The 128,367-nt window shown below is 46.3% G+C and overlaps 1 protein-coding gene across 5 annotated transcripts; it reads left to right on the forward strand.

The window, feature by feature from the left end:
• The first annotated feature begins 1,687 nt into the window (after positions 1–1,687).
• Positions 1,688–120,273, forward strand: ABL2 (ABL proto-oncogene 2, non-receptor tyrosine kinase). Of its 5 annotated transcripts, none has more exons than XM_062192955.1 (13): positions 1,688–1,844; positions 91,702–91,764; positions 92,919–93,089; positions 98,654–98,949; positions 101,723–101,995; positions 102,966–103,050; positions 105,722–105,899; positions 106,442–106,626; positions 108,886–109,038; positions 109,666–109,755; positions 112,001–112,174; positions 112,511–112,744; positions 113,054–120,273. In XM_062192955.1, the coding sequence occupies exons 1-13, from the start codon at positions 1,688–1,690 to the stop codon at positions 114,232–114,234; spliced, it is 3,240 nt and encodes a 1,079-aa protein (XP_062048939.1). In that variant the 3' UTR covers positions 114,235–120,273. The 5 variants fall into 5 exon arrangements, with proteins under 5 accessions (XP_062048939.1, XP_062048937.1, XP_062048940.1 ...); XM_062192956.1 differs by lacking the exon at positions 1,688–1,844 and adding an exon at positions 85,525–85,658; XM_062192953.1 differs by having other exon boundaries at positions 112,511–120,273.
• Positions 120,274–128,367: the final 8,094 nt, after the last annotated feature.

Below are 128,367 nucleotides of genomic sequence, written 5' to 3' on the forward strand. Positions count from 1 at the left end.
TTATTTATTTGGAAGTCAGAGTTACACAGAGAGGGAAGGAGAGGCAGAGAGAGAGAGAGAGAGGTCTTCCATCCACTGGTTCACTCCCCAATTAGCTGCAACAGCTGGAGCTGTGCCGATCCGAAGCCAGGAGCCGGGAGCTTCTTCCCGGTCTCCCATATGCGTGCAGAGACCCAAGGACTTGGGCCATCTTCTGCTTTCCCAGACCATAGCAGAGAGCTGGATCAGAAGTGGAGCAGCCAGGACCTGAACTGGCACCCATAAGGGATGCTGGCACTGCAGGCGGCGGCTTTACCCACTGTGCCACAGCACCGGCCCCAGAAAATAAACACAGGAAAACTTGGATCCAAACAGAAAGTTCATATTCTGTACTGTGCTAAAGCTTAATGTTTCTGTACCTATTTGGGGGGTGGGGGTAATTTCAGTTATTTCTGGCCACATCCCGGGTAACAGTGGACTATTTCATAGCCCTCCTTAAGGATCTGTGTCAGGGGGTGGTTGATAAAGGTTGTATGAAAGTGAGTGGGTCATGAGCTACACCTGTCTTTGCTTCCCCCACTGTTCTTCGAGGCTGTTTTTATTTTTATTTTTTTGGGCAATGGTTCCCATTACACATTTTAAAACCAAATTTAAGTGTGATGCCGCTAATAACCGACACCTTTTAATAAAGCCAATAGGGAAGCCAAAGGAAAGGAGGAGATTAACAGCCTAGTTCTTTGAGAGGTCAGAACAAGCGGATCAATATTCAGACACACAGCGGAGAGGACGGTGGGGGAGCGGAGTAAAACACCCTCCTCCTGACTCATCCCTCTGTTCAGGCAGCAGGGGCTAAAGGAGTTCTGACTCAGACACCGGGCCGAACATACGTGTTTCCCCTCCCTGTCTCAGCCAAAGACCTGAGCTCGGGCCCCGGGTCTCGGGCCTGCAGCTCGCCAGTGGGAGGGTTCGCCTTAGGGCCAAGCCTCGTGACACGGAAACACGCGTGCTGGGGGCCGGGGCTCGGGGGGTTCTGGGCGGCGTGGGGCACCACTGTCACATCACAGTCCCTTCGGGTCAACCTTGCGCGATTCTGGCTGCAGGCCAGCTGTCGGCCAAGCGGACCCCCGGGCGACCCTCGTGTTTCTGCGCCTCGGCGGCGCCCGCCCTGGCCGACGGAGCTGACAGGTGCCGCCGCCGCAGGCAAGGCCCGGGCTGCACCGGCGCTGCAGGCGGTGGAAGCGCGTGTGGCGCAGGCCGGTGGCGGTGGCCCCGAACTCGGGACCTGAGGCGGCAGCGGCCGCGGCCGCGCGCGCGAGGTGGGCGCGGGGGGGGCCGGCCCGGCGGGGCGCGGGGCGGGGCCTCCTGGAGGCCCCGCCCCCGGGGCGCGGAGGTGACTGGCAGGCGGGGGGCGGGGGGCGGGGGACGCTCTGCCCCACGCTCGCCCAGCGCTCGGTGGTTTAAAGATGGCGGCGGCGGCGTTGGGGGCGCGGAGCCGCGGGAGGGGGAGGGAGAAGCCGAGTCCGTGAGGCGCCGGGGAGCCGCGCGGCGGCGGCGGCCGCTGTGAGGAGTCCGGGGGCCGAGCCGCCGGCGGCCCCGGCCGCTCAGGGCCAGGGCCTGGGCCGGGAAGGAGAGGCCGGAGCAGCGCCGGGAGCCGAGGAGGAATGTGACCGGGGGGTTGGCGGGGCCGCGGGAGTACGCGAGCGCGGGGATGGGGCAGCAGGTGGGCCGCGTCGGGGAGGCTCCGGGGCTCCCGCAGCCGCAGCCCCGCGGGGCCCGGGGCAGCAGCGCCGCCAGGCCCTCCGGCCGCAGGCGGGACCCGGCGGGGCGCCCGCCCGAGAGCGGCTTCAATGTCTTCACGCAGCACGGTGAGTGGCGCGGGGCGCGGGCGGCGTCGGCTGCCGCTGGGCCGTCGTCCCGGCCGGCGAGCGCGCCCCTCCCCCGCCGTGCCCAGCCTGGCTGGCAGCTCCGGGGGGCGGCCACTCGGGGCACCGGCCTGTCCCCCGGCTCGGGGCCGGCAGGGCTGCGGGGAGCGCTGGGCTGCGGCCGGGGTGGGTGGGCGCGATGGAGGCCGGTTGTCAGCGGAGCCGGCCCGAGTGTGGCTGGGGAGCTGGGGGTGCATCTCGGGAGACTGTGGCCGTGCGCGGTGTCGGGGTGGCGGGCTGCACAGCGCCCTGGAATGCCCGTCTTTGTAGGAGGGTGAGGGTGCGAGCCCCTGACTGTGTGTGTGTCTGCCCCCCACCACCCTGTTCGGTTCCTTGGAGGAGGACACGGTTCTGAGATGGCTGGTAGGGGCTCTAAGTTGGTGGGCATGGCTAGGACTTCCCTCTGGGTATGGGCAAGAGTTTTCCTTTGTAGCCTGTGTGTGTGTGTGTGTGTGTATGCCTATGCCTATGTACGTATAGTGCTTGCAGATATGTGGCCTGGCACCTATTCCTTGGGTCGCATCTATATATCTTGAGAATAGTTTGTCTTCAAACCCTTTTGTTACGCACTCAGTAAAAATGTTGAGCGGATATTCTGATGTGTGTATTTTAAACCGTTATGTTCGTGTACTGTGCTAGTATGTGCTGTAATTCTGAAACATACGCAGAAATAGAATTTAGGAAATGGTAGGCTGAAAATATAAGGCTCGTGACCCCTCCCACACCCACCCCCGCCTCGCCCCAGCCCAGTTCTGAAACCTCTTTGCTAGAGGAAGAAGGGGAGGGAATAAAATCAACATTGACTTTCACGGGATTGAGGCCCCCTAATATCCACGGGGGGCTGAAGATGGAGGTGTGCCTGGTAGAGGGACTGGCCGGTTGAAATTGGCCGAGAGGCGGCCAACTGGACTGTGATGGAAGACGCATGTAGAAGACGGTAAAGGGTAGAAGAGACGGGGTTCTGTGTCACACAGTCGAGGGAAGTGGAGGACGAAAGTGAAGTGTGGATCATTTGCTAGCAGTAGAGTTTGGAGAGTGTCATGGCTGCTGGTAGCACGCACAGAAGGATGAATTCGAGGGTCCGTGGCTAATAGGTGAGCTGTGTCAGAGGTCTGAGTTTGGACTTTGTGGTTAAACTGAGTTTTTAAATTTTTAATGTATTTGAAAGGCAGAGAGAGACAGAGGTCTTCCATCTGCTCCTCACTGTCCAAATGACTGCAGCAGCTGGGACTGAGGCCATGCTGGAGCCTAGAGCCTGAAACGGAGTCTGGGTTTCCCAGGTGGGAGGCAGGGACCCCAATGCTTGAGCCATCATCTGCTGTCCCCCAAGGTGCACAGCTGAAGGAAGCTGGAATCGGAAGTGGAGCCAGAACTCGAACCCAGGCACTCTAGTATGTCTCAGGTGGTGTCAACTTCTGCCCTAAACACTTACCCACAAAGTGAGTGTTTCTTCATGGAGGCGGCGTATGTAACTTGGGGCTATGCACGCTTTATATGTCTGCTACTAAAGATGCGCTTGAGTGTCTCTTCAAGGTATGTGAATATTTGATGCAGGTGCCATAGGAGTTGGTTTTTATTGAAATTACTTCCTACACTATGGGAGGAAAGAAAAGAGGAATAGTTTTCAAGAGGATGGGCATTTGGTCCAGCAGTCACGATGCTGGTGTCCAGGATCTTAAGGCTTGGGCTTGGTTCCAGGCTCTGGCTCCTGCTGGTGCAGGCCCTGGGGCCAGCGCATGATGGCTCAAGTGTTTGGGAGGCCTGGATTGAGAGCCTGGCCTCTGGCTTCAGCCTGGCTGTTGCAGGCATTTAGAAAGTGAACAAAACAATGGACGATGTTTTTATCTCTTTGCCTGCTTGTGTGCCTCTTGAATACGTTTTTTAAAAAACTTATTTCAGGGAAGAAATCATCCAAGTAGCTTTGCTTTGTGGGAAGTGTTCGCGTGCATTAAACGTGGGCCATTGGGCCGTGGTGATCGTCTTCCTCTAGTATTCAGGACAGAAGATTGTCAGAGAAGGAAGAAGTCACGAAGAGTAGGATAGCAAAGACAGGTTCGAAGGATGGATGGAATTTGGACCTAGGGAGCAGGAAAAGGCAGTCTGAGCAGCAACGGTGGGAACGGGCGTGATTTGTTGGTGGGACAGTGAGGAGACGTCTGTCAGGTGAACTTTTACCTCGAGCAGAATCGCAAGAGTCAGGTTCTCGTGCTGGCAGTGGCTGACTGGTGCATTTAGTCACCACTTTTGGATTTCTTTATCTGTACAATGAGGTAAGGCAACATGATCTCTGAGATTCTTTCTGTCTTTAAGATTTTATGATTTTAATTGAGAAACAAAAGAAAAAGGTTGGATGGACTGGGTTATGGAAAATCTGGCAAAGAGGTTTGTGTTGGTTTGCCTGATTGGCTAGTTGATAGGATATATCAATAAACCCAAGTGTGAAATGTAAGACTGGCCTTGACCGGAGGCAAGAAATAGGAGAGGTCAGGGCCATTTCATGTGTTCAACAAACAAAAGTTTTTTTGAGCACCTGCTTACGTATTGGGCCATGGAAGTGCTGCTGTGAATATAGTAGAGTGCTTGCCAGGATGGAACTTAAAGGACTTTGTGATTCAGTGTAGACTGAAAGAAGAGACAGCACATTGGAGGACTTGTTAAAGGCATGAACTCTGAGGCTGGCTTGATGAATAAAAGCCACCGCTCGGGATGCTGGCGTTCCATATGGGTGCCTGTTCAAGTCCCAGCTGCTCCACTTCCTACCCAGCTCCCTGAAAAGCAGAGAAAGATGGCCCAAGTGCTTGGGCCCCTCCACCCACATGGGAGACCTGGATGTAACTCCTAGCTTTGGCCTGGCTCAACCCTGGCTGTTATGACCACTTGGGGAGTGAACTAGAGGACAGAAGACCGCTCTCTCTTTGTGACTCTGGCTTTCAAATAAATAAGTAAATATTTTTTTTTTTTCTTTAAAAAAAGCATGAACTGGCCGGCGCTGGCAGGCGCCATGGCTTAAGAGGCTAATCCTCCGCCTTGCGGCGCCGGCACACTGGGTTCTAGTCCTGGTTAGGGCATCGGATTCTGTCCCGGTTGCCCCTCTTCCTGTCTAGCTCTCTGCTGTGGCCCGGGAGTGCAGTAGAGGATGCCCCAGGTGCTTGGGCCCTGCACCCACACAGGAGACCAGGAGGAAGCACCTGGCTCCTGCCTTCAGATCAGCATGGTATGGCGGCCATTGGAGGGTGAACCAATGGCAAAAGGAAGACCTTTCTCTCTGTCTCTCTCTCTCTCACTGTCCACTCTGCCTGTCAAAAAAAAAAAAAAAAAGTTAAAAAAAAAAAAAAGCATGAACTCTGGCGCCTTTCTGCCTGGATTTGAAACCTGAATCAGCTGCTCATTAGGTATATGGCCCTGGACAAGTTAGCTTTTTTTAGTGCCCTGGATTCTCTATCTGTAAAACAGGCATAATAATAGTATCTAGAATTAAATGATATATGCAAAGCACTCAAGATAGTGACTGGCACATAGTAAGAATTTAATATGTGTTAGCTACTGCTATTACTCCTACTACTATTATTAAAAATAGGGTGATTAAAAGGTGACACCAAGATTTTGAACTTGGCTAACTGGGATAATTATTATTCTGTTGACAAGTCTGGAAGGTAGAAACTGATTGGAAGGATGGGCATAATGTAGAGTCTGTTGCCAAAGACTAGTGTGAGAAGTGTGGAAGTAGCAGATACGGGAGAAAGGTGAAGTGAGTTCTGTTTTTCAGACAGATGGTTGTTTACAAACTTTTGTAGAGGCTGTCATTGTGGCATAGTGGGATAAGCTGCTGCTTGAGACAGTGGCATCCCATAATGGAGTTCCGGTTCAAATCCTGGCTACCCTGCTTCCATCCAGCTTCCTGCTTATGTGCCTGGGATGCAGCAGAAGATGGCCCAAATGTATGAGCCTTTACTGCCCATGTTGGAGACTAAGTTTTAGTTCCTGGACCCTGGCTCTTGTGGCCATTCGGGGAGTGAACCAAGATCGATTGTCTCTCTCTGCCCTTCCAATAAATGAATACATCTTTGAGGGGGGAAAAATAAACTTTTCCATAGATCAAGATAGCTCAGCCATGTTACGGTTGCCATTTTGGCCTTGCTTATTCTTCTTTTGGGGGCAGGGGAAAGTGGAGGGTGTCCGTTGACTGGATACCGGTAGCACCTCTTTTTGACCCTTCGTTGTTAGAACCAAAAATGTCTCCAGATGTTGCTAAATCCTCTGAGGGGGAAAAATTACCCCTAGTTGAGAACCACTGCTGAGAAATATTGAGTCTCAATTGAGTGAATAAATAAGTTAGATTCAAAAGCTCTTAAATGGGTATTTATTTGATATTTACATGAAAAAAATCTAGATCCCAGAACAGTGTAGAAATGACTGTCTTAGGTTTGCAATATTGAGATGTTAGCACAATCTAATATGAAAATTGAATCACTCTTGAGTTTACATGTAGGTTTTAATGTAAGTCAGATATCTCATGTAGTTGATCAGTGAAAATGTACTTATGTTAAGGAAATGGTTCATGGTTGTTCATAGTCCATGATTTTTCTCTCTTTAGCCAAAATGGTAATTTTTTCATTATTAATAATAGGTGGGTAAGCTGTTACAATAATTTGCCTTGCTAAAAGTGATTTTTGTGACTGTATTTTACAAGGAATAAAAACAGTAGGGCAATTTTTGATATTGAAGTAGTGAGTGCTTTGTGACTTTTGAACCCTGAAATTGCCTTTTTGGTGTTTTCTGACTTGCAATCTAGGCTTGAATACCTAATTTTTTTTTTTTTTTTTTTTAACTTACTTAAAAGGCCAGTATACTTCTCAACTGCCTGGAACAGCCAGGGCTGGGCCAGGCTGAAGCCAGGAGCCCAGAACTCAGTTTGGGTCTTCCATGTGGGTGGCAAGAAGACTGGATCCAGCACCTGCCGCCTCCGAGGGTGCACAGAAGCAGGAAGCTGCACTTAGGAGCGGAGCCGGGACTTAAACCCAGGCCCTGCAGTGTGGGCTGTAGAGTAGGTTGTCCCAAGCAGAGTCTGAGCTGCTAGCCAGATGCCTGCTCCTGTCTTTTTCCTATGTGACAGACTTGTCAACAGCTGCATGCTTTCACTTCAGTTTGACTTGGGGCTCTTATTTTCTAAAAGTTCTACAGAAATTAACCTTGCATTAGGAAGTTCTGAATAATAACAGTTTTCCTTAAACTTACTGTTTTAACTTTTTTTTTTTTTTTTAAATTTTAGATGATCAGCTGTTCATCTTTTAGTCTTGGCAAAATGAAGGATGTGGGCCCCCGGGTGGCCTACTGCAGTGATCACAGATTCCTATGAGAATCAGAGTTTTACGTATTTTTAACTTTGAAAACTTTATCTGGAAGGCAGAGCGAGGAGGAGAGAGACAGAGCAAGCTCGAGTTAATTGGTTTCCTCCCCACATGGCAGCAACTGCTGGAGCTGGGCTGGCGCCAGAGCTGGGAGCTGAGATTGCAGTAGGCCAGGTCTCTCCTGAGAGGCAGGAACCCCATTATTTGAGCTGTCACTGCTGCCTCCCAGGGTCAGCACTGGTGCGAAGCTGGGGCTAGAAGCTAGAACTGGCAGTCAGACCTAGGCGCTCTGATGTGGGGTGTGAGCACGTGAACTCCAGTACTAAATCCCTGCTCCCAAACCAAACTTACAGGAGGGAAATGAACTACGAGGTGTTTATTAATCTCCAAATCTGTGTTAAGTTACAGATCAATAACTTCGTATTCTTAGCAAAGTGGCAAATTAAGTTGTGGTACAGTCTTTTATCACCATCCAATGGACAGGAAGGTTCCAGGTAAAATTATGAAGTCTGAAGTTTCTTCTTTGGGGTCTTCAGTCTGCTTAAAAAAAGAAAACAAAATCCAAGTGAAAGGAAGACCAGCACCCCCCACCCCATTGATACGTATTTTTTTCTTTACTTCCTGAAAATAGGGAATGTTTATGATATTTGTGTAGTATTTTAGAATTTATCAAGACCTGTTTGATCTCTCTTCTTTTTTTAAGATTTGTTTATTTACAGAGGCAGAAGCAGAGAGAGATCTGTCTTCCATCCTGTGGTTCACTCCCCAAATAGCTGCAATGATTGCAGCTGGGCCAGGCTGAAGCCAGGAGCTTCCACCAGGTCTCCCACCCAGGTGCAGGGGCCCAAGGACTTGGGCCATCTTCCAGTGTTTTCCTAGGCACCTTAGCAAGGAGCTGGATCAGAAGTGGAGCAGCCAGGACTCGAACCAGCGCACCCATATGGGATGCCAGTGTTGCAGGCCGCGGCTTTAACCCACTGAGCCACAGCACTGGCCCCTCATTCCGCCCCCCCCCCCCCCACTCCCCCAGAGAAACCTTTCATTTAAGGAATCGAGATTCCCTAAGTACAACTTTAGGAGTATAGTGATTCTTCCCCTCATTTGTCCTTTACAACTACTCTGAGAGTAGAGGAGGCAGACATTGATGTTCCCGTTTTGTAGATGAAGAAGAGTACGTGCCAAAATCCTGTGGCTGTTAAGTGATAGAGCTGGGACTGAGACTCAAGTTCTCTTCCCCTGATCTTGCCACAGTGTAGAGTTTAGAGTGTGTTTTAGAACCAGATAGAAGTGGATTCACGTTATGCCTTAAATCTCGTACTGGTGTTGCAACCTCAACAGGTCGGTGAAAGAATTAAATTATGTAAAGCTTTTACAGATGTGCCAGGTGTTAAATGCTCATTAAAAAGCAGTTTTGTTGCCATTGTTTACCTCACCATGATTGTGAAGATTGTATGACTTGTATTTGAAAATTTTTTTTTTAATTTTTTTTTTTATTTTTGACAGGCAGAGTGGACAGTGAGAGAGAGAGAGAGAAAGGTCTTCCTTTGCCGTTGGTTCACCCTCCAATGGCCGCCACGGTAGCGCGCTGCAGCCGGCGCACCGCACTGATCCGATGGCAGGAGCCAGGTGCTTCTCCTGGTCTCCCATGGGGTGCAGGGCCCAAGCACTTGGGCCATCCTCCACTGCACTCCCTGGCCACAGCAGAGAGCTGGCCTGGAAGAGGTGCAACCGGGACAGGATCGGTGCCCCGACTGGGACTAGAACCCGGTGTGCCGGCGCCGCAAGGCGGAGGATTAGCCTAGTGAGCTGCGGCGCCGGCCTGAAAATTTTTTTAAATTGTCTAAAGCCACTGCTGTTGTTATAATCATGATGGCATGCTGAAGTGTAGACGTGTCTTAGCATTTATATTTATTCTCTGTCTTTATCAAGTGACTTGATTATTAGAGAATTTTCAGAAGCAGCAAAGTGGGGTGGTGCTGTGATGTAGAAGGTTAAGCTTCTGCCCACAGTGCCAGCATCCCATATGAATGCCAGTTCAAGTCCCGACTGCTCCACTTCTTACCCAGCTCCCTGCTGATGCACCTGGGAAAGCAGGGAAAGATGGCCCAAGTGTTTGGGCCCTTGAAGCCACGTTGAGAGACCCAAAAGAGGCTCTTGGTTTTAGACAGGCCCAGCCCTGGCCATCTGGGGAGTGAATCAGCGGATGGAAGATATCTCCCTCCCCCTGCCGCCCCCTGCCCCTGTATTTCTACTTTTCAAAGGAATAAATAAACCTTTCTAAAAAATAAGATGCTGCCTGGGGTGCTTGGTTTGAGTCCTGATTTTGAATTCTGGCTCCAGTCTGTAGTCCAGCTTCCTGCTCATGCACACACTGGGAGGCAGCAGATGATGATGGGAGTGACTGGGTCTTTACCGCCTGTTGGAGACCCTGATGGAGATCCTGACTCCTGGCTTTGACCTAACCTGTCCCAAGCATTTCACTGGTGAACTGGCAGATAAAGCATGTGTGTTTTTTCTTCTGTCTCCCTTTCATATTGAAAACAAAAAAGTATAGTCAGCTAACGTGGGGAAATCTGGGGACCTGAAGTCACAGGAGTCTGTGATCCCGCTGTGGGGAAAGTGATGATCTCTCAGAATGATTTGGCTTAGGGACTGGGTGTCAGGGAGTACATCATTCTAGTGGACATTTTTTCTTGGTCCAGGATTGAACTAGAAACACTGGCCAGTGCAAGTGTAAGTTGATAGAAATCTCATTCTAAGTAGACACAGTTATTTGCTTGTTAATATTTAATGACTTTTCTGCATTTTTGAAAATGACTTTTTATATGGTAACCTCTTCATCTGTCATCCTTTAAGACTTTTGAGAATTTTTTCTTGCCTCTGTGTATTTTACCTCAAGATTCTTTTCTCTTTTTCTTTTTCTTTTTCTTCTGGAAAGGCAGAAGAAAGAATAGAGATCTTCTGTCTGCTGGTTCACTCTCAAAATGCCCACAACTTCTAGGGCTTGGCCGGGCTGAAGCCAGGAGCCTAGAATTAAATCCAGGTCTCCCCTGTGGGTAGAGGGGACCCACTTACCGGAGCAGTCATCTGTTGCTTCCCGGGGTAAGAAGCTGGATTGGAAGTCCAGGCACCCAGTGTGGCATATGGGTGTCTCCAGTGGTATCCTAACCGCTGTGCCAGACACCTACCTCTAAAGGTTCTTAATTAAAGCTTATTTAATAGGACTTCAGTGTTCTTGAAGTTGTAACTCAACTTGGGCTTTTTATCAATATGGCACTACACTCATAGAGATTTCAAAATACTTAAGGACCTCATGTTTGTTTCTTTCTTTTTTAGTTATTTGACAGAGTTAGACAGTGAGAGAGAGAGAGAGACAGAGAGGAAGGTCTTCCCTCCATTGGTTCACCCCCAAAATGGCCGCTACAGCTGGAGCTGCGCCGATCTGGAGCCAGGAGTCAGGTGCTTCCTCCTGGTCTCCCATGCGGGTACAGGGCCCAAACACTTGGGCCATCCTCCACTGCCCTTCCGGCCCACAGCAGAGAGCTGGACTGGAAGAGGAGCAACCGGGACTAGAACCTGACGCCCATATGGGATGCCGGCGCTGTAGGCGGAGGATTAACCAAGTGAGCCATGGCACTGGCCCGGACCTCATGTTTCTTAGCGTAGTCTTGAAATAGGTTAAATTTGGAGTTTGACTGTAGATAATTTTCCAAATGATAGAGCAGTTGTTCTGAAAGTTTAGTGTGGAGAGCTTGTTGAACACAGATCTAGGGAGCAGGCATTGGGCTGTGGTTGAGACGCCACTTGAGAGACGTGCATGCTGCATCACAGTGCCTGGTGTGAGTCCCAGCTCCTCTGCTCCCTGCCCTGTTTCATGTTGTTGTGTACCCTGGAAGGCAGCACATGGCCCTCCACCACTGGGAGACTCAAGTGCTCTGCTCTGGGCTATAGCCCAGAGCTGTTAGGTGTGTACTCATTTTCACATGCAAGTGATCACTGTCTTACTCCATCTGTTCATGGTTTAGCTCTAAAAGTTCATCTGCTGAAGGTCTGTTGATCCACACACTTTTCTAAGAATCTGGAGTTATCAGAGAAAAGGTAGGTAGGGAACATACTTGTGCTGGAGTAGAGTGGGCTTCAGTGCCTGGGAGAATTGGATGATGAAATAATTGCCATTTTTTGAGTGCTATGTGCCAGGCAAGTTCTCAACACTTAATTAATATCTGCTTTTTTCATTTAAACTTCGTAAAACCCCACTGTCCCAAATTGAAAAGGATAAGAGAACAAAGAAATTGGGACATCTAGCTGTGATTTGGTAGTTTTGCCATGTGATGGTACCTAATTACCTTTTGGATTATGTGTATATACAAGGACACTTCAGGGGCTGGTGCTGTAGCATAGAAGGTTAAGCCTCCACCTGCAGTGCTGGCACCCCATATGCGAGCTGGTTTGAGTCCCAGCTCCTCCACCGATGATCTCGCTGCTGATGTGCCTGGGAAAGCAGTGGAAGGTGGCCCAAGTCCTTGAGGCCTTGCACCTACATGGGGGACCTCAGAAGTTCCTGGCTTTGGCCTGGCCCAGCCCTGGCAGTTGTAGCCATTTGGGGAGTGAACCATTAGATGGAAGATCTGTCTCTTGTCTCTTTGTATCTCTGCCTTTCAATAAATAAATCTTTTTTTTTTTTAAACTACTTCAGTGAATCAATTAAAAATGAAAATAAGTTTATTTTGGTGCAAAAAATCTAAAATTCATGATAGGTTTTCCATGATGTGCATTTTCCTTGAACTTTTTGAAGACCACACATATGTGTGCTTATATGCAGAGATTTTTAGGCTTCTTTTTAACTCCATCTCTGTTGAGACACGTGATGAAGTTTTCAGAGTAGACCCAGATTTGTGTAGTCTGTGGGTATGGGTCAAGGTCTGTATGATGGCCTGATGAAGGGAGCAGTAGGCTCCTTTCTCCTCTTGACTTCTTAGAAAATTAGCAGATAATTTGCAGATAATAGTGATGGTATATTGGACCGCTATCGGAGCCCTTTTTCTTTGTGAAATACCAGCTACGTACACCCTGAGATAGTAGTAGTTGACTGTGGTAGTAGGAACTCTTTAGAGGACTATGACTGATAATGTGTGTCTGTACAAATATTAGGCAGTTAGACACTGATGGCAGAAATATTTGTATAAATGACTGTTGGGTTCTAAGATACTAGGTTGTAAGAATTGATTACTTTGTGTCTTTCATACAGTACCTGCCCCATAATAGGTGTTCTTGAGTAATTGTGAAACAACTTTTGTTCTTAATTTTTGCGTTGTATTATGTTTCTATAATAGTTTATGTCTATTTAAAACATTTTAAATGGCAGTATGTCTTACTAGTAATGGTTTTTCTTGGTAAAACTTGGGGGGTAGCAATTTTTTTCTTTGATATTAGTATATCCAAACGTAGGAACTTGCCTGCTGGGGTGTTTTGAGAATAAGTAACTGGGTGGGGGGGACAATAAAAATAATGTATTCCAGAGATCTTGTATTAGAATCTGTGGAACAGCTTTTTAAAGTGCTGTTTACTTTATAATTCCAATATGCAACCTCTAAGGACCTTTTGTTTCTCCCCAGATAAAATGGCAGAATTTTAAAAAATTTTAGCTTTGTGAACTTCATGCCATTGAATTATACTTTACAAATGGTGAAAATGGTAAATATATGTTAGATACATTATACCACAGCAAGAAAAATGTCATGTATATTTTACCACATTAAGAAAAATGTTTAAGGAAAAAATTTTAGCTTTACACTCCAGTGTTTTCGGCATTTCTTTATTCGTTCATTCAATTGGCTGTGTAAATGGTCAGAAGGAATCTTTAGTTATAATTCAGACAGGACTGCCATCCAAAAGAACATTGCTACTCCAGTGGATGGTGATGAACATAGTCATGAAACAGCTAAAAATATAAATTTTGTTTCATGTGTTTGTATGTATGAAACTGTGATGTTAAGTACAATAACTGTTGAGTACTGTTCATGCCGCTGGGATGGAGTGCCTAATTTCAATGTGTAAATTTGTACTAATTAGAAAATTTTCTCAGTGTTGCTTCTGATTGAGCTTTTATTCAAATGCGTGGACAAATACACATGAAATGTAATACTAGCCTAAATGTGACCTTAGTTCACTAAAAAAATATGAGCAGGGGCCGTTGTTGTGGGTGCCGCGGGTTCAGCTGACGCTTGCGATGCCTGTATCCTGTACTGGACAGCCAGTTCAAGTCCTGGCTGCTCTGCTTCTGGCCTAGCCCTCTCCTCCTTTCCCTGGTAAAGCAGTCGGTGATGGCCCAGATATTTGGGCTCCTGCCACCCATGTGGGAGACCCAGATGGAGGTCCTGCTCCTGGCTTTGGTCTGGCCCAGCCCTGGCTGTTGTGGCCATCTAGGGAGTGAACCAGCTGATGGAAGGTCTGTCACTTTGTCTTTTAAGTACATATGAATGTATATAAAACACTGGGCTTTGCCCCACTTTGCTTTTTGCTGTAAACATGTTGAGTCTGTGGTGGTGGTCCTACCAGTTCCTCCGTAGTGAACTCTGCCAGTGTGGGCTTTAGATCAGCAGAATAGAAGTCAGCTGATCCAGGTCATGTGTGTTCCCTGCTTTGCTGTCCAGAGAGAGGAAGGATTTAGAAACTTTCACTTGATATAGTCAAGGTCTACATGTCAGGTAGCTTAATATAATACCCAGTATGTGTAACTGCAGTTTTGTTTCCTTCCCTGTGCTATGTTTATCAAATTAAAATAACAGCACTTGGGCTGGTGCTGTGGTGTAGTGGGTAGGGCTGTCTCCTGCAGTGCTGGCATCCCATAGAGGTCCCGGTTTGAGACCCAGCTGCTCACTTCCCATCCAGCTCTCTGCTATGGCCTGGGAAAGCAGTGGAAGATGGCCCAAGTGCTTGGGCCCTGCACCTGTGTGGAAGACCTAGAGAGCTCCTGGCTCCTGGCTTTGGATCAGCGCAGCTCTGGCTGTTGGGACTGTTTGGGTGGTGAACCAGTGGATGGAAGATCTCTCTCTTTTTCTCTCTGCTTCTCTGTAACTCTGCCTTTTCATATTTAAAAAAAAAAAAACAAAAAACACAATACTGAGTTAGTACTAAAGATTGCTGCTTAGAGTTTTTGTGGTTCCAGGTAATTACCAAGAAAACATTTCCCTAGAACAACAATGCTAACAAGCACAATTTGTATCTCCCATCTGTACTTGAGAGGAGAGAGTTGTTGAAACATGAAGAGTTTTTGTTTTTTATTTTAATTTTAATTAGTTTTAACAGATTCAGTGTGGTTTATAGAAAATATTTTTTTAATTTTTATTCTTTTTATTTCAGAAATGTGAATTTACGAAGTGCAACTTTTGTATTGTTGTGGCTCCCCCCCACCTCCCTCCCTCCCGTGGCCCTCCCCCTCCCTCTCCCATCCCTCCCTTTATCGAGTTTCATTTTCAATTACCTTCTAAGAACATAATGATATTCCCTTCTTCCCTCCCTCTCTCCATTTTCCATTCAATTATTATTTATAGCCCTTGTCTTTATTCCCACTAAACAAAGGCCTTTTTGCTTTTTTACTTGTTAAAAGGTATGAAGCCTTTTTACTGTAATGTAATTTAAAATATTATCTCAAAAACTAAAAAAGAGAAGAAGGAGGTGGGAGGCAGAGAGGGTTAAACATGAAGGTTTTTGTTACAGTGGCTTTCTTTGGTTACTTTTGAAATGTACTTTTTTAAATTATCTTAACATACAAAGGTATCACAATGTAAAAATTTTTTTTAATACTATAGAAGAATGTTGACTGGACATGAAATTTCCTTTTCACATCCCTACCCCAAATATAGTCTTTAATTAGAGGAAACCGTTGTTAATAGTTTGAGTGTTTTCTTGGAACTTTCTACGTATTACACATAGATAAGAGAATACCTCTTGATACTAGATGGCATTATATTTTGAGTTTGCCCCCTAAATTTATTTTTTGTCTTTAATGTCAGAAGTCTTTTCTGTGCCAGTATATATAGATTTCTCATTATTTTTAACAACTTTATGTTCTACCTATACATTTAACCACTTCTTTATTGATGAAGATTTATTTACAAAGTTATTTTAAAAGTTCCTGTTTTTTTGTTGTATTTTTCTTACATTTCTAATTTGAACCTGTCTGCAATTTATGTACTCATGTCTTTGAGGTTGAAATCAACTTAATGTTTTTCCGTTGTATCAGTGACTAGTTGATCAATTCCCTAGTGATTTGAAGAGCCATATATTATATATTAAATTCTCATATATATATATATATCTTTCTAAGATTTATTTACTTGTAAGGCAAAATGATGGCGGGGGGAGGGTGAGACAGAGCTAGAGCGATCTTCCATCCGCTAGCTCACTACCCAAATGGCTACGGCAGCCTTGGCTGTGCCAGGTTGAAGCCAGGAGCTAGAACTCCGTCCTGGTCTGCCACACGAGGGGTAGGAGCCCTAGTGCTTGAGACATCTGCTTTCGCAGGCACATTAGCAGGGAGCTTATTAGAAGCAGAGCAGCCAGGACTTGAACCAGTGCTCAGATGCGGGGTGCTGTTGTTGCAAGCAGCAGCTTTACCTGCTGTGCCACAATACTGGCTCCTAAACATAGGTCTTGTAAAAACTCCATCTGTCCAGTGATCTTTGTATATTCCTAACGTTGTTTATGTACTGTTTGGATTATTCTAAGTTTGCATGGTGTGTGTGTGTTTATCCGGCTAGCTTGCCACTCATGTATGTTCTTTTTCAGTGCTGAATCTTCTATCCTCCAAAGATCTTTCAGATCAGGTTGTTAAGATTTGGAAATCTTGCCGGCGCCGTGGCTTAACAGGCTAATCCTTCGCCTTGCGGCGCCGGCACACCAGGTTCTAGTCCCAGTTGGGGCGCCGGATTCTATCCCGGTTGCCCCTCTTCCAGGCCAGCTCTCTGCTGTGGCCCGGGAGTGCAGTGGAGGATGGCCCAAGTGCTTGGGCCCTGCACCAGCATGGGAAACCAGGAGAAGCACCTGGCTCCTGGCTTCGGATCAGTGCGATGCGCTGGTCGCAGCGGCCATTGGAGGGTGAACCAATGGCAAAGGAAGACCTTTCTGTCTCTCTCTCTCTCACTATCCACTCTTCCTGTCCAAAATATATATATATATATATATATATATATATATTTAGAAATCTTGGTGATAATTTGAAAGTAATTATATTGAATTATAGGTTAACTTGGGGGCCACGGTTGTTATATTATTCTGTTCTTATATCCAAGAATATAGCATCCCTTTGTTTATGGAAGGTTGAAAATGAAAGATTTTTCATTTTCTTATTTTTGGACATTTCTGTTAGTCTTATAAAAACTTTTTTTTATTGTAAATACAATCTTCATGAATTAACTTTTAAATACTTACTGTTAATAAGGCTAGTACTTTTTTATATTGATCTTGGGTTTGGTTGTAGTACTGGACTAATTGCATCTAATAATTTCTAATTCTTTTTCGAATTAGGCAGTCATTTTCTACAGAAGTAACTTTCTTTTTTAAAAGTCAATGTGATTGAATTCCATTTTTCCACAACGGTTTTTTTTTTTTTTTTTTTTTTTTTTTTTAATATTTGAGAGGCAGAAAGAGAACGAAACAGATAGATACAGAGAGAGCTCCCATCTGCGGATTTACTTCCAAATGTTCACCATGTCTGGGCGACTGGGAGGCAGGAATCTAGTCCAGGTTCCATGTGGGTGGCAGGAACACAATCGTTTGAGCTGTCAGTGTTGCTTCCCAGGGTTGGCACGAGCAGGGCTCGAGTCAGGAATAGAGCCTGGCTATCACAGTCAGGTCCTCTAATACGGCGTGTGATTGTTTTACCTGCACATCCAGTGTCTGTCCCTGAAGTAGTCACTTTCTATCAGCACTTTGATGTTCTTAAAACTAATATTTCTAGAGAACATTTTTAAATTTTATTTTGACAGGCAGAGTTAGACAGTGAGAGACAGACAGAAAGAAAAGTCTTCCTTCCGTTGGTTCACCCCCCAAATGGCTGCTACAGCTGGTGTGCTGCGCCGATCTGAAGCCAGAGCCAGGTGCTTCCTCCTGGTCTCCCACGCGGGTGCAGGGCCCAAGGACCTGGGCCATCCTCCCCTGTACTCCCGGGCCACAGCAGGGAGCTGGACTGGAAGAGGGGCAACTGGGACAGAATCCGGCGCCCCAACCGGGACCAGAATCTGGTGTGCCGGTGCCACAGGTGGAGGATTAGCCTAGTGAGCTGCGGTGCCGTCGGCCTCCACACTTTTCATATTGATGTTAGGGTGTTTCTGGTTTCGGATACAATAGATACATGGAGTTTCTCTTTACTCTGCCTGGACTCTGGTAATTTTTATCACAGCAATACATGTAGACAGTTTAAAAAGTCCGACTATGACAGGTTTAAAACAAAATGGATGGCAGGCTAATCCTCTGCCTTGTGGCGCCGGCACACCGGGTTCTAGTCCCGGTCGGGGTGCCGGATTCTGTCCCGGTTGCCCCTCTTCCAGGCCAGCTCTCTGCTATAGCCCAGGAGTGCAGTGGATGATGGCTCAAGTGCTTGGACCCTGCACCCCATAGGAGACCAGGATAAACACCTGGCTCCTGGCTTCAGATGAGCGCGGTGCGCCGGCTGCGGTGGCCATTGGAGGGTGAACCAACGGCAAAACGGAAGACCTTTCTCTCTGTCTCTCTCTCTCACTGTCCACTCTGCCTGTCCAAAAAAAAAAAAAAAAAAAAAAAATGGATTCCCTGTCCTTTTCCCCTCCTTAGATTGGAATTGTCCAGTATGGCAGCTACTAGCCATTTGGGCTGTAGAGCTTTTGAAATGTCCCTTGTCCTAATTGAGAAGTTCTGTAAAATATATGTGATGTTTAAAAAGCTTAGTATGAAAAAGTATAAAAGAATCACATTAATTCTTCTAAGATTATTTGAGGGGCTGGCGAGTAAAGCCACCGCTTGTGGCGCCAGCCTCCTGTATGGACACCAGTTCAGGGCGTGGCTGCTCCACTTCTCATCCAGCTTCCTGCTAATGTGCCTGGGACAACGGCGGAGGATGGCCCGGTTCCTTGGGCCCCTGCACCCACGTGGAGACCTGCAAGAGGCTCCAGGTTCCTGACTTGAGCCTGGCCGCACCCTGGCCTTTGCAGCCATTTGGGGAATGAACCAGCGGATGGAAGATTGTTTCTCTTGACTTTCAAATAAATAAATAAGTATTTATTTATTTATTTGAAAGAGTGATAGAGGGAGAGATCTTGAGTCCACTGTTTCATTTGGCAAAATGCTCTCAACAGCCAAGGCTGTGGACCCAGTCACTTAATCCACACTGCCACATCCAGCATCTACTTTAGCAGGAATCTGATGTCAGGACGTGGAGCCATGAATCAAACCCAGGCAGTCTGATAGCAGATGCAAGCATACTAACTGGTGTCTAACAGCTAGGTTAAACAACTGCCCCCTCCCCAAATTAATTTTATAAATCAACATTTTAATGTAGCTATTAGAAAATATAAAATGATATATGTGATTAATTATATTTTTTGCTAAATAGTGTGTGTGTGTGTGTTTAAGATTTACTTATTTATTTGAAAGAGAAATCTTCAATCTTCTGGTTTTCTCCCCAGTGACCACAGTGGCCCCAGGCTGGCCCAGGCGAAGCCAGGAGCTTCTTGCATGTCTCCCATGTGGGTGCAGGGGTCTAAGTACTAAGTGCAGGGGTCATCTTCTGCTGCTTTCCCAGACCATTGACAAGGAGCTGGAGCAGAAGTGGAACAGCTGGGACTCCAATCAGCACCCTCATGGGATGCTGGCACTGCAGATGGCAGCAGATGCTTAATTTGCTGTGCCACAGCACTGGCCCCAACAGTGTTTCTTAGATGAAAACTTTTGTGAGAACAAGAATTTGGTCTTGTTCACCATATAGTCTCTATACCTTTAATAGTGCCAGGCAAGGGGCCAGCTCTAGGATATAGTGGGTTAAGCTGCATACTGGGGCACCAGCATCCCATATGGGTGCCAGTTCTACTTCTTGGCTGCTCCATTTCCAATTCAGCTTCCTGCTGATGGCCTGGGAAGGCAACAGAAGATGGCCAAAGTGCTTGGGTTTCTGCACCCATGTGGGAGACCCAGTTAAAGCTCCTGGCTTCCGCTTGGCCCAGTCCTGGATATTGCGGCCGTTTGTGGAATAAAACAGGCTGGAAGATATCTCTCTCTCTTTCTCTCTCTCAGCCTCCCCCTTTGTCTCTCTGTAACTCTGCCTTTCAAATAAATAAGTAAATCTTAAATAAATAGTGCCAGGCGAACAGTAGGTACTCCATGTTTAAATGATTGATGCATTCAGCATGTAAGAATATTTTCTTCATTTTACAGTGAAGGACATTATACCCAGTATGTAACAATGTAGATTTTGGTTCATGGAGGTGCTTTGAACTAACCTGAGTTCTCTTTGTAGTAGTTGTTTGGTCAGAAGTTATTATATTTTATTTTTTTAAAGATTTATTTATTTATTTGAGAGAGTTACACAGAGAGAGAAGGAGAGGCTGAGAGAGAGAGAGAGAGGTCTTCCATCGATGGTTCACTCCCCAATTGACCGCAACGGCTGGGGCTGGTGCCGATCCAAAGCCAGGAGCTTCTTCGGGTCTCCCACACAGGGGCAGGGGCCCAAGGACTTGGGCCATCTTATACTGCCTTCCCAGACCATAGCAGAGAGCTGGATCAGAAGTGGAGTAGCCAAGTCTCGAACTGGCGTCCATATGGGATGCGCCACAGTGTTGGCCCCTGTCAAAAGTTATTTGAAATTTGACTTTATTGTCTAGTGTATGTTCTTCCTTTTATTATCCTGTTTGTAGCTTAATTGCACTTTTTAAAAAGCTTATCTGAAAGGCAAGTAGAGACAGTGGGAGTTTTTTTTTTTTAATAGTTGACTCCTCAAATGCCAGCAACAGCTGGGGTTGGCCAGGCATAAACCAGGAGTCTGGAACTGAATCCAGGACTCCCATGTAGGTGTCAGGAACCAGTTGGGTCATCAGCTACTGCCTCCCAGGGTGGGCATTAGCAGGAAGTTGGAACTGGAAGTGTCCCTAGGGCTGAACAGAGGGACTCCTTACTGGGATGCGAGGATCCCATTAAGGGATCTAAGCACTGTACCAAATACCTGACCCATAACTGCGCTCTGGAGTCTCAGAATGAAAAGCTTATGGAGCCCTGTCTGTGTCCCTCACAGGTTTCATTTTATGTTTTATTCTGTCCTGTCATTAACCTTGTTATTTGGAAAGTTTGAAACCTTCATAGTTTGTATAATTGTTTCAGTTCTTCTGTTTCTCAGAATTATTAACTGTGTTTAAAGAGAAAAAAATCATCTTGGCCATGGGCTGTGATTATCAAGGTGTAATCAGCTCCTGAGTAAATATTCTACCAAGTTGTTCCCCTCCTGAGTCTGAGGTTGTGTTTATTCTTTTATATTTGACCATTTCTTTTTTGTCTTAGGGAATGAAGTCTTTTTATTTTTGCTCTTTAAAATTCTTTAGCACTTAAATTCTTAGCACTTAAGTGTTTGTGGATGTTTAAAAAATATTAAAGAATGATTTCTGTATCTTTATTCCTGTGTCATTTTTTTAAATTTTTGCATGCTTCTTTTAAAAAATGATTTATTTATTTGAAAGTCAGAGTTACAGAGAGAAGGAGAGGCAGAGAGAGAGAGAGAAAGAGAGATGTCTTCCATCTGCTGGTTCACTCTCCAGTTGGCCTCAATGGCCGGAGCTGTGCTGATCTGAAGCCAGGAGCCAGGAGCTTCTTCCAGGTCTCCCATGCAGATGCAGGGGCCCAAGGACCCGGGCCATCCTCCACTGCTTTCCCAGGCCACAGCAGAGAGCTGGATCAGAAGTGGAGCAGCCGGGACTCGAACTGGCGCCCATATGGGATGCTGGCGCTGCAGGTGGTGACTTTACCAGCTACGCCACAGTGCCGGCCCTATTTTTGAGTTTTGACTGCCTTTCTAGTTTAAGAAATTTTTTTTTTTAAAGATTTATTTATTTATTTGAAAGGCAGAGAAGCAGAGGCAGAGAGAGGTCTTCAATCCACTGATTGATTTCTCTAATGGCCACATTAGCTGGAGCTGAGCTGATCTGAAGCCAGGAGCTTCTGGGTCTCCCATGTGGGTGCAGGGATCCAAAGACTTGGGCCATCTTTCGCTACTTTCCCAGGCCGTTAGCAGGGAGTGGGATTGGAAGTGGAACAGCTGAGACTTGAACCAGCGCCCATATGGGATGCTGGCACTGCAGGCAGCGGCTTTACCCGCTACTCCACAGCACCAGTCCCCAAGAGATCTTCTGTCTGCTGGTTCAGTTCTCTGGCTGCACCAGCCTGAAAACAGGAGCCGGGAGCTCCATCTGAGCCTCCTGCCTGAGTGGGCAGGAACGCAGGTGCCTTCACCGGTCATCTGCTCAACAGAGTGGAAATGCTTGAACCAGACACTGATACGGGACTCAGGTGTTTCAGGGGCAGCATAACACACTGTGCCACAGGCCGTCCCTAGTGGAAGAAATTTTATTTCCCTGTTTTCTGTAATGGTTGCCTTTTCTAATGTCCTCATAGAGTAATTCTCATTGATCTCTTTTCTAGACCTCGTAGATGGTTTTCCATTATTATTTCAAAAAGTTTATTTCTGGTTGCTTGTTGGAGCTATTACATGCTATGCAGCAGTTGGTTTTTCTCCTTAGCAATTTTCTGTGGGTGTGCTGGTAGGCCTTTGGGTTGTGAGTAGCCAGCTCATGTGGAACTGGAAAACTTGTGTGGAAGTGGTGGGAGTTGAGGGAGCTGGTGGAGAGGAATGTAGCCGTGCCAGCCTGGCGACAGGAAGTGGACTGCTGCCCGACACTCAAGAACTAACTTACTTACTTACTTCTTACTTTCTCTCTTTCTTTTTTTTTTTTTTTTTTTTGGCTTCTGTCTGCTCATTTTCTTCTCTTAGACTTTCATTTTATATCACACTTACTAAATATTTAAAAAATTCTCTACGGTAGTCAAAAGGACAATCTATAATAAATGTTAATTTCTTAGTCTCAATTCCAAATTTTGAGGAGTGTAACTATTACAGGGTTTTTTCTTCTTTTTTTTTTTAAAAAATTTATTTTAAAGTTAAAGAGAGGGAGAGGCAGAGAGATCTTCCATCCACTGTTTAACCCTCAAATGGCAACAACATCTAGGGCTGGTCCAGGCAGAAGCCAGAAGCTTCTTCCAGGTCTCCCACGTGGATGGCAGGGGTCCAGGCACCTGGGCCATCTTCAATTGCTTCCCTAGGTGCATTAGCAGGGAGCTGGATTGGAAGTGGATTAGCCATGACACCAAATGGCGTTCCTATGGGATGCTGGGTTCATAGGCCCTAGCTTTACCTGCTACACCACAATTATATCCCCTTCTTTCTCTTTTTTAAGATTTATTTATTTGGACTGGAGAGTTCAGAGAGGGGGAGGGAGAGATATATGGAGATGTGGGGTGGGGGGAAAGAGGAGAGAAAGAGAAGGAAAGAGTCTTCAACTACTAGTTCACTCTCCAAATGGCCATGGTGGCCAGGGTTGGGCCAGGCTGAAGCTAGGTGCCCGGAACTCCGTCAAGGTCTCCCAGATTTTTTTTAAGGTTTATTTATTTATTTGAAAGGCAGTAACAGGGAGTAGGGAGAGAAATATTTTTCATCTGTTGATTTACTCCCTAATTGGGTGCAATGGCTGGGACTGGTTCACACTGAAGCGAGGGGCCTGGAATTCCACCTGGATGTTTTGTGTGGGTGCAGGGGCCCAAGCACTTGGCCATCTTCTGCTTTCCCAGGTGCGTTTGCAAGAAGCTGAATGGAAGTGGAACAGCCAGACTGTACTTACATGGGATGCTGGTGGTACAGGTGGCATCTCAACCTTCTGTGACATCATGCACGCCCCAGGGGTGTTCAGCATGTAGAATACTGACATTTTGGGGCTGAATGATTGCAGGGGTTGTACATTTATGATGTCTAGTAAGTTTCCTGGCCTCTACCAGCTAAAGCCAGTAGTGTTCTCTCAAATTGTGATGATTAAAAATGTCTCTAACACTGCCCGGCATCCCTTTTCCAGTTGATTTACAGATGGGTAAACTCTCCCTTGGAGAGTTGAAACAAGTTAATCACTGACTCATATCTTGGTAGTGGATGTCGGGGAGAAAGAGTAATAACTTTTTCTCGCCCGTCATCAGGTGCATGGATAAGATCACTGTGCAAAAGACAGATTAGCAAGAGAAAAGCTAGCAGATTTGCTTAAGTATCATGTGACATGGGAGCCTTCAGATATAAAAGCCCAAAGAAACAGGCAGACCTGTGTATTTTCATGCTTATGTTTGATAAGAGTGACAAGTTGTGCAGGAGTACTATTGAGCAAAGGGGAAGTGATCCAGTGGTGGGAAGTGGAGGAGCGTTTAGCAGGGCTCCTTAGTTCCCATTCCTCTCAGTGTCCCTGTGCCTTTGGAAGCCAGGATATTCCATTCTTCTGAGAATACAAGGTTACCTGTAGGATGTGAGGGTTTTACGACCTACTGCAGAGAGAGGAAGGTCAGAGAGTCCTGTTGTGTTCTGCTTTGGGGAGAAGGGAAGGAGAACGTTGGAGAAACTCTCTTGCTTCTGATGTTTCCTCCAATGCTAGGTTACCGTATATTGGGATATTATGTCCTGAACTCCATGGTAGAGCACAGAGAGATTAGCCTATTTTTTAGGGTTAGTTTCTAGTTATCTTTTGTAAATGCCTGTATTTTGCTTTTGATAATAATTAGGTAGTAATATTCATTAAGCAACTCTACTGCAAGCTTTAATTACTTCATTTAATCCTTCGCCAGTACATGATGAAAACAGTCCTCAAAACTAGGTGTATTTAACTCTAAAAACTGTGTGTTTAATCATTGTGCTTTAGTGGTAGACTGGCTTAAGGGTTGGGTGCTTCTGTGCCAGTTATTTAATCCTCAAAGCAGCACTGGGAGACGTTCTTACTCTCTGGTTTTACAAAGACCTTTACCTGAGAGAGATTGTCTCCTGCCGTAAGGCCCTGCAGCTAGTAGGTAGAAGAATGTGGCTTTAAGTTTTCTGGTTTCCCCAGTGCCTTGCTGCTCACAGTAGGGATGTCCTGTGCTGGTGTTCCCCTGTCTTTTCAAAACCTTCATGATAATAAAAGAAAAGGAAAACGAAAATACAACATATACAGCTTTATTAAGAGTTATTTATAACTGATTTGAGACCAGATACCATTTTTGTACCTTTCTCATAATTTTTAGACTTGAATCTAACAAAAGTGTTAATAAAAGAAGCTTAGATAATTACTATTATCAGAAAAATATATATATATTTCTTAAAGATTTTTTCATTTCTTTGAGAGGCAAAATTACAGACAGAAGGAGAGACAGAGATCTTCTATCTGCTGATTCACTCCCCAAGTGGCTACAACTGCAGAGCTGGGTTGATCTGAATGAATCCTGGAGCCAGGAGCTTCTTCTGGGTCTTCCACATGGGTGCAGGGGTGCTTGGAGCACATCTTACATTGCCTTCCCAGGCCATAAGCAGAGAGCTGGATCGGAAGTGCAGCAGCCAGGCCACAAACTGGTGCCCATATGGGGGTGCTGCAGGTGGAGGCTTAACCTATGCCACAGCATTGGCCCCAGAAAAATCTTTCTTTAGAAAGTATAGTTAAGAGATCACTAGAATGTCTGTACTGACCTCAATATAAACAGATTTTTTTTTAACCTAATTCTTAAAGCATTTGGGTTTTCTAGTTGAGTGCTTTCATCTGTAACATTACTCAGTATTGTAACCATTTACAAACAGGCTGCCGACAGGACGGACTGTTGTCAGACTCTGTGGGTTTAGATATTTGATTAAATTTATGATTTTAGTTGCATGACATAGGTAGAGTATAAAAGAGTTCAGAGTATGAGGAGACTGTAGAAGTCATGTGTTCCTGGGCAAGTATGTTACTATCAATTATTTGTAAAATAGTTGTTCTGGTAGTACCTATCTTACAGAGTAGTTGTGAGAATGAAACAGTTATTTCATGTAAAATTCCCAGAGAGTGCAGGGTGAATAAGTATTCAAAAAGTGATAGCTGTTATCAGTCAAATTTGATTTTCTAGGGACCAACACTGTGCTGTAGTGGGTAAAGCTGCCACCTGTGGTGCCAGCACCCCATATGGACTCTGGTTCTAGTCTGGGCTGCTCCACTTCTGATCCTGCTCCCTGCTAATGCTCCTGGGAAAGCAGCAGAAGATGGCCCAAGTGTTTGGGCCCCTGTCCTTTGTGGGAGACCTGGAAGAAACTGGCTCCTGGCTTCAGCTTGGCCCAGCCCCTGGCCATTGCAGCCACCTAGGGAGCAAGCCAGAGGAGGATGGAAGATCTATCTCTCTGTGTCTATTTCACTGTAACTCTGCCTTTCAACTAAATAAGCAAATCTTTTTTAAAAAGTTGCTTTTCGAACATGTTTATTAAATGATATATGTTTCAAACAGTTTTAAACACATTGAAAAAATCTCACAAATGTGAAGGCTGAGATAATTTTGAGGCCCTCATACAAAGTAGTATATTGTATTTATGCTTAGTGAGTTCTGTGCTTCTGGATTATAGGGAAGTATAATGTACAGATTTATTTGGTTTTCTTACAATATCAGCTCTGAATGGGGATGTTCAGGACTTCGCTGAGCTAGATCACAATCTTTCTTTCCTCTCTCACAAAGGATACTTTGAAATGATCCTAAAGTTGATATAGAAAAGCTAGTTTTAGGGGCCTTCGGAAAGAAAAAAGAATATGTGGTTCCCTGGGATCATGGAATGGAGCCAGTAGACGTTAGAAGGAAGACGAGTGTTCTGTCTCTCCTGGAGGAGCCGCACGCTCTGGCATCCTGCTCTGTGCATCTGTTCAGTTTTCCTTTCTTCCAGCTGGCTTTCTCAGTTGCAGCTTGTGTATGGAGAGTCATGGCTGCCTCAGCTCCTCTTTATCACGGGAATGCTCAGTATGTTCTTTCAGCATTTATGCTTGTTAAATTTTAATCATTTGTGTTTTTATTGAAGAGTCAGTACATTTATGTGGCTCACAATTCAAGAGGTACAGAAGTCTTCCTGCCATTCCTTTTCCCCTAGCCATTCAATTTTTAGCAATCCAAATCACTAGTTTCTTGTCTTTACTTTCAGAGGTATTTATATATACGTATGTGTATATGCATGTATATCCACCTTGTTATATACACTGTTTTTTAAAAAGTCATGAAAAATGGAATTAAAAAATTAATTTTGGAATTTTGGATACATGTCGGGCTGAGGGTGTTTATGTGATCAGTCCCCCAAAAAACCTTGAGTGCCATGTCTCTAGTGGGCAGGCTTCGGAGAAAACATTTTACACGTGTGGCTGTAACTCATTCCTGGAGGAGTTCAGGGTGTCTTTGTGGCTCCGCTTGGAGAAGGCTTTGGAAAGCTGTGCTGGTTCCCTTGACTGCACCCCGTGCACCTTTTCCCTTTGCTCATTTTGCTTTGGACCGTCTGCTGTGGTAAATCACAGCCGTGAGTACAGCCCTGTGCCCCGTTCTGAGTCCTGGCGAACCACTGAACAGGAGGTGGTCCGGGGGTGCTCCTGACAGATGAGTTTATTACCGAACTGCTGTGTTCATATAAAGCCTCTACGTGGAAACATCCAGTGTATAGATGACATCTTTTTGTTTAATTTGTGCCTGAATAGGGATGTAAGTAGAATAAATGAAATTGATGGGAAGTTTTGGGGTCTGAGGGAAAGAAAAAGTCTGTTAATATGTGACTGAGAGGGGCTGGCACCATGGTGCGGTGGGTTAAGCTGCCGTCTGCAGTGCTGGCTGCTCCACTTCCGATCCCTTTCGCTGCTAATGTGCCTGGGAAAGTAGCAGAGGATGGCCCAAGTGCTTGTACCCACATGGGAGACCCAGAAGAAGCTCCTGGCTTTGGCCTGGCCCAGGCCCAGCCTTTGTGGCCATTCTGGTAATGAGCCAGAAGATGGGAGATCTGTGTCTCTCCTCTTCTCTCTCTCTGTTTGTAGGAAAGAAAAAAAAAAAGTGACTTAGAAACTTTTGTCTAAGATTCTTTTTGAAACTGGATCTTGGTGTCTAGCCATCTGCTAAATGTCTATATAGAAATATATTCTTTTTTTCTAAAGATTTATTTATTTTAAAGACAGAGTTACAGATAGGCAGAAGCAGAAAGAGAGAGAGAGAGGTCTTCCATCTGCTGGTTCACTCCCCAAATGGCTGCAACGGCCGGAGCTGTGCTGATCTGAAGCCAGGAGCTTCTTCCATGTCTCCCATGTGGTACAAGGACCCAAGGACTTGGGCCATCTTTCTACTGCTTTCCCAGGCCGTAGCAAAGAGCTGGATCAGAAGTGGAGCAGCAGGGACTCAAACTGGCGCCCATATGGGATGCCGGTGCTGCAGGCCAGGGCTTTAACCCGCTGTGCCACAGCGCCGGTTCCTAGAAATATATTCTGAAAACAGAGCTGAAAATAAGACAATATATATGTGACTCAGGAAATCACTGTGATATGTAAACTCTGAGTTTTGGAACAAGGCAGATTTTGTTAAAATTTTGTACAGTTTGGATATCCTTAATGCAGAAATCTGAATTGAACTCCAAAATCTGAAACTTTGAGTACCAACATGGTGCCGTGAGTGGACATTTCCACACTTGGCCTCATGCGATGGTTCAAAGTAGATGCAGTGCATGGAGCAGGTGTTTGGCCTAATGTTTGGGACGATATCCCACACTGGTGCTTGGATTTGAATTCTGGCTCTGGCTTCTGGTTCTAGCCTTCTGCTAATGTGGACTCTGGGAGGTAGCAGTGATGGCTCAAGTGATTGGGTTCCTGCCACTTGTTGGGGAGACCTAGATTGAGTTCTTGGCTCCTGGCTTTGGCGTTACCCATTGCAGACATTTGGAGAGTGAGCCAGCAGAGGGGAAGTGTGTATGTGTGTGTTTGTGTGTCTGTGTCTCCTTCTCTCACATAAATTAGGCACACTTAATTTTTTAAAAAATGCAGTACACATGGGGCAGGCATTGTGCTGCAGTGGGCTGAGCTGTCGCTGGAGATGCCTGCATCCCATTTCAGCATACTTAGCTTGAGTCCTGGCTACTCTATACTTTTTTTTTTTAATTATTTGTTTATTTGAGAGGCAGAGGTAGAGAAGGAGAAAGGTCTTCCATCTACTGGTTCACTCCCCAGATGGCCACAATAGCAGAAGCTGAGCAGATCCTAAGCCAGGAGCCAGGTGCTTCTTCTGGGTCTTCCACACAAGTGCAGGGGCGCAAGGACTTGGGCTGTCTTCTGCTGCTCTCCCAGATGCATTAGCAGAGAGCTGGATTGGAAGTGGAGCAGCTGAGACCAGAACCGGTGCTCACATGGTATGCTAACACTGCAGGTGGCAGCTTTACTGGCTATCTCATTAGCACTGGCCCCTGCTTTTTTAAAAAAAGATTTATTTATTTGAAAAGCAGAGTTACGGAAAGAGAGAGAGACAGATCTTCCATCCACTGGTTCACTCCCCAGATAGCCACAAAGACTTGGGCTGGGCCAGGCTGAAGCCAGGAGCCAAAAGCTTCTTCCAGTCTCCTACATGGATGCCAGGGGCCCAACTTGGGCCATCTTCTACTGCTTTCTCAGGCCATAGCAGGAAACTGAATTGCAAGTAGAGCAGCTGGGACTCAAACTGGTGCCCATATGGGATGCTGACACCACAGGCTGCGGCTTTACCCGCTATGTCATAATGCCGGCCTCTACTCTATACTTCTGATCCAACTTTCTACTAATGCGCTGGGGGACAGCAGATGATGGCCCAAGTGCTTGAGTTCCTGCCTCCCTGGATGGAATTCCTGGCTCTTGGCTTCAGCTGGGCTGGTTCTGGCTGTTAGAGGTATTCTGGGAGTGAAACAGTGGATGGAAGATCTGTCTCTTTTCACTTTCTTCTGCCTTTCAAATAAATAAATAAAAGTCTTAAAAGGAGTACACTAAAAATAATGTATAAAATTACCTTCAGGCTATGCACATAAGGTACTTCAAAAACTTCCTGCAAGGAGCTGACATTTAGCCTTGTAGTTAAAATGCCTGCTTCATCAGGGGTTGGTTCCTGGCTCCATCTCCTAACTCCAGTGTAGACCCTGGCAGCGATGATTGCTAAAATAATTGGTCCCTGCCACCCATGTGGGAGACCTTGATTGTGTTCCTGGCTCCCAGCACTAGCCTCAGCCCTTGCAAGCATTTGAGAAGTGAACCAGCAGATGGGCGCTCTTTGTCTTGGGTGGGGGCAGGGGGGTACACACACATAAACACACACACACACATGAAACAAAGGTCATGGTGCTGGCATGTGGTTCAGCAGGTTGAGACGCCACCAGCAACACCCGCATCCCATGTGGATGTTGGTTCAAGTCCTGGCTGCTCCACTTAGAATCAAGCTCTTTGCTAATATACCTGGGAAAGCAATGGAAGATGGCCCAAGTGGGTCCCTGCTGCCCACATGGGAGGTCTGGATGGAGTTCCAGCTCCCTGGCTTCAGCCTGGCCCAGCTCTGGCTGTTGCTGCTATCTGGGAAGTAAACCAGCAGATAGAAGATCTCTTTCTGTAGCTCTTTCAAATATGAATATATTTTTTAAAAAGTCTTGAAAAATAGAATTAAAAGATTAATTTTGGTACAAACATTTTTACAATACTTGCATAATTTTCTTGAAATACACATTTTTCCAAGAACATTTTGAAGATCCTTTATATGTATTTGATTTAGACATAAGCTTTTTTACTGTATTATTTGATTATCCCCTAGGTTCCATGTTGCCATTGAGAAGGTAACACAGAATAATTCTTTCCTGGACACAGTCTGTTCTTTCTACCCTGTGTTTTTTGTATTTTAGGTTTTCACTACAAAGTAACTAGAAATATGAATTTCTTATTTATCCTGCTAGCAGTTCTTTGTGCTCTGTGAAACTGTAGCAGTTTTGGAAAAGTCACAGCATTTTTATTTTCTGTTGCCTCTTACTAATTTTCCTAAATGTTGGTTTTTTTTAAAGTTTTTTTTTTCTTTTTTTACTGTTGCTAGCATTGTGGTGTAGTGGGTAAAGTTGGCCAAACCTCGGGGCTGGTGCCGTGGTGCACTAGGTTAATCTTCCGCCTGTGGCGCCGGCATCTCATATGGGCACCAGTTCTAGTCCCGGTTGCTCCTCTTCCATTCCAGCTCTCTGCTGTGGCCTGGGATAGCAGTAGAAGATGGCCCAACTGCTTGGGCCCCTGTGCCCCCATGGGAGACCAGGAGGAAACACCTGGCTCCTGGCTTCAGATCAGCGCAGTTCCGGCCATTGCGGCCATTTGGGGAGTGAACCAACGGAAGGAAGACCTTTCTCTCTGTCTCTCTCTCTCACTGTCTGAAACTCTACCTGTCAAATAAATAAATCTTAAAAAAAAAAAAAAAAAAAAAAGTTGGCCAAACCTGCGGTGCTGGCATCCCATATGGGTACCGGTTTGTTTCCTGGCTGCTCCATTTCCGATCCAGCTTCCTACTATGATGTGGGAAAAGCAACAGAAGATGCCGGCGCCGTGGCTCAACAGGCTAATCCTCCGCCTTGCGGCGCCGGCACACCGGGTTCTAGTCCCGGTCAGGGCACCGATCCTGTCCCGGTTGCCCCTCTTCCAGGCCAGCTCTCTGCTGTGGCTAGGGAGTGCAGTGGAGGATGGCCCAAGTGCTTGGGTCCTGCACCCAATGGGAGACCAGGAGAAGCACCTGGCTCCTGCCATCGGAACAGCGCGGTGCGCCGGCCGCAGCGCGCTACCGCGGCGGCCATTGGAGGGTGAACCAACGGCAAAAGGAAGACCTTTCTCTCTGTCTCTCTCTCTCACTGTCCACTCTGCCTGTCAAAAAAAAAAAAAAAAAAAAAAAAAACAGAAGATGACCCAAGTGCTTGTGCCCCTCCCACTCATGTGAGAGACCTGGATGAGGCTCCTGGCTTTGGCTTGATCCATTGCTGGCCATTGTGGCCATCTGAGGAGTGAACCAGCAGATAGAAGATCTCTCTATTGTGGACTTGGGTCATCTTCCACTGCCTTCCCAGGCACATGAGCAGTGAGCTGGATCCAGAGTGGAGCAGCCAGTACTTGAACCAGCACCCATGTGGGATGCCAGCATCACAGGCCTCTTAATGCTCATCTTAATGTAACAAAATTCTTCTGAAGGATTATATTTGAAACATTGGAAACAATATTTTATGAAGAAACATGTTTCTGTCTTGCTAGGCTCCCATTGTTTTCACAGTTGTGAAGCTTACAAAAGATAGTGTTAACATTGCTTTTCCATGGGGGGGAGGGGAGAATGTACTTTTAGGTTGGAGTGTAAGTGAATTTCTTGTGATCAGAGAGTTAACAAGTTTGTACTCTAGGGGATACTCCAGTATTTGGGAAGAAAATTCAGTTGCTGCTACAGTTTAGAAATCATCTCCCACCTACTAGAACTGTTACTCTCCTGTGTGTGTGTGTGTGTGTGTATAAAGTAAACTTTTAGAGATAGTTTGGGCTATTAATTTGACAATAACATTTCTAAATTTGCTACATTTTTAAAGTGTAGAAATTCATAGTGTGATTCATTGGCCACTTTTTCTGGTGGTATTGCCTCATTGACTTCAGCATTTTACAAAAGTTATGTTTTTTTTTTTTTTCCTTTTTATAGAATAATGGTTCCCAATTTTTTTTAAAGATTGATTTATTTGAAAAGAGTTAGCGATCTTCCATCCGCTGCTTCACTCCCTGAGTGGCTGCAGTGGCCAGGGCTGGGCCAGGGTAAAGCCAGGAGCTTCATCCGTGTCTTCCATGTAGCACGTGGCTACAGGGGCCCAAACACTCGGGCTGTCCTGGGCTGCTTTTCCCAGGCCGTTTGCAGGGAGCTGGGTCGGAAGTGCCGAGCAGGGAAATGAACTGGCACCACAGGAGTCGCCAGCGTTGCAGATGGTGTCTCTGCCTGCTGTTCCACAGTGCCACCCCCCCACACACACACACACCGCCCACCAGCTTTACTCTTCCTTGGAAAGATGGAAGAGCTGATACTTGTTTTGAGTTTGTTACATTTTTTCCCTTGTATCGTGTGGATATACACATGTGTCTTAGAAAGTATGAAATGTGACCTTAGATTCATCCAGTGAGGATGGTCGATAGTTCATGTTGCTATATTAACAGAGTTGAATATTCTGATTTTTCTTTCTAATTAAGTAAACATACAATGTGACTATGCTTTGAAGAAAGGTATATAAAAAACTGGGTTCTGTATTTAAAGTAGCAAAATTTCAAGAAAAGAATTTAGATCTTGTATTTATTAGGAAAAGGTAAGATTTAATATTTCAGAGAATACTTAGGTTAACTGAAAACTTGGTCTTTTTTCTTTTTTTTTGGTGAAAGGGTTGTATTTGAGATTCACATTTTTTTGTTTTATTCCTATACCTGATGAAGTGGAAAAAGAACTAGAACATGTTGGGATGCTGAAGTCTTCTAGTCGTTTGGTAGGTGACTAGCATGCCCAAGATGCTAGCTGTGTGTACCTGTGGTGGGATGAGAACTGAAATAAACCTCTGCACTGTTTCCACAAGCAGTTGTATAACCACTGCATATAGTCAAGTTCCCTGCTGTGTACAGTGACCACCAATGAGTGAAATATCATTGGTTCATATTTTGTTGCATTTTTTAAAAGATTTATTTGAGAGGCAGAGTTGCAGATAGAGGGAGAGACAGAATGAAAGGTCTTCCATTCCCCCAAATGGCTGCAACGGCTCTGGCTGGGCCCATCCGAAGCCAGGAGATGGGAGCTGCTTCTGGGTCTCCCACATGAGTTCAGGGGCCCAAGGACTTGGGCTGTCCTCTGTTGCTTTCCCAGGCCATTAGCAGGGAGCTGGGTCAGAAGAGGAGCAGCCAAGTCTCAAACCAGCACCCATATGGGATGCTGGCATCGCAGGCAGAGGCTTAACCTGCTATGCCACAGTGCTGACCCCTTTTGTTGAATTTTGACTGTAGGCTAAAGGTAAAATATCAGCATCACAGTCATCTTCTACTTTTATACTTTTTATTTTCAAAAAAACTTTTTTTCTTAAAGGAAACATAAAAGAAAGATCATTTATGGTGCTTTTGCTTAGATCCAAACTTAATTTTTATATGACAGTTTCCAGTTGACTCATTTTCTCTCTCATTCCAGTTGAGGGGAGTGAGTGTTCTTTCTCTCAAAGTCTTAGCAGAGGATAGATTATATAAGTGATGGGAAAATAATGTGTATATAAAGTGGTTTCGTACAGAAGGTTTAAGGTTAATATAGAAGAATTGGAAAGTATACTGCTTTATTTGGATTTGAAAAGCAAGGCAGTAGTCTGTTACCATGCAGCTGGCCGAAATCAGTGCATATTCCTTATAATTATGGTTTTGTAGTTCTTATCCTCTGTGACATAATAAAAATATAAAGTTCTGGGAAGGCTATTATGTCTAATATTGGTCATTCTGCGTTGCCTCTTTAAAATTTTTTTTTTTTTTTTCATTTTATATGGCAGAGAAGGCCTGAGCAAGGGAGAAGAGATAGACAGGCACCTGCTCAGAGATCTTCCTTCTGCTCGTTCACTTCCCAAACACCTGCAACAACTGGGGTGGGGCCAGGCCGGAACCAGGAGCCTGGAACTCGGGCAGGAGCCCAGAGGTCCATTTGGGTCTCCCATGTGGTTGGCGGTGATCCAAGTACTTTAACCATCACCTGCTGTCTTTCAGGGTGTGTATTAGCCGGAAACTAGAATTGGAAGTGGAGCCAGGATATGGACCAGGCAATCCACAATGGGATGCGGGCACCCCAGGTGGCATCTTAACAGTGGTGTCAAACACCTGCCCTTCTTCCTGTGCCCGTCACGCCAGTTGAGAGGAACACCGAGAACTGGGCCGTCTTTTTATCTCAACAGGCGACTAGCTATGATTAGAAGGGATTCACCGCTTCTACTTTTTCCTTCTTAGTCTTTTTCCCACTCAGTGTGATTATCAGGTATAGGATCTTAAATTCTGGAAACACCGTGTAACTCTTGACATAATTACTACTGGCTTTGATGATAAAGTTTCTTTTTAAAATTTTTCATTTACTGGGAGCCGGTGCTGTGGTGTACTGGGTAAAGCTGCTGCCTGCTGTGTCGGCATCCCATATCGGTGCCGGTTCATGTCTCAGCTGCTCTACTTCTGATCTAGCTTCCTGCTAATGTGCCTGGGAAAGCAGTGGAAGCTGGCCCAAGTCCTTGGGCTCCTGCACCCACCTGGGAGACCTGGGTGAAGCTCCTGACTTCATCCTGGCCCAGCCCAAGCCATTGTGGCCATTTGGGGAGTGAACCAGCAGATGGAAGATCTCTTTCTGCCTCTGTCTCTCATTCTCTGTAGCTCTGACTTTCAAATAAATAGATAAGTCTTTAAGAAATTACTTACTTAGGAGCAGGGGGAGCTGGACAATTCCCTGCTTTACGTTCCAAATGCAGCTGCTGTGACTGGGCTGGGGCTAAAACGAGGAGCTGGGACTGCAGCCTGGGTCTCCGCACGGACGGCAGGAGCCCTGTCACTTGAGCAATCCCAGCCTCCTCCTGGGTCTGCATGGCTGGAGGTTGCAGTTGGGAGCTGCAGCTGAGAGTCGAACTCGGGTAGTCCAGTGTGGGAAGCAGACATCTTAACTGCCAGGCCAAATGCCTGTTCCCTGGTGGCAGAGTTTCTGATAACAATGAAACCTGTGCGCACTGTGAAATACATATTTGATACTGTTCCTTTTCTTGGCCAAAAAAACCTCCTAAAACCATTGGGGAGAGTGTGTTTTGTCTGGGAGCTGGTCACTGCATGGCCTAGAGGTATAATTGGAGATTTGGGACGTTGAGTCCTAGCCCCCAGTCTCAGGTGTAAGAATTGATCAGCAATGGCCAGTGATTTGGTCAGTTGTACCTGTGTAATGAAGTCGCCTATAAAAGGCCAAAGGACTGGGGTCAGAGTGCTTCCAGCTAGGGTGAAAGCGGCCTTGCACTTGTCTCCTATGTCGGGCTGTTGGTCTGCAGTCTTTGTAATATCCTTTATCATAACTGGTAAATGTAAGCAAACTGTTGCCCTGAGTTCTGTAAGCCAGTCTACAGATCACTTGAACCAAAGAAGGGGTTTGTGAGAACCCCCTTTTATAGCTGTTTGATCAGGTCACCATCTGCGTTTGCAGCTGGCATCTGAAGTGGGGACTGTCTTGTGGGACTGAGCCCTCAACTCGAGGGTGTCAGCATTGAGTTAAATTGTAGGACACTCAGCTGGTGTCTACTGGAGAATGGAGAATTACTTGCCTGGTGTGGCGGAAATTCCCCCGTATATCTGGTGTCAGAAATGTTGTGTTGAGACTAATAAGAGCACATTGAGTTTTTGGTATCTTCATATTTTTTCATATCTTCAGATTTTATGGATAGTAAAAATATTGTACTTTTTGATGGGTGTCTTACTCTATGTAAATGGACTAATTTGTGTAGCTAAAAAACTCAAAGTAATTCTGGTTGTAAAGTGATAACGGAAGTAAGGAAACATTTAAGAAGGGACCATTTAACTCCTTTTACTGTGAGAAATTCCTGAAGAATCTTCTTAAAACACCCCAGAACATGTAGAATGTTGTGTTTTTGCCATCTTGAAAATGCAGAATTGAACTGGAAAGTTAATGTAATTCAGGCATCATTATTACTATTAAATTAAGTTTTATTTTGAAGAGTTAATACATTAATGTGGATCAAAATTTAAAAGGTATACATTTAATCTCCCTCTAGCTCCCTTCAGTACCCAGTCTCCTTCCCTCGAGGCAATCAATATTCCATTTGAGACGTACTTTTAGCATTTATTATTGAAAGACTTCTTTGGTATGCATGAATAATTGAGGTTGACGGCACAGCGTTTTTTAAGTTTTCATTTGCTCAGCAGTTAGTGCGCATGCCCCAGCCACTGTGTTGGCACCGACTGTGGCAGTGAACAAGTCACAGCCCGGTCTGGCTGGGGAGTGCAGTGTGGGGGGTGGAGACACTTGTTTACCACCCTGAGCAGCTCTAATCTGAAAACCCCAAATCCGCCTGGCTCTTAAATCTGAAACTTTCTGAATGCTGACATGATGTCCGAAAAGTTTTAGATTTTGTAGCATTACAGGACTTGAGATTTGCAGATTAGGGACGCTCAGACAGTGAAGTCTATACTAATATTCCAGAATCTGAAAAGCTGTCAAATACCGTGGCTCCAAGCATTCGGGATGAGGGACACTGTGCCTGTCATGTGGTGACTTCTAGGAAGACAAATAGAGCTGGATAAAGGGACAGAGTGGTGGTGGAGGTGCTGTGGCACAGAACGCCGTGGTGAGTGACATTTGAGTAGAGGGTTATGGTCTGAAGGAGTCAGGCTTGGGACAGAGCTGTGTGTCCCTCCAGAAAGGCTGGAGAGGACCGAGTTTGGGAAGGTAACAGGGGATAATATATAAAAAGAGAAAGGAGGTGGAAAAACTGTTCAGCGGTGGGGATTGGGGCTGCTGATGGCCGTCGTCAGGAGTTAGGATTTTACTCTGGGTTAGATGGGAGTTGATTGGAGGGTCTGTAAGCAGTCTGGCTGCTCTGTGGAGAAAGGAGAAAAGCACAGACCAGTTAAGAGTCTACAACAGCCCTAGAATTTGTAACACTGCGCTAGATAACGATGTACTTCATCAAATGTAGTAAGGTGTAATTATTCCTCTAGATTTGACTTTGACTCTTGAAGAGGAGGGATACAAAGCAAAAATGAACTCATAATGTAGAATGATCTTTTTTTTTTTTTTTTGACAGGCAGAGTGGATAGTGAGAGAGAGAGACAGAGAGAAAGGTCTTCCTTTGCCGTTGGTTCACCCTCCAATGGCCGCCACGGCCGGTGTGCTGCGCTGATCCGAAGGCAGGAGCCAGGTGCTTCTCCTGGTCTCCCATGGGGTGCAGGGCCCAAGAACTTGGGCCATCCTCCTCTGCACTCCCGGGCCATAGCAGAGAGCTGGCCTAGAAGAGGAGCAACCGGGACAGAATCCAGTGCCCTGACCGGGACTAGAACCCAGTGTGCCTGCGCTGCAAGGCAGAGGATTAGCCTATTGAACCGTGGCGCTGGCCAGAATTATATCTTAAAATGGTAATTTTAGGAATTATAGATAAACTTTATAGTTATTTAAATTTGTATAGAACTCCCAAGTATCACTTGTGTCTTGAAGAGATATGGTCAGACTCTCAAAAGTAACTAGTACCTTTCTAAATATTTTTTGAAAGATACTTATTTACTTATTTGCAAGGCAGAACTATCTGTTGGTTCACTCCCCAAATGGCCACAATGACCTGGGCTGGGCCAGACCACAGCTAGCAGCCAGGAGCTTCACCTGGGACTAACATATGGATACAGGGGCCCAAGGATTTGGGCCATCCTCTGCTGTTTTCCCAGGCACATTAGCAGGGAGCTCAATTGGAAGTGGAGCAGATGGGACTTGAACTGATACACATATGGGATGCCAACACTACAGGCTTAATCTGCTGTGCCACGGTGCCAACCCCCTTTATTCAATTTTTAATTTTTATCATTTGAGAGGGAGACAGACATACACAGAAGTAAACTCCTAACCACTGGCTTACTTCCTAAATTCGTGTAACAGCTAGGGCTGAGGACAGAGCCAGGAACCAGGAACTCTGGTTACTTGAGCCATCACTGCTGTTTCCCTGGGGTTGTGTTGTCAGGAAGCTGGAGGCAGAGACTGAACCCAGTCGCACCATGTGGGACCCAGGCATCTAAACTCCTAGGCTAAACGGCTGCTCCATCTAATACCTTTTATATATAATATATGTATATATATATATAATATATATAATATTAAGAGAAGGAGGTACACATTTTTCCTTGGGTGTTCCTAAAAAGGCTGTGTTGCACAGTTTTGATGAATAAATATTAGGTTCTCCATTTTGACTAGATGACATTTTCAATTTGAAACTGTTTTGGTTTTTAGAATGTGTATCAAAATGCTACAAAGTATTTAAAAGAATCCTTAGACTTGAAGCAAGCAGGTTGCTGATGATGAAAATACATAGAATATAAAAATGTCAACATGTAAAATTTAAACTTTCAAGTGACTGAATAATATGCCTAAATTTGCTAGCAAACCTGCTGTGTCTGATTGTGGAAAGGAAGTGCAACATAGGGATAAATCTGAAATATGAGAATCTTAGAACTCAATATCTAATCGGTTGAAGAGAGGCACTTTGAATCAAAAATGAAATCTTAGATAAGGGAGACATAAAGACCAGACATGTTAAAGAGGTAGGAAACAGAAAAGCGAAGTGGATATTGTAAAACCCATTAAACCATAAATGATAGTATTAGAAAATGAAAGTTAAAGGGAAAGTCCATCATATTTAGAATTCAGGAGAAGCTCAGGGGCAGGCATTGTGGCCTGGCAGGTCAAGCCATTGCTGGAGACATGGAATCCTGTGTGGAAGTGCTGGTTCAAGTCCCAGCTCCTCTGCTTCTGGTCCAGCTTCATGCTGATGCACCTTGGAAGCAGCAGGTGATGGTTCAAGTGTTAGCGCCCCTGCCATCCTAGTGGGAGACCCAGATGGAGCTCCTGGCCCAGCCCTGGCTGTTGTGAGCATTGGAGGGTTGAACCAGCAAATGGAAGATCTTTGTTGCTCTGCCTTTCAAATAAATAAAATAATAAATATGTTCTTACTTGTATTATTTTTAAAAAGTTATTTATTTATTTGAAAGAGAAAAAGTGAGAGGGAAGGAGAGAGAGAGATGTTGCATCCACTGATTCACTCCCTAGATGGCCATAATGGCTGGGCCAGACCGAAGTCAGGAGCTTCTTTCAGATCTCTCACATGGGTACATGGGCCCAAGCACTTGGGCCATCTTCCGTTGCTTTTTGCAGGCCATTAGCAGGGAGCTGGATTGGAAGTGGAGCAGTTAGGACTCAAACCAGCACCCATATGGGATGCCAGTGTCTCAGGAGGTGGCTTTACCTGCTATGCCACAATGCAAGCCCCCATAAATAATATTTTTAAAAAGCAGTTGCTTAAAGAAAAAACTTAAAATATTTCTTAGGATTTTCTGGATCTGCTTAAGTTTAGAAGATGTTGAGATGGCTAACATAGCCATATATACACATTCTAAAAGAACTCTGAAAAAAATTCCATATATGTTGTATTACTTATTAAGTAGGTATTGCCTAAAGGGCATCACTAATTTACTTTTTTTTTATTATTATTATTTTATGTATTTGAAAGAGTTACAGAGAGAGGTAGTAACAGAGAGAGAGGTCTTCCATCTGCTGGTTCACTCTCCAGATGGCCTCAAAGGCCGGAACCGCGCTGATCTGAAGCCAGGAGCTTCTTCCAGGTCTCCCACGAGGGTGCAGGGGCCCAAGGATCTGGGCCATCCTCCACTGCTTTCCCAGGCCATAGCAGAGAGCTGGATTGGAAGTGGAGCAGCCGGGACTCAAACCAGCGTCCATATGGGATGCTGGCGCTTTAGGCCAGGGCTTTAACCCACTGCACCACAGTGCTGCCCCCCCCCCCCCCAATTACTTTTAATTTTCATTGATTTGATTTGCTTGTCCAGGTTTCCTAAAATCTGACTTCCAATGTAGCATTAAGTATTTCAAGTTGGTAGTTTAGAAGGTAATTTTCAGGAGCTTTACAAATAACAGAAGGAACTTTATCCAAGGACAGCAGCTTGTGTTCTTATTAATACGTTCTTGTTACACTCTTCCATGGTTTATTATTTTTGCCATAATATTTATCTACAGCTGTCTCTTTTAGTCACAGATAGTGTAATGCTGCCTTTAATGATAGTGTATGTACTTTTTATTTATGTTTAGAAATATTAAAATATAGCATGCCCTAGTTTGGTTTATTGAATTATGAATTTTTAAACTGAAAATAATTTCCAAGTGATCATTGCCCCTGCTTCTTAATTTTACGGATGGAGAAATGAAATACAGTGCTAAGTCTCCCTAATCTAATTTTGGTGAACAAAAGTCTAGAACTTCGGTATTCTGACTTCTGGTTCAGGCTCTGCAATATCTTGCCTTATATTTGCTTTGTATGTTTTCATTATTTCCGTTATACATTAACAAAGACAGGAGTTTTGTTATATTGCTGTTTTGTAATTAATCAACTTCAGTTCTTTATGCATATTTATTTAGCTTCTGCATATTGAGAAAGTAACAGCCTGTGGTTGTCTTCTTCCAAGTAAAAGCTGACTTCTAATACCTAGGAATTTATTATTTATCAAAGCCTTTTAATTTTTTAAAAAAGATTTATTTTATTTATTTGAAAAGTAGAGTAAGAGACAGAGACATCTGCTGGTTCGTGCCGCAAATAACAGCAATGGTGGGGGCTGGACCAGGCTGAAGCCAGGAGCGTCTTTGATGTCTTCCACGTGGATGGGGTACAGGGCCTCAAGCACTTGGGTCATCCTCCGCTGCTTTCTCAGGTGCTGTAGCAGAGAACTGGATTGGAAGTGGAGTAGCTGGGGTTCAAACCCATATGGGATACTGGCCCTGCAGGCCACAGTGCCAGCCACAGAACCTTTTAATTTTAATTGCCAGCTTCATGGTTGTGTTTATTGCTATCCTATTTAATTATTTATTTATTCCCCACTTTTATTTGATGTAATATTTGGGAAAATTGCCCAAAAGGGCCGATATTTCCCAATTCAGTGAGGTCAAAATGAAACAAGCAACAGAACAGTATTTGGGATTTTAGTTTCTCACCCTTTGCTGTATTTATTTTTATTTGAATTAGAATTTTGCATTTTAAAATTTGTTTGCGAGGGACTGGCGCTGTGGCGTAGTAGGCAGAGCTGCTGCCTGCAACACCATCATTTCTTATGGGCGCCGGTTTGAGTCCCAGCTGCTCCACTTCCCATCCAGCTCTCTACTATGGCCTGGGAAAGCAGTGAAAGATGGCCCAAGTCCTTGGGTCCCTGTATCCACATGGTAGGCCCTGTAGAAGCTCCTGGCTCCTGGCTTCAGATAGGCTCAGCTCTGGCTGTTGGGGCCATCTGGGGAGTGAACCAGTGGATGCAAGACCTGTTTCTCTCTCTGCCTCTCTGTAACTCTGCCTTTCAAATAAATAAATAAATAATTTAAAAAAAAAAAACACCTTATTTACGAGTGTTAAGTATGCACAGTGTAAGTGAAAATTTTTCTGTTAAAACTTCATAGAGGGCCCATAGCAGGCCAAGTGGTTAACATGCTGCTTGAGATGCTGGCATTGCATGTCGGAGTGCTTGGGTTCAAGTCCGGCCTCTGCTCCTGGCTCCAGCTTCCTGCTAATGTGTACCCTGGAAGACAGTGGTGATGGCTCAAATTCTTGGGTCCCTGCCACTCCATGGAGGACCTTAATTGAGTTTTAGGCTCCTGCTTTTAGTCTGGCCGTTGCAGGTATATGAAGAGTGGACCAGTGGATGGGAGATCTCTCTGTCTGCCTTCCAAAGAAAAACCTTATAGAGCCTTATTAATTTCAATAAAACAGACCAGTTGGGCTTTGTAGGGTGATTGATCCATGGAATATTTTAGGATATTCATTACTAATTTTTTTTAAAAAGATTTTATTATTATTTTTTTTGACAGGCAGAGTTAGAGAGAGAGAGACAGAGAGAAAGGTCTTCCTTCCGTTGGTTCACCCCCCAAATGGCCACTACAGCCGGTGCTGCGCCAATCCAAAGCCAGGAGCCAGGTGCTTCCTCTTAGTCTCCCATACGTGTGCAGGGCCCAAGCACTTGGGCCATCCTCCACTGCCTTCCCGGGCCACAGCAGAGAGCTGGACTGGAAGAGGAGCAACCGGGACAGAACCGGCACCCCAACCGGGACTAGAACCCAGAGTGCCGGCTGGCGCCGCGGCTCATTAGGCTAATCCGCCTGCGGTGCCGGCACCCTGGGTTACAGGTGTGAGGTCCAGTGTTGGCCCAGAGGCCTCTACCCCGAGGCCAGTGCCCACAGAAGGAACTTCTGGAGTTCCTCTGCCTCACAGGTGTGTGCCCTGGTGGGGTTGGCTCATCTGTGTTTATTACCTCATGTGGGCTGATGTCAGGAACTTTGTGTATGGGGATTCACCGCTGGGCCTATGAAACGGTCCCAGTGCTTAGGTCAGTGTCTGCGGCCGGAACCTCTAGACTTGCTGCACTGTCAGGCAGTCGTGTACGCTGGCAGGACGGTTTGGTGTGTATCACCACTGGCCTCGTGTAGATCCAGTGTGCAGCCCTAGGATGGGGCAGGGCTGGTGCCTGTGAGACCTGGGTGTGTCCCAGCTTAGTACTAGCCTGGGCAGCCAAGGAGCTGCCTTATCACCGTTCTATCCTGGGAAGACCACAAGGAGCCACAGGACTGTGTCTTGGGACTCAGTGCCAGCTGGGCTGGTAAAACCCAACACTGGGCAGATTCTGATGATCCCTTCCCTATCTCTCCAGGCCGTACCTGGAGCCTCTGGATCTGCCCATTGCCAAACGGAGCCCTGTGTCCCCAGTTGACTGGACTTAGATTCCAACCTCCTCGTGTGGCTGACTAGCTGCAGCAGCCTTGGGCTAGGAGTCTCATCTCAGCAGCAGTGTCGGCTTGATCCCCCTGTGCTGTGCTGGTCTGGTCTGGGTGGGCCGTGGACTTTGAGTGGGCTAGTGTTGTGTGGGCGGCCTAGGACAAGGTGGCTGGGCCTTCTTGCATCCCAGGGGCAAGGACTACTTTCTGGACACCCAGCTGGTTCATTCTGAGTGGCATACCTACTGCCGATTTGGGACAAATCTCAGCCAAGAGTGACTGCTCACTGACAGAAGGGTTGCCATAAACCCCAACTTAGAGCGCCACCTAGTGCTTAAGTGTTAGAAGTGTCCACAGGCTCAAAGGAAATAATCAGAGTGCTTAGAATTTCTGGAAGGACAGCCATAAAGGAAGCCAGATTATAAGGTTGGATACCAGCGAGCACCAGGAACTCCCAGGGAATCCTGACCTCACCTAACAAACAAAATAAGTTACGGTAAACCAGTCACTTTGGTTTCGGCATTGTCAGATGCTCAGATGAGCAATGGGAAGTGTGTTGTCAGAAGTCAAGGGACTTCAGGAGAACGCAGAGAAACCATGTAGTGCTCTAACAGAGGGCTTTGACTGGGACGTAAATGCTTTAAGAATTAAGACAGGACATCCATTGTGTGAAACAGTGTGGCAGTGCCTGAGAAAACTAAACAGAGCCACTACGTGAGCAGCAGTCCCATTCTGGGTGTCTACCCAAGGGAACTGAAATCCATCTGTGGGAGACCTTTGCAGTCCCGTGTTGATCACAGCACTAATCACAGTAGCCAGGAAATGGAAACCGTCTCTGTGTTCATCATCTAAAGAATGGATAAAGGAAATGTGGTACACACATAATGGAGCAGTGCTCAGCCATAACAAAGAGTGAAGTCGTGTCATTTGCAGCAGCGTGGATGAAGCTGGAGGCCATTGTGTTAAGTAAGCCAAGCACAGGAAGACAGATATCACGTGATCTCGTGCATGTGCACAGTTGGGAAATACGTAGGTGATCGCATAGAAATTATAAGTGTGGGGATAGGCACGGTGGCACGCTTGGTACGCTGCTGCTTGGGACACCCACATCCCGTATCTTTGGAGTGCCTGGGATCAAGTCTCACCTCCCCCTTCCAGTCCAGCTTCCTGCTAATGTGCCTAGGAAGCAACAGAGGATGGCTCGGGTGCTTGTCTCTGCCACCCAAGGGGGAGACCTGCATGTGGTGCTTGGCTCCTAGCTGTGCCTGGCCCAGCCCCAGCTGTTGCACTTGAGGAGTGAACCAGCAGATGGAAGATCTCTTTCTCTCTATCTCTAATAACTAAATAAATAACTTAATAACTAAATAAATCTTTAAAAGTTGTGTCTATCTGAATGTGGTTACCAGAGGCTAGAGAGAGAAGAGGGGGTAGAGGGAGGGCTTGAGAAAGGTTGATTGACAGGTACTAGGTTATATAGCTAGGAGTAAGAAGTTGTGGGTTTCTATTGTGCAATAGGATGAAGAAAGATAATGGTGATTTATTGCATGTTTCTCTCTTAATAAGCTAGAAGATTTTTGGTTATTTCCACTATAAGGAAATCTGAAGTGCTTGAAAGGATAATTGTCTTTACCATCATTGGACATTATACAAATGTATGCATGCAACAAAACGTCTCGAAGTACCCCATAAATAGGTGCTATTTTTATGTCAATTTTTTTAAAGAAAAAGAAAAAAAACTAAGTCCTTCAACTTGGTTGAAGTGAAATTAAAATAATAGCAAAGTGAAAATAAAAATATCTGGAGGCATCAGTGGTAGAATAGATCAAACATGAGTGAATCAGTGAACTTAAAGGTAGGCTATGTGAAAAATACACAGAGCAGATAAAGAATCGAGAGGAATGAGAAAATCATGCATAAACTTTGTGACAGCATGAGAAGATCATGGTCAAATATCAGAGTAATTGGACTTCAAGAGGGACTTGAAAACACCAGGAGTTTAGAAAGTATATTGAACGAGAGTACACAGAACTTCGCAGTCCTAAGAACCAGAGCTCTCCCGGGTTAGGAGGCCAGGGGTCACTGTCAGTATAAACCCAGCCACGTGTACCCCTTATAAAAATGGGATTCTCAAAGCTGCCAGAGGGAAGAAACAAAGGACATGTAAAGGGGCCCCAGGTCCCAGTTCTTGTGACCTGCAGCAGTTCCGCAGAAGCCTGGTAGGCCAGGAGCCAGGGCACGGGATTTTCACAGTACTGATAGGAAAGAAAAGCCAGCCAAGAAGACTGTGTCCAGCAAAGCTGTCCCTCACACACGACGGAGAGATTCCCAGATGAACAGAGTGGAGGATGCGACCTAGCAGACCTGTCTGGAAAGAGTACTGAAGGGGATGCTTCAGCTGAAGGAAAGAGATGCTAACGAGTGAGAAGAAAATACCAGATGGTGGAACACTTGCTGGTAAGGGCAAATCGAAAATGCTCTCCAACAGTAACCGTGCTACTGAAGACGAAGAAGCAAGGCATTTAAAACCAAGCACGCTGACGTATGCCAAGACAGGCACTGGGCAGGTGTTCTGTGCGGCAGTTGAGAGGCCACCTCAGACACCCGCACCCCACGTCTGCGCCTGTAACATGCTCCCTGGGAGGCAGGACTTGACGGCTCCAGTGACTGGGAGTCCCTGCTGCCACGTGGAGACCCCTGCTGAATTACAGGCTCCTGGCCTCCGCCTGGCCCAGCACCAGTTGTTGCGGACATTTGGGTGGGGAGTGAAATATAGTAGATGAGAGGTTCTCCATCTCTGGCTCTCTCTCCCTGTGCATCTCTGTGTGTGTCCATTTTTCTGCCTCTCAAATAAAATGAATAAATACATTTTAAAAGGCATTATACCAGCTGGCGCTGCGGCTCACTTGGCTAATCCTCTGCCTGTGGCGCCGGCACCCTGGGTTCTAGTCCCGGTTGCGGCGCCGGTTCTGTTCCGGTTGCTCCTCTTCCAGTCCAACTCTCTGCTGTGGCCCAGGAAGGCAGTGGAGGATGGCCCAGGTCCTTGGGCTCTGCACCCGCATGGGAGACCAGGAGGAAGAACTTGGCTCCTGACTTCGGATCAGCGCATTATAGCAAAATACAAAAAAGATCATAAGAATTCAAAATATGGGGAGGAAGCACAGAGTTCTTTATTTGTGTTTATCTCTTTTTTAGTTTCTTTGCCCATCTTTATTTGCATGGCCAAATTGCTGTTATTTCAAACTAGCTATTAATAACCAATTTTTTTTTTTGGGGGGGGAAGCTTCATGGTAATCACAAAGCAAAAGTCTACAATAGACTTACCAAAAGTAATAAGGAATCAAAACACAATAGAGAAGATCTCTTGATCACAAGTGAAGATTTTTAAATCAGATTTATTTATTTATTTGGAAGACAGAGAGGTCTTCCATCCTCTGGTTCATTCTCCAAGTGGCCGTGCATTGGCTGGAGCTGTGCCAAGCCGAAGCCAGGAACCAGGGGCTCCTTTCAGGTCTCTCACATGGGTGCCGGGGTCCTAGGACTTGGACCATCCTCCACTGCTTTCCCAGGCCATAGCAGAGAGCTGGATTGGAAGTGGAGCAGCTGGGACTTCAGCTGGCACCCATATGGGATGCTGGCACTGCAGGCAGCGACTTTACCTGCTGTGTCATAGTGCTGACCCCACAAAGGAAGATTTTAAAAGAGAAAAAGAACTATAGTAAAGCTTAGAAACAGAACTATCAAAATGGTAATAGTAAGAGTACCCATCAGTGATTACCTTAAATACAAATAGAACAAATTCTCTAATTAAAAAGCATAGTGACCAAATAAATAAGTAAGATTCAGTTGTGTGCAACATACAAGAAACTCCACCTCTGAGGGCACACATAGACTAAAGGTGAAAGAATAGAATACAGTAGTACATTAAGTGGACTGAAAGAAAGCAGAAGAGTCGATACTCAGTTTGTAAATTAAAGACAGTAGAGACATGGTCATTATGTGATGACAGAGCATTCAATCCAGCAGGTAATTACATGAGCACCCAGCATTTGAGCACCCATATTCATAAAGCAGATGTTAATAGGGAGACTCCAATACACTAACAGTAGAGGGGTTGAAAAGTCACTTCTCAAAAATGGACAGGTTATCCAGAAAGTCAGCAAGGAAGCAGCAGAGAGAAACTGCATCCTGGATCCATTGGACCTCACCTATCACGGACGGTGCACCCAGCAGCTGCGGGGTACACCTTGCTCTCAGCCGCACACACAGCACTGCAGGGTAGATCATGTAGTTTGTCATGTGGAAAAATAGAGCTCGGGTCAAGAACCTTCTCTGACTACAGTGCAGTCATAGAAATTAATAACCAGAAAACCTTTGGAAACTACTTAAACACAGATAAATTAATCTTCTCTTGAACAACTGATGGATCAAGAAGGAGATTAAAACTTTATTGAAACAAATGAAAATTTTAGAAACAAAACATGCCAAAGCCTGTGAGACACAATAAAAGCACTACTAAGAGAGAAGTTTATAGCAAAACGCAGAAGAGGGAGTCAGCATTGTGGTGCACTGGGTTAAGCTGTTGTTTAAGATGCCATAATCCCATATCTTGATGGCTTTGCCTTTTTTATTTTGTTTTTTTTAAGATTTATTTGAAAGAGTCACAAAGAGAGGAGAGCCAGAGAGAGGTCTTCCATCCACTGGCTCACTCCCCAACTGGTTGCAACTGCTGGAGCTGCGCCAATCCAAAGCCAGGAGTCCTCTGGGTCTTCCCATGCGGGTGCAGGGGCCCAAGGCCCTGGGCCGTCCTCCACTGCCTTCCCAGGCCACAGCAGAGAGCTGAATCCTGAACCAATGCTCATATGGGATGCCGGCCCCACAGGTGGCAGCTTCACCTGCTACGCCACAGCGCCGGCCCCCACGGCTTCACTTCTGATCCAGCTTCCTGCTAAAGTGCTTGGGAAGGCAGCAGAAGGTGGCCCAAGTACTGGAACCCCTGCCACCCAGGTGGGAGCTTTGGCCTGGCCCAGACCTGGTGTTGGAGCCATCTGGGGAGTGAACTTGCAGATGGAAACACTCTGTGTCTGTCTCTGTCACTCTGCCTTTCAAATTAAATAAAGAATCTTAAACCCAGGAAGGTCTCAAGTAATCACATTATCTCTGGACCCTAAGGAGTTAGAAAAATAAGAACAAATAAAAGCCAAAATTAGTAGAGGGAAAGAAATAATAATATTTGGAACAGAAATAAATGAAATAGGGACCCAAAAAACCTAAGAAATAAATGAAACAAAAAGCTGCTGCTTTGAAAATACCAAAAAAAAAAAAAAAAAAAAAAAAAGGACAAACCCTTGCCTAGGCTGAGGAAAAAAAGCTTAAGTTTCAAATAAAGTCAGAGATGAAAAGGGAGATCTACAGCAGGTACCACAGAAATAGTAAGGATTATTAGAGATTCTTATCAATTATTTGGTAATGTTTGATAACATAGAAGAAATAGATCCCTAGACATAGAAACCTTACCAAAATTGAATCGCGAGAGAATACCCAAACAGACTAATAGCAAGGTAGCAAGATTGAATCAACGACAAAAGTGTCCCTTCATGAGGAGGGCATTTGGCCTGGAGTTCAGGGTGCTGATTAGAACACAGGCTTGCCACATTGAGTGCTTGGGCTTACCTTCTAGCTTTGGCTCCTGGTTTCAGCTCCCTGCTAATGTGTCTGGGAAAGCAGTGGATGATTGCCAAAGTACTTGAGTCCCTGCCACCCATGTGGGAGGCTTGGATAGAGTTCCTCACTCTGTCAAATCAGCAAATCTTTAAAAAGAATCACGTGATCATCTCGATGCAGGAAAGGCATTTTAGACTCCAACATCCCTCGATGATAAAAACTGAATTAGGTGTAGAATAAATATACCTCAGCAGGATACAGTCCATATAGAACAAGCCAGCAGCTGATGCCATATGAAGGGGGAGAAGCTGAACGCTTTCTCAAGAACTGAAATGGGAGTGCCCACTTTGTCTGCTTTTATTCAGCATAGTACTGGAAGTGCTAGCCAGAGCAGTTAGGTAAGAAAAAGAAATAGAGGCATTCAGATTGGAAAGGAGGAAGTCAATTTTTCATTGTTTGTAGATGACAAATGTCACATATGGAGAACTCCTTGGACTCCAGCAGAAAACCATTAGAACTAGTGAATTCAGCAAAGTTGGAGGACTCAAAGTCAGCATATTGAAATCAGTAGTGTTGTTGTATAGCAGTTACCAAATTATTTGTGAACAGAAATCAAGAAAGCAGTTGCATTTCCAGTAGCTGCCAAAACAAAAGAATCACTGATCATCAGGGAATTCAAAGCAGAACCACGATGAGATCCCATCCCACCCAGTTATAGAAAAGAGGGGTTATGAGTGCTGGTGAGGATTGGGGAGTAGAGAATCCTTGCCACTGTTGGTGGGCATGGGAACTGTACAGCCGTTTTCCACAGCATAGATTCCTCACTAAGAAATAGAACTGCCATGTCATCTGGCAGAGACATCCACACTCCCATATTTACTGCAGTGCCTGCACAGTAGCCAAGAACTGGAAACAACTTGGTGTCCCTCAGTGGATGAGCATCGTGTGCTCTCTACGCACAGTAGAGCACTCTTCAGCCATCAAATAGGGTGAAATCTTACATGGAGGAAACTGGAGGCCATTATTTTAATTGCAATCAGCCAAGGTCAGAAAGATAAATACTGCATGATCTCACAAGTGGAATACAAAAAAAAAAGCTTGATCTCATAGAAGCTGGCAGTAGAATGGCGAGAGGCTAGGGAGAGTAGCTGGGAGGGAGGGATGGGGGAAGGTTGGTTAATGGGTGCCAAGTCAGGTGTAAGAAATTAGGGAGACTATAGATGATAATGTATAGTGTATTTCTCTGAAATAAAGGATTTTGAATGTGTTCACCATAAAGAATTGTTCAATGAGGAGATAGATATGTTTGCCTTGACTCGACATAATGCATGTATTGAAGCACCTCATGGTACCCCACAAATATGTACGATTATTTGTCAGTTAAAAATATTCTTGAAGCACTGAAATCTTAGGTTTGCGGGACTTAGGAGAGTGGAGACTTACCTGAACGCGGTGTCTTCGTCGTGAACCTAGCGGGGGTTGTCCTTCAAAGGCAGCTCTCTAAGAGAGGTTCTGAAAGCCAGCATCGGGTTCAGCTGCTCTCGCTGTCGCATGGCTGGCTGCTTGATCGTGCGCATGCTTCCCCCTGGCTGTCCTCCAGCTTCCCCCTGAGGCCGACCCGGTGGGATCTCCTGGTCCTGAGCTGTGATCCACCTCCGACCCCGTGAAACCCGAGTCAAAGTAAACCTCTTTCTTTGATAAGTAGACACTTCACTGCAGTAATGAAAAACTGTCTGATGATGCATACGTGTGTGTACAGTGTTGCTGGTGGAAGTCCTGGCATTCCTGCTTTAACCAACAGCTAAGGATGATTTTGGTAACATTTAAATTGTCATAGTGGTTTAAACAGGTTGAATAGGGAAAATATTTGTACAAATGCCTTTTAAATGTTAAATAACTTTATCCTTGAACTGATTTAGCAAGTCAGATTTTTACAGATTTGTGGAAACAGTTTAATTCCTAAGAAAATGACACAGTTTGTAAAACTCTGAATTAGTGAAATTCTTAAAATACCACTAAATGCTTATATTGGCATCTAAATTGGTACAATTAATGATTTGAGCCAAAGTAGAGGAAAACATCAAAACTGTTTAATAACCAAATTGTGTTCTTGGTGGAAGAGTTGTGGAGAAATTGCTTTCTTGAGCAGCAGTAGACTAATCAGAGGCACACCTAGCTAGCTGTACTGAGGGTTATAAAGTGAGTCATTGGCATGAATGTCACAGTCATGGCAAAGGAAGGAACACCCCACTCCTTAAGCAACCAGCATCCATGTCTGTAAGGTGATGCACACATAGAAATTACTGGAATAATTATATCCAATTCTATTTTGAAAATTTGTGGCAGGAGAAACATTAGTACTTGCCTCAATTTCCTGGAAGAATCATCTTAACTGGAAAGTATAGTACAAAAATTAGTTGTAGTCCTTAGTATTGTAATAAATGTAGCTCCATACATAGTTTGCAGTAAAAATAATACATAATAAAAAATTTCCTGAACCTGGAAGAGGATGATCAATTACATAATAAATGGGTTTATTGAGAGTAGTCATTTAATTTGTGGTACCAGATTTAAAACCAGTTTTGATAGTTTAAAATTCTATTTTCTTATTTTTAATACATCTTTCCTGTCCATTCCTTAAATTTTTGATATATATTCTTGTACTATTTTTATACTTAAGAAAACTCTTAAATGTAATATATATCTTCTTTATCTTTTTGTATTTTTTTCCTCTTAAATCTGAATCTACTGTAAATTTTTTAAAAAATGTGCTTTGGTCACTGAATTTGGCTAGGTCTCAGGTTCCTTGTTTGTAAAATGGGGATGCTATTAGCACTTACCTCAGAATTGTAAGGACTAAATCAGACAATATAATTGAAGTGCTGGGAGATAATAGATTCTAGTTAAAAATGTAGACTTTCTGAGTTCAAATTCCAGCTTTGTCACTGTTTTAGTTTTATGACCTTGTAAAAATTATTTAACCCCTCGTACCCTCTTTGTTCAGTCCCCCTGAGACTCCCTCCATAAAATGTAGCCTGTGTTGGCAGCTAAGTCATTTTCTCAGCCAGTTTCCTACTCGTAGAAATGTGGAGATACGAAAGCCCTTTTGATTTTGCACTGTCTCTCTCTGTAGTTCGACCTGGCGTTGTTTCTGCTAGTACAGTTTTTGTGATGGGAGAATTACAGCATTTTTTAAAAGATTTATTTATTTATTTGAAAGAATTACACAGAGAGGAGAGGTGGAAAGAGAGAGAGGTCTTCCATTCACTGGTTCATTCCCCAGATGGCCGCAGTGGCTGGAGCTGCACCGGTCTGAAGCCAGGAGCTTCCTCCAGGTCTCCCACATGGGTGCAGGGCAAAAGGACTTGGGCCATCTTCTACTGCTTTCCCAGGCCATTGCAGAGAGCTGGATCAGAAGTGGAGCAGCCAGGACTTGAACTGGTGCCTATATGGGCTGCTGGCACTGCAGGCGGCAGCTGTGCTACAGCTCCAGCACCATTACAGCATTTTTATACACTGATAGAAGTCATCTAAGAGAGAGAAAAATTAATGATGTAGAAGAAAAGAGGGAGAATTGCTGGAGCTCATATCATTGAGCTCATGATAGGGGTTAGAGTTAGTGTGCCACCCAATGGATTAGCTAGAGAAAAGAGAAGTGAGAGTTCTTCCCTTGCTGTAACAAGAAGGCAGAACATACTCAATAGATTCAGGTAGATGCTGCTACTGTGGATGAAGATAGTGATAATCCCTTGGAAATTCTCTTCTGATTGCTTTATTTTTTAAAGAAGTTTTATTTATTTATTTGAAAGGCAGAGTTACTGGGACAGAGAAAAAGATTAAGAGTGAGGGAACCTTCTATGTATTGGTTCACTCCCCAAATGGCCACAGTAAGTTGGGGTTGCACCAGGCTGAAGCCAGGAGCCAAGAACTCCATCCAAGTCCCCCACGTGGGTGGCAGGGGCCCAGACATTTGGGCCATCTTCCACTGCTTTCCCTGGTGTATTAACAGGGAGCTGGATTGGAAGCAGAGCAGCTGGGTCTCAAACTGGTGTTCATATGGACTGCCAGTCCCACTCTGGCCCCTGCTTTAATTTTCTGTACCAGGTCATCTGTTGAGTATGGAAGGGAGTGGAAGAAGGTAGTTGAAGTTTGAAAAGAGTGGAGAGAGCAGGTAATTATCGTCGAGAGAATTGAGAGAGCGAATGGACTAGGGAAATAGGATGCCTTTCCGTAACATGAAAGGCTTAATATGAGATTAAAGGTCTTGAGTTAAAAGTGAGGCCTTGTCACATTGGTTGTATGCTGTTTGCCTCCAGCCACACTGACTTTAGAATGAGAATAGAGAGTTGAATTTCACCAGGCTTGGGGTTTTACAAAATGTGCCCAGGCATGGGAGAACAAGTGATGAATCTGGGTGAGGAGAGAAGAGAGGACTTCAAGGGGCGTGGGGGACCGTGAAGAGGTGGTCGAATCAGTAGACTGCAGGTTCTCTCTCCTCGATCACCTCCATCAGTCAGTAGATTGGAGGTTCATAGGATCAGGGTCAGATGATCACGGAGTTCATGGACTCTAAGGAACCAGCTAGAAACAGAGTAGAGTATTCAGGAGGGGTTACATAAAGATGAGGTTGAGAGGGTGCATTGGAGTGTTTGCTGAGGGAGGGTTAGATTGAGTTCTTTGATCTTCAGAGCAACCCGATGAGGTAGTTATAAGTGGCGTTATTATTTATGTTTTATAGATGGGAAAACCGACGCTCAGAAAGGTCATGACAGTTTTCCAAGAGCTAGTAGGTTGACTGATTCGTGCTGAGACTCTATTTAATCTGATTCTCAGCACTCCTGTAACACAGTATGTCAATTAAAATAATTATTTAATAATTTAGAGGCAGAGAGACAAAGAACTGACTCCCCAAATGCCTGCAATAATAGGGTCTGAACTAGGGCCAAAGCCAGGAGCCAGGGACTAAAATCAGGTCTCCCACATGGATGGTAAGAACCCAGTTAACTGAGCCATCACCAGGTTCTGCACCAGCAGGAAGCTAGGATAAAAACCCAGAACTCCGCAGGTACTAACCTAGGTACTCTGATGTAGCATTTGGTTATCTTAACCAGTGCCTTAACCACTAGGCTAAAAACCTGCCCCATATCAGTTTGCCAAAAGTCAATAAATTACTGTTTTCCTCTCTTATATTTAAATGGCAATCTCAAATCAAGTTTTTTTTTTAAAGATATATTTCATTTATTTGAAAGAGAGAGAGGTCTTCCATCTGCTGGTTTACTCCCCAAATGGCTGCAACTGAGCTGATCCAAAGCCAGGAGCCAGGAGCTTCTTCCAGGTTTCCCATGTAGGTGCGGGTACCCAAGTACTTGAACCAGCACCCATATGGGATGCTGGCTCTGCAGGCCGGGGCTTCAACCCGCTGTACCATTAGCACTGGCTCCTCAAGTCAAGATTTTTTTTTTAAGATTTATTTATTTATTCATTCATTTATTTATTTATTTGAAAGAGTTACACAGAGAGAGGAAAGGCAGAGAGAGAGAGAGAGAGAGATCTTCCATCCGATGGTTCACTCCCTAATTGGCCGCAACGGCCAGAGATCTGCCGATTCGAAGCCAGGAGCTAAGAGCTTCCTCTGAGTCTCCCACGCAGGTGCAAGGGCCCAGCCAGGACTTGGGCTATCTTCTACTGCTTTCCCAGGCCATAGCAGAGAGCTGGATCGGAAGAGGAGTAGCCGGGACTAGAACTGGCGCCCATATGGGATGTCAGTGCTTCAGGTCAGGGTGTTAACCCACTGCGCCACAGCACCGGGTTTTTAAAAATGTATGTATGTGTTTATTTGGCAGTCAGAATTACAGGCTTTGGCATGTTTTGTTTCTAAAATTTTCATTTGTTTCAATAAAGTTTTAATCTCCTTCTTGATCCATCAGTTGTTCAAGAGAAGATTAATTTATCTGTGTTTAAGTAGTTTCCAAAGGTTTTCTGGTTATTAATTTCTATGACTGGCAGTCAGAATTACAAAGAGAGAGGGAGTATTAGATCTTCCATCCACTGATTGAGTCCCCAGACGGCTATACTAGCCAGGACTCTGCCAGGCTGAAGACAGGAGCTTCATCCAGGTCTCCCACGTGAGTGGCAGGGACCCAAGTACTTGGGCCCTCTTCCTCTGCCTTTCCCAGGCCATTTGCAAGGAGCTTGGAGTGTGGAGCAGCCAGGACATGAAACAGCACCCACGTGGGATGCTGGCATCACAGGTGGCAGCTTTATTTGCTATGCCACAGCGCCAGGCCCTCAAGTCAAGATTTTTGAGAAATATGGATGAGCACGATTGTTTGCCTCTTCAGGAGTCATTAGACTAATCTGGGGATGCTACTCTAGTTATCCAGCTGACCTTACATAAAACGAATACAGCAGAGGCTTAAATATGACGGTTTTCTTTAAGACTGAGGGGGCCTGAGGTGGGTGGAAGGCGGAACAAGCAGGAATGCACTGTCCTTTGAGCAGTGTGTCCGGGCAGATGCTGTGCTGTTAGAATGTGGCTGCCCAGATCCATGTGTGTTCTTTTTTGTGGCCGGCTGCACCATTGCAAACCTCAACGACGGTTGGCTGTTGAATGTTCTCTATGTGGGATGTGATTCTTCGGTTTTCCCCAGTGAAATAATCGTCATTGTGCTTCTGCTTCGTGTTTTTACGTATTTAGCATTGTGGTGGGAGGGAGATTTTGAAGAGTTCTTTAAAAGTGAAAGAAAGATGAGACAATTATTGTTAAACATATTATGAACCAATATTTATCATTTTAAATGTCTGCCAGAGTAGAAAAGTGGTATGCAAAATTTCAGGTACTAATTTTCTTTTCAAAGTTCAGTTTGGAGAGGAGGTATTTGGCCTGGCAGTTCAAGACGCCCCTGCCCCATAGCAGAGTCCTGGGTTGGTTTCCTGCTCCGGATTCTGACTCCACTGCAGACCTGGGAGGCAGTGGTGACAGCTGAAGTGATGGCGTTACTGCCTCCTCCCTGGGAGGCCCACACTGAACTCCTCACTGCCAGCTTCAGAACCCAGTGTTGTGGGCATTTGGGGAGCGAATCATCAGATGGGAGCTCTGGCGCTCTTCCTCTCAAATCAAAATTTTAAAAAATTACTTTAGATTATGGTAAAAATATATGTAACAGAATTTACTATCTTATCAGATAATGTTTTAATATGCTCTAACATTGTTTTGTTGGTGTAATATTCTTGTTAAAATATGGGTACTTCCCTAGGGATGAACTCTGGCCAGAATTCCCCCTTCCTCTCTGTCTCCTACTCACCACTGGTACAGTGGAGTGTGACGGCATAACGGGGCAGAGGGGCAGTAGACCGTACCCGCCGCTGGTACAGTGGAGTGTGACGGCATAGCGGGGCAGAGGGGCAGTAGACCGTACCCGCCGCTGGTACAGTGGAGTGTGACGGCATAGCGGGGTAGAGGGGCAGTAGACCGTACCCGCCGCTGGTACAGTGGAGTGTGACGGCATAACGGGGCAGAGGGGCAGTAGACCGTACCCGCCGCTGGTACAGTGGAGTGTGACGGCATAACGGGGCAGAGGGGCAGTAGACCGTACCCGCCGCTGGTACAGTGGAGTGTGACGGCATAGCGGGGCAGAGGGGCAGTAGACCGTACCCGCCGCTGGTACAGTGGAGTGTGACGGCATAACGGGGCAGAGGGGCAGTAGACCGTACCCGCCGCTGGTACAGTGGAGTGTGACGGCATAACGGGGCAGAGGGGCAGTAGACCGTACCCGCCACTGGTACAGTGGGAGTGTGACGGCATAGCGGGGCAGAGGGGCAGTAGACCGTACCCGCCGCTGGTACAGTGGAGTGTGACGGCATAGCGGGGTAGAGGGGCAGTAGACCGTACCCGCCGCTGGTACAGTGGAGTGTGACGGCATAACGGGGCAGAGGGGCAGTAGACCGTACCCGCCACTGGTACAGTGGAGTGTGACGGCATAGCGGGGTAGAGGGGCAGTAGACCGTACCCGCCGCTGGTACAGTGGAGTGTGACGGCATAACGGGGTAGAGGGGCACTGATCTTCTACTATGCCATGTCTGAAACAGGGGGCATAGCAGCTCCCTCGAGCCTTTATGATAGCTCCTTGGGCAGAATGTATGGTATAAGAAGGCTGAGGCAGGGTATGTACTACCCTGCTCTTCGTATTTTCCATTGATCTCTGCCATCTAAAGGATGCAATCCAAACTCTGGAGCTGAGCATCCAGGACTTTTATAATATTATGCGTAGCTGTAGCCATACTAAAATGCACGTAGTTCTCTAAACATGGTCTATCATGGCACATAGTAGGTTGTCCAGAAACACTTGTTGAATCAAATTGAATAGATGTCTTGCACATTCAGTGGCTAACTATTGACTTTGCTTTAAGACCACGACCAAGAATCTTTTTCTTTTTTTGACAGACAGAGTGGACAGTGAGAGAGAGACAGAGAGAAAGGTCTTCCTTTTGCCGTTGGTTCACCCTCCAATGGCCGCCGCGGCCGGTGCACCGCACTGGTCCAAAGGCAGGAGCCAGGTGCTTCTCCTGATCTCCCATGCAGGTGCAGGGCCCAAGCACCTGGGCCATCCTCCACTGCACTCCCGGGCCACCGCAGAGAGCTGGCCTGGAAGAGGGGCAACCGGGACAGAATCCGGTGCCCCAACCAGGACTAGAACCCAGTGTGCCGGCACCGCAAGGTGGAGGATTAGCCTATTGAGCCACGGCGCTGGCCAAGAATCTTTTTCAAGAGGCCTTTTTTACTTTTGTCTATGCTCGTGCTCTTGTGCTGTGTTACTAAGCAAACAGGTCACGTCTCTCTGCTGTAATACCATGCAGAGCTCTTCCGGGCCAGGACTATATCTTATTTTCCTTAGTCCACCCTAACCCTGCTGTTCTTCATGGCACTTCGTGTCACATAACAGCCCTAAGACAGTTGTTCTTGTTTCCTAGCATCTGTACTATGTGATGTTCTGTGTTGGATGTCTCTGACTTTTTCTTTCTTTCTTCCTTTTTTTTTAAGGTTTATTTGTTGGAAAGATTTACAGAGACACCGAGATCTTCTATCCGCTGGTTAACTCCCTAAATAGTCACAATGGCTGGGGCTGGGCCAGGCTGAGGCCAGGAGCCCAGAGCTTCTTCAGGGTCCCCCACATGGGTGCAGGAGTCCAAAGACTTGAGCCATCTTTGCCAGGCACATTACCAGAGAGCTGGATTGGAAGTATAGCAGCCGGCACCCTAACTGGCGCCCATATGAGATGCTGACACTATAGGCAACAGCTTAACCTGCTGTGCCACAGCATTGGTCCCTGGCCTTTTAATTTCATTTCCTTGCCTTTTCAAGGTGAAAATTGCTTAGATACTTGTGAAATAATCATTATTCCAGTGAATATATATTGTAATAGTTATAATTAGTATAATGTGATTGCCTTTATGAGATTGGAATCTTGGAATTGCAGAGTTCATGTGGAGGAATTATTTGAGCACTTGAAATACTAGACACGATTATGTAAGTCTCACTCTTCTAATCAGTACATCTGGGTTTTGCAGTTGAAGCCGTGACTCACTATTAAATTGTATTTCTACTTCAGATGTTGCTGTTAATACAGTTTTTGTCTATGAATTTCCATTCTCTTTCATCAGCACTGCTTTACTTTTATACTTTGATGTCAAAAGTTGTGTAATGTGGGTATTCCTTAGAGTTAGTGACTTAGTCAATGGGTGATACATTATTTGTTCCTATGAGAAGGCTTTGTTTTTAGATATGCTTCCTTTTCAAGCCCAGAATCTGAATCATTTTACCATCACTTTTTATTTTTTTCTCTCTGCTCCTAATTTTAGTTTTGAGATTATTTTGGGGAAACAATAGTCAAGGAAACTGTTTAGCATACTAAAAATGGCTTGAATTGTTTTGAGCATGAATCTTAAGTTCTATAATGATTTATTATAAATAATTATGTGAAAATCCAAGTTCATTTAGATTTTGTTTAGATAAAAGTTTCCGTGAACAAATTAAGGCATGGGGTTAGGACATCTTTGGTCACTGGTTTTCTAGTGTAGTCATCTCTTCCGTGCCAGGGCTATTTGTAGCCAGCAGGTCAGCTTTTATGAAATTCACTCCTTAAAAAAATTTTTTCCCCAAGATTTATTTATTTGAGAGCAGAGCTGCAGACAGAGAACAGGAGAGACAGTGCTGGTTCACTCCCCAAATGAGCACAACGGCCAGATCTGGGCCAATCTGAACATCTTCCTGGTCTCCCACATGGGTGCACAGGCCCAGGCACTTGGGCTGTCTTCCACTGCATTCCCAGGCCATTAGCAGAGAGCTGGATAGGAAGTGGAGTGGCTGGGACTCGAACTGGTGCCCATATGGGATGTCGTCATGCCTCAGCACTAGCCCTTGAGTGTTTTCACCAAGTAATGTTAATGCTTGAAGACATACCCTGATCTGGACATTACACAGTATAGAGATGTATTAAAACCTCACATAGTACTCTGGGTAATTTTAGGTGTTAGTTAAAAGATTAAAATTTGGAGGAAGAAAAGGGTAACCTGAAAGAGTAGCCCTGGGTCTGGGGTTGTGACATAGCAGGTTAAGCTGCTGATTACGACACTGGTGTGACATATCAGATGCTGGTTCAATTCTTGGCTGCTCCACTTCCTATCCAGAATCTTGTGGATGCACCTGGGAAGACAAGTACTTGGACCCCTTGCTACCCTTGTGGGAGACCAGGATGGAGTTACTGGTTCCTGGCTTCAGCCTGGCCCAGATATGGCTGTTGCAGCTCTTTAGGGAGTGAACCAGATGGAAGGACTCTCTCTAGCTCTGCTTTTCAAGTAAATAAATAAATAAATAAACCTCTTAAAAATAGTTCTCAGGCCGGCGCCGCGGCTCACTAGGCTAATCCTCCGCCTTGTGGCGCCGGCACACCGGGTTCTAGTCCCGGTCGGGGCACCGATCCTGTCCCGGTTGCCCCTCTTCCAGGCCAGCTCTCTGCTGTGGCCAGGGAGTGCAGTGGAGGATGGCCCAAGTCCTTGGGTCCTGCACCCCATGGGAGACCAGGAGAAGCACCTGGCTCCTGCCACCGGATCAGCGCGGTGTGCCGGCCGCAGCGCGCTACCGCGGCGGCCATTGGAGGGTGAACCAACGGCAAAAGGAAGACCTTTCTCTCTGTCTCTCTCTCACTGTCCACTCTGCCTGTCCAAAAAAAAAAAAAAAAAAAAAGTTCTCATACCAGAAATTAAAATACTTAAAATACAGTTGTATTTAGTTGTCATATGAGCAAGGGCTTAAGTCAGACAAGCATTAATACAGTTCAAGTTCATTCAGGGAAATTTTGGCATGTCAGAGTTTCAACCATTGATTGCCAGAATTTGTATATTCTGTTCTTTATATGTTCTTTATAATTATATCCCTGCAGATATGTTAGTCCCAGTATATTTGCAAAGAACCTGAAACACATAGCAGTTATGTATTTTACTCTTGAGGTTTCTTCAAAAATGGAAAATACATGGAAAGGAAACTTCTTCATAGAAAATATATATTATAAAAAAACTAAGGATTAAAAGGGTTTTGTTTTTTTTTTTTTTTTTTTTTTTGGTACCAACATAACTTCATACCAACTTGTAACGTATCTGAACAGAATGAGACACTGAGATCTGTCTGAAGGGAGCCCCTATTAGAACAACATGAATTTTGCTAAAATTGAGGCAAGCGCAAACCTCAAATTTATGGTGACACTTGGGTAGAAGAGTGGTGAAATCATTTATGGGGACAGTGTCCCAGAGAAATCAATACTTTACAAACGGATAACTTTTTAGAAGATTTATTATTTATTTGAAAGGCAGAGTTAGACAGATCTTCCGTCTGCTGGTTCACTCCCCAGATGGCTGCAATGAACAGGGCTAGACCAGGCCGAAGCCAGGAGCTTCTTCCGGATCCCTACATAGGTGCAGGGTCCCAAGAACTTGGGCCATCTTCCGCTGCTTTCCCAGGCTGGCGTTAGCGGAGAGCTAGATAAGAAGTGGAACAGCCAGGACCTGAACTGTGCCCATACGGGACAGTGGCACTGCCGTCTGCTGCTTAACCCACTGTGCCACGGCGCCAGCACCATGGGTAACTTACTTGGTGAAGGGTGGGATGATGTTGAAGAGGAAACCCGTTGCAGCAGACCATCCCTACCAGTTTGCAAGGAAAAAATTAATCTTGTGAGGAAAAAATGATCTAATTGAAGAGGGGTGATGATTAAAACACCAGAAACAATAGGCGACGCTAAGGGCATCGGAGCTGGTTCAGTTACACACATCGGACTGAGGCATTACAGTGGAGCCAACTTGCTGCTCAGGAGGTACCAGCACTGCTGCGCCCAGATCCTCTGCAGAGACCGGAGTTTCCCAGGGAAATTTTGAAGTGGAATCAAGATCCTGAAGCAGTTTTGGAGGAATTCACAGGAGGTGAAACGTGGCTTGAGCAACGCAAAGCACAGTCAAGGCAAAGTACAAGCGAAACAGTGGCTGTGAGGAGGTAGCCATGGCCCCGTCAAAGGCACGTGGACTGTTCAAGAACAGAGGTCATGGCAGCAGGAGGGCTTTGTTTTTTAAGCTTAAAACTCAATTTATTATATAGTTTAGGGCTGATTTTAGTAGGACAATATCATGTTAAAATTGTTTTTAATTTTTAATTAACACAGAAATGTTACATAATTATTAGGTATACTTTAACATCTCAATTTATGTGCACAGTGTGGAACGGGCAGCTCTGGGTAGTTGGCTTCAGCTTGGACATGTATCGTTTCTTCATGTTGGGTAGCTTCAAAATCATCTTCTGTAGAGATTTTGAAATACAGAATAACTAACCGTCGTTATCCAGCCATGTTCTGGAACATCAGAAGCTAGTCCTCCTACCCAAGTGCACCTCTGGGCCCGGTAGCTCCCTGCCCCCTGCCTTTCCCCCAGCCCTTCCCAGGCTCCCGCAAACTCTGCTGCACTCTCTCTTACCAGGTCAACCTTTTCATTTCCACGCATGAGCGTTTGGCCTCTGCTTCCCTTCCCTTGGCTGGGACCATCCTGGAGAGGTGCTTTTCACAGCTCAGGCTCACCGTCTCCAGCCTGCGTCCTCACTGCTTCCACTCAGTGGCTTAGACCCCGAGAGCAGGTTGTGACCAGCCACTGTAGATGTGTGTGGGGAGCTCCGCGCTCAGACTCCGGCGGTGCCCTTCCCGGCAACAGGTTTGTCGAGTCTTGTTGACTTTCCGCTTATTAGGAGAGTATTTAGAGAAAGTTAGCCAGAGCTTTGGCTGCACCCACTCCACCTCACTCCTGTCCCAGGAGAGCTTCCCCGAGGGTCCTTCTCCACCAGGACAGTGCTCTTGCTCACTCTTCTCATCTCGTGGTGGCAGTTGTATGAAAGTGTTGATGTGAAGTCATTAGGCATCCACTTCCCAGGCTGGATGTGGCTCCTGACTTATTTTTCCTAATGTTAAAAAATCTTTAAAGGGCACCCATTTTTTCTTGCATTAATACTGTGAAAGCAATTTGATTACAATTCCTAGGACCTTCAGTTCTTAGGGGATGGACTTGCTTGGGATCATCACTTATAAAGTGTCTTGAACTTGAAGGAATTTATGTTGAGAAATACAGGTTATATTTTTCCTTTTAGCCTTTAGTTTCCTTTTTTTTTTTTTTTTTTTTTTCTTTTCCTGTGGACTTTTTGAAGTCGTCTGATACAATGAATGGGGAAACTAGAGTTCTAGATTTTGCTTTATGGGCATTCTATCAGAAGGTCATGATACTCCAGTAACACGTAAGGTGGTGTGGTAGGAATTTTTCCCTTGGTTTCTAATGACTGAACAGAGTAAAGACAGTAGTTTTTATTGTCTGACCAAACTGTGACTTTTACCTGAACATTGTACCTGTGAATATATTGTCTACCTCAACTTTGCAGGAAGAAGGATAGCCACTTTTTAAATATTTTACAAAGTGATTTTGGCACCTACAATTTTCCAGATAGCCCAAGAAATCAGGTTCATGGAAGAGAATTTTTGTTCAATCCTCTCCCCCCCCCCCCCCCCGTTAATATTATTAAATGAACTAATCATTAAATCCCAGGTTCCTTAATCTGCTTTTTCTTGGGCTTTTGGTGGATAAGGAAATAAACAGTAGTAGCAACCGACTGCCCTTCTGAATTCTGTCCTAGGGCGAGATAGCCCTGAGCCAGCCGTGTCCCTGAGCAGGACCTGCTGGCTGGGGCTGGTGTGGCACGACTATTCTTGGAACTCGCTCAGCCGCCTCCGTGCCCCTGGCAGAAGCCAGAAGGGATGGGTTGGACCTCAGGGCATCTTTGGAATAATCAGGATGCTTACTGGAGCAGCCTGGCTTGCAACCAGGGCTCAGTGCTCTAACAGTGGGGTTTTCTGGTTTATTGTTATTTTTTAAAATCTGTTATCAGTGGATTTTTGTACTTGTCACTAAGAGGACCCTGCTGTTCACTTGTCTGTCCTTCCTGTCTATGCTGAGTTAAAGCTGCCTTTTTTGTTGATTGACTTCTGAGTTAGTTTTTCACATAGAAGGTGAGGTTTTACATAGAAGTAACTCCTAACTGCTCACATTTTTCTTAGGATAGGAAAATGTAACAGTATTCAAAACTAAAGCTAATAAAAGCCTTAGTATTTTTGTTTTCTTGAGTAGCACTTGAATATTCCTCATCTCCCAAAATTAAATACTCTTAAAACTTTAAGAAATCTTTTATGCATATAGTTAAAAAAGGAATGATGATTAATTTTGATCCCTTTCTTGCAATCTTGTTTAGAGATAGTATTGTAAGAATTTATCATGTAGTGTCCTTTATTTTAATTTGCTGCATCATTGCCTGTCATCAGCCTTTAGCTTCCCTGCCTAGGGCATGAGCTCACCGTCTCATTTATTACACTTACAAGACAGTGGCATGCCAGCCAGTAGGAAAACCTCCTAGGATATCTGTCTGCTAGGAGACTAAAATTAAGAGCTATGTGTTTTTTCTGTAACGACATCCATTTAAGTAGAGTGGTTTTCCCTTCCTGGTCTACTCCTTAAATAGCTGATTTATTTCCTTTAGGTAGCTGTAGACTTGCCTGTTCTTATATTTTAATTAAACCTCTGGATATTTACTAAACTTTTATTGTTAGGAGAATTCTTAGTTGCAGGTGTCTGGTAGTGGCTTTACCATTGTGAGGAGGGGAGGGGGAGAACCTATCTGTTCACGGAGTCTAGGGGATGGGTGTAGGAACCAGCTGAAGACTTGTCAGACAGGAGTCTGAACCAATGTCTTGGCTTGCTTTATTTTTTTTCTCTGGCATTGTCATCCTGTTGCTGCCATGGCCACGTACATGTTCTATCTTACCCATCTACTGAAAACCAAACACACTATCTTGTATCTTTTCTCCTGTCTTTGAAATAAAAGTACTCTAGACTTGTCACGGGAACTAACAAAGGGAAGAGGCAGTAAGAGGAGGTCTGGAGAAGCTCCCCTTTATATCTTTCCCCCTTCTCTTTTTTGCTTAGAACTACTGGAAAATTGATAAGAGTATTCAATAATTGGAGCATGTGGTCAGCCTAGGAGTTAAGGTGCCCACATCTACATCAGAGTTCCTGGGTTTGCATCCTGGTTCTGGCTCCAGACTCCATCTTTGTTCCAGTGCAGACCCTGGGAGGCAGCAGTGCCGAGTGCAAGTGGGTTCCTGCCCCCCATGTTGGAGACTTGGATCGCTTCCCCAGCTCCTGGCTCTGGCTCTGGCTCTGGAGTTACAGGCACTTGGGGAGAAGGGAGAGATCTGTCGCTGTCTCTGTTTCTTTGATTCTCAAGTAATGAAACAACTGAAAAAAATATATATATATGCATATATAGTTAATGGATATTAAATCTCCATCTATAGGTTATCCACTTTAACTCTTGGTATTGTTTGGAGCAAACTAAAGTGCTGTTTCTAAAAAGCCTTAAGTCTTTCTGCCGTTAAGTTTGTTACGTTACTCCAGTTGTATGGGCTATTTGTTAGAACATGCTTTCCAAATATTTCTTGATGGTTTTGGAAGAAGAGGTATAGAAGTTTTTTTTTAATGAAAATTTTTTTATATTTTACTGTTTTTCATAGTTTACATATGTCCAAATTAAGCTTGTAATGTCTATATTGTAAAATGCAAAGTACCCTGTAATATTCTTGGTAGACATTTGTCAACCCTGTTTTTTTTTGTTGTTTGTTTTTTAAAGATTCATTCATTCACTTGAAAGGCAAAGTTAAAGAGAGGCAGAGGCAGAGAGGTCTTCCATCCACTGATTGACTCCCCAAACAGCTGCAACGGGTGGAGCTGGACCAATCCAAAACGGGGAGCCTCCTCCAGGTCTCCCACGTGGGCACAGGGGCCCGAGGGCTTGGGTCATCTTGCAACTGCTTTCCCAGGCCACAGAAGAGAGCTAAACCAGAAGTGGAGCAGCCAGGACCTGAACTAGCACCCATATGGAATGCTGGCACTGAAGGTGGCGGCTTTACCTCCTATGCCACAGCGCCGACCCCCTGACCCGGTTATTTAGTATTTTTAGAAGAGGTTGGCTTGTGTGGTCCTGGCTCCTGGCTTCAGATTGACACAGCGCCGGCCGTTTGGCCAATTGGGGAGTGAACCAACGGATGGAAGACCTCTCTCTCTCTCTCTCTCTCTGCCTCTCCTTTTCTATCTGTGTAACTCTTTGATTTTCAAATAAATAAGTAAATCTTTTTTTTTTTAAAGAAGAGGTTGGCTTGCTTTTAGGCCATTTGTGTGGAATAGGCTGTGTTGCATGATTTGAGGAACTTGTTAACATCTAAAATTCTTTCTTTGGGGGAAATTTATTTTTGCTGTGTAACCTATTAAGATGCAGATATTTCTGTGGTGGAGCTCTTTGGTGTTATTTATATATTCACCTCTTATTGAAGTTACTTGTCAGATTATCTTTAAGTTCTGAGGCTGGAGCTTAGTACTACTTTGTGGAGTCCTTGCTCTGGTCTCCCCTGGTGCCCTCTGCCTTTAGCTGCTGTACAGTTAAAATAACTAAATCCATTCTCTTCTTGCTCTTATCACTGTTCAGTCAGGGATAAAGTCACTCCAGCACTTCATGGAGAGGGGTTGACCTGGGGTGGCGTGTGTATACACTCGGGTCTGGTTTTGCACAGAGAGTGGTGGAGAAGGAGTGGTGAGGGGTTGAGTTCTTGGAGAGAGAATGGGATGGATTCCCTAAGAGGGCTCAAGCACGGCCTACTTTACAATCTTCCTCCGACAGGACCGAGCAGTTTCCTTTTCTTGAAGTCTGTATACACCAACATTCGATTCTAGTCTTTGCTGCTTGAAAATGCTCTTTAAACTCTGTATTTTTAAGGATATTAATTTGTTTTTTACTTTGCCGTGAGTTTTCTTGAGTTCTAGCTCTGTGATGAGTTGTAGTGAGGATAAAGGTGTTTGTGGCCTGTACTGAGATTTTTTGTTTCTATGTTTTTCCTCTTTCTCTTAGGGAAATAATTACAGCAATCAGTGTGGAATCTCTGACTAATGGAAGCTAGGTTTGAGTGCTTGCTTTTCTCCCATTAGTGATTATATTGTTCTTTTTTCAGAAATGAGAAAATAATTACATGAGAACATGAGCATGAAAAGTTATTCTCCGAGGTTTCCCAGAGTTCCTTAGAGAATTTCATTTCTAGTTTTTTGTGACTCTGTGTAGCATGATTTAATTGTATGTTGTACTTTCCCTCGTGCCCGTGGGCAGTGAGCTTTTCCAACCAAGTCAGTAGCATGGACTTGGAGCACCTTGAGAGCACTCTCTAGATCTGTGTCTCTGTTCCCCTGTAGTTTAGCTGACAGTGAAACCCTGCTGGAAGTGGGGTGCGAAATGTGGCCTATTGTTAATAAAAGGTGTGGCTCTATTTCGGAGGCGGTAGTTACAGGGGCAGCCATTAACTAAACTGCAACTCTAGTCTATTGGATGGAGCAGTTGCTCGAAATTGTAGAGTGAAGGAGGGTTTCCATTTTTATTAATTCTAATACAAATGATTTACGTTGCCATTCTCCATTTAATTCTTTTTTAAAAAGATTGATTTTATTTATTTGAAAGGCAGAATGAGGGAGAGAGAGAGAGCGCGAGAGATCAAGCAAGCACTCTTCGATCTGTTGGTTCACTCCCCAAATGGGGCTGGCCAAAGCCAGGACTCAGGAACTGTCCAGTCTTCAGCATGGGTGGCAGGGGGACATCTGTCTGTCACCTTCCCAGGTGCATTAGCTGGGAGCTGGATCACAAATAGAGCAGCCAGGGATTGAACTGGTGCTCTGATAGGGGGTGCTGGTGCGCCAGCAGCTTACCTTACTGTGCCACAGCACTGGCCCCACATTTGAGTTCCTGCTTTTCGCAAATACAACTATGCTGTGGAATTGTGGGTTTCTTTGTTTGTTTTTGTTAGAGACAGATAATTTTTTAATGCTTACTCGATGGCCAAGATATCAGGTTGTTCTGTAGTGCTGGTAGAATTGAACAGATGCTCTTAAATAATTCAACAAGAGCTCTCTCAGGCTGGCTATTTACTGTATTTGATTTCCCCAATTATATTACTCATAACTGTTTAAAGTTCCTTGTCTTTGACTTAAGACTGATTAAAACCCCCTTCTGTGCAGAAGGCTCCTTCTTGTTTGTGTTAAGCTTTTATGATTTACTATTGAGGCACAACTTTCTGAAAAAAGACAAACAGAAAATGGGAAAAAAATTCTAACTCCTGAGGTCATTTAGAAATGATCCATTATACGGGGTGGCATTGTGGTAATAGTAAAGCTGCCGCCTATGGTGCTGGCATCCTACATAGGCGTCCGTTCAAGTCTCCTGTGCCCCACTTTCCATCCAGCTTCCTGCTAGCGGACTGGGAAAAACAAAAGAGGATGGCCCAAGTGCTTGGGCCCCTTTTACCCATGTTGAAGACTGGGATAAAGCTCCTGGCTCCTAGTTTCAGCCTGGCCCAGCCCTGGCTATTGCTGGGGAGCGAACCGGTGAATGGAAGATCTTTCTCTCTCCATCTCTCTTTTCTTTTCTTTTCTTTTTTTTTTTTAAAGAAAAAAAAAAAGACTTATTCATTTATTTGAAAGAGTTAAAGAGAGAGAGAGAGAGAGAGAGAGAGAGAGAGGTCTTCCATCTGCTGGTTCACTCCCCGAATGGCCGCAGTGGCTGGAGCTGTGCAGATCCGAAGCCAGGAGCCAGGAGCTTCTTCCAGGTCTCCCATGTGGGTGCAGGGGCCCAAGGACTTGGACCATCTTGTACTGCTTTCCCAGGCCATATCAGAGAGCTGGATCGGAAGTGGAGCAGCCGGGTCTCAAACCGGCACCCATATGGTATACGGGCACTGCAGGCAGCAACTTTTCCCACTGTGCCACAGTGCCGGCCCTTCTCTGACTTTCAAACAAGAAATCTTTAAAAGAAAAAATCCATTATAGTCAAGCATTTCAGTTTAAAGATTTGAGAAATTTCTGGAAGAAATTAGACTGTCTCCTGTGCATATTGTGGAGAAAGTTAATTCTTGACTCAAGGGACCGTAAGTCAGTAAGTATATTAACCAGCTCTGTTGATTGACCCGAATATATTATTTGGTCCACAGAGTAGATTTCTGCTGTTGCCTATCGAGTATTTTGGCATTATTAATACTACTGACTGTAGCAGTGTTCTTCATACTTGTTCACATGCATTCCAGAACTGTCTGTAGGTGAGAGATGTGACTGTGGAGGGAGAGGATGAAAGATGCACCTTTGTATTGTGAACAGGTAAACCGTGATGGCGTGCATTTACATAAGCATCAAATTTCATAGACCTATACAGTAAAGTATTTCTTCAATTGCACATGTTTTGAATGACATCTAAAAATTTTATAGCTTGAAATAATTATGAAGAATATCACTTTGATGCTATTACATTTAAAAATAAAACTAACACATCATTGCATCACTCTTTTAAATGTATTTAGGAATCTAAATACCACAGCAGTTTATTGCTCCCCATTCCCTATTTCACAAACGTATGAACAGATCTTCCTTAGCAGCTGAAAGTTGTAACTTAATCCTGCTTCTCTCTGAATTTGTGCTTCTGTTCTGCCTCCCTCAGAGCTGTGTCCTAATGCTGTGCTTTGTTGACCATCTGAATATCACTTTGTACTATACCTAAGTATGTAAACAGAGATAGATTTTTTGTTAGTTTCTTTAGGTATCAATTTTTTATTAGCAAACTCTTGAGATTGGTAAAGCTTTTTCATGGCTTCTAGTCTCCAACAGAATACATCTGAACCTCTTGGTGTGGCATTTAAGGGTTTCCAAAATCTGGGCCTTGCTGCCCTTTCCTGCTTTCATTCTCATCACATTATTTTCACTCACACGCGCCCTCTGCACAAAAGGCAAACAGAAAACAAACGCATTTTTCCCCTCAGTTTTCGGAAGGTACCACGTGATTTTGTTGTCATTAGTTACCCTTTTCCTGGAATGCCTTCTTCCTCATTCACTCGAGCTGCTTTGTAGGATTGCTGTAATGAAGAATTGCTAGAGTCGTAACTGCATGTGGTGATCTAAGGAGCCTCTGGCCTCGTGTTGCCGGTTTACTGATATGTCCCTAGTTCTTGTCACAGTGTTGAGCACAAAGTGGATGTTCGGTAAACATTTGCATAATTAGTACATTGATGAACTGCTGATAAGTACACATTTGGGATGTTCTGTGGATGGGGTAGTTTTGTTCATATGCACACGTGCGTTCATCTGTGTTCCATGTTCAGAAATGTGTGTGTGTAAGCAGTTGTTGCATGCTTCCCTAGTCCTGCTGAAACAGCTGACTGCTTGGATTACAAAGGATTGGGTTGTGAGTCCCTAGGAATGATGTAGGTTTATTTGCAAGTCCCTTGCTAGGAATGTCAGCCTTGAGCTTGCATTGAAGTCGTTGTACCAGGTGCCAGCTACCACTGACTTCGGGAATTCCACGAGGGAAAGAGGATTGGCACATTCCTTTCATCCCTTAGATAGTTCATTATCTTTTGCCTAGACAATGCAGGCGATGTGTGTCTGCCAAGAAGCAAAGACCTTGCAGTGCTAAATTCCACAAGTTTATGTGCTTGGGAATGACTTGCTATCACCGAACTTCAGTCACAGCTCTGAACAAAGGTATTTTTATCTAAAGTGAATATGGAAATTTAAAATTCTGGTTAAGCTATACATTCTCATCTTTAGGTGTTGCTAAAATTTAATGGTTTTCTTGGGATATTCATGGCATGACTTTATGTTTACTAGTGCGAAAATGTGCTTCACATTTTTTTCTCTTTTTAAAATCCTCACAGAGTGAAATTGACCTGTGTTGGTTTATTGTGCATTCTGTGAATTTTGACTTGTATAAATCTGTGTAAGCCCACAGTCACCAGCATAATTCCCTCACCCAAAAGACCTCCCCTCCTGAAATCCCTCTGTAGTGACCTCTTTCCCCACCTTTCACCCCGGCAGCCACTGAGCCGTTCCCCTTCACTGTAGTTTTGTCTTTCAAAAAGTGTCCTGTAACTAGACTCGTGTCATATTAGCCTTTGGACACTGCTCCTGTGGGACACTCAGCATGCTGCTGCTGCGATCTCGTGCCGCCTGTGTGTGTGGATAGCTCATCCTCCTCAGTCGTTGAGTAGTAGTCCACTGTAGCGTGTGCCAGACGGGGGTCATCCTTTCATCCACTGGGAGACAGGTAGATTGTTTCCAGCTTGGGGTAATTAAAATACAAAACACGGGAGACATACGCATGAGTACACACACAGAGGGGGGAAGAAGAGAGGGCGTGTGTGGGGGTGCACGCGCTCCCATCCGCTGGCTCACTCCCCACATGTCTGCAATGGCTGGAACTGAAGCCAGCTTTCCCAGGCATGTGGCGGGGATCCACTGACCCGAGCTGGCGTCTGCTGCCCTCCTCCTGCCGAGGGCTGCAGTAGCAGGAAGCTGGAGATAGGAGCCCGAGTTGGGACTCTAACGCAGGCACTCCAGTAAGGAGGGTGGGCATCTCTACTGCTGTAGACCACTAGGCCAAGTGCCTGCCCCATTTGGGGCAATTTTGAATAGAACTGCAATAAACCTTTTTATGTAAGTTTTTATGTGAGCTTAGTTTTCGTTTCTCCAGGGCAGATGCTCAGGAGTGGGTGACTGGGTTGTGTGGTCAGTGTCTGACTTCCTGACTCGGTCCGACTGCTTCCCAGCAGGGCTGTATCACCTTGTGCTCCCCTGGCAGTGGATGAGAGTCCTCGTTGGTCTTCATCCTCGTCAGCACTTGATATTGTCGGTACTTTTTTATATTGGCCGTTCTAACAGATGTGTAGTGGTGTCTTCTTGTGGTTTTAATTTGTGTCTCCTTAATGGCTCTGATGTTGAGCGTATTTTCTTGCGCCTATTTGCCATTCGTATAATGCCTTTGGCAAAGTGTTCAGCTCCTTTGCATTTTTTTTAAATGGACGGCTTGTTTTCTTTGTACTTCAGTGTGTATGCTTGTTTTTGTTTTGGCTTTTTTACGTCATCAGTAAGTAATATTTCTTGTTCTTATTAAAAGACAATGTTGTGGGGCTTCATAGACCAATTGGTAGACAAATTTTAAATGATATCTTCTGTAATTCACCTGTGATATTGTACAAGTTAATTACCTGACAGGATTATTTTGAGAATTAGGAAATTCTGGTCGATGTAAATGCAGCACTGACACATAGCTGTAGTCTCCTTTCCTTCACTTCAGATCTCAGAGTCTGTTCCCTGGAATACGCTTTTGAGATGTTCAGGGAAAAGCGTTTGTAAGGGGAAAAAAAGTCTGAGATGTTCTACATGTAGGAGCTGCCATTGGGAGGGTTACTGTGAGCATGAGTATAGTAGGTATGTAATAAATAAGATATTGCTTTGATGTAAGTCTGTATTCAGCATTTTCTAAAATTGACTATGGAAAAGGGATGCATTTGGGAAATAATGACTTTTTAAAAAAAGATTTTATTTATTAGAGAGGTAGAGTTATAGATAGTGAGAGGGAGAGACAGAGAAAAAGGTCTTCCATCTGCTGGTTCACTCCCCGAATGGCCGCAGTGGCCAGAGCTGCACTGATCTGAAGCCAGGAGCTAGGAACTTCTTCCAGGTCTCCCCTGTGGGTACAGGGGCCCAAGGACTTGGGCCATCTTCTACTGCTTTCCCAGGTCATAGCAGAGAGCTGAATTGGAAGAGGAGCAGCCAGGACTAGAACTGCCCGTGTGGGATGCCAGCACTGCAGGTAGAAGATTAACCTACTGTACCACAGTGCCGGCCCCAATAATGACTTAAAAAAAAAAAAAGAGAGATTTATTTATGTATTTGAGAGGCAGAGATACAGAATGAGAGATCTTCCATCTGCTGGTGCACTCCCTAAATGGCTGCAATGGTCGGTGCTGGGCCAGGCTGAAGCCAGGAGCCAGTAGCTTCTGGGTCTCCCACGTGGGTGGCAGGGGCCTAAGCACTTGGGTGGGTTCTCTTCTGCTACTTTTCCAGGTGCATTAGAAAGGAGCTGTATCAGAGGTGGGGAAGCCCAGACTTGAACTGATGCCTATATAGGATGCTGGCGCTGCAGGCAGTGGCTTAACCTTCTGAACCACAGTGCCAGCTCCCAATAACGACTTCTTTAGCATGTTATCCCAGGTGGTATGAGTAGATATGATAGATGTTCATTATTTATTAAGCATATAAATTGATGTTCTTTAGTTTTTAAGATTTTTTAAAAATTTATTTATTTAAAGGCAGACTTTACACAAAGAGAGAGAGACAGAAACAGAGCTCTTCCATCTGCTGGTTCACTCCCTAAATGGCTGCCAGGGCCAGAGCTGGGGTCTGTCATAGGCCAGGAGCTCAGGACTTCTTTCAGGTCTCCCACAAGGGGACAGCCATCCTAGGTATTAACAGGGAGCAATATCAGAAGTGGAGCAGCTGGGGCTTGAACCAGCGCTCTTATGGGATGCCGGTTTCACAGGCAGCAGCTTTACCCTCTGTGCCATAATGTCAGTCCCCAGTTTTTAAATTTTAAAGTAAGTTTTTAAAATACATTAACTCTTATCTTGATAGGTTATATAGCTTGTTAAGTCCTCCTCTTTTTAAAAATGTTCTTCAGGAGCCTGCGCTGTGGCATAGTGAGTGGGGCTGCCGCCTGCAGTGCCAGCATCTCATATGGGCACTGGTTCGAGTCCTGGCTTCTCCACTTCCAATCCAGCTCCCTGCTATGGTCTGGGAAGGCGGTAGAGGATGGCTCAAGTTCTTGGGCCCATGCAGCCATGTGGGAGACTCGAAGGAAGCTCCTGGCTCCTGGCTTTGGATTGGCGCAAGCTCCGGCCGTTGAGGCCATCTGGGGAGTGAACCATCGGATGGAAGACATCTCTCTGTGCCTCTCCTTCTCTGTGTGTAACCCTGACTTTCAAGTAAATAAATAAATAAACCTTTAAAAAATATTGTTCGTTTTTAAGTTCTTATCCTTGTTTTTTTTTTTTTTAAAGTTTTATTTATTTTGAAAGACAGAGGTACAGAGAGAGGTAGAGACAGAGAGAGAGGTCTTCTATCTGCTGGTTCACTTCCCAGATGGCCGCAACAGCCGGAGCTGTGCCGATCCAGAGCCAGAAGCCAGGAGCTTCTTCTGAGTCTCCCATGTGGGTGCAGGGGCCCAAGGACTTGGGCCATCTTCCACTGCTTTCCCAGGCCTTGGCAGAGAGCTGGATCAGAAGAAGAGCAGCTGGGACTCGAACCGGCGCCCATATGGGATGCTGGCACTGCAGGCCAGGGCTTTAACCCGCTGCACCACAATGCCGGCCCCCGGAAACTTGGGTTTGAGTTACATCTTTGATCAAAATTAAGTCATTGGTTCTCAGTTGGGGGCGATTTGCCCTCCAGGGCACTTTTTTTTTTTTTAAAGATTTATTTGTTTAAAAGAGTTATACCGGAAGGAAGGGAGGGAGGGAAGGATATTGCATTGCTAGTTCACTCTCCAGGTGGTCTCAACAGCCAGGACTGGGCCAGGCCACAGCCAGGAGCTTCATCTGGGTCTCCCATGTGAGTGGCAGAGGTTTTCCCAGGCCATCAGTAGGGAGCTGGATCAGAAGTGGAGCGGTGGGGACACAGATCGGACCCATGTGAGGTGGTGGCTTCATCCACAATGCCACAACAGCAGCCCCCTCCAGGGCACATTTGACAATGTATAGAAATGTTTTGGTTGTCACATCTGGGGAAGAGGAGCTCCTGACATCAGTGGGTAGAGCCCAGGGTTGCTGCTGTATCCTGCAACCTACAACCCTACAATAAAATTGTCCAGCCACAGATAACAGTAGTTTCACGGTTCTGAAACCCTGGGTTAAATGATTCTATTTTTAAAAAGTATTAATTATCATATAACGCACACAATACTTGTTTTATTAAGGATGCTATTTACTTTTAAAGATTTATTTATTTGAAAGGCAAAGTGATGGAGAGAGGAGAGACAGAGAAAGAGAGGGTCATTCACCCGCTGGTTCACTACTCAAATGCCTGCTATAGTCAAGTCTAGGCCATGCCAAAGTCAGGAGCCAGGAACTCTATTTGGGTCTCCCACATGAGTGACGGGGCCCAGGCTTGTGAGCCCTCATCCAGTGCCTGCCAGGCATATCAGCAGGAGATGGGATGGGGAGTGCAGAGCCACCGGGACTTCAGCTGCACTGATATGGGGTGTAGGCATCCCACATGGCGACTGCACCTGCTGGACCACAGCACCTGCTCTGGAACATCTAATTTATTCTTAAGAGACTTTCTTGGTATTTTCTGTCTACACATGAGTTTTTTTCAAAAATACAGCATATACATTAGGTGAATTTGGATCAAATCTGTGCAATCTTGGATTATTAGAATATGACAATTAGATACGTACTAATGACATACATACTGCCATAATAATGGACATGTATCAGGTAGATGCTGATAAATGATTGAAATAGTTTGAATAATCCATGTTAAGTAGTATATTAAAATATGTGAGCAGGGGCCTTGCTGTGGTGCAGCGAGTTAAAGCCCCAGTCTACAGCGACAGCATCCCATATGGGTGCTGGTTCGAGTCCTGGCTGTTCCACTTCCGATCCAGCTGCCTACTGATGTGCCTAGGAAAGCAGCGGGGGATTGGCCCAAGCCGTTGGGCCCCTGCACTCATGCAGGAGACTCAGAAGAAGCTCCTGGTTCCTGGCCTCAGATCGACTCAGCTCTGGTGACTGCGCACATTTGGGGAGTGAACCAGCGGATGGAAGACCTCTCTCTACTCTCTGTAACTGTCTTTAAAATAAATAAATATTTTTTAGAAATGAGCAGTATAGAAGTATATACTCAGTACTTACATATATGAGTGGTTGTGTAAGTATTATACAAGTTATATTAAATGTGTGTGATATATATGGATATTGCAAAAAGTTCATGAAAAGTTTTTTGGTGCAAAAATTTTGGAATCTATACATAATTCTTCATAATACACATTTCCATGAACTTTCTGAAGACCCTTCAGTGATATAAGTTGTATAAGTTATACAAAAGTCATGTAAGTATTCAGTATTAAATACCTACACACATGTTTATATTAGAAATAACTCGGGGTGCTGCGCTGTGGCGTAGTGGGTAAAGCTGCTACCTGCAGTTCTGGGGTTCCACATGGGCTTCAGTTGAGTCCTGGTTGCTCCACTTCCAATCCAGCTCCCTGCTAATAATGACCTGGGAGTGCAGTGGAGGATGGCCCAAGTCCTTGTCCCCTGCACCCACATGGGAGATCTGGAGGAAGCTCCAGGCTCCTGGCGTTGGATCAGCCCAACTCAGGCTGCTGAGGCCATTTGGGGAGTTAACAGGTGGATGTAAGACTCCCTTCCCCTCTCTTTCCCTCTGCCTCTCTGTTCTGCCTTTCAAATAAATAAATCTTTTGAAAAAAAAAATTAATACAAGCAGCTTCAGAGAAGTTTGTGTTTAAGTAAATTACATCAGTTCAATCTATTATTTGAGAGATTAATATAATTTATATTTATCTCATTCAAATATGTAAAGGTATGGTAAGCCATAGATATTAACCAGAATTCCAGGAATGCTTCAAGGTGGTACTGTTCAGTTATAAAAACAACCAGAAATCGATAAATTTCAAAGGGATTGGCCACTGCTTTTCTGTAGCAGATTAATTTCTGAAATACATTATTAGAAAATCAAATCAGCTAAACCAGGAATCCCATAATAAACAGCTGTTACTGATAGTTTATGAAACAGTGTTTGTGCAGTTAAATCTGTATCTTTGCTTTTTAAAATTTTTTTAAAGATTTATTTATTTGAAAGAGTTACAGAGAGGCAGAGGGAGAGAGAGAGCAAGGTCTTCCGTCCGCTGGTTCACTCCTCAGATGGCCGCATGGCTGGAACTGAGCCAATATGAAAGCCAGGAGCCAGGAGCTTCTCCTGAGTCTCCCACGCTGGTGCAGGGGCCCAAGGATTTGGGGCATCTTCCACTGCTTTCCCAGGCCACAGCAGACAGCTGGATTGGAAGTGGAGCAGCCAGGACTCAAAGCGGTGTCCATATGGGATGCTGGCATTGCAGGTGGCAGCCTTACCTGCTACACCACAGCACAGGCTCCTACCCAGTATCTTGAGTAGAACCACTTAATGTTCCTTCACCAGCAAGCTGGTGATCTTCATGTTTTACTAGATGTATGCCCTTACTTGTGGAGAAGTATTGCAGACCATATCTGTGACTTAAGAGATAAAATGATCTTGAATGCCAGGCTCTAAGGATTTGAGATGAAAGAGGTTAACTGGGGGCTGTCAATTGGAAATACCTGAATTCAACCAGCAGGAAACTGTGCAGCCAGTACCCAAGTATATACAGAGAGGGAGTGTGTACATACGTAGACATACCTCTTTACAGAGATTGGAGAGTTAGCTCCCCAGGTCTGAAATGGAAGGATCAGCTTTTAAAAAATTTTTGTTTTTTGCATCACATAGAAGGATTGTTATCTTACCAAGTTATCTACAAGGCAGTGATAGGTGTCCTGACGGAATAAGATTAGAGAAAGGTTGGAGCTCAGAGAAATGTTTCCAGTGAATAGCCACACATACGTTACCTTTTTTGGCAAGCTGTTTGTGAGATGAGCCATGCGATAAAGGAAGACTTTGTTTAGCTCACTCTTTGAGGAAAGCTCAAAAGGAAAGACACTGTTCCATTTTTGATCAGAGTTGTTTTTCCAAGAGATGAACATTGTCTGGTGATACTTTTCATGGAGTCTTAGTTCTAGCATGACCTGTATACATTTAAAAACAGCTCTGACTTGGCATCAACTCCGGAAAAGGTTGTGGTTGCTGCTGGGGGCAAATGACAGACGTGTCCAGCTTCCTTTGCTGGAGTAGACTGGTTGGTAAGCACACAAGCGTATCAGATTGGTGAGTCTCTTAGGTGTGACTCTTCAGTGCCATCCTCTGTGTGGGTAGGTGAATCGTGATCAGCTCACTCTGGGAGATGGGCTGTCTTTAAATTCTTCCCTAGAAAGTAAAATAAGATGAGCTTATTCAGTTCTTTTGTACCACTCTATTGCATTAGCTGCGTATATTGCAAAGAGCATGGGCTTTGGAGTTAGATAAGACCTAAGGTTTTGAATCCTGGTTTCACCAGCTAGCTCTGGGTCTTGAGTAAATGACTTGACATTCCCAAGCCTATGTTGGTTGGTGGTAATGATGTCTATTCTTCAGGGCACAGGCCATAAATATCATAAATTGTGATATAGCAGAAGTACCTAAGGGGCCAGCAGTTTGCACAGAGGATGAAGCCCCTTCTAATGCTGGTGTCCCGCACTGGAGTGCCAGTTTGAGTCCTAGCTGCTCTGCTTCTGATCCAGCTCTTTGCTAATGTGCCTAGGAAGGTAGCACAAGATGGCTCAAGTACTTGAACCCCTGCCACTCATGTGGGAGACCACGGTGGTCCAGCCCTGGCCATTAGGGCCATTTGGAGAGTGAACCAGTGATTTTAAGATCTGTATCTCTTCCCTCCCACCCTCCCTCCTTCTCTCCATCACTGCCTTTCAAATAAAAAAAAAAATACTTGAATGCCTGCTAAATGCAAGGTATGGTGATGAATATGATCAGTGATCACATTGTTGAATGATGGCTGTCTATTTAAAGAGTCCTCTCTGTTCATGGCTAGATGAGTCCTTTCCCAATGTAAATACCTCCTGTGATGGATGGAGGAGATAAGATTGATTTGAGAGATTTAAGAGGTAGAATTTGTTAGGGAATTAGAGAAGAAACAGTAATCTAGAAAGATGATTGGGTTTTGGGTTTGGATGTCAGAAATAAACCACTACCACAGCAACAACACACGCATACACACACACACACACACACACTCACACTCTCATGAACATAAAACAAAAAAGAAATGAGCCAGAAATAGAAACAAAATGAGTTTTTGTAGCTTCTAAGGCATCCAAATGTCCTTCGGCTATAGGAATCAAGTGATGTGATAATTGGAAAAGTGTTGTTTGTTGGTGAGATTGGGAAGCTGTGGTAGGCCAAATGTGGCTCTCTCCAGCTGTCCACGCCTTAATTGCTGGGACCTGTGAATACTACTTCCTGTGTGTGTTGGGGGAAAGGTGATGGTACAGTCTTTGTAGGTGTGATTGGGAGCTTAACGTGAATTGAGTGGGCCCCGCATGTCATCACATGTTTAAGAGGGAGACTTAACACACACAGGGGAGCCGATGTTAAGAGGGAACAGAGAGAAATAGAAAGATGCTGGCCTTGAAGACTGAGTGATGTGGTCAGAAACCAAAGATTGTTGTCAGCCGCTAGAACTGTGAAAGCAGAGAGATGGATTCTCCCTCAGAGCCTCCAAAGGGAGCTGTTGCCCTGCTGACACCTTGATTTTGACCCCCTGGTGCTGAGTTCAGACTTCTGGCCTCCAAGACTGTAAGAACGCATTTCTCTTGATTTAGGCTGTCTGGTTTATCATTGGTTAAGCAGCTGCAGGAAACCAGTACAGGAACTGGCAGCCTAGGGTTCTAGCTGAACGGAATGCACACGAGTAACTTCACCTAGGAGGATGTATAGAATGAGAAGAAAAAAAGGGACAAGGGTAGAAACCCCGATGATTCTACCACCACCTAGTAATACAGTATTTTGCATCACGGAGTATTTCAGAAACTGAATATAAGAACCTGTAATTATTGCCACTTTTTAATTGATAAATATTTTTGATGTGATGTTAATAGTTTTCTTTGTCTTTTATATGAATTACTGAACCATGTTGATAACATCTGGATTTGTGTTCTCAGTGCACCTGCCTCATATGTTCTCGTATTGTTCTTGTAACTCTTTCTATAATGTTGTCTGAATGTTACTTTACATTCCGTTTGTTCCAAATCAGAGATTTAACATCTGTTTCCTTTGTTCCCAGAAAGTTTCAAGTCTGCTCTGAAGCTTTCTTGAATCTGTCTCTTGTTCCCCTCCATTGCCAGCACCTCACCCTGTTCGGTCAGACTTGTAAATGTCCCCTTGAGCTCCGGCGGGTCCCTGGGGAGCCTTGCAGACCAGTGTTCGGGAAGTAGCGGTCAGTGTGCTACTGCTCTCAGCAGTCAGAGTCGCTCCCTGCTGCGTCCTGTCAGTTGCCCATGGGGGCCTCACCTTGTTCGTTCACACACATCCAGCCCCTCTTCTCTGGTCAGCCCGGGTTCCTCTGAAGCAGACTCCCTGAACTGAACCAGGGGATGTGCCGCCTGGGCTTCTCTCCAGAGTGCTGGCTTCTGACGGGTCGCTGGAAATGAATGCGGTGGAGAAACTGTTTGCTAGGAGTCCTCTCAGAGAAGGTGTTGTATGTAGCTCTGGGACATATTTTCGTAAGCAATGTGGGCTCGTGGGCATGACCGCCGGAGGACCTCCCAGCCTGCCTCTGGGGGTTGGCCATTCTGGTGAACTGTAGCACTTTGCTGAGTCTGGACCTCAAGTTTAGTGAGGATGGGGAAAAAAATAGTTGTAGTGGGGGTTTGTCACAGCAGTAAAAGGCCACGTGGGATGCCTGCATCCCGTATCCGAGTTTGAGTCCTGGCTCCACTTCTGATTGCAGCTTGCTACTGAAGTGCACCTGAGCTGTAGCAAGTGATGGCTCAAGTACTTTGGGTCCTTGCCATCCATGTGAGAGACCTGGCTTGTGTCCTGGGCTCCTGGCTTCAGTCTGCCCTAGCCTCAGCTGTTGTAAGCATTTGGGGAGTGAAACAGTAGATGGAAGATCTGTCTGGCTCTCTGCCTTTCCAATAAATACAAATAAAATTTTTTTTAAAAATTAAATGTTTAATTTAAAAAGCTGAGAATCTGGTGTGGAGAAAGAGAAAATATGCTGCTGTAGCTCTTATGTTTTGTGGCAAGATGTCTCAAACATAAGAATTTTTTAAAATAAATTAAAATAAATCAATGTATTGTATCTGTTAGTCTCTTTCATTGCTATAATGAGATACCTGAGACTGGGTGCTTTCTAAAGAAAAGACGCTTACTGAGCTCAGAGCTCTGAAGATTCACAGAGCATCGTGCTGGCGTCTACTTGGTTGATGACGTCCTCGTGGAGGATGACGTCACAGCGTGGAGCTCTTGCCAGAGAAGGGAGTTCCATGGCAAGGCAGGAAGCAAGAGCAGGGCGGGGAGGGGCCGGTGACCCACCACTGAGGCCCAGCTCCCCAGTGCATGAGCCCCTGGGGGACACACTGAAACCACAGCAGTGTTCCCTCACCCCATAAAACTCACTTTGTTGTCTTGCCTTCCCCAACCCTGGTAATCACAGCGATTGCCTTTTTTGGGGAAATGTCACTGGCTTTTTGGGAAACTCGACATAATGCTTTTGAGATTCATCCTAGTTATTGTATTTACCGATAGTTTGAGATAGCAATAGTTTGTTCCTCTCTATTGGTGAGTAGTATTCATTGTATGGATGTACCACAGTTTGTTTATCCATTCATTCACCTGTTGAGGGATAATTCAGTTGTTTTCAGTTTTAGATAATTTTGAATAATAATTTGAATAGAGCTGCTATAAACATGTTGCAGCTTTTTGTGTGAACATGTTTTCATTTTTATAGGATAAATAAATGAATGGGGTTCCTGGGTCATAGTAAGTATATGTTTTACTTTTAAGAAACTGCCAAATTCTCCAAGGTAACTGTACGATTTCCATTTCATTCGTCCAACAATGTATGAGAGCTTCATTTGGTCACATCCCAATTAGCACTTCATGTTGTTAGTAATTTTTGTTTTAAATTATTATTTAAAGGCAGAGAGATAGATGCAGACAGACATGGACAGAGATCTTCCATCCACTGGTTAATTTTTTTTTCCAAAGAGTTATTTATTTATTTGAAAGTCAGAATTACAAAGAGAGAGGAAGAGATAGAGATCTTCCATTCTCTGGTTCATTCCCCAAATGGCTGTAATGGCTGGGGCTTGGCCAGGCCAGAGCCAAGAGCTTCATCTAGATCTCCCAAGTGGGTGTCTGGGCACAAGCACTTGGACCATCTTCTGCTGCTTTCCCAGGCACATTAGCAGGGAGCTGAATCAGAAGTGGAATGGCTGAGACTCAAACCCGTACCCATATGGGGTCCCGATACTACATATGGTGGCTTAACTCACCCATGCCACAGCGCCTGCCCCTGGTTAATTGTTGAAATGCCAGCAATGGCTGGGGCTGGGGAGCTGGAAACAATCCAAGTTTCCCAGGTGGTAGTGGAGACCCAAGTACTTGAATCATCACTGCTGCCCCCAGGGGTGTGTATTAGCAGGAAGCTGGGGTCAGAAACGGAGCCAGGCACTCTGATATGGAATGTGGGCATCCTAACAACTAGTCCGGGAGCCCGGCCCCTCAGCACTACTTTTAGTATCCCATATAGTTTAACTACTTTGTCTTTGGCTATGCCTCTTGGTTTAGGTTTCATAGTGGCTGCTCTGGGAATTTCCATATACATCAAGAACTTTTCACACTCAGTTGGATTTGTATGTTACTTCTTTAAGTGAGATGTGGAAACTCTCCTGTAGTTCCTGTTGCTTTCCCATTTTCACATTACAGCTGTTAGAAATGACTTGTACATAGATTGGCCTTTACAGTTGGTTTTATCCTTTCTGCTTCCAGCTATCCGCTATATTGAAGAGCTCAGGGAGAGCAGCCTTTGTGTTTACCCGGGGCGTGGCCCTCCCCTGTTCTGAGGGGGAAGGCCTCCTTGTGCATTTCCATTCTGTCTGAGGAACTTCCTTCAGCGATTCTTCTAGAGCAGGTCTCTGTGAACCGTTCTCTCCCTCAGCTGAGAATGTCCTTATTATGAAGGTAGGATTTAGGGCTGACACTTTTTTCCTCTTCTCGGCATTTAACTTTTTCTACTTTCTAGACTCCGTGGTTTCAAACTAGAAATCTGCAATGGGGGCCTGTGCTGTGGTGCTGCCGGTTAACCTGCTGCCTGCAGTGCCGGCATTCCATATGGGTGCCAGGTTGAGTCTCGGCTGCTCCACCTCCAATCCAGCTCCTGCTAATGTGCCTGGGAAAGGTGGCAAAAGATAGTCCAAGAGCTTGGGCCCATGTACCCACGTGGGAGAACCGAAAGAAACTCTGGCTCCTGGCTTCAGCCTGGCCCAGCCCTGGCCTATAAGGCCATTTCAGGAGTGAACCAGTGAACCAGCAGTGAACGGTGTCTGCCACTTTCTCTCTAACTCTGCCTTTCAAATAAATACATCTTAAAAAAAGAAAAAAAATGTGCAGTGATTGAAATGATTTTGTCCTGTAAGTGTGACCTGATTGCTCTCCCCCTAAATGCTCTCATCGGAGCCATGGTTAACGTAGCATCAAAGCGCAGATGACTGCTGCCCAGTGTCTTCCTGAGCTCCAGCCTTTCGGAGTGATCAGTTTCATCTCCCAAACTGACTTGTCCACGGAGCTTAGGATACACTCCTTGCTTCTGAGGGAATTACAAGGCTAGCCATTCCCCAGTGGCCATTCTTTACTTTCTCCCTCTCTCAGGCTGCCTCCAGCTAGTCTCCAAGAATTCCATCTCCAAACTGTGTCGTTAAGTTCCTCCTCTGTGCTTTTTCTCTACTGCTGCCATCCAGTTCCAGGCTAACAGGATGCCATTCCTGAACTACTATATACTTTTTTCCATGTAATTTGTTTTCACACAGTAGAGATCCTTTTTACTCTTTTTAAAGAGTTTTGTTTATTAGAAAGGCAGAATGACAGAGAGGGAGAGAGAGAGCGAGATATGACGACACCTGGAGCAAGGAAAATTCCATCTGAACTCCTGCGTGAGTGGCAGGAATCAAGTACTTGGGCCATTGTCTGCTGTCTCCCAGGTGCAGCAGCAGACAGCTGGATATGAGGTGGAGTAGCCAGGACTTGAACCAGGGACTCCAAAATGGGATGTTGGCGTCACAGGCAGCCGCTTAACGTGCTGCCCCGCAACTCCAGCTCTGTAGCAGTCTTACAAAATCATTGCACTGGATTTCCCTTGTAGGTAGAGTAGAATTCTGATTCCTAATCTGGACAGCGTCTACCTTGCCTTCTTCTCGTATTCCTCTTCTGACCTCCTGAACAGTAGCCACACTTTCCATTGCTTCCATGCCCCAGATTCTGCCCTGTCAGGGTTTTTGCCCCCACCTTCCGCCACCCTGCTCAGCCTAGAGTTTCCCTCAGCCGCTCGCCCTAGGTTAAGTACCACCTTCATTGGAGTAGCACACTTCCCTGCTTCAGCCTGTTACACGAGATTTACAAAAAGTGACAGTTACTGTTATCTCTTCATTCTTTTTTGAAAAGTAGTTTTTTTTTAAATGAAAATACATTATTTATATTAGCAATATTTTTCTTACTTTAGAATGAATAAGTATTGTAAGGGGCTGGCTTCATGGCACAGAGGGCTAAGCCATCACTTGGGATGCTGCCATTCCATATCAGGGTGCTGATTTGAATTACAGCATCTCTACTGCTGTTAACTTGTTAAAATGTCTCAATTTTAATTTCAAATAAGGTAAATAATGATAGATATAACCCATTTAAACAAGATGTCTTAGGATATCTCTACAACTTTTTTCTTATAGTAAAATAAATATATATGACAAACTTTACCATTTTAATTATTTTAGGTATCTAATTTATAGCATAAGATATTTACAATGTTGAACAACCATCCATTTGTAGAACTAGATTTCTAGAACTAGAAAATTCTAGATATTTTATACAAGTAGAATCATATTTTCCTGTTTGTGTCTGGCTTATTTCACTTAGTGTTTCCAACTCATCTGTGTTGTAGATCATGAGTATATCAAAATTTCCTTCCTTTTATTGCCTGAAAATATCCCATTGTATGTCTCTACCACATTCTCATTATTCATTTATTTCCTCTGTACTCTTAGTTAAAATTACATTTAAGTGCTCTCACATTATATCATTTAGTTTAGCAGATTTATTGATTACTAAGTCCTATGGTATAGGATGTACATGTGGGTAGAATATGGGTAGTGGAGATCCTTTCCCATAAATTTTTTTTTTTTTTTATAATCCAGAGAAAGAGAAATTCAACGTGGTATGTGAGATTCTGAGTCATTAAATGAGGTAACTTTTAGTCATTCGTTAACTCTTACTTTTCTTACAGTGTTGACAGTACTGGCTTTTATAATGGTTACTGAAAGCATAAACTTTTTTTTAAAAACTGGTAAAAATCACCTATACCAAAGCCATTCTTTTTCTAATAAGAATTATAATTAAGCAGATTATAATTTTATGTTTCAACTTTATTGAAGACTGCTTCAGTTCTGCTGTCCTATAATCCAACCACATTCACTTTTATCGACCTCAAGTAGTACATAGTAGTACAGGTACATAGTAGGTGCTTAATAAATGCTAATTGAATCCATGAATATTCTCAGCTATATGGTTACACTCTTATGTTATTTTTATAGGTCACACCACCGAGGCCATCTATTATTTGTAATGTTATTAGTTTAATTCTCATAAGGTATCTTCATTTTTAGGTTTGTATTGTTACTCAGCTTTGTTCTTAGATATTAAAAACAGTTAAGCTTTTATTTATATTTATTTATTTGAGAAGCAGAGAGAGATCCCTCCCACTCCCACTGATTGACAAAGGTCTGCCGTGGTGGAGGCTGCAGACCCTGGAGCTCAGTCAGGGTCTCCCCCTGGGTGGCAGGAACCCAGCCACCTTGAGCCACACTGCTGCCTTCCATTAGCAGGAGGCTGGAGTCAGGAGCCAGAGCAGATACTGAACCCGGCGGCTCAGTATGAGGGGTAGGCATTTCAACAGCTAGGCTAAACACTCACCCAGAGGCTTCTGTTTTCAGAAGTTTTAATACTCATAATTGTCAACACTGTTGTGCCTCACTCTGAACCTGTACTTAGCTGTGGAGCCACAATATTAGTGAAAAGTTATTTTCTGGCCTCTGTCAGTGCTTATGAATCAGATGGTAACTATGACTTTGACTTGGGCTTTGTGGTTTCTTGAATTCATTTAGGTGATGTAAAAGATGAGTCGTGTGTGAGGCATCTTCCTCTCTCAGAAGTATTTGTTGTTTGGTTGTGTCCAGGTCTTCTCCAAGGGGACTTTGCTCTCCGGTCTCACGTCGTCGTCTTCCTGGGAATGAAAACCATGCTTATGTACTGATCCTTAAATAGTCTTGTTATATTAAGCTGTTTGTTCGTTACATGTGTGTTCATTTTATTTATACGTATTTTGAAAATGTTTCTGGAGTTGTTGAAGTAACTGCTTTCTGACTGAGTCTTGCTGATGACTAGAATTTTCCTTGGGTTGCTCTCCGCCCACTTGGGGAGTTGTGAGTGCTCATCCCTTCATTGGCTCCCTCTGGCCGCTGAGTGTGTGAGTACATGGGGCGTGCATGGGTGTTGCATGTCAGGGAGTGGACTCCTAGGACTTCTTCGTACATAGGACAGTTAACCTCTGTGCTTCGGGGCGGAGATATGGTCCTCGGGACAGTGCTGCTTCCACCTCGTAATTACGGCAGAGCTCAGGACCCGGCACTTTGCTGCCTGAGCGGCAGAGCCTCCGGACCTGCTCTGCACAGCGCACCAGGTATGGCTCAGAGGGGACCGTGGCGGGGTGGCTGACCACGGCGACCGGGTGTGCATGAGGACGTGAGGAAATCCATCTTGTCTGTCAGCATTGTCGCCTTCGTCTCGGTCAGTGAAGGTCTGGATGCTGTATTTCTGGCATTCTGCAGTAGAGCCTCGGCAAGTATTACTGAGTGGAATATATGTATAAATAACAGTCTCTGGTGTTAGGATATGTACTGCTTGACGTGAAGAACTTGAGCTGTATTGGGAACTGTTGACTGATTCATTTGACACAACTTTTAAAACATACTAAAAATTATTCACTTCTTGGAGAATATGCAGTCACATAAAGTAGAATTCTGGCAAGATAAGAGTTTATAAAATACTTAAAAGTGCCTGAAGTAAAAATTGTATCTTTTATTTTTTTCCAATTACTATATGACAGACATCTAATTAAACTGACAAAAGTTCTTGAATGACTAATTGGTGATAAGTGTTTTTAATAAAATGAAACCATAAGTTTAGGAAGTATCTCTGAATTTGAGTTTAAAGTTTATTACTCTTGGCTTAAACTTGTTTAATCATAATAATTTACTTGTACAAGCTGTTATTTCTGTTCTTTATTTCTGTTTTATCCTACAAATGTAACAATAGGAAAAATAATAAAAATATATTTTATACTTGTGCCACACGGGTCCTTTAAAGAGACACTAGAAGTAAGTAAAAATCGGAGTATTGTTTTCTCAGATCCATGATCTATGGCAGCAGTTAGTGGAAGATGAGTTAATTTGCTGTCTCAGTTACCTAATATATAACAGTTCACATTGTTCAAAAATAAAACATTCCCAGCCTGCACACTTGCGGGCTTCAGGCAGGGACCGTATATCTTAGTCATGGTGTCTGTCTTAACTGAAGAGGAGAGTGGCGTCGACTGGGCCCGTGGGGTGACGCTGTGACCGCTGTGACATTTACTGGTCCTTCCCTGGGGCTTTAGTCTAATTCTGTGCTCGCCGTCACTCTTTAGCGTGTTCTTTCCCATTTAGTTCTTTACTCTGCGTGAGCCAATACTTGTTCATTCTTGGCCTCAGGAAAATGTTGGGATGTTTTTTCCTAGGGACAAGTTTTCCTTTTGTTTGGTTTGAGTGGGTAGGATGGCGTTTACGTGTATATCCTGTGCAGACGGATTGTACGGGAAATGGACCCTCAGTTCTGTGAGAACAAAAGGGTGAGTGGGAAGAAACAGCTAAGGAAGGAAGTTAAGGTCTTTTGACTTAATAAAAAAAACCATAAATCAAAAATGGAGAGTGGAGGATAAAAAGGATTTTCACGTTAATCCATTAGCCTCAAAATGACTTTTATCCTGTTTTTATTTCTTTGTATATTTGAGAAACAGATAGTAGTGTTTGGCCTGTGAATATCTTTTAATATCTTTTGACATACATTTGTGTCATATGTCTCGTTCTGTTTTCTCCTTTTGTGTTTTTTAGAAGGTGTCTTGGTTTTAGCAGTCCCGTATGGAGACAGGAGTTCCTTTTCAGTACAGATGAACACGTTATTAACTTGCCCTTGCACACTGAGTCATGACTAAGAATTCCTGCTTGTCCTGTCTAAATGCTTGTTGAATTCAAACGTTACCTGACTCTCCATAGTTTTGTTTGAGATTCTGCCCCTGGCGTCTTGTGTAAGTGTGGCAGCCACCTTTGATGAGACCCTCTTACATATAAGCACTAATTTGGTTTCACTTAGTGGACAAAACAAATCCTTGGATAATACAATTGGACACGATACATTATACAATATATTTGGTGGCAGTAATTGCTGTGGAGAGTAAATCAGGCAGGGGGATACGTGGGATGTGGGAGTGTTGTTAGGAATAGAGGTTCTTTAAGTAAGAGAGTCGTGTTGTGGTGGCCCCTGGCCAGGCTTGGCGCAGGTCCTTGACTCCACATGAGGAGGTCAAGGACAAGACATAGATAAAGGTAAGCAGGAAAGCAAGATTTATTGAAAGTGAAAGAACACAGTTGAGAAGGAGTGCTGGCAAACTCAGAGCAAGCTGCGAGCTGCAGGTGCGGGCTGTCTTCTCATACTATCTGGCATCATAGGAGGTGTTGTCTAGGGCAGGGCTTCCTTGAATATTCAGAGGTAGAGCTTGGGGCAGGGTTCCAGTGCTGCCCGTTTTTGGAAATCTGGGAAGTGTCATTGCATCAGGTGCATGATGGCAGGGGGAATGTCAGCCATGGTAATTTTATGATAATAATATTATAATTAACTAAAGGTCATCACAGGGACGCACTCTGACCCCATTGTGGAGATTGCTTAACTGGCACTCGTTCTAGTTGCAAAACTGTAGTTTGTGCTACGTGAAAGGGGAAGGGACTGGCAGTGTATGGAAAGGGAGGTTGCATGGTGACCCTGGGCTCCACAGGGCCAGCCCCAGAGCCATCATGCAGGTGTCGTCATGCTGAGAGGTCTCCTGCGTGCAGTGGGCCACGCAGGGCGGTGCTGTCAAACCTCAGCTCCTCTTGCTCTCCACACTCAGAGAAGGCCATACTGACAGGGTGACATCTGAGTGAAATGTCATGGAAGGGAAGAGCCACTGAAACATCTAGCGGCAGGGGTGCACCTGTATCCAGGCCAGAGCCAGGAAGCCAGGGGCCAGACGGAAGCAAGCTCGGAGAAGAGCAGTAGGAAGTGAACCGAGCAAGGCCGACCGTGGAGGGCCTGTAAGGATTTCAGGGTTTGGGTGCGTTCTCCAACACGGAAAGCATTGATGAGTTGAGAACAGAGGGGTCACACAGTCTGACTAGTGAGTAAGCAGTGAGCAAGTGCAGGAGAATGGGAATCAGTTAGTAGTTGAGTGAAATGAAGTAACCCAGGTGCAATATACTGGTAGTGACAGGATGGTGGTAGTCGAGGGAGTAAGTGAGAAATGGATAGATTCTGAATACATTAATTTCTAACTATGGGACCGTTGCTATGGTGTGGTAGGCTAAGCCTCTGCTGTTCTATATGGTCTCCAGTTTGAGTCCCAGCTGTTCCACTTCCAATCCAGCCTGGGAAAGCAGTGGACTGTGGCCCAAGTGCTTGGGCCCCTGCACCCAGGTGGGAAACCCAGAAGAAGCTCCTGGTTTCAGATCGGCCCAGCTCTGGCCGTTGTGGCCATTTGGGGAGTGAAGCATGGGTGGAAGACCTCTCTCTCTGTCTCTTGCTCTGTTTGTAACTCTACCTTTCAAATAAATAAAAAATTTTTAAAAGCTAAAAACAAGTTTTAATTGTTGTTTACTTATAGAGACAGCAAGTGAGAGAGCTTTCCCACTGGCTCACGCCCCAGATGCCCAAAACATCCAGGACTAGGTTAGGCCGAAACATCTAGGACTAGGTTAGGCCGAGCCCGGGAGCTGAGAAGAGTCAATCTAGGTCTCCCACGTAGGTGGCAGGCACTCAGTTAATGGAACAGTCACTGCTGCCTCCCAGGCTCTGCATCAGGAGCCAGGTACTCAATATGGGATGTGGGCATCCTAACTGGTGTTCTAACTGCTAGGGTAAATGCCCTCTCCCCCAGCTTTAGTTTTGAAGGCAATACCAGCAGGATTTCTCAATGTGTTAGATGTCATGTCAGAGCAAGAAAGGAGTCACAAACAATTCCAAAAATTTCTTTAAAGATTTATGTATTTAGAGAGAATGAGATCTTCTGTCCGCCGGTTCACTCCCCAAACAGCTGCAATGGCTGGGGCTGGACCGAGCCAGGAGCCGGGAGCTCCATCCGGGTTTCCCTGAGGGTGGCAGGGTTCTAAGCACTTGGGCTTTCTTCCGTGCTTTTCCAGATACACCAGCAGGGAGTTGGATCAGAAGCAGAGCAGCTGGGACTTGAACTTGGACTCATATGGGATATTGGTGTAGCCTGTGGCAGCTTAACCCATTGTGCCACAGTTGTGGCCATGTGATTGCAAACCTTGTAAGCTGAGCAACTGAAAAGGTGGATTGCCGTTAGCTGCGATGGGAATTCTGTGGGAGAAGCAGCATAGGGGAAGGAATAGAGTATGTTTATGTTTGCATGTGAGGTCCGAGTAGTGTTGGTGAGTGTCAGTGCGTGTATTCTGAAGCTCAGCACGGTGCCTAGCATGTACGTCGAAGTTCACTCAGATGACTAGTTGTGGAAGAATTAGGTGTCAATAGGGTTTCACAAAGTAACTGATAAATGTATACCACTTGCTGTTTTTTGTCCTGATATGGTTTAACTTGGCTTTCACCACAGTGTCTCTAATGTGGTCATTGACAACACAAAGTTCTTCTTAGTGTAGAGTTGTTATCCCTTTTACAATTTCAAACAATGGGAACTTTCCCCTATCTAAAAAGAATGAAATGTACTTAGACTGTTTGACGATTATTAAGCAGAGCAATAATTATGAAACATTGTGATATGTTATGACTGTCACTGGGAACCCATTGTGGTTCATGTGGTATTTAGTATGGAGACAGGCTGCGTTGTCACTTGTGTATTTTCTGTAACTCTTGGCAGATCTTTTCATTTTTTTTGTTGAAGATTTATTTATTTGAAAGGTAGAGTTACAGAGAAAGGGAGAGACAGAGAGAGATCAAGATCTTCTGTATGCTGGCTCACATCCCAAAATGGCTGCAACAGCCAGCACTGGGCCAGCCAGAAGCCAGGAGCCTGGAACTCCATCTAGGTCTCCCGCATGGGTGCAGGAACCCAAGGACTTGGACTGTCTACTGCTGCTTTGCCAGGTGCATCAGCAGTGAGCTGGATCTGAAGTGGAGCTGCTGGGAATCGAACGTGTGCCTCTATGGATGCTGGCATCACAGGTGGCAGCTTAATTTACTGAGACACAATGCTGGCCAAGTCTTTTCATTTTGGTAAAGGATTGGCATTTTGTAGCCAGTGGAAATTTGCAAGGGTAGATAATTTTTTCATTAGAATAAAGAAAAATATAGTACATGTGACTACCTTAAAGAGTGCATACACACACACACACACACACACACACATATATATATATATATATATATATATATATACTTTTTTAAAAAGTTTCATTTATTGGGGCTGGTGCTGTGGCATAGAGGGTAAAGCCGCCGCCTGCAATGCTGTTGTCCCATATGGGCACCGGTTTGTGTCCGGTTGCTCTACTTCTGATCAGCTCTCTGCTATGGCCTTGGAAAGCGGTAGAAAATCTCCCAAGACCTTGGGACCTTGCACCCACGTGGGAGACCCGGAGGAAGCTCCTGGCTCCTGGCTCCTGGCTCCTGGCTCCTGGCTTCAGATCGGCGCAGCTCTGGCCATTGCAGCCAACTGAAGGTGAAACAGCAGATTGAAGATCTCTCTCTGTCTCTGTCTGCCTCTCCTCTGTGTAGCTCTGACTTTCAAATAAATAATCTTTTAAAAAATAGTTTGATTTATTTATTTGACAAAGACATGTAGGAAATGCGATAAAGCTAAACAGAGTCTAAGGCTGTTAAAATTACATATCTAATCCACAACAAGAATTTCTCTGTCACATAGACAATTAGAAGATCAATTTTTAAACATTTCGTTAATGTGATTTTAAGACTAAGATTTATCTTATTGTTTCTAGTCACATATTATCACATTTGTTTAGCTAACATTTATTGAACACATACTATGTAAGTCAACAGAAGGAAAGCACATAGATGAACTTCCTGTTCCCAAGGAGCACATCATACAGTTTGGGAAGCAACACCAACAAGTGGCCACTATAAATACAGAGACCAAGCTGGAAGGTGCCACTGTACCAAGTGGTCTGGGAGGGGTGTACTCCCAGGGGTGTTGAGTGTTCCAGAATGAGTCCAAGTCAGCCAGTGAAAGGAATGGTGGGTGAGAAGGGGAGAACCAGTTCTGGTGGACTGGGGTCAGACGGTGGGGAGCAGCGTGGAGAATGCTAGAGTGTGCAACTGGAGGGGTGGGCTAGGGAGAGGCCTCGTCGTGGAGGGACTTAGGGTCATGGTAAGGAGACTTCAACCTGGTGGGGAACTGGTGAAGAGCCTTAAGAAGAGTAACATGGTCCAATTTTTGTCTTGAACAGATCACTTTGCCAGCTGTGTGGAGGATGGATTTGAGGGAGACAAGACTGGAGGCAGTAGTCCAGGTGAGAGATGCTGGGGCTAGAGGTAGAGAAGAGGGAATGGACTTGACAGACAACCACAGATTCAAAGGCTCTTCCCCCTCAAACAGATGAAACCAATTTGAAATTTAAAAAATGAATAGAAGCAAAGAGACATAGCAGAAAAATGTCTCTTTATGATAGACCATTCAGTAGTACGCCTTGGCAGACAGCCAGTAAAAACAGTCCCAATAATGAAGAAAATCACTACTGGGAGGACAATGTGCATTTTTATAACTGACCTGGGCTGTAGGGAACAGGTGATCTATTTGTGTAATGTGAATAAATTTGGGAACTGTAAAGCCTTGAAGAAAAAAGAGTTCTTACAAGTCTCCAGCCAGTGCACATTGGTAGAAACTCAGTAAATGTCCATTGGTGGCAGTATTTTCTAGGACTTTCAATTAAATTATTGATGATTTATAAAAATGTTCTGCCCAGGGAAGAAAATAGAGTAAAATTCTCATTTAAAACAATGAATAATAGCAAGTTGTTTCACATATAGTACATAGTAATGTAAGACTATTTTCAACTCTCAAGCATATTTTGTATTATATTTTATGTTACAGATAATTTCAGAATTGTTTTTCTAGAAGCACTTTTTAAAAACAATTTTCCCTGTATAAAGGGGTCTAGATTTATACAGTACTCAAATACTTCTCAAAAATTATCTTTTCTACAATTTGTTTTATATGAGGAAGGTAAGGGAAAGAGGTATTTTGGGAGGACTGAGAAAACTTACCTGTGGTTTAAAACCACCAGTGCAACAAAATGGTGAACATGTCTTACAAAACGAGTAGCCACTTCATTCTGAGACTTCTTTGCTTTTCTCTCTTTCAGGAAAGTATGCCTTTCCTGTTTCATTCTGGCAGCGAGTGCCTATCAATCGGGGCCAAATTCTCATGCAGTGATCTTTTCTCTACCTGCCTTGCTGTGTTTTCAACAAGGAAATTGTGTTCTTGTGCTCAGGAGACGTAGTGCCTCTTTGTTATTCTGTGTGACTGCACAGGCTGGACGGTGCTGTCCCACTTTGTAGCTGTCGGTATATGCTAGCCGCTGAAACTCTGGGTATGTACTGAATTCAGATGGATTTTCAGCTGTTGAACTCACTGGGAGTTCCATTCCCTTTTTCTGTCTTTCAGAAGCTTTGCACCGTCCCTATGGTTGTGATCTTGAACCCCAAGCACTGAACGAAGCCATCAGGTGGAGCTCCAAGGAGAACCTGCTTGGAGCCACCGAGAGTGACCCTAATCTCTTCGTTGCACTTTATGATTTTGTAGCCAGTGGTGACAACACACTCAGCATCACTAAAGGTGAGGCGTCTATGTAGTATCTCTGAGTTCTCACTGGTGGTTAAGAGATCAGGAGCCTGCCTGGCTTCTGCCGCTGACTAAAATTAGGTAGGTCACTTGGGTCAGATGCTGTGGGTTCACTATCTTTTTTTGCCTGTGTATGGGATAATGCCCTATGATGTGTAACTCTATATTTATTAGGGACAAAATGAGAATAAACACCTTAGAATACTCTGTATGTAAACTTCCCTGATTCTCAGAATTCTGTACTGTATGTGATGGGCCAGTGCTCATCTGCCTCAAAGGTAAGACTCTGGTCTGACTGAGCGGTGACTTCCTAAGTTGAGTTATGTTGCCAGAGCCCGGTGCTGCTCAGAATTTGGGTCTGGGGAGTAACTGCCCAGAATTCGTCCATACCAGTCCCAGTGGGTTTCAGAACTTGCACTCAGGATGTCAGCCAGCTACAGCAATAAGGACACCATTTATACTGGGTTCAGCTAAAATGCTCATTTTTGGAGCAAGACTTTGTGCGTGGAGATACTAATCCAGTGTTCTGCATTCTGGCACAAGCTGCCTGTTGGGATCCAGCTTTGAGTTGTTGTGGCCTATCTTTTGTGTTTATAGGGGTTAATCAAAGTAATAGTAGGAATGGTTTTATTATAATCTCAAGAAAATAGTAGTTTATTTCAATAGTGAATTCTTCTAAAAAAGGAGGACTAAGGACATGACCAAGGAAAGTCACACCTGTATTTCTTGAACAAGAGCGAAAAAAGGGAGAACTCTTATAAGGAAGAAATGAGACTGTGAGGACATTTTCATTGTGTCCATGAATTTTATTGCTGGTCTGTCTAAACTTGTTCTTGCATTTTCAATTTATGAAAGCCTCTACTGAGGAAAAAAATATATCTTGGGATAATTTTTAGTTAACTGAAATTATAACTTAAATGAGTATTTGTCATAGAGATAGATGCTTTGTACTTGGAAGGTTCAGAATGAGGTATCAAATGGGAGTTGGTGTTCCAAAACAAGAAGACAGCCCCCCCCCCCCCCAAATAATGTTACTCTAGGTATAATTAAAGTTTTTTAAAGATTTATTTTCATTTTATTTGAGAGGCAGACAGAAATCTTCCATTTGCTGGTTGACTCCCCAAATGGCCTGTAACAACCAGGGCTGTGAGCCAGGCTGAAGCCAGGAGCTGGGAACTCAATCCAGCTCTTCCTTGTGGGTAGCAGGGACCCAGGCACTTGAGCCATGACCCACTGCCTTCCCAGAGGTATTAGCTGGAAGATGGATCAGAAGTGGAGATGGATCTTGAAAAAGTGTACTCTAGGGGCCAGCGCGGTGGCGCAGCAGGTTAAAGCCCTGGCCTGAAGCGCCGGCATCCCATATGGGTGCTGGTTCAAGTCCTGGCTGGTTCTCTTCCAATCCAGCTCTCGGCTGTGGCCTGGGAAAGCAGTGGAAGATGGCCCAAGTCCTTGGGCCCCTGCACCCACGTGGGAAACCTGGAAGAGGCTCCTGGCTCCTGGCTTCAGATTGGTGCAGCTCCGGCCGTTATGGCCATCTGGGGAGTGAACCAGCAGATGGAAGACCTCTTTCTCTATCTCTACCTCTCTCTGTAACTCTTTCAAATAAATAAAGTAAATCTTTAAAAAAAAAAAAAAAAAAAAGGAAGAAAAAGTGTACTCTCACATGGGATGTGGACGTCCCAAGAGGCAGCTAACCTGCACCAAATGCGCACCCCTTGTATAATTTTTATATACATCAATTCTTAAAGTCTAGCCAGATTGATCAAATGCAGAAATTCTTAAACCTGAATTTCTCAAACTGAGTTAGAGCTGTGGCCTAGAGCAGATATGATTGTATGTGTGCATGTACCAGGAGTTCTCAAGGCATGGGAAACAGACAGCAATTACTTAAAGGTTTGGGGTAGTATTGGGGACAGGATGCTGATCATTGTGTTGTATTTTTAGGGGTTATGCTTATACAGTCAGGAAAATTTTACAGTTTGAGGATAAATTAAGAATTTCGGAGAGATTTTGTACTGTACAGTAGTGTCTGTAGGACTCACAGTCTGTTTTACCCCGATCCTTCAGTGGAGACATTTGTGAAGTGATGACTCAGAACATTCTTTCCCAGGTTTAATTTTCTTGTCAGTATTTTCCAAGATAACTCAGTTGCCAAGGAAACACTGATGAAGAAAGTCTGCTGATGCCTCAGTTACCAGTTAGAGCAACAGCAGTGTGCAGCTCTGGCACGAAGGTTATCTCGGTCTGTGGCCATAGGGGTTTCTCTTACAACCCACGAAACGCCAGCTTTTTGTATCATGCCCTTATGAATATAAATGATGTCATACTGTTGCTATTTTCTTATTTTAAAAGATATGAACATGTTTTAAAAATAAAACACCAGGACTGATTTTAGTTCCTTCTTTGAAGATGGAATTTTGCTTGTTTTAAAAATTCCAGGATTCCTTTCCAGAGAGGGCCAGTGTTTGTATCCCTGTTGGTCGTCCCCTAGTCAGCTTCCACAGTGGCCAGAACTTCCAGAATGGAGATGAGACAAATAACCAGCCCAGGGCAGTTGACTGGACGCTAATTACAATGGCCTGCCGCGGTCAGTTCTCTTAAAGAAGGCAGCAGTGTAAAATGTGATGATGTGTATTGAGATACTGCTTAGTCCTCACTTCTAGTTCTTGTGGATCAATGGAGAAAAGCTAGAGAGCACTATTTTCTTCCAAGATCATTTTTTCCTGTCAGCATGATGGTATTTATCTCCTCAGTTGCACATACGCACCCCCACCCCAGACACACTCCTGTCTGTGTACAGTACATGCGTGTGTATTTCATAGAAGCACACACGTATGTGTGTGCACACACTCTTGTGTTCTCTCTCCAGTTATTTCAGTTGAGAGGTAGGGGCTAACAAATACCTGATAGCAAACGTTCTGTAGACTACCGGCCCGAGATCGCTGATCCCCAGAACACGGAGTTTCTCCTCAGTAGTACTTGCCTGATGACTTCAGGCCCTGCGCCTTTCACTGATGGGGCTTCCTTCTGCCTTTTGTCACTGAGGAAGTCTGTGTGAATGCTGTACAAACACTTGCATCTCAGCCGGCGCCATGGCTCAATAGGTTAATCCTCCGCCTTGCGGCGCCGGCACCCCGGGTTCTAGTCCCGGTCGGGGCGCCGGATTCTGTCCCGGTTGCCCCTCTTCCAGGTCAGCTCTCTGCTGTGGCCCGGGAGTGCAGTGGAGGATGGCCCAGGTGCTTGGGCCCTGCACCCCATGGGAGACCAGGAGAAGCACCTGGCTCCTGGCTTCGGATCAGTGCGGTGCGCCGGCCGCGGCGGCCATTGGAGGGTGAACCAACGGCAAAAGGAAGACCTTTCTCTCTGTCTCTCTCTCACTATCCACTCTGCCTGTAAACACACACACACACACACACACAAACACTTGCATCTCTTAATGACCAGAGCCTTAAGGCACTGCAAGGATTCGTCAGCATTTATCACCAACAGTATCTCCTCATCTTCTCTGTTTTACTAAAGAAGCTTTTAACCTGTGCTCCAAGGATAGGGCAAGAGGTGTGTTGAAGCCTGAATTTGATGCTCACAGCTTTAATAGAGAAATCAAGGTACACGCAAAGATCCACAGATCCACAGTGACTTGGGTTTTGGGTTCCAATATTAACAGTCAGCTTCCCTTCCCACACACCAATTTTAGAGGAATAGATAGGAGTGATTCATTCTTAGTGGGAAATAGGAAAGAAATGCTAACCTTTTTTTTTTTTTTTAAAGATTTTATTTATTTATTTGAAAGGCAGAGTTACAGAGAAGAGGCAGAGAGACAGAGACAGGTGTCAGTCTTCCATCCTCTGGTTCACTTCCCAAGATGGCTGCAATGGTCAGAGCTGCACCAGGAGCCAGGAATTTCTTCTGGATCTCCCACCTAGGTGCAGGGGCCCAAGGACTTGGGTTGTCCTCTACTATTTTCCCAGGCCATAGCAGAGAGCTGGATCAGAAGTGGAGCAGCCAGGACTCGAACCAGTGCCCACGTGGGATGCTTGCACTGCAGGCAGCGGCTTTACCTGCATGCCACAGTGCTGGCTCCGAGAAATGCTAACTCTTCTAAAACTTGAGTTCTAGAAAAGATTCTGCTTGAGAGTTCTCACTGCTGATCCTCCTACCCCCAGGCCCTGCCCTCCCCTCTGTGATCTGTGTTTTGACATGGATGATGTTTCTGCTTTGGTGCCAAATGAAATTTAGAAGTAATTTGGCACCTCAGTCCTTGCTTGTGATCAGCAGTGGACCATCTCTACATGAAATACCCTCATTGATAAACTATTTTGAAAGGAGTGAATTTTATTTTTCTTTAGAAGAGTGAGCACTATGCTGTTTTGCAGCCATCTGAGTAATCTCTCTGTCTTTTTTCCCATCTTGCTACTATACATACTTTCCTAAGGACCGTCTTCAGGTGGTGTATTAGGTTCAAGTCCATGATAGGGCACCCTCACTGGTCTGGCATCAGGTGATGGTGTCAGTGCTGGCAGAGTCTGAGGAGACCCAGAGCACCCTATGTTAAGAGAGGACACACAACTGTGGCTGTGTAGTCTCTTAGGAAGCTACTGAGATTTAATTGTAGGGGTTCCCCCATAACGACCCAATCTGATCACTTCCAAATGACTGCAACAGCCAGGTCGGGCCAGGAGCCAGGAAATCCATCCTGGTCTCCCACATGGTTGCAGGGGCTCCTGTACTTACATAATGTACTTATTTATATAACACCTACACAATGCTGCCTTCCCGGGTGTATTGGCAGGGAGCTGGATTGGAAGCAGAGCAGCCAGGACTGGAACTGGCACTCCTATATGGGATGCCGGCGTTGCAAGCTTCAGTTTAACCTGTTGTGCAAGGATGCTGCCCCCAGACACCATAATTGGTTCAAGTTTCTGCCATCTTAGTGTCATTAACATAAGCCTTTGAGATCAAACCTGTAGCACATGGGCCCTTGGGGGACACTCAGCATCCAAACTGACATCCAGGTCACAACATGTATAGACCTTTCTTTTTTTTGACAGGCAGAGTTAGACAGTGAGAGAGAAAGGTCTTCCTTTTTCTCTTGGTTCACCCCCCAGTGGCTGCTGTGGCCGGCGCACCACGCTGATCAGAAGCCAGGTGCTTCTCCTGGTTTCCCATATGGGTGCAGGGCCCAAGCACTTGGGCCATCCTCCACTGCCCTCCCGGGCCACAGCAGAGAGCTGGACTGGAAGAGGAGCAACTGGGACTAGAACCTGGGGTGCCGGCGCTGCAGGCGGAGGATTAGCCTATTGAGCCACGGCGTTGGCCAATATAGACCTTTAATTATGTGCAGTCTACGCCAGAAAACTGTTTCTCACATGCTTTTGTGGCACAGACTGTAAACTGAAGAGGTCTGTCAGGATATGGTGAGCGGCCAAGGTTGTTTGTTACTTAAGACGTTTTTTTGACGAAGTTTCCAGGTTCATTTTTCAATGAGTTTGAAGTTTGACATTCCGTTGCTTCAGTGTAAAATGAAATCTTAACATCTCTCATTCTGACCTCCTGGCTAGGTGAAAAGTTGCGAGTCCTTGGTTACAACCAGAATGGTGAGTGGAGTGAAGTTCGCTCTAAGAATGGACAGGGGTGGGTACCGAGCAACTACATCACCCCCGTGAACAGCTTGGAGAAGCACTCCTGGTACCACGGCCCCGTGTCCCGCAGCGCGGCCGAGTATCTCCTCAGCAGTCTCATCAATGGCAGCTTCCTGGTGCGAGAAAGTGAGAGCAGCCCTGGGCAGCTGTCCATCTCGCTGCGGTACGAGGGGCGCGTGTATCACTACAGGATCAACACCGCCACGGACGGCAAGGTACGACCGCCAGGAGCCACGCCCGCTGTGCGCTGGCTGCTCCGTGGGAACAGTGCTCGGCGTGACCAGAGTGGGAGGAGGTCGTCTCGGCTGACATGGCTGACTGTATGAGGGCAGCCTGTTAGACATGGTAGACAACCCTTGCTCTTTGCAAAATGAGATGGTAATGGAAAGGAAAAGCAGAAGTGTGTTAGTAGATTAATGATAAGCAGAATTTGAAGGTGAAAAATGATAGGAACTGTAGGAGCCACTGTAAGCTCTTCAAGTCATCAGTTCACAAATAGAACCCGATGCAGCCATCCCCTAGTTCAATGGGCGTTTATTCCAAGACCCTCTGGAGATGCCTAAAGCTGCAGGTAGCACCACACCCTGTATATTCTGTGTTTTTTCCTGTGTATGTATACCTATGATAAAGCTTAACGTATAAATCATACATAGTGAGAGACTAGCAACAATAACATAGTAAAATATAAAAACAATTATAGCAATATAATGAGTTATAGTTCTTAGAATATCTGTTATTTTTAAAGATTTATTTATTGAGCTGGCGCTATAGCATAATAGGTTAAGCATCTGCCTGTCGTGCCAGCATCTCTTATGGGCGCTGGTTTGAGTCTTGGCTGCTCCATTTCCAATTCAGCTTCCTGCTGATGGCCTGGGAAAGCAATAGAAGATGGCTCAAGGGCTTGGGCCCCTGGATCCATGTGGGAAACCCAGAAGAATCTCCTGGCTCCTGGCTTTGGATCAGCTCAGCTTCAGCCATTGAGGCCATTTGGGGAGTGAGCCAGCAGACCTCTCTCTCTCTCTGTAAAGATGCCTCTCAAATAAATTAATTTAAAAAAAAAGATGTATTGATTTGAAAGGCAGAGTTAGAGAGAGGGAGAAAGAGAGAGAGAGATCTTCCCATCCGCCGGTTCACTCCCCAAGTGGCCACATCAGCCAGGGCTGGGCCAGGCAGAAGCTAAGGGCCTGGAATTTCACCGGGGTCTCCCACATGGGTGCAGGGGCCCAAACATTTGGGCCATCTTCTGCTGCTTTCTGAGGTGCATTAGCAGGGAGATGGCTGTGAAGTAGGAGTAGCCGGGACTTGAACCAGTGCTCATGGGATGCTGGTGTCACAGGCAGCAGCTTACCTGCTGTTCCACAACACCAGCCCCTCTCAGAATATCGTACTGTACTGACCAAGGGTATCTGAAACAGGCACGTAAACGTGGATAAGGGAGGACACTACATGTTACTACAGAATGAATTTACAGTAGTCATTCAGCAGTCTGCGTGTTGAGAAGACCCGCTGTGTACTAATGAAACTTTTGTTGTGCTTCATAAACTGTGAACCATGGCCAGGTCAGTTGTTCCCTTACTGAACAGTGTAAATGTAGGTGGAGTGGTTTCTTTGATTATTTTCCTCTATGTGGTATGCGTAGTAGGGAGAAGCAGAGGCTTTGGAGCAGGTGGACCTGGTTTGCTTTGTTACTACACCATTTATTAGCAACCTTAAATAAGCACCAATTTCCCAGTCCGTAAATAAATCCCATTTTTTATTATTGTAAAGATTACAAGAAATTTTTTTAAAAAACACAATGACTAGTGCAAAGTCAGAAATGATTATTAATTCTCTTTCGTACCACCATCCACCATCCGTGGTATGTTGTCTTTTCACCAAACCAAATAAAACCGTAATGTAAGAGAGACCCAGCAGAAATGAATGCATGTATGTACCAGAAGACACCTACAGGAATGTTCCTAGTGGCATTATTCGTGGTAGCTCAAAACTGCAAACAGCTGAATACCTAACAGTAGACTAGATTAATAAATTCTAAGATACTCATAAAATGGAATCCCATACAGCAACAGAGGTGAACATAGTCCTGCCACATACAGCAGACAGGGCTAGCCATGACCCTCCAGCTGCCCTAATTGTGAATAGAGCTCTACTGGAACCCAGCCCACACCATTGGTTTATGTATGGTCATGGTTATTTCCATCGCTGGACAGTGAGAGCACTTGCGACAGAGGCCCTCCGACCACAAGCCTAAGATGTTTGTAACCCGGCCCTTTACAAATAGTGTGTTGGCCACTGGCCTAAATGAGCCTCACACACAAGTTGGAGAGAGTGATGATTGCCAGGGGGTGGGATGGAGGAGTGGGAACCCTGCTGATGGGTGTGGTGTTTCTTTTTGGGATGATGAAAATGTTCTGGAGTTGGGTAATGGTGACGGTTGGATAGTTGTGAATAACCCAGAAAAAAAATTACTTGAGCTGTACATACTAAGATGGTGACTTTGACATGATGTGGATTGTATTACGGCGAAAATAAGTTGAATGCAAGAAAGCAGGCACACAGCAGTACACATTAAATGATTATCTGTATAGCTCAGATACAGGCGAAGGTAATCAACGTGTTAGAAGTCCGCATGGCGGTTCCAGGAGGCCGGGCCCCTGCTTGCCCTCTTTAATCAGAGCGTCTCTTCCTTCATCTCCTTCGTATACCAGGTCCCACAGTCTGTCTTGGTGCTCAGAAGTGTTTGGAGGTCAGTGAGCTTGGTGATCCAGAGAACTATTGGAGGATTTCCCCAAAGACTGTACTAATTTAGGGGAGAAGAGGACGATTGGGTTAAGAGGAAGCTGGGGTCCTGCGTTTGCCTTGCTGTCGTCCATTGACCTCGGTCAGGGTAGCTCCCTGTCTTTGTGTCTGGAGGCCAGTGCAGCATGGGCTGAGGACCGGTCCCTCACCTCCCGTCAAGTGCGTTAGCTTGTCTGCTTCGCCCACCAGGTGTACGTAACTGCGGAGAGCCGCTTCAGCACCCTGGCAGAGCTCGTCCACCACCACTCCACAGTGGCCGATGGGCTGGTGACAACCCTGCACTACCCAGCACCCAAGTGTAATAAGCCTACGGTCTACGGCGTGTCCCCCATCCACGACAAGTGGGAGATGGAAAGAACAGACATCACCATGAAGCACAAACTTGGGGGTGGGCAGTACGGAGAGGTTTACGTTGGCGTCTGGAAGAAATACAGCCTGACGGTGGCCGTGAAGACGTTGAAGGTAGGTCGCGCAGGATTGCAGTGCTCAGGTGGCCTTCTCTGTGTGCCCAGTCACTTGAAATATCAGCGTGCCCTTCTTCAGCTTTGGAACAGTTTCCACCCACTGGTGCCAAGCACTTTAGCAAATTGCAGTGATTAACCCTGGTGCCATTGCTGACAGTGCAAGGGAGATTATTCACTGCAAGGCTGGGAGACCCACGTGTGGGGAAGATTGGCCTCTGGAGGCTGTTAACACAGACCTTCCTTGTAGGAGGTTAGAAGCAAATTAGAGCTTAGAAAAGCTAAACAAGCTGTTTGCCTCCGAGAACAACCCCTGCGGGACAGAATTCTCCATCCGTGCTCCTTGAATCCTGGGGCGCGCTCTCACTCTGTCCTTGATGTTCTTGCTTCCCCCCCTCCACGCAGTTCGATCACTTGTTCTTCCTCTGCTCCCGCTCTCTTCTCTCAGTCTGCTGGAGTAAACACAGGTTGCCACCCTCAGTTCTCGGCAGAGTCTCCCAGAGCCCAGGAGCTCTGGTGCAGCAGTGCTAAGCAGTCTGTTCTGCTTAGTTACCAAGTGCATTGTGAGGGTGGAAGGGGACAGCGCCGCTCCAGCAGCTCGTCATCTCCTCAGGCAGATGGACAGGTAGCAGTGAACTGTGCTGTCTCCTGTCTGAAGGCTGACGGAGCCAGAGGAGAGGCCACCAGAGGACCCAGCTGTCCACCTGAGTCCCGGGCATGTTTCAGTCGGCTCTAGGACACGACTGCTGGGTGTACTGCAGTTTCCAACAGATGAGCGAGTTCCAGGACAGTTTTCTGTGACTTCTGTAGAGCACAGTGGGTTGTGATAAAATTCCTCAGAGAATGAACTCCAGTGCTCCACGGACTCGGAGAGTTGGTGTTTTAGGCGTGTGAGTAGACTCAGACGATGAAGGTGGGGTCGGCCCCTCTGCCCTTCTTCCCCTCACCCACCTTTCCCGTCCTTTTTCCAGGAGGACACCATGGAGGTGGAGGAGTTCCTGAAAGAAGCTGCAGTCATGAAGGAAATCAAGCACCCTAATCTGGTACAGCTGTTAGGTGAGGCACACACCCTAATCTGGGACAGCTGTTAGGTGAGGCACACACCCTAATCTGGTACAGCTGTTAGGTGAGGCACACACCCTAATCTGGGACAGCTGTTAGGTGAGGCACACACCCTAATCTGGGACAGCTGTTAGGTGAGGCACACACCCTAATCTGGGACAGCTGTTAGGTGAGGAGGTCAGGCACCCTAATCTGGTACAGCTGTTAGGTGAGGCACACACCCTAATCTGGGACAGCTGTTAGGTGAGGAAGTCAGGCACCCTAATCTGGTACAGCTGTTAGGTGAGGCACACACCCTAATCTGGGACAGCTGTTAGGTGAGGAAGTCAGGCACCCTAATCTGGTACAGCTGTTAGGTGAGGCACACACCCTAATCTGGGACAGCTGTTAGGTGAGGAGGTCAGGCACCCTAATCTGGTACAGCTGTTAGGTGAGGCACACACCCTAATCTGGGACAGCTGTTAGGTGAGGAAGTCAGGCACCCTAATCTGGTACAGCTGTTAGGTGAGGCACACACCCTAATCTGGGACAGCTGTTAGGTGAGGAAGTCAGGCACCCTAATCTGGTACAGCTGTTAGGTGAGGCACACACCCTAATCTGGGACAGCTGTTAGGTGAGGCACACACCCTAATCTGGGACAGCTGTTAGGTGAGGAGGTCAGGCACCCTAATCTGGTACAGCTGTTAGGTGAGGCACACACCCTAATCTGGGACAGCTGTTAGGTGAGGTCACTCACCCTAATCTGGGACAGCTGTTAGGTGAGGAGGTCAGGCACCCTAATCTGGGACAGCTGTTAGGTGAGGAAGCTTGCATGGGCCACAGGCTGCCCCAGCGGTGCACACACGCACACACACACACCCACCCACATACACACCCACCGCCGCCTTGCTATCACCATGGCGGAACCTCCAAGTGTGCATCCACTTCAATAAATGGTGCTTTTAATGAGCGAGATCTGTATTTAAGGTTTACTCAGGATACAGCGGCCTGATTTGATTTCATTACATAAAATTGTTCAGCTTGCGGTAGTTTCTCCAGATTCGAAGTTCAGAACCTTCAGAATGGTACCAGGCCAGAGGCTGTCATGAAATACTGTCACAAGATAAATACTGAATAGTCTGTGACTACGCCCTTCAGGGGCAGACCTTTACAAGCAGGAGTGCTCGGCTGTGCTACCTTGGTTTTTCACCTGTTCAGACTGCAAAGAAAATTTGCATTAAATTCTTTTCCCCTTTTAAAAATGGGGGCCGGCACCGTGACTCACTAGGCTAATCTTCCACCTTGCGGCGCTGGCACACTGGGTTCTAGTCCTGGTCGGGGCACCAGATTCTGTCCCGGTTGCTCCTCTTCCAGGCCAGCTCTCTGCTGTGGCCCAGGAGTGCAGTGGAGGATGGCCCACGTGCTTGGGCCCTGCACCCCATGGGAGACCAGGAGAAGCACCTGGCTCCTGGCTTTGGATCAGCACCGGCCGCGGCGGCCATTGGAGGGTGAACCAACGGCAAAGGAAGACCTTTCTCTCTGTCTCTCTTTCTCACTGTCCACTCTGTCAAAAAAAAAAAAAAAAAAAGGTGATTTCTTTGGATGCACAAATTGAACCAGACTACCCCAAAGGAAATAGTTTCTTACTGACCCTCTGTAGGAATTTGCTGTCTGTCCGTGAAATCCCTGAATCTGGAGGCTGCTGAAGTCTTCACAGAGCATTGTTGCAGGTGGAGCTCACGTGGTCGTCAACATCCGCACAGATGCTTTTACTTCTAGATGGGCGCTTTCGGCAGAGATTGAGGAGAACCTTAGCATGCACAGAATTTGCTTTCTGGGCAGGCGTTTGGTAGGCTGGTTAAGATGCCACTTGGGATGTCCATATCCCGTATCGGAGTGCCTGGGGTTGAGTCCTGTCTCCACTTCAGATTCCGTCTTCCCGCTGATGGGCATGCTGGGAGGCGTAGTCAGTGGCCCAAGTACTGTGTGCACCACCACATGGGAGAAGCTGCTGGAGTTCCCAGGTCCTGGCTTCAGCCTTGCCCAGTGGGCATTTTGGGGGCAGAGGAGGGTGAGCCAACAGAGGGAAGATCTCCCTGTCTATATATCTCTGTCTTTCTGCCTTTGATATAGAAGTTAATTAATTATGTATGGTCGTCTTAGCCCCTTATGGAGTTCATACACGTAAATCCACTTCTGCCCAAACAGGCAAACACTGAAAGGCACATGAGTTTCCAGAGAACATGTACTGAAGCAGAGACTCCCTTCTCAGTTGTCTTTATTTCTTCCTTTCTCCCTCCCTGCCATTCTCCTCTCCTCTGTTTTTCCTTTTCTTTTCAAGAAAGGCTGGGAGTCAGGGATCTTCCATCCATTGGTTCACTGCTCAGATGTCTGCAGCAGCTGGGCTGAGCCAGGCATTGCCTCCCAGGGTGCATCTTAGCACAAAACTGGCATCAGCAGCAGAGCTGGGACTTGCACCCAGGCTCTCCAGTGTGGAACGCAGACACCCCAAGATGTGTCAGATGCCTGCCCTGAGCCAACTTCCTGAATTTTGCTATATTAATTACAGAAAATGAGGTGCTAAGAAGGGGAAAGATTTCACCAAGCTGGTGAGCAAACAACAGAACTATGAAATGGATTGTTTTGCGTACATGCTAATAAGACGAGCTGTGTTCTCCAACGCCAGGTGTGTGCACCCTGGAGCCCCCCTTTTACATTGTGACCGAGTACATGCCGTACGGGAACTTGCTCGATTACCTCCGGGAGTGCAACCGTGAGGAGGTGACCGCCGTGGTGCTGCTCTACATGGCCACGCAGATCTCTTCTGCAATGGAGTATTTAGAGAAGAAGAATTTCATCCATCGGTGCGTAAAGCCTGGGTGTTGCCCGTGATGAAGAGATGAGGGAGCAGAGACCCTTCCGGAAGTTTTCAGATGAATCCAGGCAGTAATTATGTCTTTTAGGAGGCCCGTGATGTCGTTTCCAACTTGCAGTCCCACTGCTCTCTGATCAAAGTGCGGTACTGAGCCTTTGTCAAAACAGAAGGAGTTTCTATTGCTCAGCACCAAGGCCCTTTAGCTCCCTCTAGTGGCTGAATTGTAAGATGATGAAGAACCTAAAACCTTAAAGAAAGCAGCTGTCGCTCACCTCTGACACCTGTCCCAGCTTCTTGTAACCTGGAACCCATTTCACAAAGTCCCTTTACTTCAGAACCTCGGAACTGCCTGTCACTGAGTACGCTGAGATGTGTGGTCAGTGACTTTGTGCCATGTTAGTGATTGTCGCAAAATACCAGCATGTTTGTCAGCACTTACTTAGCAACTCTTGTAGCGCAAGAGAATAAAGCATTTGTGACCACTTTGCTCACCATTTGAATGGAATCACATCAGGATTCTCTATCCCACAGAGATCTTGCAGCTCGGAACTGCCTAGTGGGAGAAAACCACGTGGTAAAAGTGGCCGACTTTGGCTTAAGTAGACTGATGACTGGAGACACCTATACTGCTCATGCCGGAGCCAAATTCCCTATCAAGTGGACAGCACCAGAGAGTCTTGCCTACAATACCTTCTCAATTAAGTCTGACGTGTGGGGTAAGCTTGCAACACCCGTTTTCCTGCTTGTGCCGCTGTATTTTCATTATAAACGCTCTCGATGCCTTAGAGTCTTTTTTATGTGATATTCAGAATCCTCCGCCTGATCTCCCCCTTGAATCACTCGGCGTTTATTGCATCCCTCCTGCCTGCCAAGCACTGTGTGAGGAACTTAGTGCAGGAAGAAGCATAAAGAAAAAGGTTTACAGGGGGAAGTCCCTGCCTTCAGAGAGGTCACAGCCGTCCAGGCGTCCCCTGTCGTGCAGCTGTGACCCCCTCTCTCTCTGGACAGCCCCTGCCTTCCACCTTGGGCTTCGTCGTGTTTCCGTAGCTCGGGGGTACAGGGCCCCCTCTCCACCTGCACAGCAGAGCTGCTTGCTGCCAGCCTGAAGGGCAGCGAGACTTTGTAGGGAGGTCAGCACCGTGAGCCGAACGAAGTGGCTGTAGCATTCCGAGTCACTTTATCCAGCGAACTCTTACACTCAGAGTGTGACAACATTAAGCAAATTCTTTTTTTCTGTTGTAGATTTTATCAGATTTTATGTATTTATTCATTTCAGAGGCAGAGAAAGCTCCCATCTGCTGGTTCAGCAAGGGCTAAGACAAGGTTGGGCCAAAACTGGGAGCTGGGAATTCAACCCAGGCCTCCTATGTGGTGGCAGAACCCAAGCTCTTGAGCTGTCAGTGTGGCTCTCCAGCGTCTGCGGTAGCAGGAAACTGTAGTTAGGAACTAGAACTAGATACCAAACCCAGGCATTCGTGTAAGGCAATGGGCAGCTCAACCTGTGTCTTAACTACTAGGTTAAATGCCTGCCCCTCAGGAGAGTTTAGATGGATCTTTTAATTTCAGTCCTCTGATATTAGCCGACTGGAAAATTCTGAAGCAAAGTAAGCATGTCAGAGACAGTTCTGAGAATAGTTGGATTCTGCCCTCTCACTTCTTACATGGTTATAATTTGTTGTCTCTCATTGGAATTTTAAAGGGTATCGAAATAAAAATTGTTAGCTTGATATATTTTTAAAAGATTAATTTCTTTATTTGAAAGGCAGAGATAGAGAGAGGGAGAGAGATCCGCTCTCTGCTGGTTCACTCCTCAATGTCTGGGTCTGGGCCAGGCTGAAGCCAGGAGCCTGGAGCTATCCTGGTCCCCACAGGCGTGGCAGGGACCAAGTACTTGGGCCACCTGCTGCTGCTTTCCCAGGAGCCTGGAGCTATCCTGGTCCCCACAGGCGTGGCAGGGACCAAGTACTTGGGCCACCTGCTGCTGCTTTCCCAGGAGCCTGGAGCTATCCTGGTCCCCACAGGCGTGGCAGGGACCAAGTACTTGGGCCACCTGCTGCTGCTTTCCCAGGAGCCTGGAGCTATCCTGGTCCCCACAGGCGTGGCAGGGACCAAGTACTTGGGCCACCTGCTGCTGCTTTCCCAGGAGCCTGGAGCTATCCTGGTCCCCACAGGCGTGGCAGGGACCAAGTACTTGGGCCACCTGCTGCTGCTTTCCCAGGAGCCTGGAGCTATCCTGGTCCCCACAGGCGTGGCAGGGACCAAGTACTTGGGCCACCTGCTGCTACTTTCCCAGGTGCATTTCTAGGGAGCTGGATCAGAAACGGAGCAGCCAGGGCTCAACGCAGCACCATCACAGGTGGCAGCTCCACCTGGTGCACCACAACTCCGGCCCAGGAATGGGAATTTCAAAGAAAACTGTTGCGAGAATTATCTGCAGTATTCTTGGAGCAGAATCTTCTAGGACAAGTGAGGTTGTAAGAACTGAGAAAAGGATATATTAGTGTTGTAATAGTGGATAAATATTACAAGTTAAGAGAGAGGTTAGCTCATAACAGAAGTAGTAAATCAGAAGTAATATTACAGGGTTGGCACTGTGGTGTAGCCGGTAAAGCCGCAGCCTGTAGTGCCGGCATCCTTTATGGGCACCAGTTCAAGTCCTGGCTGCTCCACTTCCGATCCAGCTCTCTGCTGTGGCCTGGGAAAGCAGTAGAAGATGGCCCAAGTGCTTGGGACCCTGCAGCCACATGGGAGACCTGGAAGAAGCTCCTGGCTCCTGGCTTCGGATCAGCAGTTCTGGCCATTGTGGCCAACTGAGGAGTGAACCAGCTGATGGAAGACCGACCGATCTCTCTCTCTCTTTCTCTGCCTCTCCTTTTCTCTCTTTGTAACTCTGCCTTTCAAATAAAATAAATCTTTTTTAAAAATCTGTAATTCTATTAAAAAAAAAGTAATACTACTTTAAATCCCTTTTGCAGCTTTTGGGGTACTGTTATGGGAAATTGCTACATATGGAATGTCACCATATCCAGGTATTGACCTGTCCCAGGTCTATGATCTGCTGGAAAAAGGGTATCGCATGGAGCAGCCTGAGGGGTGCCCCCCGAAGGTTTACGAGCTGATGAGAGCATGTGAGTATGTTGAGGTGTTTTAAGTTTTGAAAGTTAGCCCATGGCCCAATATTGATCCAGTTGTTCAGAAACACTTGTGTGTTCGATAGGATAGCAAGGAATTGGGTGTGGAGGTAAGATGGGCTGGGGGTGGGGTGGGAGGTTGCTTCCAAGTAGACGAGGAGATGATTGCTAGACTGGCAAGTGCGTGATAGCAACCTCATGGTGAGGAGACACGCGTGTCTGCTTGAAGGTGGAGGCGGGTGATGAGTTGCAGGTGTGTTTGTCACGCCTAATGTCATTTTCTCTCTTGCCCTTCGTCAAATATGGACTTTGGCCTCCTCTTTTATGATACGCTGATGTGTTTTTGACTGAGTTTAAGGTTTGGCTGCTTTAATTTTTCCAGTGGAAGAAAACTTGCCGATTTTCTAAGCCGTTGTCCCACCTCTCATCATCCTCGCAGTGGGAAGCGGCACGGAGGCTAAATAGAATGGGTTCATTACAGTCTGGAGCTGGGAAGCAGCTGTGCTCCCACCCCCATGAACACGCTGCGGCGCGAATAAGCACACGGCGCAGGGACTCAGCGACGGGGCGACGCGGGGTCTGTAGTTCCTGCCAGGGCTCCTCACGGCTGCTTCTGTTCCTCAGGCTGGAAGTGGAGCCCTGCTGACAGGCCCTCTTTTGCGGAGACACATCAAGCTTTTGAAACCATGTTCCATGACTCGAGCATCTCCGAAGGTGAGAGCCAGTGGATTTGCTGTTCGTCGGTGACGGTGATGAATCTCATTCATATTGCAGAAGTCATCAGCTCTTGTAGCTTGTGACTGTTTCGGTGACTCTGTTTTGTTGGCTTCGGGCTTTGATTATTCTTGTATTGCTTTTTTTCAGTGTGTTTAGCTCTCATATGTTTACTATCAAAATTACAGTTTAACTAGAAATTGATTTAGTCTTCTTATAAAGTTAATAAGTCTGTAGTTATTGAAGCCTGAACACTTATTCTGCAGGAAAGAAAAGGAAATATTGTAACCCCACATCTACAAAGACAGAACTAAGTTATAAAAGTAATGTCCAGAAATTCCATTTCTAAAAATAGAGCCTAAGGAAACAAGTAAAAAAATAAAGACTTAGCTGCAAGAATGGGAGAGGGAGGAGGAGGAGGAGGGTTTGGAGGTGTCACTATGTTCAGATCTGTATCTATGAAATACATGAAACTTATATAACTTAAATGAAATTGAAAAAGAATGATGCAGTGGGGCAGGCATTTGGTGCAGCAGTTCACGTGCCACTCGGAATGCTTGCATCCCGTATCAGAATGCCTGAGTTCCAGTCCCACTTCCTCCACTTCTGATCCAGCGTCATGCTCATTCACACCCAAGTACTTGGGTCCCTGCTTCTGTGCAGGAGACCTGGATGGAGTTCCAGCCTCCTGGCATTGGCTGGGCCCTGCTCTGCCTATTGCAGGCATTTGAAGAAATAGTGAATGATAGATCTCTGTCTCTCCCTTCACTCTGCTTTTCAAATAAATCTTAAAAAAAAAATACATTGGCGAATAGATTGTAATACTGAAAAATTAAGAACAACTTAAATATCTAGAAGACTATTAATTGTTAGGTCCATGTAATTGAATATTTAAAATGATATTCTGGGGCAGGTGTTTGGCACAGTAGCTAAGGCCCTACTTGGGATCCCTGCTTCCCACATTGATATGCCTGGGTTTAAGTCCCAGCTCTGCTTCCAATCCAGCTTCCTACTAATGCATCCTGAGAGGCAGAAGATGATGACTTGAGTGCTTGGGACTCTGCCATGCACATGGGAGACCTGGATGGAGTTCCCAGCTCCTGGGTTTGGGCTGGCCCTGGTCCAGCCCCAGCTGTTATGGATATATGGGGAATGGACCAGCAGAGGGAAGATCTCTGTCTCTGTCTCTCTGACTTTCAAAAAAAATGAAAATGAATAATAAAAAAAAATTAAAAAGAAACAACTCAGTTGAACCACAAACTCCAAACCTAGACCTCTGACCCAGCCAACCAGGTATGCATGGATCCCTTGAGTTCATGGTGCCGTCTGTCACCACTTCTCCAGACTCTGAGGCTAGCAAACGATTCACACTTCTTTTTCTTCCTCCCCTCCCCTTCATTGTCCAGTACAGAACACCCTGGCTCTTATGTTCTAAGTACATCTTCAGCCCGGCTGTTGCAAGTATATGTGGATTGAGCCATTCAATCAGAGATCTCTGTGTCCCTCTGCCTGTCAGATAATCATGAGATACTGTGACATGTCTTCCAGAATGGTTAAATTTAAAATCAGATGAAAAAAGGTGGTTTTCTAAACACTGCTAGCAGGAGTGTAAATTGGTGCAGTCGTGTTGGGACAGTTTGGCAGGACCCAGTAAGGCTGAGCGGACACATACCTGACGGTTCCCCCAGGCCCATACCGAACAGAAGCAGCCAGACAAGGGAGCATAGCGTGTGATTCTGTGGGTGTGTGGTGGGTGGGTGGGTGATTCTGTGGATGTGGGTGTGTGTGGATGTGGGTGGGTGGATGGGTGTGTGAATCTGTGTGTGATTCTGTGTGTGTGTGTGGGTGGGTGAGTGTGTGAATCTGGGTTTGTGGGTGGGCGTGTGATTCTGTGGGCGGGTGGGTGGGTGTGTGATTGTGTGTGTGTGATTGTGTGTAGGGGTGGGCGTGTGATTCTGTGGATGGGTGGGTGGGTGTGTGAGGGTGAGTGGGTGTGTGGGTGGATGGGCTTGTAATTCTGTGGGGGTGGGTGGGTGTGTGATTGTGTGGGTGTGTGAATCTGTGGGTTTGTGGGTGGATGGGCTTACAATTCTGTGGGGAGGGTGATTGTGTGGGTGTGTGAATCTGTATGTGTGATCCTGGGTGGGTGTGTGCTTCTGTGTGTGTGTGCATGTACCTTTTCTGAAATGGAAAACTCCGTTCCTGTCGATGACGTTGTTCTTACGGCCCCTGTCCTTCCTCACAGAGGTGGCTGAGGAGCTGGGGAGAGCCGCCTCCTCATCGTCTGTCGTTCCCTACCTGCCCCGATTACCCATCCTGCCTTCCAAGACGCGGACTCTGAAGAAGCAGGTGGAGAACAAGGAGAACATTGAAGGGGCCCCAGAGGCCACTGAGAGTCCTGCTTCCAATTCAGCACCAGGTAAGGGGCGCTGGGCAGGCAGAATCAAAGTGGAAGCTGCCTTGCTTCAAGAACCAGGGGGTAGGATGGACCTGTGCCCATTTTGCTGTCCGCCTTGGTGAGGAAAGGATGACGTCTGCTTTACCAGCCACTCAGGTCTTGGTTCTGTGTTGGTCAGTGGTCCTGATCTCTCTGCCTCCTGCTCCATACCCCTGGCCCCTGGTTCGTGTTTTCCTGAGCACCCCGCCAACACCTGACATTTCATCACTGCTCACAGAACTCGGAACACTCAGCCATGGGGGCTCGAATGGCTGTGCTGCTTGTCTTTGACATGACTAATTGGCTGTTTCTCTTCAGGGTTCATTAGAAGTGCACAGCCGTCCAGTGGGTCCCCAGCACTGCCTCGAAAGCAAAGAGATAAGTCACCCAGCAGCCTCTTGGAAGACGCCAAAGAGACGTGCTTCACCAGGGACAGGAAGGGCGGCTTCTTCAGCTCCTTCATGAGAAAGAGAAACGCTCCCACACCCCCTAAGCGCAGCAGCTCCTTCCGCGAAATGGAGAATCAGCCCCAAAAGAAATACGAACTTGCGGGTAACTTCTCATCTGTTGCTTCTCTCCAGCATGCTGATGGGTTGTCTTTCACTCCTGCCCAGCAAGAGGCGAACCTGGTGCCACCCAAGTGCTATGGGGGGAGCTTTGCACAGAGGAACCTCTGTAATGACGACGGTGGGGGTGGTGGGGGCAGTGGCACTGCTGGGGGTGGGTGGTCTGGCATCACAGGCTTCTTTACACCGCGCTTAATCAAAAAGACACTGGGCTTACGAGCAGGGAAACCCGCAGCCAGTGATGACACTCCCAAGCCTTTCCCAAGGTCAAACTCTACGTCTTCCATGTCCTCAGGGCTTCCAGAGCAGGATAGGATGGCAATGACCCTGCCCAGGAACTGCCAGAGGTCCAAACTCCAGCTGGAAAGGACAGTGTCCACCTCTTCCCAGCCAGAGGAGAATGTGGACAGGGCCAGTGACACGCTTCCCAAACAGCCAGAGGAAGGGGCCGCTCCACCCAGGGAGAGACCCAAAGCCAAGCTCTTGCCCAGAGGAGCCACAGCTCTTCCTCTCAGGACCCCCCCTGGGGATCCAGCCATGACAGAGAAGGACTCTGCAGGGGTGGGGGCAGCTGCCCCGCCAGCTGCCCCCAAGGGCAAGGAGAGGAATGGTGGGGCACGACTTGGGATGGCTGGAGTCCCCGAGGACGGAGAGCAGCCAGGCTGGGCCTCCCCAGCCAAGGCAGCGCCTGTCCTCCCAACCACCCACAACCACAAAGTGCCAGTCCTTATCTCACCCACTCTGAAACACACTCCAGCTGACGTGCAGCTCATTGGCACAGACTCTCAGGGGAATAAGTTCAAGCTCTTATCTGAACATCAGGTCACGTCCTCTGGAGACAAGGACCGACCCCGACGGGTAAAACCAAAGTGTGCCCCACCCCCTCCACCAGTGATGAGACTACTGCAGCATCCGTCCGCCTGCTCAGACCCTGCGGAAGAGCCGCCTGCCCCCAGTGCAGGACAGCCCACGTCCGAAACGCAGGAAGGAGGGAAAAAGGCAGCTCCAGGGGCAGTGCCCGTCAGTGGGAAAGCCGGGAGGCCAGCGGTGCCTCCGCCTCAAGTGCCTCCACCCGCATCCTCCCTCTCGCCAGCCAAACTGGCCAACGGCACAGCAGGTACGAAAGTGGCTCTGAGGAGAACCAGACAGGCAGCTGAGAAGATCTCGGCCGACAAGATCAGCAAAGAGGCCCTGCTGGAATGTGCTGACCTACTGTCCAGTGCGATCACGGAGCCCGTGCCCAACAGCCAGCTGGTGGACACGGGGCACCAGCTGCTCGACTACTGCTCAGGCTACGTGGACTGCATCCCTCAGACTCGCAACAAGTTTGCCTTCCGAGAGGCCGTGAGCAAGCTGGAGCTGAGCCTGCAGGAGCTGCAGGTGTCGTCAGCAGCGGCCGGCGTGCCCGGGACAAACCCCGTCCTCAATAACTTACTGTCGTGTGTGCAGGAAATCAGTGATGTGGTGCAGAGGTAGCCACTGGCATCCTGGCGGGAAAGTGCACACGTTTCTGAGGGGAGGGGAGGGACTTGTTTTCCTGTGTTCTTGTTTTCAGCATATGAAAGACTGATACTTGAGTGTGATTATGTGAAGTACCTCAGATCCCTGAGCTCACGTTTACAGGTTCATCTCAAAACAACACAAAGCAAGCCACGCAAGTGCAGGAGCAGGAGGTTCGACGGGGGCAGGCGGTGGTGGAGACTGCACTGGCACATCTGGGGTGGGTGGGGGTGTGTCCTGAGGGAGGAAAGCAGAGCTGCCCATCTCGGTCTTGAGCGCCGGGAGGTGCTGGCCGGGGCGGCGTCAGCGTCGGTGTCGGTGTCGGTGTCGGCGTCAGCAGGGCTGCAGGGGCTGTGTGTCCAGGTGGAGGAGTGGCGGGGTGCTCACTCTGCATCACAGAGAAGGGAATTGGCCTGGGGCTGTGGTGGGTGCCAGTGGTGGTTCTGTGTGCTTCACCTGGGGAATCTGGGGACAGAAGACAGGAAGGCAGGGCATGCGCCAAGAGCAGTTCTGTTCAAGGCTGCTGGAAGCAAGGCTGCAGCTGCCGTCGTAGGAACTGCAGATGACGTTGCTGGAGTACCAAGCTGCAGAGTGTGGGCTTGTCTGTGTGCTCTGCCCTCTTCCCCACCAGTGTATTAATTGGTATAGGAACCAGGGAGATGGAAACCTCCTCCTAAAATCTTACACTGATTAGCAGGAGTCACTTCTCCCAGTCTAATGTTATTTTCTCAGTGGACCAGGATTGCTTTCTGCTTGTTGGTGGCTATCTGTAAACCATAGGAACAGGGGCTCCCTTGCTGGGCAGGCTGTCTGTCTTCATTCCTGGCAGCAGTCAGGGTATTAACATTGATTTTTACAATAATGGTCACTACAGTTCTCACAAGGCAACTCTTCTGATAAGGTACCCCTGCATGCTGACCTGGTAGCCGAGGACCTGAGCCGCCATTTCCTTGTTACTTAGATACCAGAGGGTGGTCTCTTCTTCAAATCCAGTGGCCAGACTCGGAGGCCTGTGACAGAAGAAGCGGCCGTTCCTCTGTCCTGCACCCCTCCTACGTTGCTTGCCCAGACTCTGCGGAGAGCAGCGTGCATGGCCCCTGGTTTAGACCCACATGCTTTTCTCCCCTCCTGCCTCGCAATCATTGTCCTTGTTTGGGCAGATCTTGTTGGGGGTATTCTTCCTTTATTTGGTCATTTCACCTCTTTTATGAGTGCATAATTGAAGGAGTAGGTCGAGCAGTACCAGTTAGACCCTGGAGGCCTAATGACTTAACCCTACAATGTGTTCTGTCCTTGAAAAATAGCTCTCTTCCTTCCCTACTCACTCGTAATTATGGAGCATGGAACCGAAGCAGATGGATTAGGTGTTTCCAGTGTTCTTGGTGTGAGGGCTAATCCCAGTGATGGCTTCCTTCTCTTTGTAAAGCTTTATGAACCCTTTCTGCGCTGCCCCAAGGAGGGCCTGTGCACTTTCCATATCTAATCTTTTCTCTCAAAGGAATAGAAGCTTAGGAAGACAGGAATTCAGAATGGAGCGCCGAGTTTTCTTCCTGGCTCTGTCCCTCGGCCCCCTGCGCCCCAGTCCCAACTCTGAATCTCTTCAGTGAAGGTAACAGCACGTTCTCGAAGGTGTCTGCAAACAAGTGTATCGCTGGCCCTTTGAGAGCCTCTCTGGAAAGCTCTCGTAGTGCGGTGTTGTTCCGTTGAGGGGGGTATTTTTTTCAATCTCTTTGCTAGATAGCAGAGATTAGTGACATTTGTGACTGCCGAGATAATTTATATTAATCGGGCTAGAACACTAAGGGGGAAACGCTGTTGCCGATAGAGTGTCATCTTTGACCAGGAAGGAAATACAGTTTTCGTCAGAAAGAGAGGAAACCTTGCTGTTTCTCCTTGCTGCTCCAGCGGAGGCCCAGGTTAAGAGAAGGATTCCGAGGGCATTGGTGGCAGGTGATGGGATGGGTGTTCCTGTCAGTATGTCACCTACGGCTGCCTGCAGGCACCTGGTGACCAGGTCAATCTCCTTGTCACAGCTGGAAGAGAACTTGGATTTAAGAACCAACAGTCCTCTTCCCACCTTCCCCCCTGCCGCTCCCCCGTGCCCTACACATCCATAAACTTGAACTCAGTTTTAGCAGTTAGCCTTTTAAGGGCGGGGAGGGGAAAGCTGAAACTTTAGAATATTATTATGCTGCTTTTTAAGTTTATCCTCATCATTGTGGGATGTAAGTTAAGGGGTTATAATTGTTTGTCAGGGGATTTTTTTTTTTTTTTTTTTTTTTAAGCAAGAGCTCTGCTTTTCCTTGAGAGTTCGGAAAACAAACCTTGGAGAAACACTACTGAGTGGACTTAAGCTCCCTGGTTTTCTCACGAAGAACAGGGGTGGGAGTGGGGGTGGGGCTGGCTCACCTGCCGCAGGTGCTCAGGAAACTCGTTAGCCCAGCTAGTTTTTCTCTGCACTGTCGAGAGTAGTATGGTGCTGGAGCCGTGCGACTTCAGGGGTTAGGTTAGAGAGGCACCGTCAGCTTGCTACAAAAGTGTGACTTAGGTCTCTCCTTTGCCTACTTGAAAAAGACCAACTGAAAACCTTAGGTGGATTAAAAGGCTGGAACCCCAAGCAGAGACACCTGCTTCTAGAAACGGAAGGTGCAGGTTAACGTTCTCTGCTCCAGAAGCAAAGCAGCTCACAAGCGAGGAGTGCTCTGTGCAGGCGATTGCCCGCGGACATGCACGCTGGGGGCTGCCGCAGCTGGATGGCTTTCACGTACAGGTAAAATGATTTCACCTTGGATTTCCTGCCTTAAGGTAGCGCTTGGTGTGGAGTATGTCTTCATTATGCTTTTCAAGTTTTTTCATAAAAGGCTTTGTGTAAAATTGACATGTCATGTATTTTCCTGTAGATTTCCATCATGATTTTCAGAGTTGTAGCCATAAAAAAAATTTGGCCCTAAGAATTCCAACTCACTGTTTTTCCAGGTGACCTTTATATAGCGAGGTCGTCAGAGTCGAGAGCCTTTCCCAGGGTTACATTGGGAATTGTCTCACAATTCAGTTGCACAGTGGCTAGTCCAGAGTCAGGTATGAAGCATGCACTCCGCAAAGGCCCAGCCCGTATCCATCTCCTCGGAAGCTGGTGGAGCCTTGAGAGTGAAGGCTGCAGGCAGGTAGTGGATTAGAGTTTGGGCCCCGTCTAGAAGGCGAGCTCTTGATCCTTGCTGCATCTCCATTTCCTCATCAGGAAACAAGGGACAGCGACAGTGGCTACCTCAGGGTTGTTGTCAGGGTTCAGACACTGAGCGGAGCGCCCAGCACTCCGCGACAGTTGACTGCTGCTACTAGACCCGGACCAGGGATGCACAGCCCAGTCCCCTAGGGCTTTTTCTGAACTGCTGAGTTAGAGGCAGCGCCCGCTTTGGTCAGCTCCTGTCTGTACCAACAGGCCTCATTGCGCCGTGCAGAAGCAGAGCCCGGGCACAGTCTGCCGGTCAGAGGCCGGGCTCTCTTGTGGTTTTCCCAGGATCCGTCCCGGTGCAGCAGACACCCGGTGCTGTCTGCCGGCGCTCACTGGAGAGGAGCGTCACGTGTCCTGCCCGTCATCTCCGAGCCATGCTAGCGCTGAGGGCTCCCGACTCCCTGTGTGTGGGCCCTTCCCACCGTCCCTGCTGCCTCGTGAGACAGCGCCTCACACAGCGGCTCAGCCTGACACTCAGTCCGCAGGGCACATGCTGGGCGCCCTCTGACCCTCGGGCTTCCCTGCTGAGTACTGGCGACCCTAGCAGAGCAGCACGTGGCGCTCAGCAGTTTAGAAAATACACACAACGCGGCAGTCTGCACTTTGTGTAAAACAGAAATAATAGTAACCAACCTAAGCTTTGTAAAGAACTAGTCCTACATTCCTTATTCCTAAAAGAAGTTTATTGTTCAGTAGTATCATTTTAATGACTATGAGATGATGTATATGAAAGCACTTTGAGAAAGTGTCCAGTGTAATGTAACTATATGGTTGTTCACCAGTGTCTCTTTAAAAGATAAGACAGGTCATGAGCTGCTCATTGACCTAAAGGCTTTTACCTGTGGGGGAAGACCTGAAAAACTCAGATACATGAACAGTCCCCTCTGTAATCCATCCCATTTATAAATACAAAACTGCCCAGTGGCCGTGTGTAGGTAGAGCAGGTGCTCTGCTGAAGTTGTAGTTCAGAACCAAATAACTTCAGAATACTAGGGACCAACTTTTTGGCTTAATTCTGATCTTTACAAAGTAGCAATGGCTGCTCACCCCAGGATACAGAAGCCCTTCCAGGGACCCTGCCTCGAGGAGTGAGGCCCTCTTCCTCTGGAACATTTGTCTACTAGTTGCTCAGCTCTTGGTATCCTGAACGCGAGGGAGAGCAGACTCAGGAGCTGTTGATGCTGACAGTGGCTTTTTAAACCGATGTCCTGCATGGTTATTTTGGGGGGTGGGAGAGAGGGGAGCTGGCTGGCCCTAGAGCCGGTGCATTTGAGGAATTATATCTCTAGGATTTCCTACCAGTTCCAAATAACATGGCCATTCGTCATCTCTGTTTTTTTTTTAAGAGTGGTAGCTGAGTTAGATTATAAAATATTCAAGAGTAAATTACATCAGGGGCCAATCTTGAATTCCAGCTGCGCTTCCTACTGATCTCTCCCACCCCCTCCGTTTCTGCTGCTGAACTCACTGCTGACTTCAGGCTGGGCCCCGTGGTTCATGGAGCTGACGGGGCTGTCTGTTTCTGTTCTTGATGATCTCGGGGTCTCGTCGTCTTTGTTGCATTCATCTCCCGCTGGACGTGGGACCACGTGTGTGTCCTGAGCATCTGTCAGGAGCAGGCCTTTTTCTGTGGGTGTCTGCACTTGTTTCCTCTCCGCATTAGCAAACCCCAGCTGCATCTCTGTCCTAGTGTCTGTCCAGCCAGTGGCCCAGTTCCTTTCCCAACGCCTGCTTTGGTCTGGGCTGGGTGGGAGCCATTGCCGGGTGACCCCGGCTGACAAAGGCTGTCCCGTGCTCCTGTACCTTCTATGGGACAACCAGGAGAAACTGCTACCAACTGTGGCCTCCCACGTCAGAGAGGCAGGGCCTTGGCCTGGTTCTGAGACTTCTCCCACTCTTAACAGAAAGGGGACCCGTCCTGTTTAGATAGAGTTCCAGGTTCCCAAGGACTGGCAGGCTGGCTTTTTGTGGAGAGCCAGGGTAACCTGGCCTAGAGTAACCGTGGCTGTCACCTGCCTCTTCCAGCACAGCCACAGCTCCCCTGCATGTCACTGCCTGTGGAAGGGGCCGCACCCTGCTCCGGGGCCTCGGGTCAGGTGACTGCCAGCCGCAGCTGTCACCCTGTCCCCAAGGACACGTGTGCCCTGGGCCAGCTGCCTTTCCCGCCATCACCCCCACTCCCGGGGGTCTGCATTCCCTCTGGAACATGAGCAGGATGAGAGTCCCTCCTGGAACCAGAGGATGGAAGTGAGCCTCCACCCTGCGTCGCCAGGGTCGGAGCTGCCGTGCTTCTGGGTGAGGGCGAAGGGGCGGGCCTTCTTGGTTCTGAGCCCACTTGGAGTGGCAGAATTCAGCCCAGAGATGTGCCTTCAAAGATGAGTCCTGAAGTCCTGCAGGGTTGATCGGCCTGATTGAACTGGAGCTGGTAGAAGTGAGCTTCCCTGAGGCCTGGGGCCCCAGTCAGCAAGAATCCCCCCCTCGAGGCTCCTCCCCTGCCCCGTGCTGGTTGGGCGGGTGGCTGCGTGCTTTTCAGTCCAGCTCCGTGAGCTCGCTTAGCTCGCACAGCTGTCAGTTTCTCTGTCCTAGGAAAAGTACGTCGTTTAAGCTCCGCATCGCTAAGCAGCCTGATGGGAGAGGCCAGCGCTGGCCTCAGCCCGAGGTAACAGGTGGCCAGTGCAGGGGGTCTTCACGCCTGCAGGCCACCCGCAGGCAGTGCACAGCCACTGCAAGTCAAGAGGCTGGGCTCAGCGCTGGCCTCAGGTCACCAGATCCGGAACAGAGTTGGGATGCCCGTGCTCTGTGTCTGTTCTCTGAGATTCTGCTGTTGATTGTTGTTTGCGACCGTTGAGTTTCATGGCCCCAACGTCACGCAAAGCTACTGAGCTGCACACAGACCGTGAGGTCTTCGAACATGCTGCTTAACCTTGGGGACACTACAAGCAAACTGTCACAGGCAGCAGGCTTTACGGAAGGAAATCCGGGGACTTTGTGCGGCCGGACCTTGCTTAGATTTGCTTCCGAGCCTCAGAAAAGGGGCTTTAAATTGTGTAACCAGGCCGTATAAACCTGACTAGGAGAAGGGCTTTGTGACTAAGAACACGTTCACACATACGGAAAGCCAATTTTAGCAGCTACAGCACAATAAAAATAATAGGAAGGATATATGCCAAATAAATTCTTGAATCCGAAATTATTGCAAGGCCCCGTAGAGCTTTAGGTTCATGGGTAGACAATCCCAAATACTGTGCACAAGTCAGAAGTGGGAGTGGTGAGAAAGTGGGGGGAGGGGAGGGGAAGGCGGCAGGCAGGTCTGGTGCTTCTGGCACACGAGGACCGGTAAACCAGCTTTCTGCCTGTGGTCACTGGGGCTCCACCGTGAGGGATTTTCTGAGTCCTTGGACATGGCCTTGAGCAGGCTGTGGTGCAGGGAAGTCTGTTCAGAAGCCAGGCATGATGCTGAGGTACGCACCGTACAGCTCTCGAGGTTGTGTGTGTGCAAACCTTCACATCTTGGGTCTGTATAGGGGTGCACGCACTTGTGCCCACCAGGAGGGCAGGGAAGGAGTGAGGGAGCTACACCCGCTCTTTCCCCCACGCTGAAGAGAGTGGAGGCATGTGGAACGAGCCGCGATGCCTATCAGAACCCCGTCTGACTCGCACACCTGCACTTTGCCTTCTTTGCAATCCGGTTCTGTAGTGACTATCAGAAGAGAAGCCCCTGTTGTATGCTTGCTCAGTAAAAAGCCAGTTTGAACATTTTGTGGTGGTTGACAGAATTTGCCCTAAAACACACTAATTCAGATTCTTTGACACTCGCGTGTGGTGCACAGGGGGTGAGGGCTGCGGCACCGGGCACCGTGAGACAGCACGGGATTGAAGCGAGAACACATCCGTCGTGGTCACTGCCGGTGTTGTCAGGTGTTTGTTCTTAATCGTTATTGTAATATATTTTCAGTCGTTTTGTTTTTCTAATTTAATTCCTTCACTCTGTTGTCTGACTGTGAACTGCTAACAGTGTTAAACTTGATGTAAATAAACGATGCCCTTGAAAGGGACTGCTAGCGCCGCCTGTCTCACAAGGTTTGCCAAGTGGTGTTTTGTTTTAAATAAAGGTTGCAATATTTTATTGGCACCACAGGCTCTTGAGATTGGAGTGTTTCTCTCCCCTGATTTCCAGTGACGAGTGGCTTCCTCCTCTGTGTACAGCAGGTGTGTGTGAGGGCAGGAAGCGGACTCGGCAAGCAGCCCTCCTGCGTCTTTAGGACCCCCTCTGAGGGGCGTGTTCTTCCTTTGATGGATGGCATCTTTGGAAATGGGCAGAAAGGCATCACCGGGATCCCGGACTGGTGTGCGTCAGGTGGGTAGCGTGTGTGAGCATAGACCTTCCTGAGGAAACAGTCTATTCCACCCCCCTAAAATATTTAAATAGTCATTTTATTGTCGAGATCTTTCATCTGCTGGCTCACTGCAAAAGCTGGGCTGGGCCGGGCCAAAGCCAGGAGCCCTGAACTCAATCCAGTTCTTTCGCGTGGGTGGCAGAACCCAACAGCTGGAGCCATCACCGGCACTCCCATACAGGATGTGGGAATCACAAATGTAGTCTTAACTGCTGAACCAAACACCCTCCCCAGCTTTGCTAATTGACGCATAGTAATTACACATATTTATGGAGTACAGTAATCAAGATCATTATCACCTCATGCACTGGTCATTTTTCTGTGGTAAGAACATTGAAAATCCTCTCATAACTGTTTCAAAATTTAGTAGTGTTAATTACAGCCACTCTACTGTGCAATGAACTACCAGCACTTGCTGTGACTTTGTGCCCACTGGTCAGTCCTCGGTGTGCTGCCCCCACCCTCCTCTTCCACGTGCTGCTTCTTCAGAGTCTACATGAGAGAGGGACTGTGGTATTTTTCTTTCTGTGACATGCCTATCTAATATGTTGTTGTCACAGGTCAGGTTTTTATTTTGATGGCTGAACAGTACTCCGTGATGTGTGTGTATGTATAATATCTTCACCCACCCACTGATGGACACAAGTTGATTCTGTACTCTGGTGCTTTGAGGAGTGCTATCACAAGTATGGGACTATGGATGTTTCTTCATTCTGATTTTTAAAAAAAAATTCAATGAGATTGCTTTATTTATTAGACTTACTGATTTATTTCAAAGGTAGAATTACGGAGAAAATCGGGTTCATTCCCCAAAGGGTCACAATGGCTGGGGCTTGGCAGTCCCCCACGAGGGTGCAAGGGCCCAAGGACATGGGTCATCCGCTGCTTTCCCAGCATCAGCAGGGAGCTGGATTGGAAGTAGAGCAGCCAGGACTTGAACCAGTGCCCACATGGAATGCCGGCACTGAACGCCATGGTTTAACCTAAAGAAGATTGATTTGAAAGGAGAGTGGGGCTGGCACTGAGGCGCAACCAGTTAAAGCTGCCGCCTGAAGCACCGGCATCCCATGTGGGCGTTGGTTCCGGTCTCAGCTGCTCCACTTCCGATCCAGCTCTCTGCTGTGGCCTGAGAAAGCAGTGGAGGATGGCCCAAGTGCTTGGGTCCCTGCAACTGCATGGGAGACCCGGAGGAAGCTCCTGGCTCTTGGCTTCGGATCCACTTGGCTCTGGCTGTTGTGGTCATTTGGGGAGTGAACCAATGGAATGGAGGACCTCTCTTTCTCTGGCTCTACCTCTCTCCCTGGGACTCTGTCTTTTATATAAGTGAAATAAATCTTTAAAAAAAATAAAGGCAGAATGACAGAAACAAAGGAGGAAATGGAGAGAGAGCTTCCATCTGCTGGTTCACTCCCAAGTGGCTGCAGCTGGTGAGCCTGGGCCTGGCTGAAACCAGGAGCCAGAAAATCCATCCTGGTTTCCCACACTGGTGGCAGGGACCCAAGTACTCGGGCCATTTTCCGCTGCTTCCCCAAGCATGTTAGCAGGAAGCTGGATTGGAAGCCAGGACTTGAACCAGCACTGCAATATGGGATGCTGGATCACAAGCTGTGGCTTTACCTGCTGCACAACACTGGCCTAACACAATGGCTTCATTCCCTTTGGGTATGTACCCCATATTGGGATTGCTAGCTCAGATGGTGCGTCAGTTTTCAGTTTGCTTAAGGAAACTCCATACTATTTTTCCATACACAAATTTACGTTCCCAGCCACGGTGCCTAAGAGCATATTTTTGTTCTCTTTTTTAAAAAACTACTTGTTTGCAAGGCAGAGTGACAGAGGGGGATGGGGATGGAGATAAAGAGGGGAGAAGCAGCTTCCGTCTACTGTCAACCAGTGCTAGAGCAGGCCAAGCCGGGAGCCAGGACTGCACCCAGGTCTCCCGCATGGGCCATCGCCTGCTGCCTCCCAGCACATTAGCAGGAAGCTGGATGGGAAGTGGAGCAGCCAGGACTTGAACCAGGCACAGGTGTGGGTACCCTGAGCAGCAGCTTAACCCGCTGTGCCACAATGCCTGCCCCAAGCTCCTCCTCTTCCCACATTCACATCAGCTCATTACTTTTTGTCATTTTGATAGCCATTTTAATTAAAAGAAAATACCGCATCGTGGTTTTGATTTGCATTTCCTTGATGACTAGTGACATTAAACATTTTTTTCCCTAGACCTGTTGGCCATCTGTGTATCCTTTTAGAAATTTCTGTTCATGGGGCCAGCGCTGTGGCATAGTGAGTAAAGCTATACCACCTGCAGTGCTGGCATCCCATGTGGGCACCGGTTCAAGTCCCGACTGCTCCACTTCCCATCCAGCTCTCTGCTATGTCCTGGGAAAGCAGTGGAAGATGGCCCAAGTCATTGGGCCCCTGCACACGCGTAGGAGACCCAGAAGAAGCTCCTGGCTTAAGACCAGTGCAGCTCCGGCCATTGCGGTCATCTGGGGCATGAACCAGTGGATGGTAGACCTTTCCCCCTCTCTCTGCCTCTGCCTCTCAAATAAATAAATGAATCTTTAAGGAAAAAAAAGTTCAGATCTTTTGAATTTTTGAGCTGTTGAATTCTAAATTTTGAGTATTAACCCTGTCAAATGCGTAGTTTGCTAACATTTCCTCGCATCTGTATGTTATTTCTTGTCGCCACTGACTGCTGTGCAGCAGCTTTCCAGTTTGATGTAATTCCACTTGTCTATTTGTGTGCTTTTCAGGTTTTAATCCCAAAAAGTCTTGGCCTATTTTAGTGTCACAGCGTTTCTCCTGCTTTCTCCCACTGGGTTATAATTTCAGTCTTCCTTTTAAGTCTTTGGTATACAGTGAGAGATAACTGGGTCTAGTTTCATTCTTCTGCATATGGCTACCCAGTTTTCCTGCTACCATTTATTGAAAATATCAGTCTTCCTCTGTTGGAAACCAGTTGGTCATAAGGATGTGGATTTATTTCTGTCTTCGCTATTCTGTCCCTTTGGTCTGTGAGTCTGTATTTATGCCACGACGTTTGGTGGCTATGCAACTATGTTTGGTTTCTGTAGCTTTGTCGTATGCTTTGAGGTCAGGGACTATGATGCCTCCACTTTGTTCTTTTTGCCCAAGATTGCTTTGGGTATTCAAGGGCTGGTGTGTTCCAAAGGAATGCTAGGGATTATTTTTTGTCTCCTATTAAGAATGTGATTTGTAGTCCGACAGGGTTTTGCACTGGATCTATAGATTGTTTTGGGTAATGTAGACATCTTAACATTAGTTCTTGGCTGGCGCCTTGGCTTAACAGGCTAATCCTCCGCCTTGCGGTGCCGGCATACCGGGTTCTAGTCCCGGTCAGGGCGCCGGATTCTATCCCGGTTGCCCCTCTTCCAGGCCAGCTCTCTGCTATGGCCCGGGAAGGCAGTGGAGGATGGCCCAAGTGCTTGGGCCCTGCACCCGCATGGGAGACCAGGAGAAGCACCTGGCTCCTGGCTTCGGATTGGCACAGCGCACCAGCTGTAGAAGCCACTTAGCCATTTGGGGGTTAACCAAAGGAAAAAGAAAGACCTTTCTCTCTGTCTCTCTCTCTCTCTCTGTAACTCTGCCTGTCAAAACCAAAAACAACTCAGAAGGCTGGACAACGCATTCGCGTCCAGGTTCCACTGCCAACAGTTACCAAACATGGAGGGAAAGTTCTCGCCCTGCATTAAGGGACAGACACCAAGTGTTAGAAATACGATGAGAAGTCTGGACAAGCTGCTGAAGCTGTCTCCTCGGAGACGTCCCCGCTGGGAGATCTTGTGCCCTCCCCCCCAGGTCAGTCACCCCGGGGGCAATTCCACACGTCTTGGGCGGATTTGGCTTCTGCCTGCCTGCATTTCCGCTGTGAGGTCTTCCTTGGACGGGGTGCTTTCGGTATTTTAGGAGTTGTCTCCTGTTTTTTTCATCATGTGCGTGCGCGTGTGTGTGTTAAGGATTCGACCTTTGATCCTGGTGTCGACAGGTTCGAGTCTTCGCCTTTCTGGTTTGATTCTTGTGCATTTCTGGCCGCGGGAGCTCCGAGCTCCTCACTGGAGCTCGCTCTTCAGCTTTCTCCTCCTCTTGCGCCTCTGCATCTCCCCCCACAACCGCTGAGCGCTGTCCACTCCCATGCGGCCCCCAGGGGGCCCGGATGGACATCTGCGGAGTGGCCCCAGTGTGGTGACTTGGCCGCACTGCCTCCCCTGTGCCGCTCGCCCGGGGCCCCGCACCTGCGCTGCGTGTGACATCTCCCAGGACCCACTAAGAGTGATCGCCTTTGTCGGCCTCGGGTTCACAACCGAGGACAGTGCTAGAGCCCGGGGCCAGGGGGCGCGTGGGCACCGCGGGCGCCTCGGAGCGCAGGTTCCAAGGTTTGCACTTGTGTTAGACGGGCGTCCTGCGCCCCTGTCCGGTCTGGCCCCGTCCAGCGAGTTCAGACGTGGTCTTTGCTCTAAGTTCGGCACGGCTTGCGTAGAACTGGCATTGGTTTCTCTTGCGGCGTGTGTTGGACGTCAGCAGCAAAGCCAGGAGTCCTGGACGTGTATTTTGAGGGGAGACATTTCTGACTCATTGGCTCAGCTTTTCCACCGATGTAATCTTGCTGTGGCCAGGGCTCGCCCACTCATCTTAGGTTGTTCACGGTGCCCGTGGGAGTCTTCAGATTTCTGTCGTAGTCGTTGTAGCATCTTTTTCTTAACTTTTGCAAAAGGTTGGATTATCTTTAAAAAAAAAAAAAACAAAAAACAGTTCTTTGTTCGTCTTTCTGCTCTCTGGTCTCTATTCTTCGTTTCCTTCTGTTACTTTTGGGCTTGCTTTTTGTTTTTCAAGTCCTTAAGGTACAGCGGTAGTTTGAGGGCTTTTTATCACTTAAGAGGTGAGAGTTACAGAGAGAAAGGTCCTTCCATCTACTGGTTCGTTCCCCAAATGGCCGCAATGGCTGGAGCTGGGCCAGGCTAAAGCCAGGAGCTTCTTCCAGGTCTCCCACACCAATGCATGGGGCTCAAGCTCTTGGGCCATCTTCCACTGCTTTCCTAGGCCACCACAGAGAGCTGGATTGGAAGAGGAGCAGCTGGGACATGAACTGGCACTCATATGGGATGCCTGCGCTGCAGGCAAAGGCTTACCCACTACGCCACAGCACCGGCCCTGGCTTACGTGGTTTAAATCTAATTCATATTAGTTTTTGTCTTATCCAAACGATTAACCAATTGACATGAATTTAAGTGACATTAATGGTTTTTGAGCAAGGAGTGTTTGTTAGAGAAACAGTAATATGCTTTGGATTTTGGTTGGGTCTAGTCTATAAAGTGTTGTGTTTTCTAATGACTATATTTTTAAGTTCTTATTTTGTGTTTTAGTTTTTTTTTTAAATATCGGTCTTTTTTGTTTTCTTTGAAAGAGTTAGGGAGAGACATAGAGAAAGGTCTTCCATCCACTGCTCCATCCTCCTAAATGGCAGCAGCAGCCTGAGCCAGGAGCTTCTTCCGGGTCTCCCACGTGGGTGCAGGAGCTCAAGGACTTGGGCCATCCCCTCCTGCTTTCCCAGGCCACAGCAGAGAGCTGGATGGGAAATGGAGCAGCCGAGACTCAAACCAGTGCCCATATGGGATGCCAGCACTGCAGGCAGTGGTTCAAACCCAGTGCACCACAGTGCCAGCCCCATGGGTCTTATTTTTGAACATATTCAGTCATTCTTTTAATTGCAGAATTTAATCCACTTACATGCAACGTGGTTATCCATACGTAAGCACTTCCCACACTGCTGCTGTTGGTTTTTATTCACTGTTTTCTGGTTTCACAGGTCCTTTCTTCATTGTTGAAAATGGATTAAAAAGCCTTCCTCTTGATTCGGGGCTGAGAGTAAGGCGGGGAACAGGTGTGTGTGCGAGAGGCCTGTGCGTGAAATGCCCAGTGAGTCCCAAACAGGTTTTGAGTAAATGTAGCGCTAATGGAGTAAGCGCGGGCCCTCTCGAGGGCACATGCTGTTCTTGTTGGACTCCATCCTCAGTTTTTTTTTTTTAAAAGTGGGTGCTTTATGCCTAACCTTAATTAGGAAGGAGTAGATCACACACAGGTGCACACCCGGCCCGTTTGGCTTTGGAACTGCTAGATCACGTCTTCCAAGGAGACTCCCCCTGTGACCTTCCCACTCCAAGCTCTCCTTGTACTGTTGTCCACACCCAGGACTGGGATCAGACACAGGGGCTGGAGCCAGCTGCCTGGGGCCGAAGCCCATTGCAAGCTTGGCTGACGCAGAGCCTGGCGTTCAGCTGCGGTTGTGTTAGGTTTGTACCTTATTGCTCTGCACCATCGCCCACCTGGTGTGGGGCGGGAGCTGCCTCACGTGGAAACTCCTCCAGTGCTTGCAGTGTAGACAGGAACCATCTTCCTTTTTACGTCTGCAGCTCTGTGTTCTGAGCACTGGTAGGTACAGCTGGGCTCAAGTGGAAACGA

The sequence above is a fragment of the Lepus europaeus genome, chromosome 5 (genome assembly GCF_033115175.1).
Source record: "Lepus europaeus isolate LE1 chromosome 5, mLepTim1.pri, whole genome shotgun sequence".
NCBI classification, from domain to species: Eukaryota; Metazoa; Chordata; class Mammalia; order Lagomorpha; family Leporidae; genus Lepus; species Lepus europaeus.

Bases quoted from the DNA above. Each gene is read 5' to 3' on its own strand.
- ABL2 (XM_062192953.1), top strand. From the start codon at position 1,688: ATGGGGCAGCAGGTGGGCCGCGTCGGGGAGGCTCCGGGGCTCCCGCAG. The intron at 93,090-98,653 runs GTGAGGCGTCTA...CCTCCTGGCTAG, and splicing joins CACACTCAGCATCACTAAAG to GTGAAAAGTTGCGAGTCCTT. The intron at 109,756-112,000 runs GTGAGAGCCAGT...CCTTCCTCACAG, and splicing joins TGACTCGAGCATCTCCGAAG to AGGTGGCTGAGGAGCTGGGG.